This window comes from Engystomops pustulosus, chromosome 3 (assembly GCF_040894005.1).
Source record: "Engystomops pustulosus chromosome 3, aEngPut4.maternal, whole genome shotgun sequence".
NCBI lineage: Eukaryota > Metazoa > Chordata > Amphibia > Anura > Leptodactylidae > Engystomops > Engystomops pustulosus.
Genome location: NC_092413.1, coordinates 203,653,242 through 203,797,420, shown reverse-complemented (window position 1 = coordinate 203,797,420; position 144,179 = coordinate 203,653,242). Strand labels below are relative to the sequence as shown.

At 43.6% G+C, this 144,179-nt stretch overlaps 2 protein-coding genes across 3 annotated transcripts; one reads left to right on the top strand and one right to left on the bottom strand.

Moving 5' to 3' along the window:
- Positions 1-49,491: 49,491 nt before the first annotated feature.
- On the bottom strand, positions 49,492-117,883 carry KCNS3 (potassium voltage-gated channel modifier subfamily S member 3). 2 transcript variants are annotated; one of them, XM_072143624.1, is made up of 3 exons: positions 117,791-117,856; positions 70,337-70,422; positions 49,492-53,847 (listed from the first exon to the last, which is right to left on the bottom strand). In XM_072143624.1, exon 3 carries the CDS (start codon positions 53,802-53,804, stop codon positions 52,350-52,352), a length of 1,455 nt encoding a protein of 484 aa, XP_071999725.1. In that variant the 5' UTR covers positions 53,805-53,847; positions 70,337-70,422; positions 117,791-117,856; the 3' UTR covers positions 49,492-52,349. The 2 variants fall into 2 exon arrangements, with proteins under 2 accessions (XP_071999725.1, XP_071999724.1); XM_072143623.1 differs by lacking the exon at positions 70,337-70,422 and having other exon boundaries at positions 117,791-117,883.
- Positions 117,884-128,334: 10,451 nt separating this feature from the next.
- LOC140122899 (uncharacterized) lies at positions 128,335-139,409 on the top strand. Its single transcript, XM_072144142.1, has 22 exons — positions 128,335-128,511; positions 130,367-130,428; positions 130,498-130,590; positions 130,941-131,068; positions 131,138-131,281; positions 131,475-131,558; positions 132,215-132,385; positions 132,480-132,576; positions 132,853-133,076; positions 133,237-133,390; positions 133,469-133,677; positions 134,491-134,596; positions 135,079-135,269; positions 135,457-135,565; positions 135,651-135,820; positions 136,232-136,305; positions 136,388-136,515; positions 136,590-136,779; positions 137,138-137,276; positions 137,654-137,756; positions 139,168-139,260; positions 139,372-139,409. Exons 1-22 carry the CDS (start codon positions 128,477-128,479, stop codon positions 139,407-139,409), a joined length of 2,742 nt encoding a protein of 913 aa, XP_072000243.1. The 5' UTR covers positions 128,335-128,476.
- The last annotated feature ends 4,770 nt before the right edge of the window (positions 139,410-144,179 follow it).

Here is a 144,179-nt window from a genome sequence, read left to right as displayed (position 1 = left end):
CTGCTGGGGCTACTGGGGGCGGGGAGTAGCCTTTGTCCCCGGAGCTCTGTGAGGCTACTCCACGCCCCCAGAAGCCCCTGCAATTGATTTGTAAAAAGAAAAAAAACATTTAGGTAAAAGCAGTTTGGGGATGGGGCAGGATGGAGGAATCCACATCGGGAACTACTTCAGAAAGTGGATTTGCTTTAATTGTGTGAATAAACTATCGCAGATCTAAGAATTGAGCTACTCCTTGGACCTAATGATCTCTTGAAGGATATATCGGGGGAGATATGGATGGATGGACCAGTTGGATCCTCATAGGGGTCTGGGAGTAGCTTTCTCCCCTTTAGGTTACAGAAGGGGGGGGGGGGTAAAAAGTGAGAGTGGTGGGGTGATACCGGCCCGGTATCCACTTGTAGACTTCCTATACCTCTTCACGTCTCTGTCACCCCACGCGGAGAGTAAATACAGTGTCTCCTTGAGATTCCATTTGGATGCAGATGAGTCCTGTACATACATCACATCTCCATGTATTGTGCACAAGATGCATAAACAATCTATACCCTCATCATAAATCATTTCCACCTCCCTGCGGTGTGAGATAAGGAACATCCTTCACCGGAGAAAACAATTTCTTGTTGGGCTACAGAAATCTAAGAGTTATATATGTGCTCTACAAGATCTACAAAATCTCCCATCCCTCATCTTCCTCCAGGACCAGGGGAAATATTGTGAACACAGTGATGTCACAGTACAGGGATGATACACACAGTAATGTCACAGTACAGGGATAATACACACAGTGATGTCACAGTACATGGATAATACACACAGTGATGTCACAGTACAGGGATGATACACACAGTGATGTCACAGTATAGAGATAATACACACAGTGATGTCACAGTACAGAAATAATACACACAGTGATGTCACAGTACATGGATAATACACACAGTGATGTCACAGTACAGGGATGATACACACAGTGATGTCACAGTATAGAGATAATACACACAGTGATGTCACAGTACAGAAATAATACACACAGTGATGTCACAGTACAGGAATAATACACACAGTGATGTCACAGTACAGGGATGATACACACAGTGATGACACAGTACAGAGATAATACACACAGTGATGTCACAGTACAGAGAATACACACAGTGATGTCACAGTACAGGGATAATTCACACAGCGATGTCACAGTACAGGGATAATACACACAGTGATGTCACAGTACAGGGATAATACACACACAGTGATGTCACAGTACAGAGATAATACACACAGTGATGTCACAGTATAGATATAATACACGCAGTGATGTCACAGTACAGAGATAATACACACAGTGATGTCACAGTACAGGGATGATACACACAGTAATGTCACAGTACAGGGATAATACACACAGTGATGTCACAGTACATGGATAATACACACAGTGATGTCACAGTACAGGGATGATACACACAGTGATGTCACAGTATAGAGATAATACACACAGTGATGTCACAGTACAGAAATAATACACACAGTGATGTCACAGTACATGGATAATACACACAGTGATGTCACAGTACAGGGATGATACACACAGTGATGTCACAGTATAGAGATAATACACACAGTGATGTCACAGTACAGAAATAATACACACAGTGATGTCACAGTACAGGAATAATACACACAGTGATGTCACAGTACAGGGATGATACACACAGTGATGACACAGTACAGAGATAATACACACAGTGATGTCACAGTACAGAGAATACACACAGTGATGTCACAGTACAGGGATAATTCACACAGCGATGTCACAGTACAGGGATAATACACACAGTGATGTCACAGTACAGGGATAATACACACACAGTGATGTCACAGTACAGAGATAATACACACAGTGATGTCACAGTATAGATATAATACACGCAGTGATGTCACAGTACAGAGATAATACACACAGTGATGTCACAGTACAGGGATAATACACACAGTAATGTCACAGTACAGGGATAATATACACAGTGATGTCACAGTACAGGATAATACACACAGTGATGTCACAGTACAAAGATAATACACACAGTGATATCACAGTACAGGGATAATACACACAGTGATGTCACAGTACAGAGATAATACACACAGTGATATCACAGTACAGGGATAATACACACAGTGATGTCACAGTACAGGGATAATACACACAGTGATGTCACAGTACAGGGATAATACACACAGTGATGTCACAGTACAGAGATAATACACACAGTGATGTCACAGTACAGGGATAATACACACAGTGATGTCACAGTACAGGGATAATACACACAGTGATATCACAGTACAGGGATAATACACACAGTGATGTCACAGTACAGGGATAATACACACAGTGATGTCACAGTACAGGAATAATACACACAGTGATGTCACAGTACAGGGATGATACACACAGTGATGTCACAGTACAGGGATAATACACACTGTGATGACACAGTACAGAGATAATACACACAGTGATGTCACAGTACAGGGATAATACACATAGTGATGTCACAGTACAGGGATAATACACACAGTGATGTCACAGTACAGAGATAATACACACAGTGATGTCACAGTACAGGGATAATACACATAGTGATGTCACAGTACAGGGATAATACACACAGTGATGTCACAGTACAGGGGTAAAACACACAGTGATGTCACAGTACAGGAATAATACACACAGTGATATCACAGTACAGGGATAATACACACAGTGATGTCACAGTACAGGGATAATACACACAGTAATGTCACAGTACAGGAATAATACACACAGTGATGTCACAGTACAGGGATGATACACACAGTGATGTCACAGTACAGGGATAATACACACTGTGATGACACAGTACAGAGATAATACACACAGTGATGTCACAGTACAGAGATAATACACACAGTGATGTCACAGAACAGGGATAATTCACACAGCGATGTCACAGTACAGGTATAATACACACAGTGATGTCACAGTACAGAGATAATACACACAGTGATGTCACAGTATAGGGATAATTCACACAGCGATGTCACAGTACAGGGATAATACACACAGTGATGTCACAGTATAGATATAATACACGCAGTGATGTCACAGTACAGAGATAATACACACAGTGATGTCACAGTACAGGATAATACACACAGTGATGTCACAGTACAGAGATAATACACACAGTGATGTCACAGTACAGGGATAATACACACAGTGATGTCACAGTACAGGGATAATACACACACAGTGATGTCACAGTACAGAGATAATACACACAGTGATGTCACAGTATAGATATAATACACGCAGTGATGTCACAGTACAGAGATAATACACACAGTGATGTCACAGTACAGGGATAATACACACAGTAATGTCACAGTACAGGGATAATATACACAGTGATGTCACAGTACAGGATAATACACACAGTGATGTCACAGTACAAAGATAATACACACAGTGATATCACAGTACAGGGATAATACACACAGTGATGTCACAGTACAGAGATAATACACACAGTGATATCACAGTACAGGGATAATACACACAGTGATATCACAGTACAGGGATAATACACACAGTGATGTCACAGTACAGGGATAATACACACAGTGATGTCACAGTACATGGATAATACACACAGTGATGTCACAGTACAGGGATGATACACACAGTGATGTCACAGTATAGAGATAATACACACAGTGATGTCACAGTACAGAAATAATACACACAGTGATGTCACAGTACATGGATAATACACACAGTGATGTCACAGTACAGGGATGATACACACAGTGATGTCACAGTATAGAGATAATACACACAGTGATGTCACAGTACAGAAATAATACACACAGTGATGTCACAGTACAGGAATAATACACACAGTGATGTCACAGTACAGGGATGATACACACAGTGATGACACAGTACAGAGATAATACACACAGTGATGTCACAGTACAGAGAATACACACAGTGATGTCACAGTACAGGGATAATTCACACAGCGATGTCACAGTACAGGGATAATACACACAGTGATGTCACAGTACAGGGATAATACACACACAGTGATGTCACAGTACAGAGATAATACACACAGTGATGTCACAGTATAGATATAATACACGCAGTGATGTCACAGTACAGAGATAATACACACAGTGATGTCACAGTACAGGGATGATACACACAGTAATGTCACAGTACAGGGATAATACACACAGTGATGTCACAGTACATGGATAATACACACAGTGATGTCACAGTACAGGGATGATACACACAGTGATGTCACAGTATAGAGATAATACACACAGTGATGTCACAGTACAGAAATAATACACACAGTGATGTCACAGTACATGGATAATACACACAGTGATGTCACAGTACAGGGATGATACACACAGTGATGTCACAGTATAGAGATAATACACACAGTGATGTCACAGTACAGAAATAATACACACAGTGATGTCACAGTACAGGAATAATACACACAGTGATGACACAGTACAGAGATAATACACACAGTGATGTCACAGTACAGAGAATACACACAGTGATGTCACAGTACAGGGATAATTCACACAGCGATGTCACAGTACAGGGATAATACACACAGTGATGTCACAGTACAGGGATAATACACACACAGTGATGTCACAGTACAGAGATAATACACACACAGTGATGTCACAGTACAGAGATAATACACACAGTGATGTCACAGTACAGATATAATACACGCAGTGATGTCACAGTACAGAGATAATACACACAGTGATGTCACAGTACAGGGATAATACACACAGTAATGTCACAGTACAGGGATAATATACACAGTGATGTCACAGTACAGGATAATACACACAGTGATGTCACAGTACAAAGATAATACACACAGTGATATCACAGTACAGGGATAATACACACAGTGATGTCACAGTACAGAGATAATACACACAGTGATATCACAGTACAGGGATAATACACACAGTGATGTCACAGTACAGGGATAATACACACAGTGATGTCACAGTACAGGGATAATACACACAGTGATGTCACAGTACAGAGATAATACACACAGTGATGTCACAGTACAGGGATAATACACACAGTGATGTCACAGTACAGGGATAATACACACAGTGATATCACAGTACAGGGATAATACACACAGTGATGTCACAGTACAGGGATAATACACACAGTGATGTCACAGTACAGGAATAATACACACAGTGATGTCACAGTACAGGGATGATACACACAGTGATGTCACAGTACAGGGATAATACACACTGTGATGACACAGTATAGAGATAATACACACAGTGATGTCACAGTACAGGGATAATACACATAGTGATGTCACAGTACAGGGATAATACACACAGTGATGTCACAGTACAGAGATAATACACACAGTGATGTCACAGTACAGGGATAATACACATAGTGATGTCACAGTACAGGGATAATACACACAGTGATGTCACAGTACAGGGGTAAAACACACAGTGATGTCACAGTACAGGAATAATACACACAGTGATATCACAGTACAGGGATAATACACACAGTGATGTCACAGTACAGGGATAATACACACAGTAATGTCACAGTACAGGAATAATACACACAGTGATGTCACAGTACAGGGATGATACACACAGTGATGTCACAGTACAGGGATAATACACACTGTGATGACACAGTACAGAGATAATACACACAGTGATGTCACAGTACAGAGATAATACACACAGTGATGTCACAGAACAGGGATAATTCACACAGCGATGTCACAGTACAGGTATAATACACACAGTGATGTCACAGTACAGAGATAATACACACAGTGATGTCACAGTATAGGGATAATTCACACAGCGATGTCACAGTACAGGGATAATACACACAGTGATGTCACAGTATAGATATAATACACGCAGTGATGTCACAGTACAGAGATAATACACACAGTGATGTCACAGTACAGGATAATACACACAGTGATGTCACAGTACAGAGATAATACACACAGTGATGTCACAGTACAGGAATAATACACACAGTGATGTCACAGTACAGGGATAATACACACACAGTGATGTCACAGTACAGAGATAATACACACAGTGATGTCACAGTATAGATATAATACACGCAGTGATGTCACAGTACAGAGATAATACACACAGTGATGTCACAGTACAGGGATAATACACACAGTAATGTCACAGTACAGGGATAATATACACAGTGATGTCACAGTACAGGATAATACACACAGTGATGTCACAGTACAAAGATAATACACACAGTGATATCACAGTACAGGGATAATACACACAGTGATGTCACAGTACAGAGATAATACACACAGTGATATCACAGTACAGGGATAATACACACAGTGATGTCACAGTACAGGGATAATACACACAGTGATGTCACAGTACAGGGATAATACACACAGTGATGTCACAGAACAGAGATAATACACACAGTGATGTCACAGTACAGGGATAATACACACAGTGATGTCACAGTACAGGGATAATACACACAGTGATATCACAGTACAGGGATAATACACACAGTGATGTCACAGTACAGGGATAATACACACAGTGATGTCACAGTACAGGAATAATACACACAGTGATGTCACAGTACAGGGATGATACACACAGTGATGTCACAGTACAGGGATAATACACACTGTGATGACACAGTACAGAGATAATACACACAGGGATGTCACAGTACAGGGATAATACACATAGTGATGTCACAGTACAGGGATAATACACACAGTGATGTCACAGTACAGAGATAATACACACAGTGATGTCACAGTACAGGGATAATACACATAGTGATGTCACAGTACAGGGATAATACACACAGTGATGTCACAGTACAGGGGTAAAACACACAGTGATGTCACAGTACAGGAATAATACACACAGTGATATCACAGTACAGGGATAATACACACAGTGATGTCACAGTACAGGGATAATACACACAGTAATGTCACAGTACAGGAATAATACACACAGTAATGTGACAGTACAGGGATGATACACACAGTGATGTCACAGTACAGGGATAATACACACTGTGATGACACAGTACAGAGATAATACACACAGTGATGTCACAGTACAGAGATAATACACACAGTGATGTCACAGAACAGGGATAATTCACACAGCGATGTCACAGTACAGGTATAATACACACAGTGATGTCACAGTACAGAGATAATACACACAGTGATGTCACAGTATAGGGATAATTCACACAGCGATGTCACAGTACAGGGATAATACACACAGTGATGTCACAGTATAGATATAATACACGCAGTGATGTCACAGTACAGAGATAATACACACAGTGATGTCACAGTACAGGATAATACACACAGTGATGTCACAGTACAGAGATAATACACACAGTGATGTCATAGTACAGGGATAATACACACAGTGATGTCACAGTACAGGGATAATACACACAGTGATGTCACAATACAGAGATAATACACACAGTGATGTCACAGTACAGGGATAATACACACAGTGATGTCACAGTACAGGGATAATACACGCAGTGATGTCACAGTACAGGGGTAAAACACACAGTGATGTCACAGTACAGGGATAAAACACACAGTGATGTCACAGTACAGGGGTAAAACACACAGTGATGTCACAGTACAGGGATAAAACACACAGTGATGTCACAGTACAGGGGTAAAACACACAGTGATATCACAGTACAGGGATAATACACACAGTGATGTCACAGTACAGGGATAATACACACAGTGATGTCACAGTACAGAGATAATACACACAGTGATGTCACAGTACAGGGGTAAAACACACAGTGATGTCACAGTACAGGGATAATACACACAGTGATGTCACAGTACAGGCATAATATACACAGTGATGTCACAGCACAGGGATAATACACACAGTGATGTCACAGTACAGGGATAATACACACAGTGATGTCACAGTACAGGGATAATACACACAGTGTTTTCACAGTACAGGGATAATACACACAGTGATGTCACAGTACAGGGATAATACACACAGTGATGTTACAGTACAGGGATAATACACACAGTGATGTCACAGTACAGGGATAATACACACAGTGATGTCACAGTACAGAGATAATACACACAGTGATGTCACAGTACAGGGGTAATACACACAGTGATGTCACAGTACAGGATAATACACACAGTGACGTCACAGTACAGGGATAACACACACAGTGATGTCACAGTACAGGGATAATACACACAGTGATGTCACAGTACAGGCATAATATACACAGTGATGTCACAGTACAGAGATAATACACACAGTGATGTCACAGTACAGGGATAATACACACAGTGATGTCACAGTACAGAGATAATACACACAGTGATGTCACAGTAGAGAAATAATACACACAGTGATGTCACAGTACAGGGGTAATACACACATTGATGTCACAGTACAGGATAATACACACAGTGACATCACAGTACAGGGATAATACACACAGTGATGTCACAGTGCAGGGATAATACACACAGTGATGTCACAGTACAGGGATAATACACACAGTGATGTCACAGTACAGAGATAATACACACAGTGATGTCACAGTACAGGGATTATACACACAGTGATGTCACAGTACAGGGATAATACACACAGTGATGTCACAGTACAGGGATAATACACACAGCGATGCCACAGTAGAGAGATAATACACACAGTGATGTCACAGTACAGGGGTAATACACACAGTGATGTCACAGTACAGGATAATACACACAGTGACGTCACAGTACAGGGATAATACACACAGTGATGTCACAGTACAGGGATAATACACACAGTGGTGTCACAGTACAGGGATAATGCACACAGTGATGTCACAGTACAGGGATAATACACACAGTGATGTCACAGTACAGGGATAATACACACAGTGATGTCACAGTACAGAGATAATACACACAGTGATGTCACAGTACAGGGATAATACACACAGTGATGTCACAGTACAGGGGTAAAACACACAATGATGTCACAGTACAGGGATAATACACACAGTGATATCACAGTACAGGGATAATACACACAGTGATGTCACAGTACAGGGATAATACACACAGTGATGTCACAGTACAGGAATAATACACACAGTGATGTCACAGTACAGGGATGATACACACAGTGATGTCACAGTACAGGGATAATACACACTGTGATGACACAGTACAGAGATAATACACACAGTGATGTCACAGTACAGGGATAATACACACAGTGATGTCACAGTACAGGCATAATATACACAGTGATGTCACAGTACAGAGATAATACACACAGTGATGTCACAGTACAGGGATAATACACACAGTGATGTCACAGTACAGAGATAATACACACAGTGATGTCACAGTAGAGAGATAATACACACAGTGATGTCACAGTACAGGGGTAATACACACATTGATGTCACAGTACAGGATAATACACACAGTGACGTCACAGTACAGGGATAATACACACAGTGATGTCACAGTACAGGGATAATACACACAGTGATGTCACAGTACAGGGATAATACACACAGTGATGTCACAGTACAGGGATAATACACACAGTGATGTCACAGTACAGGGATAATACACACAGTGATGTCACAGTACAGAGATAATACACACAGTGATGTCACAGTACAGGGATAATACACACAGTGATGTCACAGTACAGAGATAATACACACAGTGATGTCACAGTAGAGAAATAATACACACAGTGATGTCACAGTACAGGGGTAATACACACATTGATGTCACAGTACAGGATAATACACACAGTGACATCACAGTACAGGGATAATACACACAGTGATGTCACAGTACAGGGATAATACACACAGTGATGTCACAGTACAGGGATAATACACACAGTGATGTCACAGTACAGGGATAATACACACAGTGATGTCACAGTACAGAGATAATACACACAGTGATGTCACAGTACAGGGATTATACACACAGTGATGTCACAGTACAGGGATAATACACACAGTGATGTCACAGTACAGGGATAATACACACAGCGATGCCACAGTAGAGAGATAATACACACAGTGATGTCACAGTACAGGGGTAATACACACAGTGATGTCACAGTACAGGATAATACACACAGTGACGTCACAGTACAGGGATAATACACACAGTGATGTCACAGTACAGGGATAATACACACAGTGGTGTCACAGTACAGGGATAATGCACACAGTGATGTCACAGTACAGGGATAATACACACAGTGATGTCACAGTACAGGGATAATACACACAGTGATGTCACAGTACAGAGATAATACACACAGTGATGTCACAGTACAGGGATAATACACACAGTGATGTCACAGTACAGGGGTAAAACACACAATGATGTCACAGTACAGGGATAATACACACAGTGATATCACAGTACAGGGATAATACACACAGTGATGTCACAGTACAGGGATAATACACACAGTGATGTCACAGTACAGGAATAATACACACAGTGATGTCACAGTACAGGGATGATACACACAGTGATGTCACAGTACAGGGATAATACACACAGTGATGACACAGTACAGAGATAATACACACAGTGATGTCACAGTACAGGGATAATACACACAGTGATGTCACAGTACAGAGATAATACACACAGTGATGTCACAGTACAGGGATAATACACACAGTAATGTCACAGTACAGGCATAATATACACAGTGATGTCACAGTACAGAGATAATACACACAGTGATGTCACAGTACAGGGATAATACACACAGTGATGTCACAGTACAGAGATAATACACACAGTGATGTCACAGTAGAGAGATAATACACACAGTGATGTCACAGTACAGGGGTAATACACACATTGATGTCACAGTACAGGATAATACACACAGTGACGTCACAGTACAGGGATAATACACACAGTGATGTCACAGTACAGGGATAATACACACAGTGATGTCACAGTACAGGGATAATACACACAGTGATGTGACAGTACAGGGATAATACACACAGTGATGGGACAGTACAGGGATAATACACACAGTGATGTCACAGTACAGTCATAATACACACAGTGATGTCACAGTACAGGGATAATACACACAGTGATGTCACAGTACAGGGATAATACACACAGTGATGTCACAGTACAGGGATAATACACACAGTGATGTCACAGTACAGGGATAATACACACAGTGATATCACAGTACAGGGATAATACACACAGTGATGTCACAGTACAGGGATCATACACACAGTGATGTCACAGTGCAGGGATAATACACACAGTGATGTCACAGTACAGGGATAATACAAGCCTTATACTGGATTCAATTGTCTCTTCTCTTTATTACCAGGATTAAGCCCCGGAATAGAAGCAGCAGTCTTCCTCTCTGACATCACATGCAGAAGTATTAGAAAGCTGGGTGCTGGTTATTGCATTGACATAAAACTAGAAAGTCCCATTAATAATTGATGTCATGTATAATCCTGCAGCTCCTTGCGTCACCTCTGCAGATAGTCCACAATGTAGAATCCTATGATAGAAACATTTCCACATTTGGGCACATGTAAAGATATTTAGCAGGAAAGGATTTTTACAAAAAATTCCACTCCTGACAAGTTTTACTTGCTGAAAATAGTTTCTCTAATCCTGGAAAGTGAGACAAGTAACAGTTTGCGGGTCTCCATGAATAACATTCACTAGTAATGGAACAAAAAAAAAAAAATTAGATCTTGGGGTTTTGAACTTGATCAGAAAATAATTATTTGATACTGGTCACAGATTGTTCATAGAGGTTTTCTCTTGCGCTGCCCGTCACTTCTAGGATGTTCTCCCTTGATTCATCTGGTATTTTTTTTATCTCTGCAAACTTATATAAGGAACCTGTCAGGGTTTCTTTTCTACCCTATACCGCCCAACATGCATAAGCATGGCATCATCCTTCCTATCACTAAGCTTTGAGTAACTGAAAGGACAATTTAATTGTCATTGTCAGGCTTTTGGGGTAGTGGACCCACTGGAGCACCGCGGACGATGACGTAAGCCGACACATGGGCCCGGAATCTAAGTGGCACCCGGTTTTCACCAGAGCCCGCCGTAGAGCGGGTTGGACTTGCTGCGGCGTGGTACCACCAGGTTGTTCCACAGGCGTGACTTCTCCGTGGTGGCAGCCAAGGCAAGGTACAAAGATGTTGAGCAAAATCGTAGTCGGGGACAGGCAGGAGGTCATGACACGGCACTCCGGGGAATTCTGGTCGCTCTTCCCTTTTCCGCTGCAACCAGACTGACCAATACGACCTAAAGAAAGACTCGGACAACGACTCTTGGATTAATCTGGCCACAGCAGCCAATTTATTAAAAACATACACCAAATTATTCATAACATCAATCCTCTACCTAACAATAATAATGTACCCACAGTAAGGGGAAGGTCCTTGGAGCTCCAAATACAAAAAATGCCCTTCTGCTCTTCTTCTCGCTATTACCCTTAACCGCTACCTCTGATTCAAGGGCACCAGATCCAGCAGATGGCTTTTCCCAATTTTTCACTCCCCGGGACACCACCCAGCAGGAGTCCATACCGCCATACCCCTAGGCATGGAACGTCATTCAGGAGAAAACTAGCCGCCATGTTCTCCTCTGCTCCCCCTTGTAGCTTCACCAACTCCAAGGACTTTCCCCCTCCCCCTGCCCTAAGCTGTCGCGACAAACTATCCCTAAGTAAACCCTCTGTACACTAGGGCGGGTGGGACGGGACTCTTCAGTTGATGGGACAAAATGGCTGCTCCTCCTTTCCGTGCAGCCTATCTAAACTCGTCCCCCTGACAACTCGCGCCTCTGACAACCCCTCCCCATGGTTACTGCTCCCTCCCCTTGTCCGTGTCATGCCAGCCTCCCCCAACTTCGTGGGTCCGTCCTTCTCTGGACAGGCTGCACGGGATCAGAGTCGGGAAGTGGCAATAGGTCAAGGCAGGAAGTGGAGGAGCGTAGTCAGGAACAGAACCAGGGTCACAACGGGAAATCCCAATTACAGAAAAGGGCATGGAACACAGCTTTCTCTGGGGCACAAGGCACGAAGATCCGGCAGGGGACACAGGAAGGGGCTGGAATTTAAGCAGAAAGGGCGGTTGGCCAGCTCCAATTATCGGCACACTGGCCCTTTAAATCTTAGGAAGCTGGCGCGTGCACCCTAGGATCTGGGGACGTGCGCCGTATCGCTGGAGTCAGCACTGGATCGAGGCTGGATCGGGCTGCCGAGCAGCGGATAGGGGCACGGGTGCACCTGTGACCCGGGATATGTATATTTACAGGTGTAACGGCTAGGTGGATGGGTTATTACGAACAAATTGGTTCCAGTTGGTTTTCTGGCTAGCTAATGAATAGTGGTCATCTCTATTACACTAACCCTAACACTAGAAGCCCTTTTTCCTGATATCCTATGCTGCCATCTAGTGTCACCAGGTGGTAATTCACCTGCCATATGCTATGCTTGTGTATTAGAGAGTTAAGGCCTGTAATGTTTATGTTAAATGTTACAACCTGTTATTCTTTTTGCAGCTAACCATTACACGACTCTAGTGTTACAAGCTAGCCACTCAGGTCCCAGGCAAATTGCGCTGTCCCCTAACCAAGGTCAGGCCCTGGTGAGTGGAGGTCGCACAGGCAGCAGGAATAATATTTCCACTAAATCCTGTTTGGTGGGACATGAACTATACCGTCTTAGTCTTCTTAATCCTAGCTTAATCCTCTATGAGTTAGCATATTAAGCAAATGACTAGATGAAGCTGCCCCCACCCCTGTGAAATTTGCATATGCAGACATAGGTCTGTAAAAGTTATAACTTGACTTTTCAGCAACAGAAATATTGGTGAAGGTCCTCAGAAAGGTCATTATTTGCCATTGCACATATTAGGGTGAAGAGTTCCCTTTAATCTCTGTAGCATTCTACCCTCCAATAAAAACCCAAAAGTTGCAAAAAGAGCAATAAAAAGACTGACTGTCCAATCAACTGTCATTGTGCAAATATTCAGCAACTTTCCCCTCTCCTTGAACGTTTGCACAATGGCTATTGGATGGACGGTCTGGGGAGAGTCACTGGTTTTTAAATTAGATTTTTGGGTAAGAGCAAAAATATTGATATTTCAGCAAAAAGGTTTACTCACTTTAATGTAAATGAGTCAGACGTCTTTATTTTTTTAAAATATTATATTTATAACATTATTATATTTAACATTCAGTATAACCCTGTGTGATGAAATATAGGAATATACATGCAAAAGGCGGGTCACATGCCAGGTTTTGTCTTGTACATCAGGGCATCACACCCTTATCTTGAATAACTAATGAACTTTCTGGAAGTAACACTTCCAACTGGTTCTGTAGGGGATAGCCATCAACTAATACCTCCTTATTCTTAGTGACTCCAGGCTTTTCTTAGAGTTCCCGCCACTTTTTAGAAAAAAGGATCGTAAAACCCATGTGCTTGTATGACCAATATGTCGTTTAGGGACATTTATGGAGTTATGATCCATCCTACCCAAGGCCAAATGTATATTTGGAATCCAGATAGCAAGGGAAACACATACCTATGTCTCAATTTGTTCTTCTGCATCCTTGGACTCAGAGATAGAAATATCTCCAAATGGGAGCATAGTAAGTGGGTGATGTCTTTTCTCAGTGGAATCCAGTGAGACCAGAACCCTGGCCCTATAACTAGCTAGAGCTCCTCCAGGATCCTGGATGTTCCTAGAGCCCTCATATGGGTGTGGCTGCACCTAATATACTTAGGGCACTCCTTGTGTTCAGTGTCTTTTGCCTGGGGGAACTTTTACCATCATCAAGAGCAGGAAAAATCAACAAGTGCAGATGAACCTCTTTCCCCAATTAGTCCAGCACAAGGTAACAGAATTGTTTGTAGTTGTAGTCCTACATGTATTTGTACTTAGTTAAACTGTACATATGTATCTATTGTGTAACTGTAAAGTATAAAAACTTTAACCTAACTCTGCACTAAGCAAAAATAAACAATTCTCTAATTTACTATAATTAGTTATCTGCAGCTGTTTAGCAGCTAGCAGAGGTTTTACCTCCCCACCAGGCTAGTCTCCATTTGCCATGCTTTCTGGTTGCCATGGGAAACCATATAGTTGAGCTAGAGACAACAGGAGGTTTGTTGAGAGGGGTTGTAGGACCTGTAGTGATGTGACTAATCACATGCTTCAAGTTGGCCAATTACAATCAAGCTGTCCAACATAATTTAAAAGTATCTAGTATGCTGCAAAGGACCTTCAGTGATGTCACAAGCATGGGACTCATCACATGCTTCAGATCGGCCAATTACAAACATGCCATCCTGTTCTGGCTTCATTGCCCTGAGCTGATGTCCCAGCGTGGCAACGTGGACCCACATCAGGAAAAGCTGAATCTAATGTAAAATTTATCAGATATATCTCAGGCTAGGAAGAAGCCAGAAGCATGATACAGGTATTCTTGGAATTGTTATCAAAGGCTCTCTCCAGCTGTGCCAAAACAAATTTTTGTCAGTGTACTTTACAGTTACGCTTTAAGGCAATTAAATCTAAAAATTTTACTTGTGATGCTTATTTATCTTGAGTTACGAATCTCCACATCTGTGTTTGAGTCATATACATACATAAACCTGGCATTGAATTCCAGACCCCATATAATCCCATTTCAAACTGGGCTTATATCAAATGAGAAGTTGGTGGCAGCCTTGTAGGCTGATAAGGTTCTGTTTCACTCAGGCTAGTGAAACAGAACTGTTCAGGGCGAGTGTTGTGCCATACCGGAGGTTGTATGGACAGATCTACCTCAAGTCTTGAGCCTCCCGGAACCCGTACACTCAGGGATTGTCAATGAAAGCAATAATTAATTCACCTTGCGTACCCTTCCGGGGTCCAGAAATGTAACGCCCTATGTAACCATTCCTTTGTGTGTGTAGATAGTAGCAACATGACTGTGAATAATCCATTCATATTCCGGGATTGTAGCAGGACTTGGTACATTGATGATGTGTCCTCAGACTACTGTGTGCTATAATATCCCTTCAGAGTGAACTTTTTATGTTTTCAATAGACTTCACCCAAATTTTAAACGCCCCTTACATTGTAAAAATGCTTGAAATCCTTATAGGTACATCAGAAGATTTGTGAGGGTGCTGAGAGGTGACACAGAAGGAGGAGGGAGCATTTCCTCCTCTGAAGGAGATAGGTTTCTTGTTAAGGAAGAAGGGAAAAAGATGATTTTTAGTGACATTATATTAGAAAATTGGTTATCAAAAAGATTTCATTTTCATTACACAATTTTAACTTTTCGGCTTTTCAGCTTCTTACATGCACAAAGCTGAATACCTGCAATGTTACTGCTGCCACCAGGTGGCAGCAAAGTAGACACTCCATATAGTATAAAGCATGTGCATCACATTTACTCCATTCACTTTATGTATTCCCTTTGTGCACCAACTAAGGATGATGGAAGACCACATATTTTGCTGTCTCTGAGGATATTAAGTATTTTCTCAAGCTTTTGGATCCAGTTCCTCGTAGTGTTGTCTGCAGAGATTATGTGCTGAATACAAGATTATTTTCTGCCTTGTCCACCAGCTCCTGGTTTCTCTACGGAGGACCCCATTCTGATTTACAGCGCATTCCCGAAAGCTGATTGATCGTGTACACAGAATTAATAGGTAATCACATTATATTACTCTGGACTGATTTGTAGCGCTGACATTTCTGTGCCCCGTAGACGAGGCTGTAGCAGCGGCTCTGCAGGTCCTCATCTCATTAGTCCATCTAATGTAATTTTATATTAGTGTCAGCTTGATAGTTGTAATATTAACATTAAGGCTTCCTGGATTCTCAGGATAACATGATAGAGACATTTCAGAAAACATTCCAAGATATCCAGGATGTCTTATCATTACCATTATTATTATTATTATTATATTTTTACAGGTAATGTAGGTGAAGATAGATCCCACTAATAGTGCTAGAGAGTGCGACCACAGAAACTGCTGGGAAGAGAGCGCTCTGAAAAATAGTGCCCTACAGAAACTGCTCTGGAGAAGGTCCTCCCCTGCTAGCCAGGTGAAGAACTGTGTGGTGACACGTCTATGCCATGTATTGTTGGTATTCCAGGGGACCACTCCAAATGGTACCAATGGTGGAGACTGAGGACATGGTGGAGGATGAGGAGGCATTGCCATCCCCTGGTTGGACTGCTGGTGTCCCTGCCTCTCAACCACATTTACCCCGTTAAGCCGGTAAAGGACATATATTACCCTTGGGTATAATTACAGCTCCAGATGTCGTGAACTGTGCCAGATACCAACAAGCTCAAGTACAGACCCACCTCTTGCTGCACATGATTATGAAGGGCTGGCACAACTTAGGAAGAGAAGTAATGATGGCTTGGCACTCTGCACCTTGGTTTGGCACCAGCCATCAGTTCTTAGAAAGGCGCAGTGTCCACCACATGGAAAGCAAAAGATTATAGGACCAGAAACTGGGCCAGTTGAAAGTCCTGCTTGTCTCATGGATGGAAGTATAGTGTCGTTTTCTTGCAAACAACTCTGTGATCAATTGCTGGAGAGTGGAGTAATGGGCAGGAGGATGTGGAAAAAGATTATGACAAGTGGATGAAGGGACGAAAGAACAGTTTACACTTGCTGAGTTTGGAGATCTGAACTGAAGAAGGTGTGCGGGCTACTGGAAGGTGCTGCCTATGGCTGCACAACAACATTTTTGCCACTGATTTCCCAAGCCAGTGGATGGTGTCTCATCATGTGTTGACACATTGCAGTGGTGCCAGTGTAAGCACCTTGTCCGTGCCTAACCTTCTAGCCATACACCCTGCATATCGTCACCAGCCTCAGTATGGTGGCACTGTCCCTGAATGCCTGATCCCACGTGAGCTTCTGCCGTAATGGAGGATGCAGAAAACTTCCACCCCAAATCCAAATCCAATTCTGACTTTGTGAATCCGCAGCAGAGAGTCTGTGGCAGTAGCTATTACTAGCCTAGTAAAAGTAACCTCATAACCAGGGCCACCACTATGTACTGTATGTAGCCCCCATACAAGACTCCTAGGAGATAGGTTGCCCAGCACACATTGCCCCCCCAGTAGATAGGTAGCCCAGCACACACTGCCCCCCAGTAGATAGGTAGCCCAGCACACACTGCCCCCAGTAGATAGGTAGCCCAGCACACTGTCCCCCAGTAGATAGGTAGCCCAGCACACACTGTCCCCCAGTAGATAGGTAGCCCAGCATGCACTGCCCTCTAGTAGATAGGTAGCCCAGCACGCACTGCCCCCCAGTAGATAGGTAGCCCAGCACACACTGCCCCCCAGTAGATAGGTAGCCCAGCACGCACTGCCCCCCAGTAGATAGGTAGCCCAGCACACACTGCCCCCCAGTAGATAGGTAGCCCAGCACGCACTGCCCCCCAGTAGATAGGTAGCCCAGCACACACTGCAGGATTGGTCACCGGCAGCTGTGGCCTGTTCCTGTGGCTTCTATCTACCCCTTTCCCTTGTTGCTGCTCTTGCTGCCTTTATCATCATTTTTGCCACTGCCTATGCCTTTGGAGGAACCAGAAGTCCACCACCCACTTATCAGACTGACCCCTCAAGATATTTAGAAGTCAAATTAACCCAATAAAATACAGCAGTGGATTTCACTGTAAGTAACTGCTTAGGGGACAGTGTATGTCACAGCAACTAAAAGGAAAGGTCACTCCAATAGAATATTATTTTATGACCAATTGTCATGAAATGTATAATTTACGCTAGTTCAGTATAATTTACACTAACTAAACGGGAAGCTGACCCCAAAATATACTTTTAAATGAGCAATTACATACAAGCCGATAATGCAATGTATTTAACTAAAGATGAAGGTGACCCCAAAAAATATTGTGAAACATGCAAAAAAATTTGTTTTGGGAACACCTCTCCCTGTACTCTTTCAGTAAGAAAATGGCAAAGATTTTGTAGTATCAGGCATTCATTGTGGCTTGGACAGCCTTGGATAGCTGCTGTTTGGCTTCCGACATGTCCTATCTTGTCATGTACTGTCATTTCTGCCTCTAGATAGTCACCATTTTAGGAAAAGAAACTCAAAGAGGACCTGTCACCCCATTTATCGGCACTAGGAGCTGCTTACTAAAGTAAGCAGCTCCTATTGCTTGATCAAACGCCCCAGTGTTAGAGCGGAGGTTTCCGGTAACGCTATCTAACACTGCGGTGGGGTATAGTGTAATTGTCGGACAGCTCGCAAAGCTGTGCGACGTATTCATGAGGGGGCGGGGTTGGGGCGTGGCTAGGGGCGGTGACTGCCGCGTAGCACGCCGCAGTCACTGCCGGCCTATGGAACGAGCGGGGCAGTCCGGGGAAGAGGCAGCGCCTCGGACCGCCCCCTAATGAATACATCGGGCAGCTTTACGAGCTGTCCGATGATTACATTGTACTCCGCCGCAGTGTTTGATAGAATTACCGGAGGTTTCCGGTAACGCTATCACTGTAACACTGCAGCGTTTGTTCAAGCACTAGGAGCTGCCGAAAATTGAGGTGACAGGTAGTGATGAGCGAGTATACTCGTCCGAGCTTGATGCTCGGTCGAATATTAGCATACTCGGACCGGCTCGTTGCTCGGACGAGTATTTGCCCTGCTCGATAACGAGCATTTAATTAAAAAAAAAGAAGTGAAGAACAATAAAAAAAATACAATTAAAACATTTAATTTAATCGTTTAATTGAAGAAAACAGTGAAATAACACACTGCAGAATAGATTGCAGATGTTCGGGAACATCTGCGATCTGTTCCGGAGACACGCGTGCAGAACGGTGTTCTCCACAATAGTATTTGAAGAACAATATGTGTGAAGAACAACTTGCAGATGTTTCCAAACATCTGCAAGTTGTTCTCTACACATATTGTTCTTCAAATACTATTGCGGAGAACACCGTTCTGCACGGGTGTCTCCGGAGCAGATCGCAGATGTCCCGGAGACACGCGTGCAGAATGGTGTTCTCCGCAATAGTATTTGAAGAACAATATGTGTGAAGAACAACTTGCAGATGTTTCCAAACATCTGCAAGTTGTTCTCTACACATATTGTTCTTCAAATACTATTGTGGAGAACACCGTTCTGCACGCGTGTCTCCGGAACAGATCGCAGATGTTCCCGAACATCTGCAATCTGTTCTGCACTGTGTTATTTCACTGTGCTCGGTCAGTTTGTCATTTTACTGAAAAATGCTCGGGTCTCCCATTGATTTCAATGGGGCTCGTTACTCGAAACGAGCACTCGAGCATCGGGAAATGTTCGGTTCGAGTAACGAGCACCCGAGCATTTTAGTGCTCGCTCATCTCTAGTGACAGGTCCTCTTTAACTTACCAGTCAATCTGCATTAGTTAAAGTTTTCCTGAAGTTCTGATGATCCTCACCCCCCACAAAGATTGCACTGATCTCCTCCTAATTTATATTATAATCATGTACAATAGTTAAGAAAAATGAGGACAATTTGTAGTATTTTTATGTATTTATTGTCCCTTTTAAAATTTTATTAACAGAACAGCAATGAATTGAAGTCATTTCTGGCCTCCCTGCCCCATGAAAGATGAGACAGTATATAACAGCACGTAATATACAGAAGCGCAGGAAGTAATTACACCACATAACCATGTACAATGCCCCATCCGGGAGTGCTGCTATATCAGGGAGGCCGGGAGGGGTGAATGCCATTAATTCTGTGTGTGGTTTATTCTCCTTTTATCTGTATACAGCAGCGTCCTCTCTGCATATATACTGCACGCTCCATTAATCGCTGGAAAATGGGGAAAATAATGCAGCATTTATATTCACAGACAACCACAGTGATGTCACAGGAGGAAATGGCTGGGAAAGGATTAATATAGATGCCTTTGATGGTGAGAATTAATTTTACTATACTAAAAAAAAGATTTATTGACCTTGTGTTAAATATTGGAGCATTGTATGAACATGGGGACTATCTCTCCAGTTTGATGTGTGACACATTCATTGAGATGGGGAATGCTTGTATAAGTGGGTCAGGAACAGCTCTGAAGACGCTCAGTGTGGAAGATCTTTTATAATCAGCATCATAGTTTGAGCAAAACTGACTGTGCTTAACACAACCTCTGTCCATGCCTACCTACTGGCTCTGTGCTAAATCACAGGTGACCACTGGGCGACGATCCCCACATTGGGTTTATGCAAATAAAATAAAGAAAGCAAAAAAAGGTGCAGTCTGTACTATGTGCAGTGTCCTGTGTAGTGTGCAGGGAGCGCCAGATTCCTGATTTGTGGCTCACGTTCTCCATAAATCTGGCGCCCCCTGCACAGCTCCGACTGAGCACAACACTTTTTTTGGTGCACCTTTAACATGGGGCATGCAACCCACTTATGTCGGACTCTGCATGATTAATGTGGCGCACGTTCCAACTGTGCACATTTACGCCCCTTTAAGTGCAGAAAATTGTGTTGCGTCTGGTACAGTGAAGCCGTGACACAATTGAGTCGCGTGCAACACAATTGTGGTGGAGATACTTCTTAAATATATAAAAGAATGTGCAAAGTCTGACAAAAACGGGCATAAGGCCCTTAGTAAATGTGCCCTACTGAGTGAAAACCAAGATAGTGGCGAGGTAAAAAATCGTAAGGCACAGAATAGTCAAAGATACAAGCAATAGAGTTCAGATACACCGCAAAAGCACAATAGAGTATACAGAATATCAGATCAAAAGACTTGTGTATATGTATATCACACTGTATATGAGTGTATAAGGAATACTGCCCCAGAAGTTAATTGGTGAAACACCCAGCACAGTGATACAAGCGTACGAACACCCAATTCCAGTAGAGAGGGGATGCTAGAACAGTCAATCAAGTAGCCTTCTGCAAAGAATATACCTGAGTGTAGAACTACAGGCAGGAAAACTCAGGCTGATGACTTAGATCCTGCAACAATTTTTATAGTATTTTTCCCCTCTGTAGACTCTGAGGGTCATTTACTAAGGGCCCGATTCGCGTTTTCCCGACGTGTTACCCGAATATTTCCGATTTGCGCCGATTTTTCTTGAATTGCCCCGAGTTTTTGGCGCACGCGATCAGATTGTGGCGCATCGGCGCCGGCGTGCACGCAGCAGAAATCGGGGGGGCGTGACCGAACGAAAACCCGACGGATTCGGAGAAACCGCCGCGTTTAAAAAAAATTGTGTTGCAGGACACGCGCTTACCTGCACCAGGAATAGGATCGTGAACTCCGGCGGACATCGGGGGACTTCAGTGCAAAAGCGACACCTGGTGGACGTCGGAGGAACTGCCTTAGTGAATCGCCGGAAGACCCGAATCCACCGCAGAGAACGCACCGCTGGATCGCGAATGGACCGGGTAAGTAAATCTGCTCCTTTATTTCTAATTCTCAGTTGTCTCAGAGTTGTTGGGTGGAGACTAGTTGTTGTCCTGTCTCCCATATTCTGCACACAGGAACTAGAGGAGAATCTTCTTCATAATAATCCTCCCCATCTCACTCAGAATCATTATCGGGATGATATTATGACATTAAAAGAATAACCGACCATGCACTGATATAAATAATGCAGTTATTATGCAGGTGAGATAGAAAACTTACTATTGCAGTTCCAAAGGACAAGCCTCAGCATGATCATATAGGGAATTATAGAAAACTACTGACCAGAACTGATGTAAATGAAGCACTTGCTCTTTATAGCACTTACTATTAGCTCCAGCAGCCTCTGTCAATTTGGCATGCTCTGTGCAGCGCTGAGTAATCTGTAGGCGCTATATAAATAAAGAATTATTATTCTCTCCTAAGCATGAGTTATATCATATAGTAATCATTAAAGTAGTACTGAACTGTAGTGATGTCAGTGAAGCACTTGGGATGAGATAGAAAACCTACTACATAGCTCCAGCATCCTTTATCCCTGCTTACATTTCTCCTATCTCACAACATCAACAGGACATCAGACATTACGCAAAAGAACTCACCCGTACCCATGGGAAACACACACTTGGGGTAAGATAGAAAACTTACTATATAGCTCTAGCAAGTATCTGCACTTGTGTCTTTTTCTCTCTCACTTAAAAGCATTGGCAGCATTATAGACTAGTACTGACCTGTACCTATGTGAATAAAGCACTTTAGGTAGTAAAGAAACTTCCTATTTAGCTCCAGTAGCCCATGTTGTGTCTGGATCTCTCCTCATGTGGGAGCGGATTCCTCACCAATATAATACAGTAAGGAGAATATGTTTACAAATTACTTGAGACCTGTGCATCATTCTGTCACTTCAGTTACCTACTTCTTGTTGCTTTAAGGGCTCGTGTCACTTAAGACATTGATCATTGATAAATAAGGTCAGAAAGCCGAGACCTTTACAGGTCAATAGAAAAGAATTGTGTTTTTTTAATGGCTACATTGTCAGATATTAGCTTTATGGTCAGAAATCCCATAGCTGGACATTGATAACATATCATACCCTTAGCATTACATGTCTTAAAGGGGTTGGCCATGTTATGATATTTTTTAAATATATATATATACATATATTCAGATAAATTTCTGCACCGTTTTTTATGAACTCAAAAGCCAAAGCCCTAGTTCAGAAACCAGAAACCTGCTGCTCCCATCCATAAGATGGCAGGAGCAGGGGCATAACTAGGAGATGCAGAGCCCCATAGCAGCCTTCTGCATGGAGCCCCCCTTCCCCCCTAAAAAATATACATATTAGTATTCTCACACATGTGAGTTACAAGCATATATACATACAGGATATACACACATACATACAGTACCATACACACCTATGCATCATCAGACATGGACATACAGCATATACACATCACATATACACACACAGTATATGCACTCCTAATACCCCAGATGCTGAGGCCCCCTGACACTGTGGACCCCATGTTATTTAGTTACGCCCCTAGGCAGGAAATGGAGGATCATGTGACCGTACACTCCCATAATAATAATAATTCTTTATTTATACAGCGCACACAGATTACGCAGCGCTGCACAGAGTTTTCCAATATCAGTCCCTGTCCCCAATGGGGCTCACAATCTAATCAACCTACCAGTATGTTTTGGAGTGTGGGAGGAAACCGGAGGACCCGGAGGAAACCCACGCAAACACGGAGAGAACATACAAACTCTTTGTAGATGTTGACCTGGGTGGGACTTGAACCCAGGACTCCAGCGCTGCAAGGCAAAAGTGCTACCTACTCTGCCCTCTCCCATGAGCACTCACTCCTCTACAGCGTCCTGTGAGCTATCTGTGCAGCAGTCTCCTTTCCCTGTTACACAGCCTGTCACTGCCATATCACAGGGGCTGTTAGGAGAAGCTGTGCCTGGGCAGAGGACACTGCACTGCTGCAGCTTCTAGTTTGATGTGTCCTTCAGAGGTTCTCCTACCCACAAGGTTTAGGCTGTTCTTTGCTTATCCTAGGAGAAGCAGTGAAGTGTCCTCCTTCCAGGCTGAGCTTCTCCTAACAGCCCCAGGACATGGCAGTGACAGGCTATTATTATTAATAATAATTCCTTTATTCATATAGTGCACACAGATTACGCAGCGCTTCACAAAGTTTGCCATATCAGTCCCTGTCCCCATGGGACTCACAATCTAATTAAATGGCCAGTATGTTTTGGAATGTGGGAGGAAACCAGAGGACCTGGAAGAAACCCACACAAACACCGAGAGAACATACAAACTCTTTGCAGATGTTGACTTGGATGGCACCCAGGTCCCCAGCGCTGCAAGGCTGTAGTGCTAACTCTTGAAAACTTTATAGATTCAATACAGATACCTTTGAATGGAATCTGTCAGCAGTTTTGACATTGTAGTACCATAGATAGTGGTAGGTAGTGGAGATCTGTGTAATCATAACTTTGTCGATGATGATAGTAGCTGAAGGACTATGATCATTGTATTTTTATTTCAGGATTACGAGCCTTCTCAAGGTAAACTGTGGGATGGGGGATTCCTCACACTGCTGTGCTCTGAGCTCCCTATATGTACTTGTGCAATGGAACCTGGATTGAAAACGAAGCCAGTAACTTAGAAGAAGAAGCTACAGTCCTGGAATATAAATCATTTTTTTCACAGTTCTGCTGCTACTATCAACGTACTAAGAAGTATGATTACACCGATCCTCAGGGGCTATACTTACACAGTCCGATTTTTTTGAGTGAAATTCCTTAAGACATCAATTTAATAAGCTTTAATATTCTAAAGAGATTATACCCATAGATAATACTCCTTAAAGAGCTGCACTAAGCCAAGTTCACAAATGACCCTGAAACAACGAGATTCATCAAAACTAAACAGGAAATAGAAGTAGGAATCCATTTCCTATTAGCAGGTCATGCTCCGCTTACTAGGGGTATGCTATCCCATTCATCACTGCCTCACTCAGCCGCAGTATTACTATAGGGGAGCTCAGATCATGATGTGCCCAATGTACAGGAGATATTACACGCTGGATCTGTCCCACACATGGGAGAAAATATAGGATTGTTCTACTGGTAATAACAAATCAATAGAGATGAAAGAATGTGGTATCGAAAGTGACAGTAAATCAGGGGTCTAAAAGGATGGGGTCTGTCTTCTATCTGTGCTTTATGTGACAACCCCCTAAACAATATCAATATCAGCAGATAGATACATATAAGACGCATATGGGATAGATAGATAGATAGATAGATAGATAGATAGATAGATAGATAGATAGATAGATAGATAGATAGCAAAAAATATAAAGCAGCACAACCTTCAAAAAAACGGGAAAAAGAGGGTGCTATCCAAATACTCTTACCCCAAGAGTGTAAGTATACAAATGTAGAAAAGTGGCAGCACTCCCAAATATTGTGGAAAAAGAAGGGTGAAGTTTATTCCATCTCTAGCAACGTTTCAGCTGTAGATCAGCCTTTGTCAAGCAATGCATCAAGTGTTCAACTGGTGTTTAAATAGTTACAACATAGTGACGTTTCACATCCATCAATTAAGTGTAAATACATGTTTAAAAGTCATCGACTTATCTATATCCAAAAAACAGTACAAGTGATACATAAATCATTAAAGTGTACATAATAACATCTTACATCTATGTACATCAACAGTGCATAAAAAGTACATTATAGTGTAAATTGATGCTCAAAATCACCTGTGTGATCCTATTACCGCGTAGCGCAGGACGCATTCAGCGTCTCCAACAAGGTACTGCGCATGACCGGAAGGAGGAAAGGAGACACTGTACCGCTACTGCGCATGTCACGCATGCGTGTAATAGAATCGGCAATAAGCTGCTCCATATTGAAAGAGGTAAGTGTGGGACACATTTTGGCGCATGCGCGCCTAACACATTGGGGGTCATTTACTAAGGGTCCGATTCGCGTTTTCCCGACGTGTTACCCGAATATTTCCGATTTGCGCCGATTGTACCTGAATTGCCCCGGGATTTTGGCGCACGCGATCGGATTGATGTGCATCGGCGCTGGCATGCACGCGACGGAAATCGGGGGGCGTGGCCGAACGAAAACCCGACGGATTCAGAAAAACTGCCGCACTTAAGAAAAAAAATGTGTCGCGAAAATTACACTTACCTTCACCAGGTATAGGCCGGTGAATTTCAGGGCATTCCAGCGCGCCTCCGGGGAACTTCAGCGCAGCAGCGCCACCTGGTGGACGGCGGAGGAACTACCTTAGTGAATCCCGGCCGGACCCAAATCCACCGCAGAGAACGCGCCGCTGGATCGCGAACGGACCGGGTAAGTAAATCTGCCCCATTGTATTGATCCGATGGCAAAAAAATAAATAATGAAGAAGGAATAAATTAATAGGGCAAATCCCTACTAAAATGCCCAGGTAACGTAGAGGTAGAGCACATCACAAAAGTTGGACAATGTTAAATATAACGGGAATAGATTCCACAGGTAAATTTGGCCCACAAATTACGAGGATCATGGTGTATCTTTGTCACCCACGTCGGGCGACCAAGGTACCCATGGGGGGGCAGATTCCAGTGCGGGCAGAGTGCACATATATTATGCCACACTGTCACACACCAGGGGATACCCCAACCTCTAGTGGGCCTAGAAACTGTCCTAGTGACGTGTGTCTCTCTACTTATGCAACCTATATGATGGTCGATATGGCAAATGGGGAGTCCACAAAAAAGAGATAGTGAAACGTAGACATATCCACTGTCTCCAGTCCTCATATATACATAAAAATTTTTTTTATAAACAAAGAAATATATAAACAAAAAGAAAAAAGAGGGAGAATACACACAAAAAAGATGATGATGATTTCGGCAATCTTCTTATTCTGTACGTGCTGTCATATAATAAGTGGAATTAGGTGATCTGAAAAAAAGGGAGAACAAAAATTAATATCATGGTATCCAAAGAACACCAATAACCATACGTGAAGAAGACATCAGGTAAGTCATAGGACCAAAGGGGCAAGCAAGAAATCAGATGATCCCACTGGTCTTGAAGTCAACGTTCAAGCCATTTGGTTTCAGTGTGTTTAATTTATAAATCCACTCCAGTTCTCTCTTTTTCAATAATTTTGTTCTGTCTCCTCCTCTTCTCAAGGGTGGAATTCTGTCAATCAACCTAAATCTAAGTTGACCCTCCCTATGATTGCACTCCTTAAAATGTTTAGGGACCGGGAGGTCCTTTCTTCCAATTCTGATAGTATATCGATGTTGGCTCATACGGGTCTTAAAATCTAAGGTAGTTTCTCCTATATACCAGAGGTTGCAAGGACATTGAAGCAAATAGATCACAAAATCAGAATCACAAGTTAAATAATGTTTGATCAAAAATCTCTTGTTGGTAGTGGGGTGGGTGAAACTGTCACCCTTCAACATCATCGTACAGTTGACACATTTTAAGCAGGGGAATCTGCCCTTCCTCTGGGGGGCTAAAAAAGTTTGTCTAAGTGTCCTGCTAGGTCCAATATCGGCTTTAACTAATCTATCTCTCAGATTAGGGGTACGGCGATAGGAAAAGAGAGGGGGTTTAGTAAATTCCTCAATATTCAGGAATGCATCCGATAAGAGATGCCAATTCCTTAATATGATTTTGCTAATGGTGTTGCTTGTTTCTGTATATGTGGAAACAAAAGGAATCCGTTTGTCAGTTCTGGCTTTCATGCGAGATTGTAGCAACATGTTCCTATCAAGCGTGTGGACTTTGTCTCTCTGTTCTGCAATTAAAGAGGGGGGATACCCTCTGTTTTTGAATTTTTTAGTGAGACGCTCAAAATTGTCATCTAGGCGGGGACTTTTAAACATGTATTTACACTTAATTGATGGATGTGAAACGTCACTATGTTGTAACTATTTAAACACCAGTTGAACACTTGATGCATTGCTTGACAAAGGCTGATCTACAGCTGAAACGTTGCTAGAGATGGAATAAACTTCACCCTTCTTTTTCCACGATATTTTGGAGTGCTGCTGTTTTTCTACATTTGTAGATAGATAGATATGAGATAGATAGATAGATAGATAGATAGATAGATATGAGATGGATAGATAGATAGATAGATATGAGATAGATAGATAGATAGATAGATAGATAGATTGATAGATATGAGATAGATAGATAGATAGATATGAGATAGATAGATAGATAGATAGATATGAGATAGATAGATAGATACATAGATAGATAGATAGATAGATAGATACATACATAGATAGATATGAGTTAGATAGATATGAGATAGATAGATAGATAGATAGATAGGAGATAGATATATATGAGATAGATAGATAGATAGATAGATAGATAGATAGGAGATAGATAGATAGATAGATAGATAGATAGATAGAGTAATTGAAAGCAGCAGAAGAGACACATCCTTAAGCTGATTCTAGTACCAGATGTAGTAAGTGATTCCAGACTTGTAGGGGTTATAATATTGGTCTTAATTAGAGATGAGCGAGCACTAAAATGCTCGGGTGCTCGTTACTCGAACCGAACATTTCCCGATGCTCGAGTGCTCGTTTCGAGTAACGAGCCCCATTGAAATCAATGGGAGACCCAAGCATTTTTCAGCAAAATTACAAACTGACCGAGCACTGTGAAATAACACAGTGCAGAACAGATTGCAGATGTTCGGGAATATCTGCGATCTGTTCCGGAGACACGCGTGCAGAATGGTGTTCTCCACAATAGTATTTGAAGAACAATATGTGTAGAGAACAACTTGCAGATGTTTGGAAACATCTGCAAGTTGTTCTTCACACATATTGTTCTTCACATACTATTGCGGAGAACACCGTTCTGCACGCGTGTCTCCGGGACATCTGCGATCTGCTCCGGAGACACCCGTGCAGAACGGTGTTCTCCGCAATAGTATTTGAAGAACAATATGTGTAGAGAACAACTTGCAGATGTTGCCAAACATCTGCAATGTGTTCTTCACACATATTGTTCTTCAAATACTATTGCGGAGAACACCGTTCTGCACGCGTGTCTCCGGAACAGATCGCAGATGTTCCCGAACATCTGCAATCTATTCTGCACTGTGTTATTTCACTGTTTTCTTCAATTAATCGATTAAATTAAATGTTTTAATTGTATTTTTTTATTGTTCTTCACTTCTATTTTTTTTAATTAAATGCTCGTTATCGAGCAGGGCAAATACTCGTCCGAGCAACGAGCCGGTCCGAGTATGCTAATACTCGACCGAGCATCAAGCTCGGACGAGTATACTCGCTCATCACTAGTCTTAATCCGCCCCTGGATATAATATGGGCCCTATATGATGGTATTGTTCAAAATTAAGGAGGTATTTTTGAAGCATGACTGTTAATCACAGACTATGATCCAGATTTATTTCTATAACATCCATATGCTTTATTCTTCAATGTATATGGACAGGGTTTTGTCTGGACTAGAATGAGAAGATGGATCACATAGCTGACCTGTTCCAGAGATCCGAATTCTTTGAACATACATTTGTCTTCAAAAAAAGGCTGAAAGCTTTGTCCCATGTATTTTCCCAATTTTGCCTGACAGATGTTACCCCACACATTTTATAGCACTGCTACATACACAGGGAGACATCTCATATTAGTAGATGAAAGCGATCGAACCTTAAGGGCAGGTTTTGTCTCCAAAGACTAGTATAGATACTGTAACCAATTTATTACCACTTTGTAGGCCGTAAAAAGAACTTTATAACTTGGCCTTGGGAGAGAATCATAAAACCGAGAAACTTATAAAAATGACTAAAACTGTTGTGTCACCTCGCAGCAGCTGGCCGGAACGCATGGACCCTGGGAAAGCGCTGGCAGACGAATACGAGAAAAGAAATTTCACTTCTTTCCACAAGGGAAGTTTAGTTAATTGAAGCTCAATCATGTTTGTATAATAGACTTGTATTTAATTACTTGTAATTATACGACTGATGTAGCAGGGAAGAGTTTGTATGTGGTTGTACCAGGTTCCATTGTTACTCTCAGGTAGGGGACAACACTGGGCATAACTGGGTGAGTGCTGGGGCCCAGAGCTGCAGGGGGGACCCACATAAGGCTGTACATAAGAAATCCAAGGGGAGTGAGGGGGAGATATATAAAATAACCATGAGGGTCTGTTTGGGATGATAAACTAGGGAATATTTTAGGTAAAAGGGGACTATTTTAGTTTCTGAATTTTTAATGCTTCCATGTAAGTACACTGCAAAGGGGCCCACTGAGGTTCTGTCGCCCTGGGGCCTACTGAAACCTGGAGCCAACCCTGCCTGGGACCTCCACCAATCACTAGAATAGGGGTCCCATTAAGGATACAAGTGCCCACTTCCAGAACTCCCAGTGAGAAGAGGACCACCGTTCCGGACCATTGTGATCAGTGGAGCCCCAGCAGCCCCAGCAGTCGGACCTAAGATTATTTTATCCTAACCTGTGGATTGTTACAACGCCTGTTATTGTGTGCTTCTTCATTTAAGGCAAAAGACTTATTTGTCAAAACCGAGTGAAAGGTACATAATAATATTGTCCATAACGACCAATCAGAGTTCAGCTTTTATTTTCAAAGAGAGGCTTGGAAAGTAAAAGCTGAGCTCTGATACGTTGCTATGGGGAACACAAATATTACTAGCAGTAGATGGTTATGACTAGGCCCATCTGTTTGTTTCGCTTTAACAGATTGTTAAACCCATTAAGGACTGAGATTATTTCCACTTTTATGGCCCAAGCACTTTTCCTTTTGACGTTTAGTAGAGTAGTTGAGGACTTTTTCCCTCACTGGCTTAATTACTAGTACATTATATTAGGTTTCTGGTAAGTCTAATACATGGACCAGGATGGCAGCAAAGCGGACCTGTTTAAGGCCTCCGGCTGCCATAGTAACTGAAGCCCTCCGCACCTGTGTCATGGAGGTTCTCAATCAGGATATCCAAACAACCACTTAGATTCTGTGGTTAGTTCTGACCGCAGCATTTTAGACAGAAATCCCTGCTGCAGTCCCACCCATTGAGCCATCCATGCCAGCGCAAACAGTTTGTCATGTAACTGGCTTATTGACTTATAGGTTTTTATAAGGAACAATCACACTATTTAAAGGGGATTTCCATCTGGACATTCACGTATAAATTGATCAATCTGCAATATATGTATATATTTCTTCAATAAGAAGTTATTACATTTTTTTTTACCTGTGTAAAGATAGGGGGACTCATTTACTAAACGCTTTGCACTGCACTTTAGTCAGACTGTTCACATTCTTCATGGCTAAAACGGCTTGCACAGGTATTTAAGAAGTGTGTGCGCTTTGATTGTGGCGCACGCGACCCTTCTGTGACTCAGCTGCGCTGGCTTCCATGCAACACAAATTAGGGGGCGTGACATCGGTTGGTCCGACTCATTCGGACCGAACGCCATATTTAAATTTCAAATTGTGTCGCACACCCGCGACACCACCGCGGTGGTCGTATCCAAGGACAGCTGTTCCCCATTTCTAAAGTATCATATGACTATTTTTATGGCAAATTATCATCATCATTACATCCAATTGAACAAATATATGTATATGGCAGATTAAATTAAAGATCAAATGCCCAGATGAGAAGACCCCTTTAAGTTTTTCAGCTAATAGATAGCAATATAGACAGTGGCCCTAATTCAGATGTGTGATAGAAGTTGAATACCTCTACAATTAGATACTGGATAGAACCTTCCATGACTGTATATACAAGTCTGTATTAAGTCAGGGAAATATATAGGTACAGTCAGGAACCCAAAGAAGATGGAAAACAGAGGCTCATAATATATGCATATTTCCAAGGCTGTTTGTTCTTATTTTTTTGCACATATTTTCTATTTTAACGTTGCTTTATGGGTTAAATCTGGAAAATTACATTGCAGAAATATAGATGCTTATTTCTGGCTGCGGCTGGATAAGCTCGGAAGAGATTCAATAATTAATTTTATCTAAATTAACTAATTTATCCTAAACGAAGAATGGACGGCCATGCTTAATTAATTTTATTTACTTAATTTGGCTAATGCAATTATAGGACAATGTCTTGTTACGTATCCTGATCTATGTAGACGCGTGTACACTGTACAGAGCTCCGGGCTGCGGATGTAATGGTTTATTACAATGCAATGCAAACTCCTCTGAATACAAGATCCGTAAGTTAGTAGTCACCGCCATCACCACTGTATACAGTGTAGACCTCACAAAATTCTTGCATGACCTTGGTAGTGTTGTTCCCTGTGTCATGTAATTTTAAAGAAAACTGGAATAATTGAAGGGATTTTCCAAGATTTTTTGATGGTCTATACTCAATATCCAATAGATGTCCTTGATGGGTTTAAGGAAATCTTCAATCTAAACCATGGACACTTTGGCTACATTTACCCAACCATCGTGGGAGCGTATATACTGCCGCAAGCTTGTGGTCGTATATAAATCCTTGTAAACTGCACTAAGCACAAGTGTGGCACTGTACCGCACCATACATGAGAAAAATATCTTTTTCCATCCGTAAGGCTGTGGGCCAGGGCCTGGGCGAGGCATTTTGGTGCCCTAAGCAGTCAAGCAAAATTGCAACAATGGGGCAAATTTACTTACCCGGTCCATTCGCGATGCCGTGGCGCATTCTCTGCGGTGGATTCGGGTCCGGCCGGGATTCACTAAGGTAGTTTCTCCGATGTCCACCAGGTGGCGCTGCTGCGCTGAAGTTCCCCGAGGCCCGCCGGAATGCCCTGAAGTTCACCGGCCTAAACCTGGTGAAGGTAAGCGCGAGTCCCGCGACACTTTTTTTTTAAATGCGGCGGTTTTTCCGAATCCGTCGGGTTTTGGTTCAGCCAGGCCCCCCGATTTCCGTTGCGTGCATGCCAGCGCCAATGCGCCACAATCTGATCGCGTGCGCCAAAATCCCAGGGCAATTCAGGGAAAATCGGCGCAAATCGGAAATATTCGGGTAACACGTCGGGAAAACGCGAATCGGGACCTTAGTAAATGACCCTCAATGTGGCTGAATTAGGGCCAATCCTGATGGGATAAATAAAATGCCCCACCCATTAAAGGACAACTGTTATGGAAACATATGGTACATATTGCGTAAAATAGAAAAAATATGTCCCTCCGGTGAAAATACCTGAAATACTTATATCAAAAAGAATGTAGCAAAAACATAAATATATTCCAGCAATGAATATACCAAACGCATAGATACCAATGATTGGGCCGCACATATAAATATTCACCAGCAATGAATAAACAGCGCATAATAATATCCTGCACTTATAAATATAGACCAAAAATTAATTTACTACATACATCAATATATACCAGCATTACATGTACTACATACATCAATATATAACAGCATGACATATACTACACATATCAATATATAGCAGCATTACTTGTACTGCACATCTGGGCTGTACTTACTGTTTGGCTGCAGATGTCTCCTTCTATGTTGGTGTTGGTCCGAGCCATCCCGCTCTTCTTCCTGTAGTCTCCTCATTGCTGCCAAGCCTTCTCCATCAGGTCGAGAACGTCATGACAACTTCTTCCAGTCGTGACTTGTCTTTGCAGAATTTGCCACCTTGGTGACTGCGGCCTCTGGAGAAAATCTCCACACTCCGCCACTAAAAAAAAATCAAAGTCAATATAATGTCCCCTAGATAAGTTCCCCCTGCATATACAGATAATACACTGCAACCCATTAATATACTATAATATATATACTACGATATAATTTCCCCTTCATTAATCCGGTAGCCCCAGCACACTTCCCCAGTATATAGATAGCCCATGCCCTCAGTATATAGCCAGCCAATATATATCCAGCAAGCCCCATAGTATATAGCCAGCCAGTCACCGCCCCCAGTATATAGCCAGCCTACCCCCATCCTATATAGCCAGCCAGCCCCGTGTAGTATATAGCCATCCTCCCCCCTGTAGTATATAGCCAGCCCCATGTAGTATATAGCCATCCTGCCCCCTGTAGTATATAGCCAGCCCCATGTAGTATATAGCCATCCTGCCCCTTGTAGTATATAGCCAGCCCCATGTAGTATATAGCCATCCTGCCCCATGTAGTATATAGCCATCTTGTCCCCATATAGCAGTGGTGGCGAACCTATGGCACTGGTGCCAGAGATGGCACTCGGAGGCATCTCTGTGGGCACACAGGCTGTCTCCTAGGCACAGAGTTTGCCAGACATGGCACCTTCCTGCAGTCTCAGGTAGTCCAAGTAGTGCCCTGCTATTGTAAAGTGACCCATCCTGTGCTGTTTGGTCCTGTCGAAAGAGTGAAAAGGTGTCGTATTGGAGCTCAAAGATTCTGGTAGCAATAAGTTTGTTCCTACCTAAATTGCTGTGTTGGCAATTTGGGAAAAGCTAGTGGTTTTTGAGTCTCACTTTGGGCACTCGATCTCTAAAAAGGTTCACCATCACTGCCATATAGCATATAGCCATCCTGCCCCCATGTAGTATATAGCTATCCTGCCCCCCTATAGTATATAGCCGCCTGTCCCCCTATAGTATATAGCCATGCCCCAAAAAATAGTAAAATAATACTCACCTACCTGCGCTCCCTGGAATCGTATGTCCTGTCCCATGTCGCAGCTTCTTCTCATTCTAGGACTCAGGCGCACGGCTGCCGACATCATTGCACAGGTGCCGGAGCAGTGCACCTGGCTCCTAGAGGGCAAAAGATGTGCACAACAACCAGCGATATGTGTAGCTTAAAGATACACATATCGCTGGTCACTACGGGTGCCGGGACAGTACCTCAGGATTGGAGGCGAGGGTAGAGCCCTAAGCGATCGCCTACCTTTGACTACCCCTTGTCCCGGCTCTGCTGTCCATCTCCTATGGAGAGGAGAGGGGTCGTTCCTCAACCTTTACCACGGGGCTGCTAAAGGTCATGCTACGGTTGTCTGAAAGCGGCTTTAGTCATAGATCCAGGCACCGTGACTACAGTATTCTTATATTTGTTATTCATGGCCTCTTTCCTTCTAAAATCAACTTTTAGAATTATGCTAATTCGCCTAAAGGGCTCTGGGGGTTGTTATTAGAGCCCATCTGTGCGTAGATTTACAAGTTGTTATACTGATGGATGGGGGAAATACTGAAGGAGCTCCTGTACAGTGTAGCAGCCTGTGCAGCTGCAGCAGTGAGGGGCTCTGATAACATCCTGAGTCCTTTCGGCTCATCAGCATAATTATAAAAGTTGATTTTAGAAGGCAGTAGGCCATGGATAACAAATATAAGAGATTACCACCGTCACTGTGCCTGAATCTATGACTAATGTCCCTGGTTTATAATGCTTCATATTGATGGTAGATTTCCTGTAATTCACAGTGTAATGGCCAAGCTGTGCTATTACAGCTTCCCATGTACTTCTATGGGAGATGCAGTAATACAGCCAAAACATGGATGGTACTATCTGTTACCAGCTCCATACACTGTATTGTATCAGGCCGTATCATTTGTTTGGCTCAGGCTCTGGCTATCAACCTCTCACCCATGAGATATTATGAATAAAGATTAGCCATTCAAAAAAAAAAAAAAGAAAGATAAAAAAATTCTGTTCCTAAAGGCCAAAATTTGTTTCTGTGCTGTAAAATGATTTTCCAATATAATGATATTGATGATCTATCCATATGGCAAGTAATCAATATCAATGCGGTAGGGAGCAGTCAGCAATCTCTTTATTACAGTAATCTCTTTTAAACTTTGAACTTCTTGAAACCATGTAACCTACTTCCTTATGCTGTTCACGAATTTGAAATTTTGGTGGAAGCGGTCCCCTGTCTAATGTTTGCCTCAGCCAATCACCATCCTCAGCAGTGCAAATAGAGACCTCCCCACTAAGCCACTGCCGGATTCATCTATTGTTGGCTTATCTCCTGTAACAATGGATCGGCCATGATAGAGCAGAATTAGGAGTCTGAAAACATGAGATTGTTGTATGGACCTATTACGGATGACCATTATATGAATCCAATTGATGGAATAGAGGCAATCCCCAGGTTACGTACAAGATTAGATTCCTTGGGTTTGTTCTTAAGATGAATCTGTATGTAAGTCAGAACTGTATATTTTATAATTAAACATGTTTTTGCCCCTGTGGCAATTGGATTTTAAAAATTTTGTGTTGTCATGGGACCAAGGATTATCAATAAAGCTTCATTACAGACACCTTACAGCTGATTATTGCAGCCTGGGACTATAGTAACATCCAGGGACTTCACCATAGGAGGCCAGGTAAGGACTCTTTCACATTGGTGTTGTTTTCCACATCTGTGATTCAATTATTTCCACGGATCCCTCACAAAGCCATTGATTCCTATGAGTGTTTTGACATTGGCTTTTATTTTCACTGATCCGTTGATCCGTGGAAAAAAATTATGAAACATGTCCTATTTTTTTCACTCCTGCGGAATGCGGAAGGCAATATAAGCTTATGGGTCCGCAAAAAAAAAAAATTGGATGCAACAACCAGGTGTGATGTTTGCAAAGCAATGTTAAACCTTCAGGTTTTTTTGCAGTCACAGAAACAAAACAAATGCATCATGGGAAAAATAAGCGGAATTAAAATGGAGACACAACGGGGACAAAACCGATAGATGCACAACTGATGCTTAGCACCAACGCCAATGTGAAAGGGCCCTAAGTCAGGGAAGGTCTGTAATTAGATAGTTGGAATTATTTTTCTAGCCTCGACACAGAACAGAACATTCAGTATCATTAGTACAAACACACAATGGGGCCTATTTACTAAGGGTCCCGCGACCGCATTTCCGTCAGGTTTTCTGACTCTTCAGGGATCGCACCCCTGGGACAGGCATTTAGAAGGGGATTGTGTCGCACGCGATCGAAATTTTGGCGCATCGGCTTTCATGCGACACAGATCAGGGGGCGTGACGTCGGACAATCCGACTGATTCAGACAGAGCGCAGGATTTAACATTCAAATTGTGTCGCAAGCCCAAGCACTTACATACACCGGGAAGAAGAAGGTGAACTCCGGCGGACCTGAGCGGGGAAGCGACACATGCAGGATATCGGTCTTAGTGAGTTGTGGCACAGTGCATTCTGGTCGGACCGGTCAGGACGGGTAAGAAAATGTGCCCCAATATGCTAATTAGGCTTTTTATAGTGAGGTGGAGCATTGCTCCACTTGAGGACCGCCCATGTGACAATACTAAGCCTTGTTAGCATATTGGGTGTTGAAACTTATAACACTGATGGCTTGGCAATGGTGGAGTCTAGTGAAAAAATTCCAAATGTGTCGGAAGCAGTGGAGAGGACTTGTATTAAAAGATGCAAAGACTTGTAGCTGGTGGAGGCGAGGAAAGGCCCTTTAAGTCCAATGTCCAATGTTGTGACACTAAAGATTCAGGTTGAGTTCCGAGGCCAAATATATCACCCCGTCTTTTGATTTATCAGCAGTACCTTAAGTAATAGAAAGTCTAATATCAGAAATAAACGCAGTAGAAAATTATCCTAATAGGCCGGATAAATGAGGGCTCAGCGCTAATTAGCACATATACACCAGAAGGCAATTATCTCAATTACCATACATTAGAGAAAAGTCATTTCTTGGAACCTAGAGAGTATAATTTAAAGAGCCTATTGAGAAACCCTAGAAAGCCCTTCTACCTAAATGTCTGAGGGCACTTACTATATGATTACACTCCAGTGATGTGTTACTGAATGTATATAGCTCTACGTCTTAGGTGGCTCCATTCAACCCATTATCTCGCATTAGCATCTCGTTAATACATTAGATTGCCATAATTGGCCATTCCTTCCACCAGTTTCCCCCAAGAGATGTTCTTCAGAGCCGGAAAAAAACAAGTGTTAAATGCTTATTGTTAAGATTGATTAGCAAAACGTGATGTAGACCTAGAGACGGTCCTCATCGCAGAACCGGTAGCGGGGCCCCCGTTATGATGTGTTGTTTATAGCAATGGATTCTTTGTATAGGAATAAGCGCCATGTGTGCCCTCTAAAGCTCCTTGGCACAGGTACAACTGTACTCCCTCAAGTTATGCAACCCTTATAAACCAAAGAAAATTTTTCTTAAATCTTTTTTGCATTTGCGGCTGCAGATTGGCATTGAGCGATTCTGCTTACTTTACCGTCAAACATTATCCTTCCACTTTTCCCTGTTATCCCCAGCTGAACTCCAGGTAATGTAGTGTATAAACAGCCATACCGTTACTGCGGCCTACATGCTGTGCTGTGCACTTCAGTATTTGTCCAGGACATGAAGGTCTCTCAGTACAATTAGACAATAAAGCAAAGTTTTGTGCCATCAGCAAAATCTGACACTATCCATTATATTTCATCTGCAAGGTCATCATTAAAAGATTAAAGAGAAATGGGCTCAGTCTATAACCTTGTAGTACCCCAATGATAAAAGGATTGTATTTCATTTACAGCCTTTCATTGTTGGTATCATTTGATCAATTTATCCCTATATAAACATATATTTACCCTCAAATTTTGGATTTATACAATTGCATCAATGTGAGATGCAACGTTCAAGTACCCAACACCATCATCTGAAATCCTGGACACAATTGGGCCCATTTACTTACAGGATCACCGGATTTCACAGAAAGTGCATTGTCAAATAATGCTGGGTGCCATGATTTACTAAGATTGTGCACCTGAAATCATGAATGTGTCGCTTCCCTGCACAGAGTGCATTTTAAACAAAGGACGTGCAACACAATTTAAAAGTTAATCAGTCGGATTGTTTGACGGCACGCCCCCTAATTTGTGACACATGGAAGCAGCGCAGTTGTGCCACAAAAAGGGTTGTGCGCACCACAATCCCAGCGCAGACACCTGTGCAAGCCGTTTTAACCCCGAAAAAGGTGCACAGTCTGATTGGAGTGTGCACGCAACCCTTAGTAAATGAGCCCCAAGCACACACCCCTGCTAAGGCACCATGGGAAGGTGCCTGAGCAATAAGGTACCACCAAAGGAGTTCACTTGAAAGAAAAAACAGTGAACTTCTTTTATTCAAGCCATGCAGGGTACAAAAGACATGCCGGACAAAAATGAATTATGGACCGTTTCGCGCTACTTGCTCTTCCTCGGATTCAATGTGCCTAATGCAAGTGGGAGTGGAATATCATCCACACCTCCCAACTTCATGGCGTAAGCAAACACAGGTGTGTAAATGTATAACCAGATCCCAGAATGTGCAAGGAGCACTAGAAACTGGTTAACAATATATTTAAAACTTTCAGAAAGTAACAAAACTAACAGTACATGTAGCTGTAATACAATATTTGTGCTTGTGCAAATATAAAAACAATGATCACACCCTATTTAGAAGAATGCAAGAATAGAGAGATCAACATTATGGGGCACATTTACTTACCAGTCCGGATGAGTTCACGAAGTACGGAGTGTCCGATGATAATGCATGATAAGGCGCGATTCACTAAGATCGTGCGCCCGATATCCTGCATGTGTCGCTTCCCCGCTCAGGTCCGTCAGAGTTCACCTTCTTCTTCCTGGTGCATGTAAGTGCATTGTCTTGCGACTCAATTTGAATCTTTCTTTCTCTCTGAATCTCTCTGAATCAGTCGGATCGTTCGACGACCCACCCTCCGATTTCTGTCACATGAAAGCAGCGCAGCTGCGCCAAAATCCGATCACATGCAACACAATCCCCAGTTAAATACCTACAAATCCCGAAAACCTCGAAAATCCGACGAAAGTGCGATCCGCGGACCCTTAGTAAATAAGCCCCTATGACTACAAAACATCACTAAATTAAATTCTTGCATTAGGGTTAAGCCTGCTGGACCCAATGCATCTGTCTTCAGTATCCATTTAGATTCGCATTCCCAGCAAAGGTGTTCACCTTTTATTAGTTCTGTCCATTTTGTTTGTGGCTTATCTCTCTAGACCCAACTCCAAACCAGTTCCACTTGTCCTAATCTCTGCCTTCATTTTGATAGTTGATTCTCTCTAAGTCGCTGTAGAGAGATTTCTTCCAATTAAATGACTGTGTTCGTGGTAATGTAAGCCAATTTTCTGGTATATGAGCATTAGGTGACAGGTTCTCCTAGACACTCACAGGGTTACATTCTGTATGAAAATTACCATTTTTGTGTAAAGAATAGGAGCATCTGTGTAAGTTGGGCAATGTTTTCTATTGCATATGTTCAATCAGAAAACCAATTGTACTCTATAAACAAAAAACCCAGCTGCTAAATTCGTGATGGTGCCCCTAAGAGAAATAAAACTTTATCTGCAATCACCAACAGACAGCGGACATATACAAAAGATCTAATGAGTATCCAGAGACACCAAGCAAGTCAGTGATAACTTGTTGCGCTGTACAGACGGTAATGTGTACCGGTCCTGCCTGATCCTTTCGAGAATGTTTACTATAATGAGGGCACTCCGATATTCTGCAAACTATACCTATAGCCTGGGGAAGATTTTAATTGATAAATTACTGTATGATGTCAACTGTAGACAAAAAAATGGTGGTCAATGCAGATATCTGCATGAAAGAGAAGCTATAGGAGTGGACTTCCTTAAAATAGGAGCGGATTTCTCTATAATACGTCTCATGCAATTATAAAGGGGCCATGGAGACCATGGGTGTCCCAAACAGTGCCAGGATACAAGTTCTCCGAATCGGCTTTTAAAATAACAGCTGCTTCATGGATCCAGGGTGGAGCAGGATGGAGATCATGTCTGGTGCTACTAGCTTCCTGCTTCTCTTAGTCTAGTTTCATCCCCTTCGATCTGGTTGGAGGAAAAGCAAGATGAACCATGGAGGAGCTAGATGAAGACCCTGCAAAACACCACAATCTTCTTGCACCTCTTGGTCTAGTTTCTTCCCTTTTGAACGTGCTGGATGAGCAGCAGGATGAAGACCCTTCCCGGCACCACTATCCTCCTTCATCTCCACTTGGTCAAGCTTCTTCCCCTTCAGTCTGGCTGAAGGAGGAGCAGGAATAACCACGGAGGAGCGTGATGAAGGCCCTTCCCAATGCCACTGTCTTCCTCCTCTTCTTGGTCAAGTTACTTACGCTGAAGTCTCGCTGAAGGAGAAGTAGACTGTACCAGGGAGGAGCTTGATGAAGGTCTTCCTCCTCTTCTTGGTCAAGTTACTTCCTCTTAAGTCTCGCTGAAGGAGAAGTAGACTGTACCAGGGAGGAGCTTGATGAAGACCCTGCCCAATGCCCGATGTTCCTCTAACTCTTGGTCCATTATTCCTGTCCAGTCTAAAGAAACCAGACTGAGAGGAAGAGTCACTCCAAGGGAAGGAGCATTAGGGGGACACCAAGAAAAATCTTTGTTGGGGCCCCCAAAATGAAGACTCTGCCATGAGAACCTTTCATGGCTGTTTGGACTTTATTCTATCCAGGTTAAAAATTCCAAAAACAAACCTTTATACTTACATACCAGCTGAGTCCATTTAATTTCATAGAACCTATTCCTGGTACCATCATAAATGATGATACATTGGTTTGCAGTGCTGGTGCAGATGTCCTGCGCATGCGCACTGAAAGAGTGTTGTCCTAGTCCAGCCAGGTCTGACATTGTCAACAGAGATTGGACATCACACGCCGCATTGAGAGGCAGAATTGTAACAGTAATTTGACAATTTTTACAGGAATCTCCAGGATGAGTAATTGTGTAATGTCAATTAAGACCTCTATCTGGAATTCTGTACACTGGATTAATAACTTTTCATGGAAAAATGCAACAAAAATCAGAATTATTGATACTTTTGTTACTAGTGAAGGCTAGTAAAATCAGTTTTAATCACTTCTCTGTCCTTCTATAGACATGGGGTGACCGATGATTGTCACCATACAGAAATATGTGTTTTTTAGTCCTTCGATTTTTAATGTGACTTTGTCGCTACTTATTTTCCATTAGTTTGCACTATAACTGGGCAAAAAAAGTTACAAAGTATCACATAGTATTTCAGGATTAGAAAAAAAAAAGGTCTTGGCATGCGAGCGCAGCATCCGACCGAGCCAAGTCTCTCCAGAACAAAACCAAACAAAGAAGTAATCAGGAAGATAAAGGAGAGTACAGACACCACAGCTGAATAGGCGTAAAAATGCATCATAGGCCTAAAATAACATGCAACATAAACTGCAAAAGCCTTTATAGAGCTATTACTTCATAGTTGTAACACCAGATTTAAAGGGTATCACCAAAGGGTACACAGCCATAGAATATATTCACTTTTCTGTGGTTTCAGAAAGAAATGTGTTTTTAGCTTTTTTTAATCTTGTGCACTGAGAATGGGGGTCTGACTCAATGGGGCTTATTTACTAAGGGTCCGCAGATTGCATTTCCGTTGTACTATTCATGTTTTTTTCGGGATTTGCGCCGCTTTGCCAGGTATTTAGAAGGGGATTGTGTTGCAATCGGATTTTGGCGCAGCGGTGCCGGCCTTCATGGGACAGAAATCAGGGGCATGCCGTTGGATGATCCAACTGATTTAGACTGAGCGCAGAAATTACATGCACTGGGAAGAAGATGGTGAACTACGGCGGACCTGAGCGGGGAAGCGACACATGCAGGATCGTAGTGAATCAGGGCACAGTGCATTGTCGTCGGACAATGCACTTTCGGAAACTCCTCCGGATGGGTAAGTAAATGTGCCCCAATGTGTTTGTACCTGCACCTCACTTCCAGATGTCAATCAGTGGGGCTTATTTATTATTTGGTATTTGCGCAGCTTTGACAGGTATTTAACAGAGGTTTGCGCTGGGATTGTGTCGCACGCGATTGGATTTCGGCACAGCTGCAATGGCTTTCATCCGACAGAAATTGGGGGGCGTGCCGTCGGAGGATCCGACGGATTCGGACTGAGCATGGGATTTAACTTTTAAATTGTGTTGCAAGACAATGCACTTACATGCACCAGGAAGAGGAAGGTGAACTCTGTCGGACCTGAGCGGGGAAGCGAGACAAGCAGGATATCAGGTTCACGATCTTAGCGAATCGTGGTGGAGTGCATTATCGTCAGACAATTTAGGTGAAAAGGGGCAGTGCTGGGTAGAGATGTACAGCATAGAAGGAAGAAAATAGTTGTATCATCAGTTTTGTACCCGCCCCCAGGACACCAAAACCTAATTTGCATAGATAAAATATTTTCTCATAAGCCATATATCAGTGGAAAACTATACATTTTTATCTGGAAACACAGTTAATAGATGCCCTCTAAAAATAATGTCCCCTTGCTGCTCCTACATGGTAATAGTAAGGAAAAAGAGACTAATACTTCATTAACTTAAAGGAAATCTACCAGTTATAAAACGTAAAAAACAGATAAACATACTTCCCTGCGCTTCTCTTCATCGAGATCCCAGCTTTCTTCTCTAATCTTGACAAGCCAGGATCACCTAAAAAAGAAACTGGAGCACGGGAGGCAGCTAATTATACATGCCCCTCGTGTGACGTCCCCTCGCTCTCCCATGCTTTCAGCTTGGGAGAGGGAGCTGCGGGGGTGTGCATAATTAGCAGCCCGAAGCAACGGACATCTTGTCCCTGCGCTCCGTGCTGCTTATTATAACCTTCTTTTTTAGGTGATCCTGGCGTGTCAAGATAAGAGAAGAACACAGCCAGGATTGCGGTGAAGAGGAGCGCAGGAAGTATGTTTATCTGTTTTTTACATTTCATAACTGGTAGATTTCCTTTAATGCCACAGAGGCATAGATAAAAGCCCTCAACAAAGTAAAATGGCACCACACATACAATGCACCCTTTTAGTATCCCTTACACTATAGTACAGTATAGTATAGTATAGTATATTACAGTATAGTATAGTATAGTATAAAAGAGGTGTGGAGGGGACAGTGCAGGTGGGTGGAGGGTGTAAGGAAATAAAGTAATTTTTCAGATTAAAGGAGTTTCAACCAGACAAAAGCTGAAAATGTTAGGAATTTGCTCTGGAGATATGTGTAATCATACCTTTGTATTTATATTCCAGGATTGTATCTGGACCAGAGGTTCTGTGGTACACTGGTGCGTGACATCCCTTCACTAGCCACAGCTTGACCCCTCCACCCTGCTCCTAGTCACTGCTGTAGTAGCCTGTTTAAATACTGCAGCATTTCATTAAGGTTAGTGGAGAGATCCACACCAAAGCACCAAGTTCAGCTACAATCCAGGAATATAAATGCATTTAATCAATACACACACTGAGTTATGATCACACTGACCTCCAGGGACAATACCCAAGCTGCCTGTAGCTTTGTATGGTCAAAACTGCAGGCAGATTCCTTCTAGAGAGGTCAGATTGACCCCCATTATCAGAGGGACCCTAATTCCTCTGAAATGTAATGAAAAAGTAACCATCTGAAACTAGAACTCAGCCATTGGTGAGGTTTCCGCTCACAGACGTGTACCCTTTAAGAGTGACAATGGTCTTCTATAAGGCATCAGCTCACAAGACGTCCAATCACCCCGTAATAGAGTGCGATAGACTTATCTGTTATGTATATGGTGCCTAAAATATTGTGCATCGCTCTGTCACCCCCTCCTCCCCTGTGTCCCAATGTGAGCCCCTCCCGCCCTATCAGTGGTGTGAAATATGAGATTTTAAGTCTACAAATGGTGATAAATCTCGATCTAATCGCTGATTGTCTCAATTCTTAGACGGGAGACTGGATTTATAGCAAGTCAAAATAATTAGATGCGGTAATTAATGACTAAAGATGAACTTTGACCCTGCTTAGTAAGTTACACGGTAAAAGAGTGTTCATCAGGTCAGTGTCACCATAAATCGGCATCAAGGGAAAATTCTGCAGCAATTCCAGGAGGTTTGCCATACATGAAAAAGATGTTAGGAAATGGTGGAGAATTATCAACCCCATTGTACTGCTAACTACTGCCATGTCCGGGGCCACAGAGGAATTCATTACTAACTATTGGTATTCCCATAAAATAATTGTGGAGGATCTTCATGGTAGGTATTTATTCAGGTGTCATCATTATTAGTGGTAGCAGGACTATCAAAATGTAGATTCCAGGGTTGTAGCTGGACTTGGTATGTTTCTTCACACTGATAACAGCTCCTCCTCTATGCTCTTAGTAACTTCTGAAGTATTCAAAGTGAAATCTTAGTCAGGGTAGAGGGGAAGGTATGGGGAGCATCTCAATTTTCTTTAAATATTGAAGGACCCGAAGGTGGTTCAAACAGGGCGCTTACTCTTACTTTCTAAAGAAAACCCTCCTCGAGAAGAAGACATTTTATGGTAGTCATTGATATTAGTGTCTAGTTTTCAGGTCTTAATGGGACCTGCTAACTGGATGAACAATTTCACCCAATGACAGGTCCCCATGGCCTGTACTATTTCCTACTCTGCTTTTATAACTAACATTAATGGTTCCTCTTACTTTTAAAAACTGATAAAAGTTTACCTAACCTTCCAACAGCAAGCTGCAATGAGTCATGGGGTAGTGGACCCCAGGTGTCATCATCATCATCATCATCAGGGGCAGCACAGTGGCTCAGTGGTTAGCATTACAGCCTTGCAGCGCTGGGGACCTGGAACCAAGTCCCAGGGTCAACATCTGCAAAGAGTTTGTATGTTCTCTCTGTATTTGCGTGGGTTTCCTCTGGGTCCTCCAGTTTCCTCCCACACTCCAAAACATATGGGTAGGTTGATTAGACTGTGAGCCCCATTGGGGACAGGGACCGATTTGGCAAAGCTCTGTGCAGCGCTGAGTAATATGTGTGCGCTATATAAATAAAGGAATTGTTATTATTGTTATTAAATTATCTTCCTCTCTTTTCCGTTCCCCTCCCTCATACAGACATGAGCTGAGAGAGATTTGATTGGAGCATGGATCAGCTTACAGCTACAGGGGGAGGAAGATCTAGCAGAGCAGGGAGCAGATAATGATGATGATTGCAGCTTTGCACAGTCTCTCCCATGACCTTTGCCGGCAGGTTTATTTTTACATACTTTTAAAAGTGAGTGGACCTGCTAATGTTAATTATACAATCACATTGGGAAACAACGTCCCATGATCAGAGAATGTGATGTCCTATGGCCAAAGCAGGGCCCGAGACGCACTGGAACTACCGTGTGTGCACGGGACTGAAAAAGAGAAGTAGCGGAACATCGGAAGTTGGCGCAGGGTAAGTGCACTATTTGGGTTTTTTGCTACTCCTGCCATGGCCACCATAGGGTTTTCAAAATGTAAGTACTGTTGAATGCTTCCAGCCATGAAAGACCTGCTCATCCACTTTTGTCACGATGGCCGACATGAGCCAAGAGTGGGTGTCCTGTTCATTCACAGTAACTATAGAATCATAGAATTGACTATAAGGAATTCTGAAGTAATTCTTAGAATTTGTCAAACGTTTGGGTTAGGGGAGAAGGATTTGTTTTGTTATATAAGATAATGGTGTTTGTTTTTTTTACGAAAATGGAGCACAAAGGCGAAGTTGCACATTCTGGGAAATTTGGTGAAGTGCTTAGGGAAAAGAATTTTTTATGATTTATTACTTCAGGCTAATACACAAAGTGTAAAACGTAAAATTGTATATAGAGGTGGGAAGTGGATTTAGGTACACATATAGATGGGGAAGAGATTTGGGTTTACCATATATACTCGAGTATAAGCCTAGTTTTTCAGCACAAAAAATGTGCTGAAAAACCCTAACTCGTCTTATACTCGAGTCAAGAAAAAACAAAACAAAAAGTGAACTCACCTTCTGACGCTCCCCGGCATCCATCACGGCACTAACATCAGGTCCTGGTCCATCACAGTCTTCGTGACGTCAGCCGCATCGGCACACACTATGATGTCAGCTTGCGGCTGACGTCATGGTGCCTGCGACGGACCGGGAGGGGCTGGCAGGCTATATACTTGAGGGGGCAGGCTATATACTTGAGGGGGGCAGGCAGGGCATATACTCGTGGGGCAGGCTATATATTTGAGGGGGCAGGCAGCCAGGCTATATATATTTGAGGGGGCAGGCAGGCAGGCTATATACTCGAGGGGGCAGGCCGGCAGGCTATATACTCGAGGGGGCAGGCAGGCAGGCTATATACTCGAGGGGGCAGGCAGGCTATATATTTGAGGGGGCAGGCAGGCAGCCTATATACTACAGGGGGCTGGCAGGCAGCCTATATACTACAGGGGGCTGGCAGGCTATATACTCCAGGGGGCTGGCAGGCTATATACTCCAGGGGGCTGGCAGGCTATATACTTGATGGGGCTGGGCTGTGACCAATGCATTTCCCTCCCTCAGCTTATACTTGAGTCAATAGGTTTTTTCCAGTTTTTTGTGTCATAATTAGGGGTATCGGCTTATACTCGGGTCGGCTTATACTCGAGTATATATGGTATATTTTAGGGAATTTTACACAGGTATCTAATAATGGGTCATATAGAATTTCACCGTTCTTTATTACTAATTGACTTCATAGAACACCAAAGTGGTTGCCCAAGGTGGGATATAGGGAAGATGATAAATGTTTAAAGTTTGGGGAAGAAGGTGCAGATTGGGTACACTTATTTTGGAGATGTCCAAAGCTTCGCAGATATTGGGTCGGGGTTTTTGAAAACTTTAGTCAGATTTTTGGCATTGAATTACAGCCGGATGTATGGGTGGGAATATTGGGCTATAGTAGGAAACTTAGGGCACCAAAGAAGGAAGAAAAGATCTTGGCTCAAATGCTGTTCCGGGCTAGAAAAATAATACTGAATGTTTGGATAATGGAAACAGTTAGTATGTGGGGAAAAGGTGTAAAAGGGATGGTGGATCTAGAAATGGGATGGGCTAAAGCGAAGGGAAAAATGGAGACAAATTGGATATATAGGGGCAGATTTACTTACCCGGTCCGTTCGCGCGTTCTCTGCACTGGATTCGGGTCCGGCCGGGATTCATCAAGGTAGTTCCTCCGGCGCAAATCGGAAATATTCGGGTAACACGTCGGGAAAACGCGAATCGGGCCCTTAGTAAATTACCCCCATAAAGTCACAGGGGTGGCGAGCATAGTACTGAAGTCAAGCTCTCCCCATCGGAGAGCACCCCCCTTCACTCTAATTGATGTCTCTGCATCCATGGACATCACTATAAGACTCTCCTGAAATCATGATGGCGCATGATGTCAATTATGGAGAAGAGGGCATTCTGAGGATGGGAGAGCTTGACTTCAGTGTTAAACTCTCTGCCTTGTAACTTTATACAACCAATATGCATCTCAAGTCCATTTCCTGGATCATGCCACCATAATAGGTTGTGAAAGAAACATCATCTGAGAGGTTCTTAGCTTCTTGACAACATAGTGGTAGTGGTTTATTGGGTCAGTTTCTGCTGACAGGTTCCCTTTAAGGTTTCTTGAAGGCATTCCCCTGGGATCCCTGGCTTTCAGTATCTGAGTTGGGACGGTCTTCCAGTCGTCCAATGTGACGGTTTGGCCAGAAGTGCAGAGGGTTGGGACCCTCTTAAAACATTAACTTTATGGTTATTATTATTAATATTAACATTTAGATAATTTTTTAAAACCTTTCCAAAATGTATCAAAAGGGTTTTTTCGTCCATTATCTTCCCTCATCTCTTCACTGATACATATGTTTTAGCTGCCAGAACATTTCCAAAACCCTAAGGTCTCGTTATAAAAATATTATCTATACACATCCACCAAATACAAAGGAAATTGCTGAAATTGGAAGTTTATTAGAATCCTTACTTTTATAAGATGTTACATGCTTTCCCGCATTCACAATTGTTCAATAATGCAAACTTCACATGCCAAGCAGATATCTGCAGATCACCTGCCAGTAGTTTTCTGATTACAATCTTTTAAGGAGGAACAATGAGTGACATTCATGGGAGATATCAGACTGCAAAATATGGCAAAGGTTCCTAAAATGTAGTGATAAGACGAAAACCCCCAAACTGTGCTTTACGGGACAGGTACATGTCATACAGACAATGGAAAGTCAATCTTGAAAGGGGGTGTCTGGCTGCTGGGACCCTCAGTGATCATAAGAAGGGGGTTCTGCTTGTGCTCTTTCCCAACCTGCACTCCATATACTTTTATTGGGGTCAGGTTTGGCATTTGTGCCCCATTCATATGGGACACGCAAGGGTCCCTATTCTTATTACTGCTGTAGATAATTGTCTATAGAGGCATCAATATAGAGCTAAAAGAACATCTACAAGTTCGATATAAAAAAACACATTGCAGGGCTGGTCCAGTTACAAAAAAATAGCCCCTATATACAGGGGGTAAGTTTCACTAATGGGACCCCCACAGATCACAAGAACTGAGATTCATTGTACCCCCATTTCCGCACATGCATGCTGCCGCTCTATAATCTGTCTATAGAAGTGACGGATATAGTTGAGCATGGACCTCTGCTATCTCCATTAGCCCCAGTAAGATGAATAGAGCGGCAGGGCGCATGCGCAACTAGCTGTTCTGTTCCTCTGGGATACAACGTGGGGAAAACTGACCACCGTTCTCATGATCTGTGGAGGTCCCATAACTGAAACCCCCTACTGATCAGCAAGTTAATCCCTGTGGATAATCAATAGGGGACGATCAGCTGACACCAGGGTCAGATCCGGAAGCAGACAGCTTAACCTCTGATCCTAGTTTATACAGCTTATATACAGGGTGCCAGGTGCTGTTTTGCCAGTGATCTACTACTAATGACCTTTTCTATGGAGAAACCATTAATAATGAAAACTTGTGAAACCCCTTTAAGACACATTTCAAGCAAAATTAAAGAGCCAATTAACAATTGAAGTAATATTTGTATACAAATATTATTTGTGGATACAACCAATGGAACCCCCACCGATGAGGGACCAAAAGTTCCCCGGAGTTTCCCATAAAGAAATGATAACATGTCCTAGACCTGCACACTATTGCCTTTTATGGGACCCCCAGGACTGCCATCCTTAAGCTATCCTCTATGTCCAATAGATATGGAGTACAGGGCGAGAATTTTGCTTCCACACTCCATTCCATATGGAGCACTTCAGGGTTACCTTCTTCTGATTTCCAGAGGTTCCATCGGCCAGACACCCACCAATCTCACCAAACAATCTAAACGGTGTGATATTAAGAACTTGTAAGGGTTCGTCTCATTATAATTATACAGCTCAGGACATTGAGGATGAGAGGAATATGGAGAACATTTACAGTAAGGCCTCATGCACATAGCACATCCCTGGACAAAACATTCCCACAGCTCAAGGCACTTCATGCCACATGGTGCACCGAAAAGCCATAAGGTGCAGATAATCCCTCTCTTACACCAAAGCTTCTATTCAATAGCTCCTTACTATGGTCCATGTCTTTTTATTTAGTTTTTTCTCAAATTCTGTATAAATAAGGTACAGAGACCCTGTAGAAGTCTCCGAGTACCATGTTGCAGCACCATACGACTTGGAGCATGTACTGAGCCATAATATGTACATGAGGCCTGGCGTGTTATTGGCTGGAGTATATTTCCAGGTAATTACAATCCACCACTTAATGCACTGTAATTCTCTCAAAGGGAACCTACCACCCACTCTCGAATTCACCTCTGGTGCTCTTGCCGTTTGCAATGTTGTTAACCTCAGTTGGAAAAGTAGAGCTCAGCTTTACTAGCCATAGATCCATGGTGAAGCTTGGGTGCACTACTCCAGTTTCAGTGAGTATACAGGAGCTGGGTAAGTATTATGGACAGAGGCAAGATGCATCAGGTGGGACACTAAGCCACCAGAGCTATTGGTCGAAAGAGTGTGTGATGGGTTCCCTTTCAAATTTATAGAGTTTATAAAGTTAATAGCTATCAAAATCAAACATAAATCTTGTAATTGCACATAGGTGAATGTTTGATGAGTTGTAATTAGCATTATTAGAACCAATCTGGAGGTCATCCTTAAATCAATTTTCCAGCCGCCCATACTACAAATTACCTATTTAAGGGTTAAACCATTAGTAGTAATTTATGAGGGTGGAAAAACCTGGAAGCCCTGTCGATCAGCTGTCCTACACTGTGGTTGTATCCAGAAGAACACAGCTCCTCCTTAGTGTATCAATAAACCAACCTCTAATGAGACCATATGGACAATACACCACAGAGAAGCTGTGTTCTTCTACTTACATCAGTGTATGGAATCACCCCCTCAATTTACTTATTCTATAGAAAGGTCATCAGTAGTATAGGAAGGTGAAAAACCTTTAAAAACATAAGTAGTTGAACCACTCTACCGAACATCCAATAAACAATAAAATAAATATCTATTTCATGTGCATTCGATAAAATATTTTTGATTTTTTTTTCATAAAAATTGATGTAGAAAAATAAAACACTAAAGAAGCAAATTATAAAACTCTTTAGAAATAAAATAAAGCATGTGCCACCGTACTAAATATAATTTAGTAGCATTATATGTTCTTAAATATGGCTACGAGTCATACCCTGAGAATTAAGTGCTATGAGGAATCAAATGACTCTTGGGAAATTAAAAAGCTTCTAGATTTTGGAGACAGAGGTAGCAAGAAGTAACATGAGTGCGAAATCATGGCAAGCACAGAAAATAAGACTCCTAATTGTAAGAATCATCCATTTCTTGTATACTGGAAGCATCTGTTGAGTCATTGCTTGCGATAATGCCAACAGAAGAAAGACTCGAAATGAAGGAGTTCATCCTTCTTGCATAAATATCTCTAATGTTGAAATAAGGGAGGTCATTAAATGTATCTTTTGGCTCTTCTTCATTACACCCGTCCACGTCAATGGCTTTCTGCTTTTGATAATATTTAGAAAATTTGTTAAAAATAATCGTTATTGGAAGAGCGACCACCAGTATTCCACAGATAATGCAAACACTGCCCACCATCTTTCCATACAAAGTAACCGGGTGAGTGTCGCCGTAGCCCACAGTGGTCATACTTATGGTAGCCCACCACCAACAGGTAGGAATGTTCTCAAGAGGAGATAGCTCATCGTCTTTTTCCAGATAATAAACAAGCACTGAAAATATTGATATCCCAACAGCCAAAAATAAAAGTAAAAGCCCAACTTCGTGGTAGCTATGTCTTAAAGTAGCTCCCAACGATCTCAACCCAACAGAATGTCTTGCAAGCTTAAGAATCCGAAATATCCTCATAAGTCGTAAAATTTGAACAACTTTTCCCATGTTCTCTATGTCTTCATTCTCCTCATCCTTGGTGTCTACCACCAAGGTGGCATAAAATGGTATAATGGAGACAAAATCTATAATGTTCATGGGGTTCTTCCAGAATTTTTTCTGAGAAGGAGCTGCCGCAAGTCGGACAACAAGTTCAGAGGTAAACCACACAATGCATATTATCTCCACCACTTCGAGGACTGGATCTTCCAGTTCTCGATCGTTGTTATCGAACTTGTGGAACTCAGGCATGCTGTGAATGCACATAGCTACGATGGAGGTTAAGACAACGCTTAATGAGGAAATGGCAAAAATCTTGGCAGATAGAGAGAATGCAGGGTTTTCTAGCCGGACCCATATTTTTTTACGGACCTCTCCAAATTTTTGAGAATCAAACAACTCCAGTTCTTTTTCGAAAATAGACGACTGGTCCGAAGATGAGCCCATACTGATGACATCACTTTTATCGTCCCAGTTTCTTTCAGCAATTATTTCCTTTTTCTCCTGATATTTGTTACTACAACAGTTATCGATGAAGAGCTCATTAATACCCCAATATTCAATCTCTTGGCAAAAGGAGAAAACACACAACTCCTCCATGACGTGAAGCTTTCCTGTGTAGTAAAAGTTTAATATATATCTAAATAGAGAAGGGTTCCGGTCAAAGTAATATTCCTTGTCCGCTACATTGTAGTCATCACAGAGTTCAAGTATGGCTTCCTCGGAATGGCAGTTGAGTAGTTTTCCAAGTCTGGTGTGTGGGAATCTTTGGAGGGTTCTTTGAGCCACACATTGCTTGAAGCCTCCAACATTTAGCTTCACAACTTCATCATCACTCCTAGTTCGATGGAAGAATTCTCCATAAACCATCTTGACTACTTGTGACCGGGGAGTGAAAAGATTCACATTTCACCTAGGAGTAAAAAAAAAACTGCTTATAATTTTTTTTTTTATTACCAAAACATGACATTTTTTAATCTTGTTTAGGGTAAATTACAAGCAGAGTAGAAGAAATCAGCTGGTATGGGGCACGTGGAGGCACCTGGAGAGACAAAGACGAGACTAATCTTGCTGGACACCTTGTAAGGATCTTCATAAGGATACAAGTTCTACAAAGATTAACTGAAAGGGTCATGAACATTCCAACAAAAGTTGCATAAATCAGTAGCATAGGTCCTTTCTCCATGTATCTGGTAGGGTGGACTTGTACCGTGTAAGCCATCGAGAGCAGAAGAAGAGTGAAGAAATCAGGTGATACTTTTTTGAGGCTGAGTATATTTGATGATGCGCTTCAGTGAATTATAGTTCTCCTCATCGGACAAGTGTTCTTGAAAGCTCACCATCAAGTTTCACCTGATTTTTCACTCTTCTACCCCTTATCTGGCTGTGCCATCTTATCTATGGCTCTTGAATATGTCTAGGGCTCCCAAGACAAACCGCATCTCTCCCAAGTCTCAAGAAAAACTAAAAGTTGAGAGTCCTCAGTTGTTGATACCTTTCATTAGTAACTTCTCAAAAAATTGCACCAACGTTCAGCAGGGTGCTCAAAGTACTTTACAAAAAGACCATGCAGTCACTGACAGACACAAATATGATAGTAGAGTGTTAGGATTAACTAGTTGGAAATAATATGTGTAGATGGTTAACACCTAATGGCGTTAGCGCCATTACCCAATGAATTATATAGACCTTCCATGAGCATTTTTAGATTGTTATATAATGTTTTAACGAAATCTCAGTAAAAGTCAAATTTTAATGTCGGGATATGGGTAACAAGAGACTGTCCCCACACTCTTTTTGTAAAATACCTTTTATTAGCTAACTATCTTATATCTGATGCCAATGGCAACCAATCACAGCTCAGCTATTATTTTACCAGTGCTCACTTTACTGTGCGCCAGTTTTCTGTCGGACCTTGCACGTTCTTTCTAGTGCAAACTGCTTACAGGTATTTAAGAAGGGACTGCGCCCCATATGGGTCGTACACTATTCTTCATGCAACACAAATTTCTGCCGTGCCGTACACCTGTGTGACATCACATGATCAGAGACGTAAAAAGTGACATCACATGACCAGGCATATAACGAGCTGTGCACCTGTAAATAATGAAGATCCTGATGAAGGACAGGAAGCAGAGATCTAAAAAAAACGGAAGAATTGATACAAGAAGTATATTGGAAAATTGTAGAACTTTCCATTGCAAAACTAATTTTTTAATTATTTCCTTTAAGTTTTGATCCTATACAATAAGACCACCCTGAAGTGAACGCTGTCACTTTAAATATAAATGAATACAAATTTATTTTTCTAGATTTGGGATCTATAGGCATGAAATAACCTCTACCTTCTTTTGTAATTACAATAAAAATCCTCCATGCTTCACCGATTTCCAATTTTTCCTTGATTGACATTTACTTATAGTTCTCCCCGGCCTCTTTTATAGAGCGCTGCGTCTCTTCGATGCTTTCATTATTTTTTAAAGGGTATTTGCACAAAGAGCAGACCTTTCCTTAAACTGTTTCTGTGCCTTCTAACCTTTAATACAATGGCGCGGCGCAGTAACTTCACGCCGGTTAACCTTGCTCTCACCTCCCTATTGATAACACTTATAAGCAGAAGGAATTATGACTTCCTTCTCTCCCCAGTCACAGCCTAATGTTACTATATTACTTATTTAGAACCCACAAATCGGATTCGTTTTTGTTATATTTTACATTGTTGTCCTTCTTTACTTTCTGCAAAGCTGTTTCTGGGGTAGAAACTGTATTTTTGATAGAATTGTTTTTTGTAACACGGACAACTCACAAGCGGCCGCTGCTCTTCCTCAGGCTGTTGTACCGTTGGGTCGGTCACTGTTGCTTCTGTTTTCCTTCCTGATGTCCTATCCAGATCGGCCTTCCTCAGCGTGACCCTCTTATCTTTTTTATTTAGGGTCCACGGATTGCACCTTCATCGGTTTTTCCGACATTTTCGGGATTTGCGCCACTGTGACAGGTATTTAACTGGGGATTGTGTCGCACGCGATCAGATTGTGTCTGACACACGATTGGATTTTGGCACAGCTGCGCCGGCTTTCATGCAAAATCGGGGGGCGATCCGACTGATTCGGACTGCGCCCAGGATATAACTTTCAAATTGTGTCACAAGACCAAGCACTTACATGCACCTGAGCGGGGAAACGACATATGTAGGATATCGGGCGCACAATCTTAGTGAATCGTGACACAGTGCTTTATCATCGGACAACGCACATTCGTGAAGTCCGCAGGACCGGGTAAGTAAATGTGACCCTGTGGGGGTCATTTACTAAGGGCCCGATTCGCGTTTTCCCGACGTGTTACCCGAAAATTTTCGATTTGCGCCGATTTTCCCCGGGATTCTGGCGCACGCGATCGGATTGTGGCGCATCGGCACCGGCATGCACGCAACGGAAATCTGGGGGCGTGGTCGAACGAAAACCCGACGGATTCGGAAAAACCGCCGCATTTTTAAAAAAAAATCTGTCGCGGAGCTTGCACTTACCTTCACTCAGCCCGGCTTGGTGTATTCCAGTGTGTTCCAGGGAACTTCAGCGCAGCAGCGCCACCTGGTGGACGTCGGAGGAACTGCCTTAATAAATCCCGGCCGGACCCGAATCCAGCACAGAGAACGTGCCGCTGGATCGCGAATGGACCGGGTAAGTAAATCTGCCCCTATATCTTTCATTGGGCACAAATCAGCTTCTGTGTAATTTAAAGGACCATTGTGACTATAGCTAAAGTGTCTCCGACCAATCCCTGTTGCTTCTCCGGGATCTGACTTCTGCGTCCCTGACTCGACCTGTAATTCTTATTGTTGGACTCTGAACTCGGTTGGGTTTTGTTGGACTTGCTGCTGGCCCTGATTTTTGGCCTGCTTGTTGTCCATCTACCATCGGCCTGTCTGTAACAATTCTATTGCTTTGCATTAGACGTAGCATGCTAGTTTTCTCTTGTACTGGGGTTGAAGGGTGAAAACCTACAGGATCACTTTTTATTGGGATTAGCCGGTCTACCGGTCTAGAGGTTCAGTCAATCCACAACCCACTTTCCGTTCAATTACAGAACAATCGGACTCTACTTTCAGCTTTGCTGTGTAGTCTGGCACAGGGTTAGCAGAGCCATCTCAGTAACTTTAGAATGCAATAGGATCTGTGACAAAACACAGCGATATTTTACTGCTGGACTCCTGGAATGGTCACTATACACTATACATGGTGATGCCGGTCTGTATACAGCTGCCCTCACTGGTCTCTGCTGGGTCTTATGTTCACCATTACTTGACTGAGACCTGGGACTGCATTAAAAGGGGCAGCATCTATGGCTAAACAGAGGGAAACATTATACTAACGCAACCCACCATCACAATTTATGACTCCATCCGTTCTCCAATACCTCTGCTTCTGATTGGTTGTCAGTGATGACATCATGTTCATTGCACATATAGCCAAATCCCTGGACTCAACAGTCATGTGTCAAGCCAGGGATTGACCCAGATTTACTAAAGCCTGTAAGAACTGTCCGAGACACAAATGTGTTGCACACCACACATTTGTGTAGTGGCTGCACTTTACCTGTCGCACAGTTGGAACATGCGCCAAATTTATCATGCAGAGTTCGACAGAAGTGTGTTGCACGCCCTATGTTAAAGGTGCACCTAAAAAAAGTTGGTGCACTCTGTCAGAGCAGTGCAGTGCCAGATTCCTGCACCTGGCGCCCCCTGCACTCTACACAGGACACTACACATAGTACACACTGCACTGTTTTTGATAAACGTGGGCCTATGTGTGCAATGAAAGAGACATCATCAGAGATGGGCCAATGGGAGTGGAAGGATCATGTAATGGACTATGGCCACTAAAGCCGGGCGCACCCCCCAGAGGGGTAAGCTATAAAAAGTCCTGCTCCTCCCATCAGGTCCTGCACAAGGTATAATTCAATGAATCAGCTGTGACTGCACTGTGCCTTTAATTCTCCCTTAAAGGAAACCTACCAGGAGGAATCTACTATCAGAAGTAGATCTGGTGATAGATTCCTCCTGCCAGCCTCTGCCCTAATCTGTAATTTAATAATCCTGGAACCTAATCTAATTTGTCAAAAACTTTATTTTAGTAATATGTAAATCAACTGCAGAGGCTACTGGGGCGTGTACTAGCCTGGCCAGGCTCTGGCAGCTAAGGTTAGTACACGCCCCAGTAGCCTCTGCTGTTAATTTACATATTGATAAAATAAAGTTTTTAACAAGTTAGTTTAGGTTCCAGGATATTAAATTACAGATTTGGGCAGAGGCCGACAGGAGGAATCTATCACCAGATCTACTTCTGAAAGCAGATTCCTCCTGGTAGGTTTCCTTTAATTCTGACCCTTCAAGAGTTTTCTGCAAAACTGGAAAATCCCTTCAAATTAAAATCAAATTAATGATACATTTACCACTTCTTCTGTTCTTTTACTTCCGTTCCCCTTTTCTTCCTTCCTGCGGCCACTCACATGTCTCATCCTATAGTATGCGTCCCGGCTGTCGCATGGCAATCTGCAAATGCATATTGTAATCCATATCCCCCACTAATTTCCTGCGCTCATTATCATATCCTCATTATCCCTGTGTATTTATTGTCATTATGGTGGATGACTCTTTAGTCCGGTATGACAGCAGGGCGCAGGGAATTACAGGGACACGTCCACATAGAAAACTGGGAATGACCTATAAATGCTTTTAATAACATTGTGTAAATCCGTGCCTTGTGAATCTCATGTCATTTGGTAATTATAAATTGATCACTGCATAGGCAATCTGAATGTGTAATGTAATTACTGGATCAGACGTTGCAGGAAAGGGAATTTCAGCTTCCCCAGGGGCCGGGATTTATGAAGAGAACTTCCAGCATTTTCATCCAGATACATGATATTATACTGGTCAGAAATATTTCAGAAAGGAGCATAAAAATAGCAAAGGGCATTCAGATATATGGTTTCCACAGAGCTGCATATAGTATATTGATTATACCTTTGATTTTTGCCCATAACTACTAGTCCTCCTCAGTTATGGTATGACATGTCCTTTCTAGAATTCCATCTTTTATGTAGAATCTCAACCATTCACCTATTAAAAATCTCTTAAAAAGTCATTTGACAGCAGAGAAGAGTCATCATTTGGCTGAGATAAGTCATGTTTATAGGCTGCAAAAGGAGAGTCAATACAGATGTCCCTGTTTTCGGTAAAGGGTTAACGCCCACGATCAGAGGAACATCTGATTGTTGTTGTTACAGGCAGGTGTCAGCTGTAATACACTGCAGACACCCACAGCTTCTGGCATCGGCTCCATTCATCTGGAAGTAACAGGACGGGTCGACTAGTCAATACTGCCCCTGCAGTACTTAAGGGTTTAAAGGGGTTTTCCCACTAACAAAAATTAGGCCCTATCCACAGAGACCCCCACAGATCACGTAACCGAAGGGTCCGATGGGGTCCCACGTACCTCCGTCGGACCCCTCGTCCCTCCGTCTACTCCATTAGTCTGACGGAGTGACGACCCCTCATTTTCATTTTAAGACCCCCACTGATCAGCATGTTAGGCCCTATCCCGTAAACCCCTTTAGTGGAAATCTACAATCAAAATCCGGGTATCTCTTACTGATAGATCCAGGCACTGTGACTTTGGTAATCTTCATATAGATATATTACATGGTCTCCTTCCTTCTAATCTTCATGTATAATTATGTAAATTAGCCTGGTGTTAATATGGTGTTACCAGAGCCCCTCCGCGCTGCAAATTCACAGACTGCTACACTGTATTCCCCTGCTCTCTCAGCACTTCCCTCCTCCCACTGTGTACTGCTGCCTTGAGTATACAGCGGGCAGAGGGAGGCAGAAAGTGTCACAAAGTAGTAAGAAAGGGAAGACGAGCTGCTGAACAGTGTAACAGTCTGTGAAGACAGAGAGTGAACGGCCTTCTGGCTTATTACAATAATTTTAAAAGTTGGTTCTGCTACTAACAATACACACTGGTATAATTACACATCTCTCCAGGGACAATAACTATTACCATCTGCTGCTTTGTAGCGTCCAAACCTACAGCTCTGGCACGGTGGCTGAGTGAGTAGCACTTCTGCCTTGCAGCGCTGGGGTCCTGTGTTTGAATCCCACCCAGGTCAACATCTGCAAAGACTTTGTATGTTCTCTCTGTGTTTGCATGGGTTTCCTCCAGGTACTCCGGTTTCCTCCCACACTCCGAAAAACATACTGTTAGATTGTGAGCCCCATGGGGACAGGGACCAATTTGTTATGCTTTGTGCAGCGCTGCGGAATCTGTGTGCGCTATATAAATAAAGAATTATTATGATAGTGTGTATCCCACTCTGATTATATTAGTAATGTATGTGCTCTGCTCTTTGGGCCCTGTGGATATCAGATCACAGAAACCCCTGGGGTAATAATAATGTGGGTGATTGTCTTACACAGATGTATATAGGCAGCGCTGAGTTCTTCCAGACGTACCAGTCCTATTCTCCTCCGCATGTATCCAGCGATATACGTAGATAGAACGCTCCCAATTACAGGACGGATAAGAGCGGGATGAAGATTGATTCGCTTTTCACGGTGAAAACAAGTAGAAAAGTACAAGAAGCGATAAGAGCCATTTGCCTTATTAATGCTTCTTTCCTGAGCAATGCACTAAAAGCCGGGGCGGAGGAGATCCTCAGTGCTTTCATGTGCCTAATGCATTGCTTCTCATGGCTTCCATCTTCAGACGTATCACATTCTCTGCCGTAGATCTACCCTGTTACTTCCCTGACTACTACCACTAATAATTCCTTTATTTATATAGCGCACACAGATTACGTAGCGCTGCACAGAGCTTGTCACATCAGTCCCTGTCCCCAATGGGGCTCACAATCTAATCAACCTACCAGTATGTTTTGGAGTGTGGGAGGAAACCGGAGGACCCGGAGGAAACCCACACAAACACAGAGAGAACACACAAACTCTTTGCAGATGTTGACCCTGGGATATGAACCTAGGTCCTCAGCGCTGCAAGGCTGTAGTGCTAACCACTAAGTCACCATGCTGCCCTAGGAATAGAATATGTACTGTAGGTCTAGAGTGAACCTGTCATCTATTCTGGATCTGTCTTCCAGAGTTCACAACCCACTGAGCTTTCATTTATAAGGTAGAACTGGAGGCATAGTACCCCCACTGAAAAACTTATTTGCATATTCCTTACTCAAAATCCCCAGCCTTGCATTGCCTTTAAGACTCCAAGGTGGTCTGCAAAGGTAATCTCTATAAGGAGATCAAATTCCTTCCTGACCTACATCAATGACCTCTCACTTAGCCAAGCCAGTTCCCTACACTGTACTGATGAGATTTAATAACAATCGAAACAGCACTGACCACAATTGGATGTATCATTTTGGTTTGGCTGTTGTCCAATGTCATGTTACAAGGCTTGAGAGTCAGAAACAGATATATAAGGAGCTTAAAGGGAACCTGTCACCACATTTTCACATATAAAGCTAGTGACAGGTTTCTATAGAGCACTACTAACTAACTGACACCCTTCTTTTAGATGTATAAATTGTTTAGCTTACATCTACTTAAGTCACCTTTTATCTTATATTACCTGGCATCAGAGGGGGTGTGCCCTGCTCATCCGGCCCCTCCCATCTAATCCCTCCAATGGACATGACATAGTTCATGTCATGTGACCAGAGTGACATCATCTCAGGTTCCATTAGCCTATTAACAATAGCAAACTGTACCCCATGCATGTATCTGATCACATGAAGTCACAGCAGTCTCCATGGACTTCTACTCCTCTCCATCCTCCATGGAGGCTGCTGTGATTTCATGTAATCACATACATGGTGTACAGTTTGCTATAATTAGAAGGCTAAAGGTCCTGCAATGATGTCAATGGTCACATGTCATAAATGTAACAGAAGGCACCGTGTAAAAAAATGTACACAATTTTTCCCATCTGTACATATCCCTAAGTACAAGGAGGCAGAGCAGGGATTTGAAGAGACACAGAGCTGTCAGTCACAATAATGGGGCGTAATTCACTGCCAGTTGAGAGAGAGAAGAGTCACAGATACCAGACATGAGTCAGAAGATCTAATTTGCATATCAGAAAAAACTTCTGTAATTAAGGTACAGTGCCCCACTGGCAGGTAATTTTAGGTGATATGGGGAGGACTTGTAACCCTTTATCAGCAGGCATTGTTACTCAGGATGGTCAAAATCTGGTGACAGGTCCTCTTTACTGAATAATTTTCTCATGCAGAAAATTTAATTTGCATATTCCTTACCCAGAGTTCCCAGTGGAGCATGCATAGCCTTTAAGACTCTATGGATCTGAAATGGTCGTTTTTGAAGGTGATCCCCATATGAAGAATGAATTCCTTCCTGACTTATGTCACTAGCCTCTCAGCTAGCCAAAGCAGTTCCCTACACTGTAGGGAATCATATCAATATGATATGTCATATATATTTATATCAATCATATCAAAAGATGTCTTGAAAGTCTGATGTGATTTTGAATGTGCTGCATTATTTAAAGTAGAAGTGGCATAAAATTAATTTGCATAAGATGGCAGCAGATGGAGGACCATGTGACTGTACACTCCCATGAGCACTCACTCCTCTTCAGCGGCCTGTGAGCTATCTGTGCAGTGATCTCCTTTCCCTGTTACATAATGAGCATTGCACCTGTGTGACATGACATGACCATTGATATAACGAGCTGTGCACCTGTGTGACATCACATGACCAGGGATATAAGGAGCTGTGCACCTGTGTGACATCACATGACTAGGGATAAAGTGAGATCTGCACCTGTTTGACATCACATGACCAGGGATATAAGGAGCTCTGCACCTGTGTAACATCACATGACCAGGGATATAAGGAGTTGTGCACCTGTTTGACATCACATGACCAGGGATATAAGGAGCTCTGCATCTGTGTAACATCACATGACCAGGGATATAAGGAGTTGTGCACCTGTTTGACATCACATGACCAGGGATATAAGGAGCTCTGCACCTGTGTAACATCACATGACCAGGGATATAAGGAGTTGTGCACCTGTTTGACATCACATGACCAGGGATATAAGGAGTTGTGCACCTGTTTGACATCACATGACCAGGGATATAAGGAGCTGTGCACCTGTTTGACATAACATAATATCACAAAAAATCAATCATGCTTAGAGAATGGAGCAGCTCCCATATACACAACCAGGACCAGGATGAGGAAGTGTAAGAGGTACAGTTATACCCGGCCCTGGAACCTTAGTTGCCGATTTAATGCCCATTACAGCATATTTTTATAATATGAGGGGACCAATACTATAAATGATACTTAAAGTTGGGGACCTGGTAAAGATTTAGCAGTAGGTCCCGGCCCCTGATGAAGGCACAGATACGACGCATGAACCAACCTCCCAATTGTTATGTGATAGTTCCTGGTATTATATAATAGAAGAACTATTAATAATATGCCAGTGCGGAATGTGATGATGTGAAATGACGACCAGTGTAAATAATTAATCCGCTGGTAATGATGTTTGTCTTGTGATAACGGATTCTATTTCAGGTTCGGAATAACATTACAATATTACTGTCATAAATAATGGAGGGATCACAATCACATAGGGTTAGGAATGATGGGTTCTACATCCTCAGTGATAGGGGATGGATCAGTGTCTACTGCCAATGTTAGGGAGTTTGGGTGGAGGACCTTTTTTTTGGACATGTCTATGTATGTCTATAAGGTAGGGGAGATTTATCTGAAGTGTCTATGAGCAAAACTGTTCTATTTGCTTGTGGCAACCAATCAGAGCTCAGCATTCTATAAACTTGGGAAAATGAAAGCTGAGCTCTGATTGGTTGCTCAAAGACACTTATGATAAATCTCCCACGGCACCAAAAAGTGCTGTGTTACGACTAAGAGTCTACATGTGTCCAAGTGGTTTATTGTGATGTCAACAGTGGCCTTTTAACATGTCACGTGATTCTAGTGAGTTGACTATGTAATTCTCAACCTACCGGGGCTTATTTACTAAGGGTCCCGCTGCCGCATTTCTGTTGGGTTTTCTGACGTTTTAGGGGATATCACAGCTGGGACAGGTATTTAGAAGGGGATTTTGTTGCATGCAATAGGATTTTGGTGCATCGGCGTCCGCTTTCATGCAACAGAAATCGAGGGGCAGGCCATCGGACAATCCGATTGATTCGTACAGGGCGCGGGATTTAACTTTAAAATTGTGTCACTTACACTTACATGCACCAGGAAGAAGATGGTGAACTCTGGCGGACCCGAGTGGGGAGCGACACATGCAGGAAATCGGGCGCACGATATTTGTGAATCGCGGCAGAGTTCATTCTTGTCGGACAGTCCGGATTGGGGAACGCGCAAAACCAGGTAAGTAAATGTGCCCCATAGTCTTCACACCCCTCCATGACCACTTGCTGTGTAGTTTGGGGCACAGCTTATGAATCGTAAAACTTCTCCGACACTCTTTTTAGTGCAATTATTGGCGCAAAGTAAGACCCACCAATGGTCTACCAATTTCTATTTCATCTTCATGAATGTGGAGTCATTGCAGACACTTTCGGCAGTGCGCAAATTTATAGATCCTTGTCACACATTAAAAAAATCACAGTCTAATAAAGCTCAGTTTGCGCGCCAAAAAAATCCAAATAACAAATGCCGACCATAACGTCTAGAAACAGCATTACTCCTCATGCATACACTGGACAACGGATTCCTGCAAATTTAGCTAAATTGGAGACACATTCACTTGTAATACCAGTAGGCAGGGTTGACTCCAGCAGCTTTCGGTAGGCCCCTGGGTGACAGAGCCTCAGTGGGCTATATACAGCCCCTTGTGGTTATTTTATACATAGCCCCCGCATGGTTATTTTATATAAAGCCCCCTTACCCCCTATTAGGTACAGCCCCCTTACCCTCATGGATTACATATGTACAGGATTATGTGGGCCCCCAGCAGCCCTGGGCCCCAGCACTTGCCCAGGTATTCCCTGTGCCGGTAGGTGCCCAGTTTTGAACTCTCCCGACTCCCCCCCCCCCCCCCGACATTTACATTTAAGTGAATACTTCTACAATACAGAAACTATACTATAAGTGTATACTATACAGCTTTCACAAATTATAGTATAGAAAGAAAACTCTAAGAAATCAAACATTTTTAACAGGATTTCTTTTTTTTTGGGGGGGGGGGGGAAGAAGGGGGCCATGACCTTGTGGCCTTTACTCCCCAATATAATCTATCCATCTGGAAGTAAAATAAAATGAGTTTTAATTTGAGCACATTCCAGATGTCACAGCTACGGGAATCCGTGCCTGCTAATCTGGGATAATAATAAAACAACATAAATACAATACTATTTATAAGTCTGTATCTGCAGACAAAACATTTTCCATATTCTCATATGTGAGAAAATAATTCCTGTATTACAATGGATGTGGTTTTCAATGTCACTTGTTAATGTGTTCTGCATTGGGTATATATCCCAATCTATAGATCTGCTCCTCACATAATCAGGTGTAAATCCAGGTAACTGGAGACTGTATAGAAAGATTTGTTAATTTGGAGGGAGGGATTCAACTGATGGGTCAACCTCTTAAAAGTATGTATAGCACATTTATTTTCCATGCCACACTTTTCATCCACCAATCAGCTCCGATATAGTATCTACTTCCTGTTCTTGTCTCAACACACAGGAAATGCCTATGAACAGACCCACCCATTTCCGCAAATGACTGGTTGAGAATGAATGGGACCAGGAAGTAGAGACCAGCAGGAATCAGGCCGCCATGGAACAGGCACAGCAGGGTGAGTATGATTTTTTTCATCCAACAATGTCACAATTTTTTTCTTCCTACAGACCAGCAGTGGTCCCCAACCATTTTTGCCTCGGGGACTGGCTGTAAACATAAATTTTCTCCAGGAACCGGTAGGTTGGGGAGATGTGGTCATAGTTTTATAGCCAAAAATGTACTTTTGCATGCCTCACCATAACTCCCTCTGTGCCTAGCTTATATGGTCCCATTTCCTGAAGAAGCGCCCCCCTCCACTTATATTTTCCCCTTTCCTGCAGCATGCCCCCCTCCCATGTCCCCTTTTCTTTAGCTGCCTCCACCTTCTCCTTCCAATGTCCCCTTCCCAAGCCAAACTCTGTGGAAAGAATAAATCCAATACTCACCTTCCTCGTTCCCCTGCAGCAATCTTCTCTTCGTTCACTTCCTTATTAGTGCATGGTTCTATTGTCAGGAGACACTATGTGGTGAAGACTTAACATGCAAATTAAGTAAAGGAAAAGAAGACTGCTGCAGTGTAACGGGGAAGGTTAGTATTTTATTTTTTATGTTTTTCTTTTTACAGAGATCAGTCTTGGGTCACAGATTGGTGGTTGGTGAACACTGCTGTACAGTATGTCAGGATACTTTTCCAGGGCTACGGGACAAATACGGTCTGAAATTAAAGGGGTTGTCCACTTTCAGCAAAAAAGTGATATTGTTTGTGTAATGTATAGTTATTCACTTTTCCATTATACTTTTTTATTTATATAGCGCCTACAGATTATGCAGCACTGCACAGAGCTTGGTAAATTGGTCCTTATCCCCATGGGGCTCACAATCTAATCAACCTACCTGTATGTTTTGGAGCAAGAGAGGAAAAAGGAGGACCCAGAGGAAACCCAAGCAAACAGGGAGAGAACATACAAATCCTTTTGTTTTCTAGATCTCAGCTTGTTGTAATTCTATTGGAAGCCTCATGGTTTACTCCCTGTGGATACACATCGGTCCTTGGTCATGCGATGTCAGACAGGTGCGCAGCTCATTATATCCCTGGTCATGTGATGTCAGACAGGTGTGCAGCTCGTTATATCCCTGGTCATCTGATGTCACACAGGTGCAAGGCTCATTATTTCCCTGGTTATGTGATGTCACACAGGTGCACGGCTCGTTATATTCCTGGTCATGTGATGTCACACAGGTGCACGGCTCATTATATCCCTGGTCATGTGATGTCACACAGGTGCAAGGCTCATTATTTCCCTGGTCATGTGATGTCACACAGGTGTACGGCTCATTATATCCCTGGTCATGTGATGTCACACAGGTGTACGGCTCATTATATCCCTGGTCATGTGATGTCACACAGGTGCAAGGCTCATTATTTCCCTGGTCATGTGATGTCACACAGGTGCAAGACTCATTATTTCCCTGGTCATGTGATGGCACACAGGTGCACGGTTCGTTATATTCCTGGTCATGTGATGTCACACAGGTGCACGGCTCGTTATATTCCTGGTCATGTGATGTCACACAGGTGCACGGCTTGTTATTTTCCTGGTCATGTGATGTCACACAGGTGCAAGGCTCATTATTTCCCTGGTTATGTGATGTCACACAGGTGCACGGCTCGTTATATTCCTGGTCATGTGATGTCACACAGGTGTACAGCTCGTTATATCCCTGGTCATGTGATGTCACACAGGTGCAAGGCTCATTATTTCCCTGGTCATGTGATGTCACACAGGTGCAAGACTCATTATTTCCCTGGTCATGTAATGGCACACAGGTGCACGGCTCGTTATATTCCTGGTCATGTGATGTCACACAGGTGCACGGCTTGTTATATTCCTGTTCATGTGATGTCACACAGGTGCACGGCTCGTTATATCCCTGGTCATGTGATGTCACACAGGTGCAAGGCTCATTATTTCCCTGGTCATGTGATGTCACACAGGTGCAAGGCTCATTATTTCCCTGGTCATGTAATGGCACACAGGTGCACGGCTCGTTATATTCCTGGTCATGTGATGTCACACAGGTGCACGGCTCAATATTTCCCTGGTTATGTGATGTCACACAGGTGCACGGCTCGTTATATTCCTGGTCATGTGATGTCACACAGGAGCACGGCTCGTTATATTCCTGGTCATGTGATGTCACACAAGTGCACGGCTCGTTATATTCCTGGTCAGGTGATGTCACACAGGTGCACGGCTCGTTATATTCCTGGTCATGTGATGTCACACAAGTGCACGGCTCGTTATATTCCTGGTCATGTGATGTCACACAGGTGCACGGCTCGTTATATCCCTGGTCATGTGATGTCACACAGGTGCTTGGCTCGTTATATCCCTGGTCATGTGATGTCACACAGGTGCACGGCTCGTTATATCCCTGGTCATCTGATGTCACACAGGTGCAAGGCTCATTATTTCCCTGTTCACGAGACCTCATGTTGTGTGTTACCTTTACATTGTACGTTATACATCATTTACATTGCCATAACCCCCACGTAACAAACTCCGTGCCATATGGCGTCCTGTCTACTGACAATAGGCGCGTGTCACAGGATGAATCAGACATAAGGAGAGCAAACCTCCGCGACTGGGTAATAATAATAATAATAAAAACAATATGAAAATCTCAATGTTCAGTATTTTAGCAAAAATCGAATATCTGTTGAAAAAAGGACCAAGTTATTCATATAAACATTTCTTAAAAAGTTAAAAGAGTTTTTTTTAGGAATAAAGACAACCCCAAAATGTATCTGGGTTTTGGTTAAAAACCTTATTTACTTTGAGGGAGGGGCCCAATGTGGCAGATGATGTCAGGTCTGTATGCTGATGTCCCATTTCTTGTGCATATAACCACTGAGCCACTCTCTGGTGTTCACATGTCGGTCATGGATACGAGACCACTAAATATGACATCAAAACTTCAAGTACAATGGTTCCAGCAACACCAGAAACCAAGAGCCACAACTTCAGCCCTGGGGTAAGTACATTCAGTTTTTTGTACATTGAAGGCAATCTCTAGTGGTCACCAGTGGTCCACTACATTACCTCCACTGTTCCTCCACGGCTTAGGTTTGACCAGCCCACTGTAATTTCCAAATATAGAGTCAGTGGCCCTCCCTCCTTTCTGACAACAAATCCAAGACAAGTAAGTGTCAAACATGTTTTGGTCCTGTAACCTGCCTACGTCTTGCTGTCATAAAACCATGTAGTTCTAGCCTCAGTGTATCGAATCAATTCGGCAAACCTCAACTCTATTCATCTGTCTCTAGTACAGACGAGAGAATTTCTTGATTCGTAGATTTAGTACGAATCTGCAGATTTTCTGGTACAGTATTTTTGATTCACTTCAGTCTAAACTAGGTTAGGCCGCATTCACACGACCGTATGAGGGAGCTTGTGGCTGTACATACGTCCCCCATAGAAGGTAATGTCCTATCACTCCCTGTGTTTCGGGGCCTACCTAGTGCATTGCAATGGAGAGGGGAGGAGTTTCTCTCCATCGTGGTTGACGTATGCCCGCCCGGTCGTAGACGTGGAGACATAGGTCAGTGTAAATTCACCCTTACTCTATTTGTCCTAGAAATTATATATAACCCCCTCTAGTCCTCCAAAACACTGAATTTTAGAACCAAAAGGTCCTGTCTTGTTTCGTTTATTTTAGACTTTTTTTTCAGTAAGGTTTGTTTAAAAAAGAATTGTAGAAAATTAAGGAAAAAGATAGGACCTTTTTACATAAAATGTTTAGTTTTAGTGGACTACAGAGGGTTATATACCAGGTTCAAGGACAATTGGAGCAACGGTTCCGACCTATTTGATACAGATTTGAACCAAATTTTTGGAGAAATTTGGCAACGCTTCAGTAAATTGAATGATTTACTCATTTCTACTCTCTGGGACTGACACTTTCTGGTCCATGATGGTCTCTAGTTAAATTTTTCAATTACTTTCCTTAGAAGAAATACTTCCCTGCATGTCTTATTATTGCAGGATCAAAATAGGGACCAGCAGATCAGCAGGGTCCTTTTTTGGTGTCTGCCTCGATTATTGACCAAGTTAGCGATTGAGTGATTGTTATTTAATGTTATTTTTTCAGTTCCTGGAAAAATTCCTCTAATCTCATTACATAAAAAAATAATAAATAAAAGTAGAAAGCTACTTCCTTCCCCCCAAAAAATTAGGGATAAGTCTTGTTCCTACTTGTAGTTCTCACCTGTCAAGTGTAGTGTTAAACCGGGTCCTTTATGTAGATTGAAATTCTACATTGAATATTCAATGTTCAAACATATAATGGCATAGCTGCAAATATTCCCACTAATCATGATGTGGACATTGACGTGGACAGCGATTTACACCCATACGATATATCGGTAAGTGGTGTAACATAAGAAATTTGGTAATGTCACTTTAAGATGAAAAAAAAATTACTGTGGCCTAAAGGGAATTTTATTTTCGATCACATTTTCAAAAATTTACATATATATTTTTGTATATTTTCTTTTTTTTTTTAAATTGTTTGTTAATAAAGTTTATTTTCTTACCGTTTTCCGATCACACACGCGCTAGCTGATATTTGCCGGCAGACGAGTCCCTATAACGGCCCAGATTGTTTGCAGTCATTAGAATTCTGCCCAGATAAAACACAAGGGCAATGAAGGAAGGTTCAATACTTGGCTAAAATCACAGTGTCATTACAAAACACAACTAATCTCCGCTGACAGCTCCAATCTTTACCAATTTACGATAATTGCTACACCTAGGCACTTCTCAGTATTGAGGCGTAAAGGATCACTAGCTTCTCGCACAGAGATGGAAATGACCTTTTCGGGTGTTTTTTTTTTTTTTTTTAAATGTTATGTCAAAAAAAATTAAAAGATAATAACAATATAGGAACAGCTCATCTGCATAGTACAAAATGTACCGGGAAATAAAGGGTCGGGTGCAAATCAGCTGGGACGACAATACATGAGTATGCCGCAGGCGTCCAGACATAAGCAAACACAGAGCGAGGAGCTAAGCGCACAATAGGAGGGACTTACTAATGTGCACTAAAAAGCCGTCTGAACTTTCACATGCCACATATTACAAAAGTTTTAGCTAGTTTTTAGACTTTTGTATGAAACATGGGTGTGGCTTCTCAGGGAAGGGGGTGTGGACTAAATTGGGGAACACAATGAGCCACAAATGGGCCAACATGACAACATTTTTGGCACATTGTTCTGGCATGAACTAGATGAAACAATAAGACTATACAAGTATGATAAACCAGGGACATTACTCATAGATCCAGGCACTGTGACTGAGATAATTTTCTTATATTTGTTATTCATGGCCTCCTTTATGCTAAAATCAACCTTTAAAACTTTGCATTACCAGCGGCCCTGTGTGCTGTAGATTCATGGTCTGTTACACTGTGCAGGAGCACTTCCCCCCTCCCAGTATCTGTTGATAGTACTCCCCTCACCGCAGCAGGAGAAGTACTAAGAGAGCAGGAGCAACAGCCTATGAAACTAATAATTATTCCTTTATTTTTATAGTGAATACAAATTCCGCAGCGCTGCACAGAGTTTGCCAAATCAGTCCCTGTCCCAAATGGGGCTCACAATCTAATTAACCTACCAGTATGTTTTGGAGTGTGGGAGGAAGCCAGGGGGCCCGGAGGAAACCCACACAAACACGGAGAGAAAATACAAACTCTTTGCAGATGTTGACCTGGATTGGAGCAAATCCCAGGACCCCAGCGTGGCAAGGCTGTAGTGCTAACCACGGAGCTACCGTGCTGTAACTACAGAAAAGAGGGTAACACCCCCCTTGGCCCTTCTAGCCTGTAGAAAGTTGATTTTAGAAGGAATGAGGCCATGGATAACAAATATAAGAAGATTACCACAGTCACAGCACCTGGAGTTCCCAGAGGATCAGTATGTGCCAGGTTGCTGTTCCATGAAGGAGAAAAAGAATCAATTAAATGTGTGATCATAATATAGGTGATGTTCAGTAATAGCTGCTCTGTTCTCTATCAATGGACCAGGCCTATATTTTAGTAGCCAGTGGTGGGCGGTTTGGATGGTAGCCTGGGGACCAAGTCTTCTAAGTTGCCCATGGCCAACCAAACCACAAACCAAATTTTATACTAAGAAGGACCTTCACCCATGAAATCCTCATACTGTTCCTGCTCATGTACACAAGAGCCATTTCAGGACCTTTGAAGGTCCTCCAAAGATCTTGAAACCTCCGTTCCTCAAGAAGCTTGGTTCTAGTCCCATATGTAGGAAGTGAATTCCAGACTTTCCGGGGCTATAATATTCATACAGTCCAAGGCCTATGGCAGTCTTACTCCATCCCTGGTGGTAGGGTGTGATCTGCAGGACGAGTTTACTTGTCACGATATGAATCGACGGGTCTTCTTGTCATCATACGACAACACATAACACATGTATTATAATATAAGCAGTGAAAAGGAATAATCTACAGCAAGGAAAGTTCTACCTCACATCTACAGCTTCTGGTTACACCATCCAACAACTGTGTTTAGTGATTGTTTTTGAAGATTAGCGAGGGTAGACATGCACCAGCTGCCTGTAAGTGAAAAGGATGGACCTCTAGGGGAATATCCCGGAGCATGAACTCAATGCTGGAGGAGGATGAAGTCTACAGAGGGCCTCATGGGGCTGTAGACAACTGGCATTAAGTCAAGACTACTCAACATAGACACATCACCAGGGACCGATTGTCAGAGTGGTGCCACGTGAAAGACAAATCTTTCAACTCTCATACCATACACGGAGACTTGGCAGTGCCCTCCTCTATAGATTTACCTGCTCTTGTAATCTGGGTCTACAATAATAGCTTGAAGAAATAGAATAAAGTGGAGCTTATTCACTACACCATTATCCTTGTGGATAGTCCCTGGTCAGAGGACCTATAAGATTGTTAATAACCCTAGGCAATGCCAGCGCTAGGACCTGTTTACTGCATATGGACTTTAAAGGTTATACAGGAAGGGACACCATTGGATTTGCATCTTCTGACCTGGTTCTGACAAGGGATCACATGTCCAACATTCATAAATCTTCATTTACACATGAATTTGGACCAACTAAACGCATGATACAAGGTGAAAAGGCCGCATAGATATATCATAACGCTTCTCTGTGTCAGTGGGTCGCTGGGATTGACAAGTCTTCTATGAGCGCCAACCAAAAGTACAGGCAGGGGCACAACAACATGGCTAGCAGCCCTAGCAGCTGCTATGGGGCCCACTGTATCAGGGGGCCCCGGCATCTGACATTAGACACTAAATGGAGGATGTACACCATTATACACCATGTATGTGAGAATCCTCTCCTGAGTTGTATTAGTCTCTAGGTGTCCAAATGTTGAGTTTTATTTACTCCAACAACGTTATTCAAACGCAGCAGATACGCAAAACATAAAATAAACACCTGCCCACTACCTTTTTAATGGGATGAACATTTACTATTAGGCTACCTTCATTACTTGAAAAGATTTTGCCAGACAGGTATAAAAATACAGTTGCCTCTGTTTTGTTTATCTAAAAATTTAAAGGGAACTTGTCACCAGGAATGTCATTTTTAGCTGTTGACAGGTTCCAATAGTCTGTGCTATGCTGATTTAAAAAATGCCTTTGTCTGGATTCTGTATCATTTCAGTAGTTTATAAAAGTTTATTTCACATTACCTGGCTCCCTGCCAGCAGCATGTGGCAAGTCCCTGGGAAGGGCAGCAGCCTGTGAGTGCCTGTGTCTCTTCATGCTTCCTTTCTTTACTCCACATCATCTCTCTGCATGATTGTGGAGGAGAGGAGACTGAAACAGGCTCCCACTGGCTGCTGCAACTGTTCCACCTTCCCCCGAGACTCACCACACATTGGTGTCAAGGAGCCAGATAAGGTGGAATAAACTTTTATAAAGTACTGAAATGATTCAGAATGCTGACAAAGGCATAGCATAGGCTATTGGAACCTGTAACACGGTAAAAATCACATTCCTGGTGACAGGTTCCCTTTAAAGGAATTGATGCACTGGTATATCCACTGTATAAACCCACAGAATCTGTATCAGTTCAATAAAAACAAATGTTTTCTCCTTATAAAGCGCAAACTTTAAGTATGCAAGAATAGCGCCACAAAAATATTTGTTGCTATAATTTGATCTATTTGTGGACTTCTTTAAAAAGCGAAGGCCATCAGTTTAAAAAAAAAAAGGAAAAAAAGTGTACAGCAAATCTCCAGCTTTCAGCACCAATACATTTTTAGACGTATCATTCAGTGCCAAATAATTTCTCAAAATATCCTCTTAATGGATGAACTTTGTTTTTTTCTGATACAGGGAACCAAATTCTCTGCTTTGTCATAGAGGTAAAGGCTAAAATAACGAATGTCAGCAACCACCACTAGGGGTTATAAATAGTATCCAGTAAAGCTCCCCCTGGTGGCGGCTGGAGGAGCTATATTTTCCAAAATAAAGGCCAAAGACGATAGCAATATAGTAAGACATAAATTAATACATAAAGTGTGTTACTGATATTCACCAGGATTGTTTCTGGGATGTGTTTTACTCTCTGTAGGGGCTGGGAAAGAAATTTTACCCTCACAAAACTACTTTTAATGGGTGTTTTCACTTTATAGTTTTTGGCCAATTTATAGAATAGATCACCAGATCTGTGTGGGTCCTACAAATAATGGATTATAATATGTGTGGTTTGGGAGCAGGCTGGGTCCCAAGCCTCCTACAGGGGATGCTTGCCACCTAAATCTCTCACCAAATTTGAATTGTTCCCGTGTTACGATAATAAATAAGGGTCTCCAACCTTGCAATACAAGTGTGCCAGCTCTTACACAATGTCAGACTGGGTTTCTTAAAGGAAACTTACCACTTTAAAATGGTATTTATAACCCTGAAATACCTTGCACCAGCTCAGGGTGCGCTGGTGCCGGAGCATATCTTCATAATTTTCAGAAACCGCTGTATTGCTTGAAAAACTCATTTTTCATTAGATTTCAACCCCCTTTGGTGCACCATCATATGTTCTCGGCGCACCATGCACGCGACCGTGCGTGCGCCTGAATAGGAAGTGCCGGAAAGCTGGTGGCGTCACCGAGCTCTCGGGCACACTTGCGCCTGCGCAACTTTGCGTGCGAATCCGGCCATGATAAAAATTTTAAGTTGCTCCGGCGCGAATATTCCCGAGAGCTTGGTGACGTCACCGGGTCTCCGGCACTTCCTATTCAGGTGCACGGACGGTCGCGCGCATGGTGTGCCGAGAACGTATTATGGTGCGCCGAAGGGGGTTTGAAATCTAATTAATCTAATGAGTTTTTGAAGCAATACAGCGGTTTCTGAAAATTATGAAGATATGCTCCGGCACCGCGCACCCTGAGCTGGTGCAAGGTATTTCAGGGTTATAAATACCATTTTAAAGTGGTAAGTTTCCTTTAAGCCCTCGAGATCCACCTTCAAATGAGGGTGCCCATTGCAGGATCTTTATTGTTTTACAGCCAGAAGATCCTTTGAAACTCTGGTGGGCCAGTCAAACCTAGGGCCATTAACATGAGCCATTCCAGGACCTTTGAAGATCCTGCAATGGTCCATGAACAACAAAACTCAAAGCTGACAGAAAAGCCCCCTCCTTTTCCAAGAAGCTTGGTTCTGGTACCATGTAAAGTAAAAAAAAAATCTCAAACCATTAAAATATTGTAAGGGCCCACAATTTTCTTACAGCCTAAGGCCCACAGAAGTCTTATTCCACCATTGTGTCTTACACCCGGGACCACCACCAATGGGCTAACCTGTAAATGTGCGCACACTACAAGATAGTGGTCAGGACACAGGAACCTCTCGATCTATCTCGATAACATAATATATTGATGCACCAATAAATGATAAATCCCCTCCAATGATACATGTTAGTGGATAAATTCTGATAATAATTGTCCCTTAAAGGTTTTTGAGGAATTTATACTCCTGCTCCCAGTAGGCTGTATGAAATTTGTGTCCAGTAGCTAAAAAAATACAACACTTTCTACTTTTCTACTTTTCCCATGTATAATGCCAAGGAACTGAATGCTCCCGGCTATGATCCCAAGACATCCGTATCTAATGTATCCAAACAAACAAGAAACATCTGGCAAATGAATGTTACTGGTCTGTGAGATTCAATGTTTTCACAAGGTCTATATTACAGAGTGATTTACACCCCGCAGGCCTCTATATGGGTAGTAAATTCTGGGGCATGATGTATTACTGTCCAAGTGATTGTCAAACACATTATCAATTTCATGTAGATCAGCAGAATATAGTGAGAAGATGTCTTATATATATATATTATACTGTAAGTTATGTCTAACGGCCGACACCAGCACTGGACATACCCGGGTAAGTGCTGGGGCCCAGAGCTGCTGGGGGGGGCCCACATAAGACTGTACATAAGAAATCCATGGGGGTGAGCGGGGCTGTATCTAATACAGACAGTCCCCGGGTTACGTACAGGATAGGTTAAGTTGAATTTGTATGTAAGTCGAAACTGTATATTTTATAATTGTAGATCCAGACAAAAAAATTTTTTGCACAGTGACAATTGGAGTTTCAAAATTTGCTGTAATTGGACCAAGGATTATCAATAAAGCTTCATTACAGACACCTTACAGCTGATCATTACAGCCTGGGACTATAGTAACATCCAGAGAGGTCACCAGAGGTCACAGTGGGCAGAGGGGTCCGCCTGTAACTAGGGGGAGTCTGTAAGTCGGGTGTCCTTAAGTAGGGGACCGCTTGTAAATCCATAGAGGGGGCTTTATATAAAATACCCATTAAGGGGGCTGTTTAGGATGATAAACTAGGGAATATTTTAAGGAACAGGAGACTATTTTAGTTTCTGAATTTTTATTGCCACCATGTAAAATTACAGCAAAGGGGCCCACTGAGGCTCTGTCACCCTGGGGCCTACTGTAACCAAGAGGCGACCCTGTCTAAGTAGTAGATTGTGTAGCATAAGAACACAGGGTGAGATTTATCAGAAGTGTCTGAGGTAAAACTGTTCTAGTTGCCCATAGAAACCAATCACAGCTCAGCTCTCATTTTATAATCAGCTGTGCGACAATGAAAGGTGAGCTCTGATAGGTTTCCATGGACAACTAGAACAGTTTTGCTCTTGGACATTTCTGATAAATCTCCCCCAATTTTAAAGATAGATCAGAAAACTGGCGCCATCACACCACAGTTAGTAAAGTTTAAAAAGACTAAGATTATATCAATAAGGTTAGTCCAATTTAACAAAATATGACAAAATTGGAGGGGTTCCTTATTTCGGAGTATGATATAATCAAGTGTAATACTCCGTTTGTCCTGCAGTGGCCGCTCTAGGAAACTTGAGCGGCCACAGTCAGATATAAGGGCCGATCACTGGGATTAAGGCCCCTTCCACACTAGCGAGTGTGATGCGATGAACTCGCATCACACTCGCAACGCAAGCTGCCGGGAACGCACGGCCCGAACCCTGCACCGCGGGAGTGAACTCAGCATGTCAGTTCACTCCCGCGGTGCAGGGTTCGGGCCGTGCGTTCCCGGCAGCTTGCGTTGCGAGTGTGATGCGAGTTCATCGCATCACACTCGCTAGTGTGGAAGGGGCCTAAGAGAAGCCAGACCTACAGAAATGACTTGATCTTCAGAATAAGGAGTTGTCAACATAAACTGATAACCTTGACATCATGTAGCCTAATCTGTCAGGTTGATGCGTTTGTAATGCGCTACGGAATATGATGGCGCCATATAAATAAAGATTATTATTATATTGGTAAGTGATCTCCTTACAGACCACAATTCTCCTCTCTGACTATATTTTACAACTGGTAATCAGACCTGGCCCCCAGTACAACCAGTAATGTGTCCTCGATGTGATTTGTTCCCTGTAATAATGACAGGTTCCCGGCCCCGGGTTCCCGTCATACAGAACATTCAAATTACCGCAGTACAAACCTAAAAGAGGCAAAGATTTGAGACCTCGGGCAATAAATAAGTCCTGCAGACCATTACACCTTCTCATTGCTGCTGTAAGATATAATAGAGGCGCAGAGTCCAGTTACACAACATGATGCCACACAGTGCAAAAGCTAAGACAATGCAAATGATGTTATATTAGTAGGGGATAAAGGAAAGCTACTCTTCTGACTCACAGGGGCCTATTTACTAAGGGTCGCGGATCGCACATTGGCCGGACTGTTTGCCGTTTTCGGGTTTTGCACGGCTGTCACAGATATTTAACAGGGGATTGTGACGCATGCGATCGGATTTTGCCGCAGCTGCGCTGCTTCCATGTGACAGAAATTGGGGGGCGGGCCATCACATGATTCGACTGATTCGGAATGACTGCAGAATTTAAGATTCAAATTGTGTCGCAAGCTCAAGCACTTACATGCACCGGGAAGAAGAAGGTGAACTCCGGCGGACCTGAGCGGGGAAGCGACACATAAAGGATATGGGACGCAGGACAATGCACTTTCTGTGAACTCCTCAGGACCAGGTAAGTAATGTGCCCCATTACAGGCGGTCCCCTACTTAAGAACACCCAATTTACATACGACCCCTAGTTACAAACGGACCTCTGGATGTTGGTAATTTACTGTACTTTAGTCCTGGGCTACAATAAACAGCTGTAACAGTTATCAGAGGCGTCTGGAATGAAGCTTTATTATTTATTCTGGTTCTTATGACAATCCAAAATTTTTTAAATCCAATTGTCACAGAGAGCAAAAAAAATTGTCTGGGGTTACAATTATAAAGTATACAGTTTCGACTTACATACAAACTCAACTTAAGAACAAACCTCCAGAACCTATCTTGTACGTAACCCGGGGACTGCCTGTATGTTATTCTGGCATAATTTAAAGTTGATGTTAGAAGGCAGGCGGTCATGGATAGCAAATATAAAGAGATACCACAGTCCCGGTGCCTGGATCTATGAGTAATGTCCCTGGTTTATCATGATGGATTTTGATGGTAGATTTTCTTAAAAGGGGTTGTCCTGCGCATAGACACTTTGGCGCCCTCTGCTCTTTAAATTAATGAACTCATATGTGTCCACCCGCTACATGGGCTGCGATCGACACACATGCTCAGTCTTCCTTAACTTTCTGCTCCATTAAAAATGAGAAAGAGTTACAGATTTAGATAAAACTTTAGGTTTTAATGTTTATGCAGAAGGTGCATTAGGGGCAGGCTCTACTTTTATGGCTGGACATTGCCTCACCCACAGGAAGAAAACTGGTGCCGCAGAGGCGGGGCTTTACCCACTGTTACAAACACCTTATTTGCATATAATGAATAAACGTCATTTTCCCTAAAATGACAGATTCCTCTGCAATTGGCAAAGTATATCTGGAAAGTTCTCGTATAAAGTGCCCTATAGAGTGCTGGTTGTACTTGTAGGGTGGATTGTGAGACTCCCTCATAATATAGACACCCCATAATACCACCCCAAGAACACATCTAATGGGAGATGTATCATCTACATATAATTTGTGGATAATTAATTACTACATAATACAATTATGGTTTAACATAATACAGGCGGTCCTCTACTTAAGAACACCAGACTTACAGACAACCCCTAGTTACAGACGGACCCCTGGATGTTGGTAATTTACTGTACTTTAGCCTTAGGCTACAATAATCAGCTACAACAGTTATTAAAGGTGTCTGCAATTTAGATTTATTGTTATTCCTGATTCTTATAACAATCCAACATTTTTTAGATCCAATTGTCACAGAGACCCAAAAAATTTGGCTGGGGTTACAATTATAAAATATACAGTTCTGACTTACATACAAATTCAACTTAAGAACAAACCTACAGACCCTATCTTGTATGCAACCCGGGGACTGCCTGTACGTACACATAAGGACACACATGTCACCCATGACTTCCATGACTCCTCTATGTTTTTCGGCAGGACACCACATACAAGCTGTTACTTGTTTCTGACTAATCACATTGCCGTCATTAGTCACAGATGTGCAGCTTATTCACTTATCACTTCACAATGACGACCCCAGGACTTACCACGGCTGACCTTTACGTGTGCGGCTTGTCAGCGAGCAGCAGATGAGATCCGGGATGTGTCCGGTGCACAGCCATAAACCTGATCCTTCCTTGTGGGAAGCGCTGATTAATTTTAATGTTGTTACAAATATAGAAACATTATAAGACACCGGATGGAACATTGCAGGAGCCACAAATAAACCTGATATCAATGTAAGGAATGGGGGGGGGGGCAGGCCCATTTGGATCAGATGCAGTTCTCTAGGTCTGGTGGACTAAGAGACCACCTGCCAATTATTCAGGACATGTACAGGACACTTTCATATATACTGGAATCCTGTTTGCTTCCATTGATACACAGGAGATATCATTAATGAGATCGGACAGTATTTGTGACTCATATCAGAAGTCAGAGACCCTGAACAAAAGTGATCTGCTTGGTTAGGCTATTGTTGCAGCTTTGAAATTCTTAATTGTCTTATAGTCTGGGCCTGTTATGGGTCTTTGGGTACTGAACCTGCTGCTCTGGGTCACTAACTGCCATAAAGAGAACTAGACCCCCCCAAAAAATGAATAAGTTCTCTTAGTAATGAATCAGGCTGCCTGCTGCCACCACTAGAGGGGGCTCATTACATTAAAATGAATACAGCTCCCATTAGACTCAATAAAAACTGTAAATATCCCTTTAATTGAGCTCCTCCTTGTCACCGCTATCTGAAAATTCTGCAGTAAACCAGGGGAAGCAAAATAAGATCATTGTGGGACCCCATTCACTCCATTGGCCCCCCATAGTAGCTGCATGTTTCGCTACATGGTATTTATGTGGTGGCATTCCATAATTAGGCCAGGTTTTGCCTGAGATTACAGTTTAGACCCCTGGCCACATCAGCTGTATGTAGCCATACACATGTTCAACCCGCTCCATCCATTCATGAGAGCTAGACCGAGAGACCTGCGATAGTTACACTGATAAAGTCACTTTATAAAGAAACTGGCTGCCTGTTGTCACCACTAGGGGGAGCTCAGTCCATAAATATTATTAAACTTAATATAAACGGGAAAAATCACTTTGAATTGACCTCCTCCCTGTTGCTGCTACCTGAAAATACAGTAACTAACCACTGCAAGCAAAAGAAAATCAGCATGGGGCCCCATTCATCTCATGGGACCCAAAGTAATAGCATGGTCTGCCTACATGGTAGTTATGTGGTAAATAGATATGCCAGGTTTCACCTGGTATTGAAGCTCGGACCCCTGAATTCTTCCTGTGCCACTTCAGCCCTGGTATAAATTCTCCTTATACAGGCAGTCCCCGGGTTACATACAAGATAGGGACTGGAGGTTTGTTCTTAAGTTGAATTTGTATGTAAGTCGAAACTGTATATTTTATAATGGAAGTTCTAGACAATTTTTTTTCTTTTGCCCCAGTGACAATTGGAGTTTCAAAATTTTTGGTGTAATTGGACCAAGAATTATCAATAAAGCTTCATTACAGACATCTTACAGCTGATCATTGCAGTCTGGGACTATAATAAAGCATCCAGAGAGCTTCACCAGAGGTCACATGGGGCAGAGGGGTCCGTCTGTAACTATGGGTTGTCTGTAAGTCGGGTGTCCTTAAGTAGGGGACCGCCTGTATTGAAACTAACTGCTAGCTGCCACCATTAGGGGGCGCTGAGTACACAGTAAGAAATACAGGGCCACATTTATCACTTTTGTGCGCCTAAGTGTAGTAGTTGCGCCTAAATTCTGGCGCACTGTTTTGCCAGAATTATCACGAGCTACAACCATCTGTGATAAGTATATTTTCTGCCTTTTACTTTACTTTAACACAGTTTAGGCGCAATGTTAGATTCAGGCACTTACATGTGATCCTGCTACAAGCTCCTCTCTGCTTCTCCCACAGGCAAGAATGAAGATAACACTCACAGCAGCACCCAGGTGTGTGACACCCAGCACCCAGTGACCTCCTCACCAGTGGCTTCTCCTGGAGGGATCCCCCAGTGCTGGTCTCCTGCTGCACCCCTGTAATTCTGCACAATATCCCCCTCAGACACTGTGCAGAATTACATGGGGGACACTTGTTTGTAGTATCTGCAAACTTCTGCAAACTTCTGCAAACTTGTGCAAACTTCTCTTGCTCTTGCTGTGAGCTCAGGTTTTGCAGAATGTTTTGTAAATAGAAGGTGATGAACTGTAAATAGTCTGCAGCTCCTGTCTGTAATGTATCTATTATATGTTCCAGTGTCTGCAGTGTATCTAATGTATCTATTATCTGTTCTAGTGTCTGGCTGAGCTCTGCTGCTAGAAATGAGCTCTTTTGCAAAGGGGCTCAGTGCTTTCTTCTCAGATAACGCCACCTTCGGGCTGGAGTGTTTTTGCGCCCGTTTTTGCGCCTAAATGAAAACGTTGCAAGTGATGAATATCATTAGGCGCAGCAAAACATCTGGATTGGTAAGATAGATGAGGGAAAGCTGCTTATTTTTGCTGTGCGGCTAGTTTGGCGTTTAATCGCAAAAATGGCGCAAAAACGGTGCGCCTGAATGAAAAGGCGCAAAAACAACAGAAAAAACGAGTGATACATGTGGCCCACAGCTTCCATTAAACTTAATAAAAACTATAAAAATCTCTTTGCATTGCAGTATGGGGCCCAATTCATCCACAGGGCCCCATAGCAGCTACACAGGAGTTACATTGTAACGTGCCGTATACAGGCCGTTATTGCAGCATGGACCCCTATACTTTGCTGGGACCACTTAAGCAGCATGTAGCCTTACACATCCTAGACCTGCTCCAACCATTCATGAGACCTAGACCCAGAGACCTGGTATAAATCCTCTGACCTGGCTGCCTGGTGACACCACTAGAGGGCGCTGAGTACATAGAAATGAATACAGCTTCCATTAAACTGAATAGAAAATGTAAAAATCACTTCTCATTGCATTGCAGTGTGGGGCCCCATTCATCCCATGGGCCCTTTAGCTGCTTACATGGTAGTTGCCAGGTGATGTGCCATATATAATCCAGGCTATTGCCGGATATTACAGCTTGGACCCTGAATTATTTTGGGGAAACACTTGAGCAGTACGCAGACAGTGCTGGATATTTTGGCAGCTTCTACAACACTCCGGTGATAAAATCTGAACGGGCAAGTGTCCAAAACTTAAAAATAAGAAACATAAAGATAGATCCGAAAAGTCCTTGTGCTCGGAGGACAAAAAAAGAAGTCGTATAAATTTGATGACTCTATGATCCCAGACTCTGTTCTCATGACCTGGGAAGACAGATACGACGTGTTACTAGCACTGAGGGATTGTACCCCTGCCAGAGATGTTAGGGTCATGTTTGTAATTTTGCATTTTATTGGCTCAGGATATATTTACACGTCGTCTTCAGGGCAGCAGATGGTCCAAAGCTACAGCCGAAAAGCTCCGGTCCAAACTATCCATCACAAAGTTTCCTGCACTACAGAATAATTTTATTGGTCTGTACTTTAAAAGAAAAAAAAATGTTTGTGTTTTCCCAGCCTCTCTGGCGTTGCTGTCCTCTGTTTCCCTGGTTGTGGAGTAATCAATCCAATTTCACCTCATTTCCAGGAGATTCATCATCTTCCCCAGAATAAAACCAAAGCAACACAAACACGGATAGTCCCAGGTTCTTGTCCCCGCTAATTGTGAAGAACTAGCAGCAGCAACATGTTATAGAGCAGGAGGAGCTGAGCAGATTGTACATAGTGGGGCAAATTTACTTACCCGGTCCATTCGCGTTCCAGCGGCGGCTTCTCCGCTCTGGATTCGGGTCCGGCCGGGATTTAATAAGGTAGTTCTTCCGCCGTCCACCAGGTGGCGCTGCTGCGCTGAAAGTAAACTCATCGCGCCGGAATGCACCGAGCTGGACCAGGTGAAGGTAAGCGGTCCTTATGCGACACATTTTCGGTTTTTAAATGCGGCGGTTTTTCCGAATACGTCGGGTTTTCGTTCGGCCACGCCCCCCGATTTCCGTCGCGCGCATGCCAGCGCCGATGCGCCACAATCCGATCGCGTGCGCCAAAATCCCGGGGCAATTTAAGTACAAGCGGCGCAAAACGGAAATATTCGGGTAACACGTCGGGAAAACGCGAATCGGGCCCTTAATAAATGACCCCCAGTGTCCTATCTGCAGGCAGCATGTTATAGAGCAGGAGGGGCTGAGCAGATTGTACACAGTGTCCTATCAGCAAACAGCATGTTATAGAGCAGAAGCTAGGCAGATTTTACACAGTGTCCTTTCTGCAGGCAGTATATTATAGAGTGGGGGGATGAACAGATAGTACATAGTGTCCTATCTGCAGTACTACTAACTATCCTGTATATATGGGCACAGCACAGTATTACTACTCCTATCCTGTATATATGGGCACAGCACAGTATTACTACTCCTATCCTGTATATATGGGCACAGCACAGTACTACTACTCCTATCCTGTATATATGTGCACAGCACAGTACTACTCCTCCCATCCTGTATATATGGGCACAGCACAGTATTACTACTCCTATCCTGTATATATGGGCACAGCACAGTACTACTACTCCTATCCTGTATATATGGGCACAGCACAGTACTACTACTACTATCCTGTATATATGAGCACAGCACAGTACTACTACTCCTGTCCTGTATATATGGGTACAGCACAGTACTACTACTCCTATCCGGTGTATATATGGGTACAGCACAGTACTACTACTCCTATCCAGTATATATGGGCACAGCACTGTACTACTACTCCTATCCTGTATATATGGGTACAGCACAGTAATACTACTCCTATCCAGTATATATGGGCACAGCACAGTACTACTACTCCTATCCAGTATATATAGGCACAGCACAGTACTACTACTCCTATCCTATGTATATAAGGGCACAGCACAGTACTACTACTCCTATCCTGTATATATGGGAACAGCACAGTACTACTACTCCTATCCTATATATATTGGCAGAGCACAGTACTACTACTCCTATCCTGTATATATGGGCACAGTACTACTACTCCTATCCTGTATATATGGTCACAGCACAGTACTACTACTCCTATCCTGTATATATGGGCACAGCACAGTACTACTACTCCTACCCTGTATATATGGGCACAGCACAGTACTACTACTCCTACCCTGTATATATGGGCACAGCACAGTACTACTACTCCTACCCTGTATATATGGGCACAGCACAGTACTACTACTCCTATCCTGTATATATGGGCACAGCACAGTACTACTACTCCTACCCTGTGTATATAAGGGCACAGCACAGTACTACTACTCCTATCCTGTATATATGGGCACAGCACAGTACTACTACTCCTATCCTGTATATATTGGCACAGCACAGTACTACTCCTCCTATCATGTATACATGAGCACAGCACAGTACTACTACTCCTATCCTGTATATATGGGCACAGCACAGTACTACTACTCCTACCCTGTATATATGGGCACAGCACAGTACTACTACTCCTACCCTGTATATATGGGCACAGCACAGTACTACTACTCCTATTCTGTATATATGGGCACAGCACAGTACTACTACTCCTATCCTGTATATATGAGCACAGCACAGTACTACTACTCCTATCCTGTATATATGGGCACAGCACAGTACTACTACTCCTATTCTGTATATATGGGCACAGCACAGTACTACTACTCCTATCCTGTATATATGGGCACAGCATAGTACTACTACTCCTATCCTGTATATATGGTCACAGCACAGTACTACTACTCCTATCCTGTATATATGAGCACAGCACAGTACTACTACTCCTATCCTGTATATATGGGCACAGCACAGTACTACTACTCCTATTCTGTATATATGGTCACAGCACAGTACTACTACTCCTATCCTGTATATATGGGCACAGCACAGTACTACTACTCCTACCCTGTATATATGGGCACAGCACAGTACTACTACTCCTATTCTGTATATATGGGCACAGCACAGTACTACTACTCCTATCCTGTATATATGAGCACAGCACAGTACTACTACTCCTATCCTGTATATATGGGCACAGCACAGTACTACTACTCCTATTCTGTATATATGGGCACAGTACTACTACTCCTATCCTGTATATATGGTCACAGCACAGTACTACTACTCCTATCCTGTATATATGGGCACAGCACAGTACTACTACTCCTACCCTGTATATATGGGCACAGCACAGTACTACTACTCCTATTCTGTATATATGGGCACAGCACAGTACTACTACTCCTATCCTGTATATATGGGCACAGCATAGTACTACTACTCCTATCCTGTATACATGGGCACAGCACAGTACTACTACTCCTATCCTGTATATATGGGCACAGCACAGTACTACTACTCCTATTCTGTATATATGGGCACAGCACAGTACTACTACTCCTATCCTGTATATATGGGCACAGCATAGTACTACTACTCCTATCCTGTATATATGGGCACAGCACAGTACTACTACTCCTATCCTGTATATATGGGCACAGCACAGTACTACTACTCATATCCTGTATATATGGGCACAGCACAGTACTATTATCCTATCCAGCATGTATAGGTTTCCCTCTGGATGAATAAAGGGAGGGGGCAGCTTGACCTGTGTAACCTGTGGACTGGCCACCAATTTTTTTCAAAGATTCCAAATCTGCCTAATGTCAGTATAGAATATAACAGCCGGAGGTCTTCTTTAAGAAAATGGTCAATAAGCCTAAGATAAAAGAGATGTATAAATGAAGCGATCTTCTCTAAGACATTATCATGGAGACTAAAAGGATATAAAAGGAGCAAATAACAACAAGAAGCCACAAACAAGTCACGTCAGTTCACATTGAGATGTGGGGAAGCTGCGGACTTGTTTCCTCTGAGGACTGGTGTAATTCCAGCAATCTTCTGCACAAAATGCCATTCCACTAATGGATTGTGTAGAAAAGGAAATAGGGGGCGATTTCCAGAGAGCAGGAGATACGGCAGCGCTGCTCCCGCATAATGTGATACTATAATATCCGCTATATCCGATTAGAAATGGGACGTTCTGGGATATCTGGGTTCATATAAATAAGGATCTATTAGACATCTCGCTGTGTTAATGTGCCCTTCTCCCGTTATTTGGCAAGGTTCGCTGTAGTCGCCGCCTTCACGTAAATATCTCTCCCTTTCATCAGCCGGCAGTCATATGGTTACAGAAATGACTCCAGCTATTTCCATTCTGAATGTGAAATCCGTATAAAACACGGATAGGTTAGACCAGGACATAAGTCTATAGCAGGGGCGTAACTACAGCGGTAGCAGACGTAGCAGCTGCTATGGGGCCCACAGTGTCAGGGGGCCCCGTCATCCGACCTGACACATTAAAGAATGGAGGATGTGCACCATTATATCTACATTGTACTGCACATGTCCAGCATAATATGTATATAACATATACTGTGATGTATATATGCAGTATCTGTGATGTGTATATGGTGTCTGTATACACTGTATGTGAGTATGTTGCATATGGCACTGTATGTATGTGTATATGCACATGAGTGTATTTATATGTGATTGTAACTCGCATGCGTGAGTGTACTAATATGTACTAATAAGTGGGAAGGGGGGCCCCATGCAGTAGCCTGCTAGGGGGCCCCATGCAGTAGCCTGCTAGTCTCTCCGAGTTACGTCAGTGGTCTATAGCAGTGATTTTCAACCTTTTTTGAGCCGCGGCACACTTTTTATACTTAGAAAATCCTGGGGCACACCACCAACCAAAATAGCACAAAATGACACTAAAACAGTCATAAAAGGCCTCCCTTTACTAATAAAAAGGCCCTGGCTTCCTCCCTTTACTAATAAAAAGCCCCTGGCTGCCTCCCTTTACTAATAAAAAGCCCCTGGCGGCCTCCCTTTACTAATAAAAAGCCCCTGGCGGCCTCCCTTTACTAATAAAAAGGCCCTAGCAGCCTCCCTTTACTAATAAAAAGGCCCTAGCAGCCTCCCTTTACTAATAAAAAGGCCCTAGCAGCCTCCCTTTACTAATAAAAAGCCCCTGGCTGCCTCCCTTTACTAATAAAAAGCCCCTAGCCACCTCCCTTTACTAATAAAAAGCCCCTAGCTGCCTCCCTTTACTAATAAAAAGCCCCTAGATGCCTCCCTTTACTAATAAAAAGGCCCTAGCAGCCTCCCTTTACTAATAAAAAGCCCCTGGCTGCCTCCCTTTACTAATAAAAAGCCCCTAGCCACCTCCCTTTACTAATAAAAAGCCCCTAGCTGCCTCCCTTTACTAATAAAAAGCCCCTAGATGCCTCCCTTTACTAATAAAAAGGCCCTAGCTGCTTCCCTTTACTAATAAAAAGGCCCTAGCTGCCTCCCTTTACTAATAAAAAGCCCCTGGCGGCCTCCCTTTACTAATAAAAAGCCCCTGGCTGCCTCCCTTTACTAATAAAAAGCCCCTAGCTGCCTCCCTTTACTAATAAAAAGCCCCTAGCCACCTCCCTTTACTAATAAAAAGCCCCTAGATGCCTCCCTTTACTAATAAAAAGGCCCTAGCTGCCTCCCTTTACTAATAAAAAGCCCCTAGCTGCCTCCCTTTACTAATAAAAAGGCCCTAGCTGCTTCCCTTTACTAATAAAAAGGCCCTAGCTGCCTCCCTTTACTAATAAAAAGCCCCTAGCTGCCTCCCTTTACTAATAAAAAGGCCCTAGCTGCCTCCCTTTACTAATAAAAAGGCCCTAGCTGCCTCCCTTTACTAATCAAGAGCCCCTAGCAGCCTCCCTTTACTAATAAAAAGGCCCTAGCTGCCTCCCTTTACTAATAAAAAGGCCCTAGCTGCCTCCCTTTACTAATAAAAAGCCCCTAGCTGCCTCCCTTTACTAATAAAAAGGCCCTAGCAGCCTCCCTTTACTAATAAAAAGCCCCTGGCTGCCTCCCTTTACTAATAAAAAGCCCCTAGCCACCTCCCTTTACTAATAAAAAGCCCCTGGCGGCCTCCCTTTACTAATAAAAAGCCCCTAGATGCCTCCCTTTACTAATAAAAAGCCCCTGGCTGCCTCCCTTTACTAATAAAAAGGCCCTAGCTGCCTCCCTTTACTAATAAAAAGGCCCTAGCTGCCTCCCTTTACTAATAAAAAGCCCCTGGCGGCCTCCCTTTACTAATAAAAAGCCCCTGGCGGCCTCCCTTTACTAATAAAAAGCCCCTAGATGCCTCCCTTTACTAATAAAAAGCCCCTGGCGGCCTCCCTTTACTAATCAAGAGCCCCTAGCAGCCTCCCTTTACTAATAAAAAGGCCCTAGCTGCCTCCCTTTACTAATAAAATGCCCCTAGCGGTCTCCCATTACAAATTAATAGGCCCTAGAGGCCCCCCTTTACTATTTAAAAGGCCCTAGAGCCCCCCCTTTACTAATTAAAAGGCCCTAGAGGCCCCCCTTTACTAATTAAAAGGCCCTAGAGGCCCCCCTTTACTAATTAAAAGGCCCTAGAGGCCCCCCTTTACTAATTAAAAGGCCCTAGAGGCCCCCCTTTACTAATTAAAAGGCCCTAGAGGCCCCCCTTAACAAATAAAAAGCCCCAGCCTACCTTTACTAATAAAAAAAAAAACCCTAGCTACCTTCCTTATACAAATAATAACCCTATATACTTACCCTTGATGTCTTCTTCCGCGTACCTTCACTCCTAATGGCGATCCGCTCACCTTCTGTAGCTCCTGCACCGCGCGCCTCTGGTCACGTGACTTACGCGACCTGACGTCAGGTCGCGTCAGTCACGTGACATGGGCCGCGCGGTACAGGAGCTACAGAAGACGGGCGGATCGCCGACGTGGGACTTGGAGGTAAGTATGGGGCAGAAAACCGGGGCAGCCTAGTTCGGGCAACTTTCCCCTGCGGCACACTCAACCTTGTGTCGCGGCACACTAGTGTGCCGCGGCACACAGGTTGAAAATCACTGGTCTATAGTATTAGGAGATTCTCTTAACTATTGGATTCAGTGCTTTCAGCTTTGTGTTCAAGGCAACACGTCACATAGCTAGGCATCACATGGAACATTCCTGGTCGTTGTTACTGCAACTTTCGGTTTTGATAACTTCTTTCTACTTCCACATAAGGACTTCTGCAACAATAAGGTGGTGAAGGTCTCAATGGATTTACCCATCAGGGCAGATTTACTTACCCGGTCCTGTCACGATCCCGCGGTGCGTTGTCCGACGAGGACTCGGGTCTGCCGCGATTCACTAAGCTCGTGCGCCTGTGTTCCTGCATCCGTCACTTCCGCGCTCAGGTCCGCCGAAGTTCTCCTTCTTCTTCCTGGTGCATGTGAGTGCTTGATCTTGCGACACAATTCCTTTTTTAAATTCTGCGGTTTGTCCAAATCCATCGGGTTGTCCGACGGCACGCCCCCCCAGATTTCTGTTGCATGCAAGCCGGCGCCGATGCGCCAAAATCCGATGGCGTGAAACATAATCCCGGGGCAATTCGGCGCAAAATGGAAATCGTCGGGAAACTCAATGAAAACGCGTCCTAAGGACCCTTAGTAAATGAGCCCCATCATGTTTCTTGTGTGGCATCTTGGTAATTTTGGTAAAAGACTGATTTTCCATGTTGATATAATTTTTTAACTAATAATCAGGATTGCCTTCTAATTACTGATAGATTTTAGCTGGTGTCATGACTTTCTATGGCTTTTTGCATCTCCCTTTCTTCATGTGTTAAATACTTTCATATTTTACGATTACACAGAATGTAATTTAGGTATATCTAAGGCTTGATTGCTTTGCCGGTGCGGATTGGATGAGTTCTTACCGATATTTTGTCAGAAGTTCCTGTCGATATAAACTTTAGAGATTTACCCATTTCATTTATTTACTGCATATATATACATATCTATATCTATCTATCTATATCTATATGTAGAATCTCATCACTTCTTAGTGTTGGTTGTTGTTTTCTGAAGGGCAGCATGTGACTGCTGCAGCCAATCAGGGGTCACAATGACAACTCAAGGCTACCACAAAAGAGACATCTATCACTTATTATTTTCACTACAACTTATTGTCACAGTGAAGGCAATATTGGGTTTTCAATGCAAACCTATTCGCTTACAAGAGCACCCCAGCCATCTATGGTTGTGTAACAGGTGTCACAGCCAATACAACAATGGAGCATTGTTACCTTAGGACATGTCATCGCTGACAGTGAATAATGGCTGTATGTCCCCAGCTGCAGGGAAGCTTTAATACAACTTTATTAAAACAAGGTGCACTGTGCAATTGTGATCTGCTTAACATATGGCCTTCTACGTGATGTGCCCTGCATGAAAAGTAGGGCTCTTTTTTTTAGATCTCTGGCCTGAATGGATAAAAATATTTATGTGTATGCAAATGATTGTTTCAGTGCATTTCAGGCCATAAAGAAAACCTTTCTCCAGTTTTATCATCTAGAACTTCTCACTCAGTTTACATCTCAAACTGAGCAAGGAGACCTTGTGACCACGTCCATAGTGCACCCAAATCTTATGGCCAAACCCATAGTGCACCCGGACCTTATGGCCAAACCCATAGTGCACCCAGATCTTATGGCCAAACCCATAGTGCACCCAGACCTTATGGCCACACCCATAGGGCACCCAGACCTTATGACAATGCCCATACTGCACCCAGATCTTATGACAATGCCCATAGTGCACCCAGATCTTATGACAATGCCCATAGTGCACCCAGATCTTATGACAATGCCCATAGTGCACCCAGACCTTATGGCCATGCCCATACTGCATCCAGATCTTATGACCATGCCCATAGTGCACCCAGACCTTATGACCATGCCCATAGTGCACCCAGATCTTATGGCCACACCCATAATACACCCAGACCTTATGACCATGCCCATAGTGCACCCAGATGTTATGGCCAAACCGATAGTGCACCCAGACCTTATGACCATCTCCATAGTGCACCCAGACCTTATGACCATGCCCATAGTGCACCCAGACCTTATGACCACACCCATAGTACACCCAGATCTTATGGCCACACCCATAATACACCCAGACCTTATGACCATGCCCATAGTGCACCCAGATGTTATGACCAAACCGATAGTGCACCCAGACCTTATGACCATGCCCATAGTGCACCCAGACCTTATGACCATGCCCATAGTGCACCCAGACCTTATGACCATGCCCATAGTGCACCCAGACCTTATGACCATGCATATATTGCATCCAGACCATAAGACTATGCCCAAACTGCACCCAGACCTTATGACCATGCCCATAGTGCACCCAGACCTTATGACCACACCCATAGTACACCCAGATCTTATGGCCACACCCATAATACACCCAGACCTTATGACCATGCCCATAGTGCACCCAGATGTTATGACCAAACCGATAGTGCACCCAGACCTTATGACCATGCCCATAGTGCACCCAGACCTTATGACCATGCCCATAGTGCACCCAGACCTTATGACCATGCCCATAGTGCACCCAGACCTTATGACCATGCATATATTGCATCCAGACCATAAGACTATGCCCAAACTGCACCCAGACCTTATGACCATGCCCATAGTGCACCCAGACCTTATGACCATGCCATAGTGCACCCAGACCTTATGACCATGCCCATAGTGCACCCAGACCTTATGACCATGCCATAGTGCACCCAGACCTTATGACCATGCCCATAGTGCACCCAGACCTTATGACCATGCCCATAGTGCACCCAGATCTTATGACCATGCCATAGTGCACCCAGACCTTATGACCATGCCCATAGTGCACCCAGACCTTATGACCATGCCCATAGTGCACCCAGACCTTATGACCATGCCATAGTGCACCCAGACCTTATGACCATGCCCATAGTGCACCCAGACCTTATGACCATGCCCATAGTGCACCCAGACCTTATGACCATGCCATAGTGCACCCAGACCTTATGACCATGCCATAGTGCACCCAGACCTTATGACCATGCCATAGTGCACCCAGACCTTATGACCATGCCCATAGTGCACCCAGACCTTATGACCATGCCCATAGTGCACCCAGACCTTATGACCATGCCCATAGTGCACCCAGACCTTATGACCATGCCCATAGTGCACCCAGACCTTATGACCATGCCCATAGTGCACCCAGACCTTATGACCATGCCCATAGTGCACCCAGACCTTATGACCATGCCCATAGTGCACCCAGACCTTATGACCATGCCCATAGTGCACCCAGACCTTATGACCATGCCCATAGTGCACCCAGACCTTATGACCATGCCCATAGTGCACCCAGACCTTATGACCATGCCCATAGTGCACCCAGACCTTATGACCATGCCCATAGTGCACCCAGACCTTATGACCATGCCCATAGTGCACCCAGACTTTATTGCCACACCCATATAATAATAATTCCTTTATTTATAAATCGCACACAGATTATGCAGCGCTGCACAGAGCTTGTCACATCAGTCTCTGTCGCCATGGGGCCCACAATCTAATCATCCTACCAGTAAGTTTTGGAGTGTGGGAAACTGGAGGACCCCGGGGAAACCCACACAAACACGGAGAGAACATACAAATTCTCTGCAGATGTTGACTTTAATGGGACTTGAATCCAGGACCCCAGCGCTGCAAGGCTGTAGTGCTAACCACTGAGCCACCGTGCTGCCCATAATATGCACACCCATAGTGCACCCAGACCTTATGGCCACAGCCACAGTACACCAAAGCACACATTTGCATATACATAACAATGAAGAACTCTCTGGGGCACATTTACTTACCCGGCCCATTCGCGATCCAGCGGCGCGTTCTCTGCACAGGATTCGGGTCCGGCTGGGATTTAAGATGGTAGTTCCTCCGCCGTCCACCAGGTGGCGCTGCAGCGCCGAAAATAATCTTAACGCCCCGGAATGCACCATCCCATAGAAGGTGAAGGTGAGCGCTCCCTAAGCGACACATTTTCGGTTTTTAAATGCGGCGGTTTTTCCGAATACGTCGGGTTTTCGTTCGGCCACGCCCCCCGATTTCTGTCGCGCGCATGCCGGCCCCGATGCGCCACAATCCGATCGCGTGCGCCAAAAACCCGGGGCAATTCATGTACAAGCGGCGCAAATCGGAAATATTCGGGTAACACGTCGGGAAAACGCGAATCGGGCCCTTAGTAAATGACCCCCTCTGTGTTTCCCGTGCCTATAAAACGGGACACTTCCCCCACAAGACTGTACATGTAACAGTATGCTTTGTGATGAATTAGAGGAATGGGGTGAATTCCTGCCATGATGGATACAGGCTTTACACTACCCAGAGATGGAGGATAGTAATTACCTAGATCCTTCCCTGGGAGAAGCTAATTATAGCAGTATCTGCATTTTACTGTAACAAAAAAAGCCAAGTAAACCGTTGTGTCCTGACACGGCCATTGGTCACAATGAGGCTCTAGTATTGATCCGTTCATGTAGAGGTAAAGCCATTAGTTGTATATGGAAGACAGGGAAGAAGTGGTAATGTGCAGAAACAGAAACCATCATCTAAACAGCAGCCTATACTATGGCGGAGAACTATGGGAGCAGCCTATACTATGGGAGCAGAACCGTTCAACCAATCAGAGCTCAGTTTCCATTTTCCCACAGCAGTTTATAAAATGAAAGCTGAACTCTGATTGGTTTCTATGGGCAACTAAAACAGTTTTACCTCAGACACTGCTGATAAATGTCCCCTATAGGGGAAATTTATATATAATACAGAGGAACCTCTATGAACAGACCGCCCAATTTTGCACATAAAATTGGTCTTTAAAAGGGGTGCTCTGCTGATAGAGGGGCAGCTTCCATAGAGTATAAAGGGGGAAAAAATCAGACAATGAAAAAAATTCTCAAAGGGGTGGTCTTCTGGGGAGGTTACTGAATTGTACATTATACACTGTATAATAACTACTACCCACCACATGGACAGCCTATGGGTGTGCATCAGTGGCATAACTAGAAGCTGATGGGCCCCAGTGCAAAGTGTGTGCCAGGCCCCGACTATAATGTATGGTATATAGTAATAGTCTTCTCATATTGGAAAGTGACACCATAAGGGCCCCTAAACCTCTTGGGCCCTGGTGCAACCACAAACTCTGCACCCCCTCAAGTTACGCCCCTGGCGTGCATAGTTGGCAGGGAAGTGCCTGTACTGAAATAGGTACATGGTGATGGCATATATTTGCCTTCTGGATTAAGCTATTTAGTCCTTATTTAAGGGAAGGCATGTCTCACACATTGTTATCCTAATTTTTTTAATCATTATTATTTATTATTAAATTTTTCCACATAAACATTATAAAAGAAAACAAAGCAAAAGAGTACAAACAAATGTTCCAATATAACTTTTGTCGATGTTTTGTGTAATCCTCACTTTGGCTATTCGTATAACCTATACCAATAAATAACCGTATAACCAAGAAAAAATATACAATATCCATGGGATCAGCAAGTCACAAATTCTGTTCAAATTCAAGCGTTTTTATACTCGCTTTAGAAAAAATGTATTTTCTTTTTCCTACTTTTAGGACAGAAAATCTAGCCAACTCCATCCTCCTTCAGCTACCACCCAAAAGAGACAATTTTTTCTCTCCTCATCAAAAACTCTCTCCCCCCTTTACACAAAATCATTATATGACTGGCACTGTGTATGGGGGCACTCTCTGACTGGCGCTGTGAATGCGGGACACTCTCTTACTGGCACTGTGTATGGGGACACTCTCTGACTGGCGCTGTGAATGCGGGACACTCTCTTACTGGCACTGTGTATGGGGGACACTCTCTTACTGGCACTGTGTATGGGGGACACTCTCTGGCTGGCACTGTGTATGGGGGACACTCTCTTACTGGCACTGTGTATGGGGGACACTCTCTGACTGACACTGTGTATGGGGACACTCTCTGACTGGCACTGTGTATGGGGGACACTCTCTGACTGGCACTGTGTATGGGGGACACTCTCTGACTGGCACTGTGTATGGGGGACACTCTCTTACTGGCACTGTATATGGGGGACACTCTCTTACTGGCACTGTGTATGGGGGACACTCTCTTACTGGCACTGTGTATGGGGGACACTCTCTGGCTGGCACTGTGTATGGGGACACTCTCTGACTGGCACTGTGTATGGGGGACACTCTCTTACTGGCACTGTATATGGGGGACACTCTCTTACTGGCACTGTGTATGGGGGACAAACTCTGGCACTGTGTATGGGGGACACTCTCTTACTGGCACTGTGTATGGGGGACACTCTCTTACTGGCACTGTGTATGGGGGACACTCTCTGACTGGCAATGTTTATGGGGACCTCTCTAACTTGCACCGTTTAGGGGACACTTTCTGACTAAACTGTTTATGGGGACAATCTCTGGCTTGTACTGTTTATGGGGACACTCTCTGACTGGCACTGTGTATGGGGGACACTCTCTTACTGGCACTGTGTATGGGGGACACTCTCTGGCTGGTACTGTGTATGGGGGACACTCTCTGACTGGCACTGTGTATGGGGGACACTCTCTGACTGGCAATGTTTATGGGGACCTCTCTAACTTGCACCGTTTAGGGGACACTTTCTGACTAAACTGTTTATGGGGACAATCTCTTGCACTGTGTATTTAGGACACTCTCTGACTGGCACTGTTTATGGAGACACTCTCTGACTGGCACTGTGTATGGGGAACACTCTCTGGCAATGTTTATGGGGACACTCTCTGACTGGCACTGTTTATGGAGACACTCTCTGACTGGCACTGTTTATGGGGGACACTCTCTGACTGGCACTGTTTATGGAGACACTCTCTGACTGGCACTGTTTATGGAGACACTCTCTGACTGGCACTGTTTATGGGGACCTCTCTAACTCGCACAGTTTACGGGGACACTTTCTGACTAAACTGTTTATGGAGACACTCTCTGACTAGCACTGTGTATGGGGGACACTCTCTGACTGGCACTGTGTATTGGGGACACTCTCTGACTGGCACTGTTTATTAGGACACTATATGACTGGCACTGTTTATGGGGATACTCTGACTGGCACTGTTTATTAGGACACTCTCTGACTGGAACTGTTTATGGGGACACTATATGACTGGCACTGTTTATGGGGACACTCTGACAGGCACTGTTTACGGGGACACTTTCTTATGCTGTATATGGGGACACTCTCTGACTGGCACTGTGTATGGGGACACTCTCTGACTGGCACTGTTTATGGGGACACTCTCTGACTGGCACTGTGTATGGGGGACACTCTCTGATTGGCAATGTTTATGGGGACACTCTCTGACTGGCACTGTTTATAAGGACACTGTCTGACTGGTACTGTTTATGGGGACACTGTCTGACTGGCACAATACAACGGGTGTAGAGCGGAGGAGCCCCGGATGGTGGCTCGACTCCAATATACTCTGTGTAAGGACCTGGCAGCAGTGACGTCACTTAGGCTACAGAAAGCTGCACAGTACAGAACAGAGGAAGGTCTTTATGTATAGGTAGGGGCACTCTCTTCAGCTAAAGTTGCCGGTGCAGGAATAATTTGAAACACATATAATTTTTTAAGTATTACTATTACATACTACTACTAATATACAACTACAGAGCAGACGGAAGCATGGAGCAGTTTCATGAAGAAAGTTAAAAGTGGACTATATGTGGACTATAAATGCATTTTTCACAGTCCTGCTGCTACTAACAACAAACACAAAGGTCTGATTACACAGATCTCCAGGGACAATACCTAACACTCTCTGTAGTTTGTATGACCAACGCCGCTGACATGTTTGACAGGTGTGTGATATATGGTATCATCTATATGAGGAGGGTTACATAACAGCTTCGGGAAGCATTTAGAGAGCGGCCTGTAACTCATGAGAGCCAGAGACTCGTCTGGATATTTTGAGCTTTATTGCTTTGTACGTGGAGTTCTGATCAATACACAAGTTGCACCCTCAGCACGCCGTACATCAGCCCCGGAAAACAAATATTTGCAGACAGCAGAGGACAAAGGCGATTCCAGGAGAGACACAAACACGGCTGATGTATAGCGCGGGCGATCAACCTCCACTCACATCTGCCATGCTACTAAATGAGCAAGCTACATAATGAAGACTCACAGTGCAAAGAAATGCCTGTATGTTATACAGGTAGTCCCCTACTTAAGGACACCCGACTTACAGACGACCCATAGTTACAGACTGACCCCTCTGCCCCCTATGACCACTGGTGAAGCTCTCTGAATGCTTTACTATAGTCCCAGGCTGCTCAGCCCGCAGGCTGTATAAACGGGGGGGCTGCAGGACTGGCCGTGCTCTGGCTCCTTTAAGGGGCACGGTCCCTCCTGCTCTCCCCCTCCCCTTTTCTCCGCTGTTAAATTTTCATTGGTGGCCAGTGAGTTCCGCTGGCCACTGGGGGGCAGCGGGCCAGGATATTTATTCTTGAGCGCGGAGCTAGCCAGCCTCTTTGACTGCTCCGCGCTCAAGAGATCCCACCCACCCTCCCTATGTTAATATTGTATATTATTGGTTTTTGTTAATATTTTATTCTTTGATCTTTGTTATTGCGTTATTCATGTTTGTTGTTGGTAGTCACAGCTTGGCCTGTGGTGGAATCTTGACCCTCTCGGCGGTTAGTTAAATCACCTGACGGAACAACTAGGACATGCCCCCGCGGAGGCGGGGCCAGGCATGCAAGGTGAAGTTAGGGTAAGGGTCAGGGTTCTTCCCACAGGTCACTTAATTTGTTATGTAAATAATAAAGCTGTGGCCGACCCCTTGTTTTTTATCCCAAGAATTGTAGTTGTGTTGGTTTTTTTGGGAAAATGGGAGTGGGGTACATTTTTGTTGGGTAAACGTTAATACGGTCAGTCTGCAATAATCAGCTGTAAGGTGTCTGTAATGAAGCTTTATTGAAAATCCTTGGTCCCATTACAGCAAAATATTTTGAAACTCCAATTGTCACCGGGGCAAAAAAAAATTTGTCTGGATCTACAATTATAAAATATACAATTTCAACTTCCATACAAATTCAACTTAAGAACAAATCTGCCTGTGTTCAGTACAAAAAGTTTTCATCCATTTTAATTCTACATTTCTTATGGTTTAATTTCATGAGAAAAGGGGGTCTCCAAAAAACCAAAAAAAATTCAGCAGTCTTACAGTCTCATATCTACTTCCGTTTTCCCTGGCTTTTTATGTGTATGACTACAGGATCAGTGTGTTTGTAGTCTGTTACCATGGAGACACAGAAGGGAATTTCAATCACATCCTGCATTCGAAAAAAAAGTGGCAAAATAAGGATCGTTGAGTTTTGGTTTTCTATTTTTAGATCACTCACTGGCATCAAGAAGATGTAAACTCGAACTATGGAAAAAAGTGCCCCAATCTCACTCTCGAAGGAAATCTAGCATCAAAATCCAACCATGATAGATCCAAGCACCGTGACTGTGGTAATCTTCTTATATATGTTATCCATGGCCTCCGTCCTTCTAAAATCAACTTTTGAAATCATGCTAATTGATAAGAAGAGCTCTGGGGGACGTTACCAGTGCATCTCTTTGCTGAAGCTTTACAAACTGTTACACTGTTTCCCGCTTTCTCTCTGAATTTTCCCTTTCCTTCCTCTGCCTGATGTTATCTCACACAATGGGAGGGGGAATATGCACAGTGTGACAGCACGGAGGGGTTCTGGTAACTAACCCAGAGTCCTTCTGGCAGGGGCGTAACGTTAGGGGGTGCACAGGTTGCGATCGCACCTGGGACCAAGAGGCTTAGGGGCCCTTATGGTGTCACTTTCCCATATGAGAAGACTATTACTATAAACTATACATTATAGTCGGGGGCCTGGCACAGATTTTGCACTGGGGCCCATCAGCTTTTAGTTACCCCACTGCCTTCTGGGTCACTGACATAACTGTAAAAGTTGATTTTAGAAGGAAGGAGCCAATGGATAACAAATATAAGAATATTACCACAGTCACGGTGCCTGGACCTATGAGTAAGTGTCTCTGGTTTATCAGGATGGATTCTGATGGAAGATTAGATCTGCAATTATTTAGATGATGGTAGATTTCCTTAAAATCCACACATGCCTTTTAACCAATTTAACATAAATCAATAGTAAAAACAAGTCCTACAAGTCCAATTCCTAAATTGCATTTAACTCTGAAATCTCGGCTGAATTCTGTCTTGCTAGAAAGATGGACGCCAACCACCAACTAATTGGAGGTTCAGACTACGACTACAAGATACTTTTGAAAATCTGCCCCAAATTGTTTCATTACATGCCTCATGTGATTACCACCGTGCCTCTTATCAATTAGGTGTTTGTTTTTTCAAATTCCGTCCACCCAGTCAAAAGATATGGCCCCGGAAGTTTCTATGTGAATTAGATCATGATAGCCAAGAGGGAGGAGAAAAAAGTTACCGCCCCCTTGACTACTATTAACTTCCGGAGGCCATATCTTTTGAATGGGTGGACGGATTTTGAAAAATCTAACACCGAATTGATCAGGGGCTTGGCGGCAATCACATGAGCCATGCCTTTTAGTATTCTTTATTTGGTGACAGGTCCCCCTTTAAATTCATTATATAAAGACGATCACCTACTAGTACAAAAACAAAGTGCACATATATTTTGCATTGTACAGAAAATTGCTGCAGATTTTTGGTCCAGCCTCTGCAGAAGTAAATGTGCGGAAATTAATTCTTGGTTTTCTTATATCCCAGACGTGCCGTAAATATATAAGCAAATATTTAGCTTATTGACTCAAACATCTTGCAAAATCCAGGCTGCATCAGACTGGATCCACAGCCTCATTTGCAAGAGAAACCTGCTTATTGGAACGTTGCAAAATTAACCTTTCCTGCTGCATCGCTAACTGGCGGCATTCGGGAGTGGGGAAAGATGGAAGTTAACTGCTTCATTGCTGGGTGGGTTAAAAAAAACTCTGGCCAGAAAGGTTTTTAGAATAGTTTTCAGCATTGTCCTTCTTTTTAATAAATAATTTTTTGTGATTTTTGTAAATTAATGACAGTCTGCAGGTAGGTACCGTATTCCTACAGGTGGGTGTCATTAGTGATATTTTCATATTTTCATATTGCACCTGTGTACACTACTAACATGTCTATTTTGGTAATCACTAGTATCATACTTGCCATCTCTACAAGGCTGTTAGTCACCCAAAAAAGGGGGAGAAAAAGTGCCAAGTTCAGATGAGTAGACGGGTCACACCCTCACAAATGGGTGGGGTTATGGGAAGGGGGTGTGGTCGTCCCATAGAAATTTCACGCATTGCTCCATGTACTGATCTCCCACTAAATAAAATTACACGTCCGGCATTTATATCTCTTTAAGTTAATCCTCTTCTTTTTTTCAAAAACATCGGGGGTTATTTACTAAGGGTCCACAGATCGCATTTCCTTCGGACTTCCCAACATATTTGGGATTTGCGCCTCTGTGACAGGGATTGTGATGCACGCGATCGGATTTTGGCGCCCGAGGGCCCGGGTAAGTAAATGTGCCCCAGTATGTTTTACATTTCTCTGCTATTACTCCTGGAAATTTTAATTTTATTGAAACATAGGTTTTTACTTTGACCTCTGTCAATAGGATGTGTCCCTAAACAGGGTACATCACTTGAAATTGGAAAAAGTTACACATAGTTGTCCACTTATTCAAGTCCAGTAGGAATAACAGAGGAATAGCACAGTACAAACTGTTCAAGAAAGTGTATAAGAAATGTTTTTCATAGCGTACATTTTTGGGAATGATACACCACATACTCAAACAGATAGAGCTCAATTAAGCTGACATGTCCATCGATCATCAACCCGATCCAGGATTGGGTCAGGTTTGCAGTGACAACTTGGATAGTCACTGGAAGACATCACTATTAAGGCTGTGACTGATTATCTCTCCCGAAATTATAAGATGATACTGTATGTGATTATCATTATAAATCCTTCAACATCCCAGGGGCAGGAGGGTTCCCTTTAAAAGAAAGGCTTCTCCAGGGAATGTAATTGGGAAGAGTTTGATGTATATCAAAAATCATTTCAATTTTTTGGCAGGACACGATGCCTAGATAGAATATCAGTGTCAGAGGCAGGGCTAGGACCTGGCACCACAAGTGATCTAGGTCTTCTGGCCATTGCCCCAGAATTTGTAGATTTCCAAATATGCCAACAACTGCAGCCAACAACGACCAATAGGATCACCAGCCGGAATTTATTGCAGTCTTTTGTGCACAATACCAACTCTAATGGAATGTCTAGGAACCTCCCGAAAAGAAGGGGGCGACTATTCAAAGTTCTAGAAAATGGATACATCTCATCAGCCCAGCAAAATGCTCCCACATCCACTGGCCTCATAATCATTTTCTGGTTGTAAATGTCACTTTATGCGCCAGTGATGACCTGAAAAGGTCTGCTCCATATAGGAAAAGAGGCTATTTCTAATGGCTGCCATGCAGTGTTCACTACACAGAGAATTGTCTGTGACTGAACATGTGTGGCCACAAAACTCAGCTCATTAGGTGGACGCGCACATCTCTGTACACCCTGAACAGCAGGTGGCGCCATACTATGTAAGTATATAGTTATAGTATAACACTACCCAGGAAGAATTTTTAATAGTATTAAAAAAAATGTTAGTTTTTTTTTTAAATGTCTATACAAGTAATATAATATTCAATGGGGAAATTACCAATTAAAGGCAAATTCCTTTATTCCTTATGTAGAAGAACAACCTTGAGAATCAGACTTGTTCAGATTCTCACAAGCCTTGAAGCAAAAGTTTAAGAACTTCTTTTTACTGTCCATGTCAAAAGTTAATTACAATTCATTAGACAATGTCGTATTTCATTAGTATCTGTATTGTTAGTAGATAATCACCGATCTGTGGGCAGAGGCCATGACATACACGTAGATCCGTCTGACCTATAATCGAACAGTGTTGATCCAGATGAAGGCAAAAAATCCCATAAGATTGATGGTGGTTACCAATCAATGGAAAAAAATCCCTTCCCGACTTCTCGTGTCTTCATTCTCTCCCACCTTTGACTTTACAGCTGCTGAAAAACTACCGGGCATGATGGGAGGTGTAGTTGCAAAACAACTGGAGAGTCACAGGTTGGGCAATGTGGTAACCTACCAAAGTTAAACTTCCAACAAGTAAAACCAGCCCCGTGCAGGACACTTTATAAACTTTCTACACAAACTTTTTTTTTTCAGTTTTCCAGGAATCTGCTAATTTAGAGAAAAATTCATGAATCTATTTAGGCAAATGAGCTTTGTGGAGCATAAGGGGCGGGGCCATACCAGCTGGTGCACCTGTTTTATTCTTCTGACGCCACTTAGCTCTGTCCCTGGAAACAATAATTACCACATAAAAAGAAGCTATTGAAAGAACACTGGTGAAGCAGTGAGCTCAGCTCCGCCCCTGATGCACTGAGACGCTCATTTGCATATAGAGGGGAACTTAATTTTTTTTTAAATTAAAATGAACGATCTCTGGGAAACAGGGAAGTAACGGTAAGTCTGGAAAGTTTATGGTTATAGCTCTGAGGTGATTTGGGAAGTGGTACATTCCCTTAAAGGGAGTGTCATTAAAGGGAACCCACAACAACTTACTCAAGCCTGGGTGAAGCCTCCTAAAAACCTGCTTTTTAATGATGTTATTGTAGAGTGATCCTGTACCTCCTTCCCGTTGCTGTGCACGTATCCACTATATTGGGAAGTGTGAACTGTGACATAGCCGTACACAACATAACAAGCTCCCAGGAACCATCACTGAATAACAATCAGGACATAATCTACTCTGCTACTTCCCGCTGTTCCTTAGGGGAATTATAGTGCAGCACAGAGGGCGGTAGGGTCTGCTCATAGTCCTCAGGAGGAAGAGGACGAATGCATGAGTTATTGGAAGAAATCCCAAATCTGTGAAGATTGTCTATGTGCGGTATTATTACATGGCACTTAGCCGCGGTATTATTACATGGCACATAGCCGCGGTATTATTACATGGCACATAGCTGCGGTATTATTACATGGCACATAGCTGCGGTATTATTACATGGCACATAGCCGCGGTATTATTACATGGCACATAGCTGCGGTATTATTACATGGCACATAGCCGCGGTATTATTACATGGCACTTAGCCGCGGTATTATTACATGGCACTTAGCCGCGGTATTATTACATGGCACATAGCTGTGGTATTATTACATGGCACTTAGCCGCGGTATTATTACATGGCACTTAGCCGCGGTATTATTACATGGCACATAGCTGCGGTATTATTACATGGCACATAGCCACAGTATTATTAGATGGCACACAGCTGTGGTATTATTACATGGCACATAGCTGCGGTATTGGTACATGGCACATAGCCGCGGTATTATTACATGGCACATAGCCGCGGTATTATTACATGGCACATAGCCGCGGTATTATTACATGGCACATAGCTGCGGTATTATTACATGGCACATAGCTGCGGTATTATTACATGGCACATAGCTGCGGTATTATTACATGGCACATAGCCGCGCTATTATTACATGGCACATAGCCGCAGTATCCTCATATAGTCAGGAGGAAGCGCATGTACAGGACATGAACATCAATTATTTCTCTTGAATTGATTGATTTACTGAGAATTCAGGATTGTTTTTATCCAAAAATGTTTGTAGTAGGTGTAGACAGATCCCATAGAGCAGTGATGGCGAACCTTTTATCATTTTAGCTTCTTTCCAGTGTCCCTCTGTACAGAGAACTGTGGGGCCAGCTGAAGGTCCTCCAAAAATTAGACCCTGTCTAATTCTCCCTCTTCCTACAGTCCCAATTAGCGAAGTAAGTATCAAAATATGACTGAAAGCAGCATCTTTTAAGTTGCTTGGAACTGCAGGAAGATTCTTTGAGTCCTGTCTGGTTCTGGGGCGATGGCCAGTTGCCCACAGAAAGGGCTCTGAGTGCCACCTCTGGCACCCGTGCCATAGGTTCGCCACCACTGCCATAGAGGGTGATATATAAAGAAGGACCTGGGTAGTGGGAGCCTCCCTTTTTTGTCTTGGTATCAGAACTTCTTCTTATAATCCACCCAGAGGGCAAACTCACTGGGTCCCGAGCAGGAATCAATAAAAAAGTTAAAGCAAGTTTTCACCTATCCACATAATAGGGGATAACTCAGTTTAAGGACCCCCATAATAACAGGACTGCTTCAATCTGGAAAATGATGTTCCCATTCTCCTTAATGGGTGGAACGACAGGATTGGCGTTGGTCCTGACACACCATTGTAATGTATGGGAGAGGTGGATATTGCTGAGCACAGCGCTCCTCTATCTTGGAGTGCTCCTATAGAATGCTCCCATGCTCATCCTGCCGATCCAATCATTAGTGAGAATGGGACCATCATTCTCTATATTGCTGGGGATCCTGATTGAGGGTCCTAGCAGTCAGATCCTCACAGATCACCATTAGAGATGAGCGAACATGCTCGTCCGAGCTTGATGCTCGGTCGAGCATTAGGGTACTCAAAACTGCTCGTTACTCGGACGAATACTTCGCCCGCTCGAGAAAATGGCAGCTCCCGCCGTTTTGCTTTTTGGCGGCCAGAAACAGAGCCAATCACAAGCCAGGAGACTCTGCACTCCACCCAGCATGACGTGGTACCCTTACACGTAGATAGCAGTGGTTGGCTGGCCAGATCAGGTGACCCTGGGATAGACTAGCCCCTGCCCGCGCTGCTCGGATCATTCTGTCTCTGGATGCCGCTAGGGAGAGAGCTGCTGCTGGTCAGGGAAAGCGTTAGGGTGTTCTATTAGCTTACTGTTAGGCAGGAGTGATTCTCAAAGAACCCAACAGCCCTTCTTAGGGCTACAATAACGTTCTACTTTTTTTATTTTAATTTGCATCTTTTACCATTTTGTGAGGAATTAGCAGGGGGACTTGCTACCGTTGTGTTTAGCTCTTAGTGGCACACATATCCATAGCAAAGGCCGAAGTGGCAAAATTCAGTAGGGGTTGGATTTCTATTAGGCAATAACTCAGTGTCATCTCATCTGGCATAGTACTGTGCTTCCTTTGATACTTGGCTAGAAAATAGCCATAGGAGAATACAAACAGCTTCTTGAAGCCTACAGTAGCGTTCTATATATTTGATTTCTGGTTGATCTGCTGGTGGCTGTAGTTTCTGCAGTGCATGTACTTGCCAATTCTGAGCAATTTGTAGTGAGACTTGCGACCGCTGTGTTCTGCGCTTAGTGGCGCACATATCCATAGCAAAGGCCGAAGTGGCAAAATTCAGTAGGGGTTGGATTTCTATTAGGCAATAACTCAGTGTCATCTCATCTGGCATAGTACTGTGCTTCCTTTGATACTTGGCTAGAAAATAGCCATAGGAGAATACAAACAGCTTCTTGAAGCCTACAGTAGCGTTCTATATATTTGATTTCTGGTTGATCTGCTGGTGGCTGTAGTTTCTGCAGTGCATGTACTTGCCAATTCTGAGCAATTTGTAGTGAGACTTGCGACCGCTGTGTTCTGCGCTTAGTGGCGCACATATCCATAGCAAAGGCCGAAGTGGCAAAATTCAGTAGGGGTTGGATTTCTATTAGCCAATAACTCAGTGTCATCTCATCTGGCATAGTAGTGTGCTTTGATACTTGGCTAGAAAATAGCCATAGCAATAGGATAGCATTGTTTGGTTTTAAAAACTCAAAAAAAAACAAAAAACACAAAAAAAAAAAAAAACACAAAAAAAAACAAAAAAAAGTAAAAAAAAAAAAATAAAGTTATAACTCTCATTTTAAAAATGTTTAACCCGAGGGCTAGGGGTAGAGGACGAGGGCGGGGACGTGGGCGTCCAACTACTGCAGGGGTCAGAGGCCGTGGTCCTGGGCGGGGTGAGACACCACCTGCTGATGAGGGAGCAGGGGAACGCCGCAGAGCTACACTCCCTAGGTTCATGTCTGAAGTTACTGGGACTCGTGGTAGAGCACTGTTGAGGCCAGAACAGTGCGAACAGGTGATGTCGTGGATTGCTGACAATGCTTCGAGCAATTTGTCCACCACCAGTCAGTCTTCCACGCAGTCCACCCATGTCACCGAAATCGCCACTCCTCCAGCTCCTGCACCTCAGCCTCCTCCCCCCCAGTCTGCCCCCTCCCAGGAAAATTTGGCATTTGAACCGGCATACTCTGAGGAACTGTTTTCTGGACCCTTCCCACAGTCACAAACCACTTGTCCGGTTGCTGCTGAGCAATTTTCCGATGCCCAGGTTTTCCACCAGTCACAGTCTGTGGGTGATGATGACCTTCTTGACGTAGTGGAAGTGTGTAAAGAGGTGTCCGACGATGAGGAGACACGGTTGTCAGACAGTGGGGAAGTTGTTGTCAGGGCAGGAAGTCCGAGGGGGGAGCAGACTGAGGGATCGGAGGATGATGAGGTGACAGACCCAAGCTGGGTTGAGAGGCCGGGTGAACACAGTGCTTCTGAGACGGAGGAGAGTCCTCGACCTGAACAGGTTGGAAGAGGCAGTGGTGGGGCCAGACGGAGAGGCAGGGCCAGAGCTGGTGCATCAGCGCCACTGTCAACTAGTGAAGCTCCCGTGGTGAGGGCTCTTGCGGCGAGGGCTAGATCTTCAGAAGTGTGGAGGTTCTTTAAGGAAACACCGGATGACCGACGGACTGTGGTGTGCAACATTTGCCAAACCAGGCTCAGCAGGGGTTCCACCACTACTAGCTTAACTACCACCAGTATGCGCAGGCATATGAATGCTAAGCACCCCACTCAGTGGCAACAAGCCCGTTCACCTCCGGCCGTGCACACCACTGCTCCTTCCCCTGTGTCAGCTGCTAGTCAGCCCCCTGCCCAGGACCCTGGCACAAAAACCCCATCGTCGCCTCCACGATCCTCCACAGCATCCACCAGCGTTCAGCTCTCCATACCCCAGACGCTGGAGCGGAAACGCAAATATAGTGCAACCCACCCGCACGCCCAAGCCCTTAATGTGCACATCTCCAGATTGCTTAGCCTGGAGATGCTGCCCTATAGGCTAGTAGAGACCGAGGCCTTTCGCAACCTCATGGCGGCGGCCGCCCCTCGGTATTCGGTCCCCAGCCGCCACTACTTTTCCCGATGTGCCGTCCCAGCCCTGCACCAGCACGTGTCAGACAACATCATCCGTGCCCTGACCAACGCCGTTTCTGACAAGGTCCACCTGACCACGGACACGTGGACGAGTGCTGCCGGGCAGGGCCACTATATATCGCTGACGGCACATTGGGTTAACTTGGTGGAGGCTGGGACCGAGTCTGACCCTGGGGCTGCTCATATACTGCCGACGCCGAGGATTGCGGGGCCTACCTCGGTCCAGGTGTTTCAGGCCTACTATGCCTCCTCCTCCTCCCACCCCTCCTCCACCTCCTCCTCCGAACTACCATCCGTGGGCACGGCGCCATCAGTCGGTAGCTCTAGGCACAGCAGCAGTGCCGTCGCTAAGCGACAGCAGGCGGTGCTCAAACTGCTGAGCCTAGGCGACAAAAGGCACACCGCCCAAGAGCTATTACAGGGCATCACGGCGCAGACTGATCTGTGGCTGGCACCGCTGAACCTCAAGCCGGGAATGGTTGTGTGTGACAACGGCCGTAACCTGGTGGCGGCTCTGCAACTCGGCAGACTGACACATGTGCCATGCCTGGCCCATGTGTTAAATCTGATAGTGCAGCGTTTCCTCAAGACATACCCCAATCTGTCTGATTTGCTCACGAAGGTGCGCCGCATCTGTGCGCATTTCAGGAAGTCCAGCCCAGATGCTGCCACTCTCAGGGCAGCGCAGCGCCGCCTCCAACTGCCCGCTCACCGACTGTTGTGCGACGTGCCCACGAGGTGGAATTCAACACTGACCATGTTATCCAGAGTTTACCAGCAGCGCAGAGCGATTGTAGACTGCCAGATGTCAACTTCCACCAGAACTGGTAGTCAGGTCAGTCAGCTTCCTCAAGTCTACAATGAGGAGTGGACGTGGATGTCTGATATCTGTCAGGTGCTGAGTAACTTTGAGGAGTCAACACAGATGGTCAGTGGCGATGCCGCCATCATCAGCCTCACCATCCCGCTGCTTGGCCTGTTGAAAAACTCTCTGGTCAGCATGAAGTCGGAAGCTTTGCGCTCGTCACAAGAGACGGGGGAAGAATATTCCCTTGTTGATAGCCAAAGCACCCTGAGGTCTGTTTCTCAGCGCATATCGGAGGAGGTGGAGGTGGAGGAGGATGAGGAGGAAGAGGAGGAGAATGTTGGCGAGACACAAGAGGGGACCATTGTTGAGTCCTTCACTGTTCAGCGTGTATGGGCAGAAGAAGAGGAGTTGGAGGAGTTGGAGGAGGAGGAAATGGACAGTCAGGCCAGTGAGGGGAGTGAATTCTTACGCGTTGGTACTCTGGCGCATATGGCAGATTTCATGCTAGGCTGCCTATCCCGTGACCCTCGCGTTCAAAGAATTTATTCCAGCACCGATTACTGGGTGTTCACTCTCCTGGACCCACGGTACAAGCAAAATCTTCCCACTCTCATCCCTGGAGAGGAAAGGAGTGTGAGAATGCATGAATACCAGCAGGCCCTGGTGCACAAGCTGAAACAGTATTTCCCTTCTGACAGCGCTAGCGGCAGAGTGCGTAGTTCTGCGGGACAAGTAGCGAGGGAGAGTAGGCGAGCAGGCAGCTTTACAAGGCTTTTGCCAGCTTTATGTCACCCCAGCAAGACACTGTCACCTGTCCCCAGTCTCGGCAGAGTAGGGCTGATCTTTACAGAAAGATGGTGAGGGAGTACGTAGCTGACCATACCATCGTCCTAAATGATCACACAGCTCCCTACAACTACTGGGTTTCAAAGCTGGACATGTGGCACGAACTGGCGCTCTACGCCTTGGAGGTTCTTGCCTGCCCTGCCGCTAGCGTCTTGTCCGAGCGGGTTTTCAGTGCAGCTGGTGGCATCATCACCGATAAGCGTACACGCCTGTCGACTGACAGCGCTGACAGGCTGACGCTTATTAAAATGAATAAAGGCTGGATTTCTCAGAATTTCCAATCTCCACCAGGTGAAGGAAGCTCAACCTGAATAATTGATCCACTCCTCCTCCTCCTCCTCATTTTCCTCCTTCTCCTCCTCTTTGTACAGTAAAGCAGAGGAAACTGGCTATTTTTTGACAGGGCCCACTGGCTCTTGCTATAGTACTTCATGCATTTAATTTTTCTGGAGGGCCACCTACCCGGTCCTCTGTTTGAAACAATTTTTGTGAGGGCCACATACAGGCACTCAATCTATTCCATTTTACTGCAGGGCCACCTACCTGCTCCTCTGGTTTGAAACATTTTTGGGACTGCCACATACAGGCACTCAATCTATTCCATTTTACTGCAGGGCCACCTACCTGCTCCTCTGGTTTGAACAATTTTTGGGACTGCCACATACAGGCACTCAATCTATTCCATTTTACTGCAGGGCCACCTACCTGCTCCTCTGGTTTGAACAATTTTTGGGACTGCCACATACAGGCACTCAATCTATTCCATTTTACTGCAGGGCCACCTACCTGCTCCTCTGGTTTGAACAATTTTTGGGACTGCCACATACAGGCACTCAATCTATTCCATTTTACTGCAGGGCCACCTACCTGCTCCTCTGGTTTGAACAATTTTTGGGACTGCCACATACAGGCACTCAATCTATTCCATTTTACTGGAGGGCCACCTACCTGCTCCTCTGGTTTGAACAATTTTTGGGACTGCCACATACAGGCACTCAATCTATTCCATTTTACTGGAGGGCCACCTACCTGCTCCTCTGGTTTGAAACATTTTTGGGACTGCCACATACAGGCACTCAATCTATTCCATTTTACTGCAGGGCCACCTACCTGCTCCTCTGGTTTGAACAATTTTTGGGACTGCCACATACAGGCACTCAATCTATTCCATTTTACTGCAGGGCCACCTACCTGCTCCTCTGGTTTGAAACATTTTTGGGACTGCCACATACAGGCACTCAATCTATTCCATTTTACTGCAGGGCCACCTACCTGCTCCTCTGGTTTGAACAATTTTTGGGACTGCCACATACAGGCACTCAATCTATTCCATTTTACTGCAGGGCCACCTACCTGCTCCTCTGGTTTGAACAATTTTTGGGACTGCCACATACAGGCACTCAATCTATTCCATTTTACTGGAGGGCCACCTACCTGCTCCTCTGGTTTGAAACATTTTTGGGACTGCCACATACAGGCACTCAATCTATCCCATTTTACTGGAGGGCCACCTACCTGCTCCTCTGGTTTGAAACATTTTTGGGACTGCCACATACAGGCACTCAATCTATTCCATTTTACTGCAGGGCCACCTACCTGCTCCTCTGGTTTGAACAATTTTTGGGACTGCCACATACAGGCACTCAATCTATTCCATTTTACTGCAGGGCCACCTACCTGCTCCTCTGGTTTGAACAATTTTTGGGACTGCCACATACAGGCACTCAATCTATTCCATTTTACTGGAGGGCCACCTACCTGCTCCTCTGGTTTGAAACATTTTTGGGACTGCCACATACAGGCACTCAATCTATCCCATTTTACTGGAGGGCCACCTACCTGCTCCTCTGGTTTGAAAAATGTTTGGGACTGCCACATACAGGCACTATCCAAATTAAATTGTCTCCATAGCAGCCTCCACACGTTGTCTCCATTGCTACCTCCAAAAGTCGTCCATATAGCTGCCTCCATACATCGTCCCTTTATCAAACGAGGTGTGTCAGGCAGAAATTTGGGTTGTTTTCATGGATTCCACATCAAAGTTGTTAACTTTGTCGCCACCCTGCTGTGTTATCCACAAAATATACTGGCAAACTTTTACCATTTAGGGATATTATTTCAGCGCTTCTTGCGCATCTGTTTACATTCCCCTCACCCGGCATATCCTAAACTTATAAGAACGCTACTACACTTGATCTTATACAAAAGGTTCTTAGAAGTGCTGTTTGGGGAGTAGCCTAGAGACAGGGGCTTGGATTGGCGAAAGCTCGCCTGGCAGCGGAACGCCAGCTCCATGCGCATCATGCGCTTCTTGCGCATCTGTTTACATTCCCCTCACCCGCCATATCCCAAACTTATGAGAACGCTACTACACTTAACTTGGTGCAGGCTGGGACCGAGTCTGACCCTGGGGCTGGTCATATACTGCCGACGCAGAGAATTGCGGGGCCTACCTCGGTCCAGGTCTCAAAGGCCTACTATACCTCCTCCCACCCCTCCTCCACCTCCTCCTCCTCCGAATTACCATCCGTGGGCATGGCGCCATCAGTCGGTAGCTCTAGGCACAGCAGCAGTGCCGTCGCTAAGCGACAGCAGGCGGTGCTGAAACTGCTGAGCCTAGGCGATAAAAGGCACACCGCCCAAGAGCTATTACAGGGCATTCCACATCAAAGTTGTTAACTTTGTCGCCACCCTGCTGTGTAATCCCCAAAATATACTTGCAAACTTTTACCATTTAGGGATATTATTTCAGCGCTTCTTGCGCATCTGTTTACATTCCCCTCACCCGCCATATCCTAAACTTATAAGAACGCTACTACACTTGATCTTATACAAAAGGTTCTTAGAAGTGCTGTTTGGGGAGTAGCCTATAGACAGGGGCTTGGATTGGCGAAAGCTCGCCTGGCAGCGGAGCGCCAGCTCCATGCCAAGATCCAACTAACATAGTTTTAACTGCAGCACCTTTAATCTACTACTAGTTCACTGCCTCCATACATCGTCCCCTTATCAAACGAGCTGTGTCAGGCAGAATTTTGGGTTGTTTTCATGGCTTCCATGTTAACTTTGTCGCCACCCTGCTGTGTAATCCACAAAATATACTGGCAAACTTTTATCATGTACCGATATTATTTGAGCGCTTCTTGCTCACCTCCTTTGGTTCCTCTCTGCCACCCATTGGTTTGAAGCCTGAGTCCATTTAGGGTATGTCGCCATGCCACTCTCTAGCCTGCCGCTGCTGCCGCTGCCTCTGCATGCCGTCCCCTATAGTGTCAGGGTCAATTATTGGATGTTTTAGATGCTATCTAGCTTCATTCTGTCACTCTGTCATGGCCATGCTGTTGCCCATAATTTTGGCATAATGGTGCGATTAAGCAGTCTCAGAGGCATCCATGCATGCTGCCCCTGCTGTTTCCTGTCCATTTCCGTGGTGTTTCCATCCTTTTCTGAGGTTCCCAGGTGTTTGGCCAAGCTTCCCTGTGCAGAGCCTTGGTCCCCTTGAAAAATGCTCGAGTCTCCCATTGACTTCAATGGGGTTCGTTATTCGAGACGAGCACTCGAGCATCGGGAAAAGTTCGTCTCGAATAACGAGTACCCGAGCATTTTAGTGTTCGCTCATCTCTAATCACCATGTTATCCCCTAACACATGGAGCTTAAGTTTGCATGTCAGTTACATTATGTGGATTTTCCTTGGTTTGGGCCAGTCATGCACATGGATTGTGCCTCGCGTTGCAAGTCGACAAAAGTAGTGCAGTGCCTTTGCACTGTGGGGCACATACATCATATGCTGCCGGATCTATCAGGAGGCTGTGGCCTAAGGCGGGTGGCTGTGGTACACCAGTGGTGCACTTCTTTGCCAGGTTTTTGCTAAAAAATTATTCAAATGAATCTGCGGAACTCCAGGCTCAATAGATGTAGCCCCATAGGCTCACATTTGCATAATTTTTCAAACCTTTTTTTGGTAAAAACAAGGACAGAAGAAGCTTAAAGGGGTTATCCGGCTGTTAAAAATTACTGAGGGCCGGGCTGGGGTGGACTAGTTAAACATAATAAACTTGTACTTAACTCCTCCAGCGCCGCCGATGTCTCGCTCCGCGGTCCGTATGATCCGTGCCCCTGTTTGTTTACAGGGGCACAGAAGCCGTGCACAGGGAGCTTCCGGTGTCGGTGTCGGATGGGGGCTCCCTGTGCGCCCCTGTATACAAACCAGCACACAGAGGAGATGGACCGCAGCGCGGGACATCAGCTGCACCGGAGGAGGTAAGTACATGTTTGTTATATTTAACTAACTCATCCCAGCCTGGCCCTCAGTAATTTTTAACACCCGGATAACCCCTACAAAGAGTGGTTCCTTCCACAGAGGGTGCACACACCAGTATGTCTGTGTTCTTGGTTTACAATCCTTCATCCTGGTGGTATTTTTCCTTTAAGTGTGCACTTAATCATAACTGTGCTCTCAATTAGTCCACAATCCTGAGTCTTCAGTAAGATCGGTAGCTGGAAAGTCTATTGCAAAATCGTCAACAGGTCATTGAGGTAATAATGTGGAGACTCTTGGCAGGTCGGCAGTGGTTGGAGAAGCCCTAGATGTCCCTAAAGTTGATCTGGTCTTCTGATTTACATGTCTCCTCATAGTTTGTCCAGAGTTTTCTGTTCATGTGATAGTTGGCTTGGGATTAACCTTTTGCGCCATAGTTGTGGCTTAATATGGTTTGGAGGGCAAAGGCATTCTGGGACTCACAAGGGAATAACATGAACATTCAACTTAACTTATCACAGATGGTTGTAGCTTGTGATAATTTGGACGCAACAATGCGCCTCATTTAGGTGCAAAACCAAAACTAGAGCATCTCAACTGTGATACATCTGGTCCACAGAACAAGTACAAGATAAATCCCCCAAAGATAGAAAGATAATAGGTGATAGATACATATGAGATGGATAGATATGACATGGACATTGGTGTAGCTTGAAGCTGATGGGCCCCCTAAGCCTCTTGGGGCCTGCTGTGACTGCCCCCTCTTCACCCCCTTCAAGTTACACCCCTGGAGATGGATAGATATGAAATAGACGATAGATATATAGATAGATAGATAGATAGATAGATAGATAGATGATAGATAGATAGATAGATAGGAGATAGATAGATAGATATAGATGATAGACAGATATAGATAGATAGATAGATAGATAGATAGATAGATAGATAGATAGATAGATAGATAGATATGGGATAGATATGGGATAGATAGATAGATAGATAGATAGATAGATAGATAGATAGATAGATATGAGATAGATAGACAGACAGACAGTGGAATAAGCAGGAACCTGATCTCACCTCCTACAAAGCACACACAAAAGCTTCATATAAGAATTAGAGGAAATCTGTAGCGATAAATATCAGTATAATCCGCAAGTCATGACATCAGAATGTGCTGTACACAATGTACAGATATTTATATTTTTTAGAATATTATTCATATTTATGTTTATATTTATGTTTATTATAGGTATTAAGAAATATATTTTCAATAAATTATTAGCATTAATATTTAATCAATATAATTATTTATGGTGACAGGATTCAACTATACAGACAAAAATCTTATTTGTAAGAACTTGGAAAATTCACCCTCGGCGCCGGCCTGTCACAGTAACCCCATACCGCACCGTTATACCACTGCAGCCTATAATGTGCACTGAACCGTTCATCATCTGCAGCAGAATTTTCATATCTGACTGCATTAAGCTAAAATAAGGGTGAAATAGATTAATATTTGCATATGATTACCCACAATTCCTAGTCTGGTTGTTATAAAGTGTCTATATCAGACAAATATGAGGCAGATGTAGCAGAGCTGAGTTTGTCCCTGGGCACAACTCCAGGTGTTAAGACTACAGACGGTCCCCTACTTAAGAACACCTGACTTACAGATCACCCCTAGTTACAAACAGACCTCTGGATATTAGTAATGTACTATACTTTATCCTTAGGCTACAATAATCAGCTGTAACAGTTATCACAGGTGTCTGTAATGAAGCTTTATTGATAATTCTGGTTTGTATGACAATCCAACATTTTTAAAATTCAATTGACCAAATAAATTTAGCTGGGGTTACAATGATAAAATATACAGTTCCGACTTACATACAAATTCAACTTAAGAACAAACCTACAGAACCTTTCTTATGTAGCCCAGGGACTGACTGTATTTGCAATATGATCATTTGCAAAGGGCAGCAGGTCATCCCATTGTATTATCCTAATGCAGAGTCAGATCCCAAATCCAGCTCTGCCGGGTAGACACAGGTAATAGATGTGCGGTCAGGACAAAAGTGGCAAAATAGACAAATGGAAATTGACAAAAGTGAGTGGAATCCCCATAATGCAATTCCATGAGCGGAGCCGTCTGAGTGTCAGACTCTGTAAAGTTGAGCTCATGATTTGGCATATCCCATTCTTCTTCCGTGATGTGCCATCTGTCAGTTTGCATGGGACTGCGGGTAAAAGCCTCTGCATCATCATCGAAACTCAGGGAATGATCACAGCAAACAAACCCGACAAAGTTTGATCACAAATTCAGCCTTATGTATTAACCTAACTCACTCAGCTCTGCTACATCCGTGTCAAAAACTCATCATTCAATGAAATGGATTCATAACAATTGTCAAATCAGACACATAACCCCTGGCATGTACCAATATTGATACCAACCATCAATGGAGTAGATCCCCCACATATAAGACTGCCGAACCCTGATGAAGGACATGACCCTGTGACTATAATCCTAAGAGACCCCCCCAAACCTTTTCAAATTTTAAGACAATCCCTTTAAGTAAGATGAGGACAATGTATCCCTCTAATAACATCCTGATACACAGAATCTCCATACACTGAGATGTGGTGGGAGAACTGGTGCTGACTGGTGACAAACTCGTCCATGATCAGATAAGAAACATCTCTAGAACATCACAAAAATTAGAACATTGAAAACCAATGGTGGACGCCAGGACAACACATGGACCAGAGCAACAGATCCACAGATTCCTGGAGCCCAGAGAGTGCAAAAGATGAGAAGGGAGGAAGAACTTCAAGAATTTCACTGGAACTTTGAAATATATTATGGATGGATGGATAGATAGATAGATAGATAGATAGATAGATAGATAGATAGATAGATAGACAGACAGACAGAGAGATAGATAGGATATAGATAGATAGGAGATAGATAGATAGATAGATAGATAGATAGATAGATAGATAGATATGAGATAGATAGATAGATAGATAGATAGATAGATAGATAGGAGATAGATAGATAATAGATGAGAGATAAATAGATATTAGATAAGATATAGATACGAGATAGATGAGCAGATACATTATAGATATTAGATGATAGATATGTGATAAGTAGATAAACGATAGATAATATGAGATTACAGATAGATAAAAGATATATAGATAGATAGATAGATAGATACTGTAGATATCGTAGAAAGCTATGAGACAGATATAAAGACAGGAAGAAAGAATATTGGTAGATAGACGGATAACATAATTCACATCACGTGTCACTTATGATGTTCTCCATTTCCTAGGAAGTTCTTGGATTCTGAGTATCTCCTGCCATGTAGCTGCTGTTACACATTTAGCATGTTTGGTAACAATGTAGCAGAGCTGAATTAGTAACTATTATCCCTATGAGCTATGATAATGTAGTCATTTTCCCTGCCGTCCTATGTAAAACCATCAAATACACCTTGCTATCTCACCATGAGCTCCACCAAGTGACAAACTCAGCTCTGCTACATCTGTCATGTGTCTATCATCCATTCTCCCAGCGATATAATCCAGACACACCCGTACTCCGCTGGTACATTCGGTTCTGCATGCACAGAGCTAAGTAGTAGGTAAGTCAATCCGCCTGGGGGTTGGCTACAGATGATACAGGTGATGCTACAATACACACAGGAGTTTGCTGTGCACTTTGCTTAGGCAGTGAAAAGTTCCCAATAGCGGCAAAGTGGGGCACCCAGTCCTAGGGTGCCATGTAAGGTGACGTACCTGGAGGGAGAGCTCTGTGCATGGGTCCTGTGTCCCGGGCTGTGCTGCTGCAGCTGGTCCCTCCCGAGCACACACAGCCTGCATGGGGAGGGGATGCTGGCAGCAGAGGCAGAACCATCATTGGACCTCCTGATCTCCCCTCCCCTCCTGGCTGGGGAATACACAGCACAGTACAGCAGTCTCAGGACCATATGCCAGCTGGGGACTCCCTCTCCAGATGGGGTACAGCGCACACTCTGCATCATACCGTACCATGTAGCAGAGCTGAATCTGTCATTGATATAGTGGTAAAACCCAGACATATTATCATTCACAACAAACTTCACTCTGCTGCTCCCACAAACTCAATGCGGGGCATTCAAATTTTGCAAAACAAAAAACTATTAAAATTATTAAAATATTTTAAAAAATTTATTATTTCTTGATTTTTTTTAATGAAATCGAGCAAAAGGTATTAAGGATTTTGCACCTGTTTAATCAATGACAGAGGAAAGAGAGAGGTGGAAAGAGGCGCACGTCACGTGATAAATGCCCCCCAATACTGCGGCGGATTTACCCACAAAGCTACTTACCGCACGGATATATCAATTGGGGGAGGTTTATCCGTGGGGGGATTGTTGAACTTTTTGCCATTTTTTTTGCGGCATTTTGCGCTTATATGATTTTCCTTAGGCTACATTCACAACGTTGTTGCCTGCCGTACCGTAGCACGGCGTCACGGTACACATCGGCGCTGGGGAGGGGAGGAGGGGTAAGCAGCCCCTTTCCATAGAGGAAAATGACGCACAGCGCCGTATGCCGAGAAAATATAGGACATGTCCTATCTTTTCACTGGGTACGGAGCGGTCCGTTGGCCCACTTGTGCTGCACAATAGTGCTCAGTGTACATAGATCGTTTATACGTCAGTCTTATATACGTGACCCATATGGTAGTGAGAATGCAGCCTTAGTTTGTGTGTGATCTCACTTTGTAGTTGCAATGTTTGTAAGGGGATGTACATCAGCAATGGAGTGGGGTGATTTTACACTACAAATAGCGACAATAGTGAGTTGTAGTTTATGGGGCACATTGATCACATTGATCACTGGGGCACATTGCCGGATCTATCAGGCGCAGGCTATAGGCAGTGCGCAGGCACAGGTCAACAACGCACTGCCCACTCCATGGCCACCTGACGTACAGGGGTAGAAGTCGCAATTCTCACTGTTTGCACTGGGAATTGCGCAAAAATCGCAACTTGTACACCTGTTTTCAGGCGAACAAGCCGTGATTAATGTGCCTTAAAGACTTTTATTGTCTCCTGTGATCCGCATTCGTAAAAAAAAATATGACAGGTTTCAACATTTGTTTCACGGACAATAGATCAGTGGAAAACAACTGAAATGTGACCCATAGTAAACAATGGTTCAGAAAGGTATCCGTAAAAATCACTGAACCACGGCAGAGATACACATCGCCAGTGTGAAAGAGCCGGATAAAAAGGATAAATGGAATTTTGGAATGAAATAGGGGAAAAGTAGTGTGACACAAATTTGGATTCAAAGTCTCGAAATGGTCGCAATTCCTTCAGCACAGCCGGATACTACGACTGTTTCCCCCCTTGCGCCACCTCCTGGCAGAACCTGGCGTAAAACTGTACAGCGCCGTAGTAATAGTCATTTATTACGCAAAGAGGCGGAGTCAATATCAAGTGTTGGCGCACAATGCATCAGCGTTTGATGGACCCCATCCCTGGGTGTGAATGTTTTGGGATCCAGCAATATGATCCAAGTTATTTAAAGTACATCTTTGAGCTGTGGCTCTTTTTTGGCTCCTGCAAAAGGTACCATTCCCTTTGCCAACAGAGCGTGTCCTCGAATGAAATCTCTCAACAGTTCTGGTTATACAAAGCAGCAGGCAGTGTATTGTCCCTGGAAATCTGTGTATTCATACCTTTATGTGTATTGTAAGTAGCAGCAGGACTGTGAAAAATGCATTTATATTCCAGGATTGTAGCTTCTCGAAAAGTAAATTTCTGATGACAGGTTCCCTTTAAATTCTTATACGGCAGCACATTTTACACTTCGGGGGACAATTGAAAGTCTGATTCATAGCCCTAGAAGGATTTTTTAGAGGACTGTATACAAACTTATCATCTTTTTATACAAACTGAATAAAATTAATGTTCAAAAAATTGTATCATCTTTTCCATGAGAAAAGAATAAAATTATATTTAGTGAGCGCCCCCTAGAGTAATATATATACTGTATATCTATGGCCTGGTGAAAAGTAGCGGGCAATTTGAGACTGTGTATCACTGGAATTTCTAAAATTTATCAGTATAAGATTTGGGGAATATTTAGGTGATAGGTATGAAGAGGTTCTTTTTGCTTTACGCAGTGACTGTATTGTAAAGCATCCATTACATTTCATATGTTGATTCATTAGAGATTTGATACAGACCCTGCATATAACCAAAGCATGATATCATATTCATTGTACAGACAATATAACTTTTAAAATATTTGATAAATACATGTTAAAATATGATCTATTATATGATTCAGTAAAGGTGGCGCCACCTGGTGTTCAGAGTGTATAACAGTGTGCACGTCCACCTAATGGCGGACACACATGCTTAGTCTCTCTACATACAGCCAAGTTTCTCTGTAGAGTAGCCAATAGAAATAGCTTTCTATCCTGTTTGTCAGGACAGGAGCAGAGCTGTACATGACCCCATAGCCCCCTTCTTCAGGGGGCGCAAAAAGGAGCTTTATTGATAGCTGCCAGAGGGGAAAGGAGACATATATTCTCCAGACCCCTGACAAAACAGATTAGAAGAGACACCAATACAAATTGAGATAATATATTAATTCTATTTTAAAATATCTTTGTATTGAGAAATCAGGGACAACAGGTGCAAAAGTGCACCCTACACTCCAGCTCTCCAACAACCCTGCCTGCTTACCTCTGCACATTCTAGGTAATGCAGGACAACCACAACGACGGTCCCTCCCTAGACCAAAGTACAGAAATGAAACAAGACAAACAGATAAACAGAAAAAGAGTGGTAAACAATCCAGCTCATGACTGAGATAGAATATAAGGTACAGAATCACATACACAAAAGGATAGTCAAGAACGAGAGCCAAATATAAACCTGGGAAGCGATTACCAGGAACTCACCGTGTCATCATGACTAGAGAAGCTGAGAGCCATGGACGGAGACGCCTCTTATAGGCTCCGCCTCTTCTGCTTTTAATGAGCGTTTCTGGTTAGGGCAGTTTCCATTCCCATTAGATGAACGGCCAAATTCAATATTATTTGATATTGATCACCTATTCTACAAAGAGGTCAACAACCCCAAGAAACCCTTGTCTAATAGAACATAAATTTTGAATTGTATCACTCCGCACCCCGCCATGATATTCAGGATATGCCTGAGTAATACAATCTTATCATTCTGTACCACATCAGTCACAACTTCTAATATGAGACAAGAAGATGAGACATTTCAAGCCCTTGTAGAATGTGGAGTGACTGTGTCCAAGAATAAGGCGAGACTCGGGGAAGGTGATGACGAGACCTCTGCCCGCTCTTCACCGGACCTTCTGTCCACAAGGATAAGGTTACACTGTGCCTTTATTAATAGCCATAAGCTTCCCAGTGTCACAATGTCAAAGATGGTGCAGATCCTAGGACCATGGGACTGGAATATGTACCTGATTTATTCTTCAAGTTTAACTGAAGTTCAACTGTAGGGACCCCGATACCCCCTATTGTACCACTGCTCCATTCCTTCTACTATATACCCTCTCCGCACAACACCCTCTTTCCCACAACTGGTGAAGGTCCTAGCAGTTGGATCCGCACTGATCTACAACTAATCCCCTATCCTCAGTTGTGTTCAGTGGAAAACCTTACAGTATAATTTACAAAATAATTTAATAAAAAATAAATTAAAAAAAACGCAAAATAAAAAATTTCCCATTTAGCTGTTACGGTCTCGGCGCCCCCTGCAGTTCTTTTATCCCATCTCTTCTCCACCACGTTAGCGAAGTGATTCTTACTGTAGTTCTTACTATAATGCGAAACGCATTTGTTTTTTAACGCATGCGTGTTTGGACGGACTGCTTAAAAATGGACCAAAATCAGGTTCAAAATGACCCCCACCAAATGTGCCCCCCCCCCATAATTCTCTCCCCAGCCCCTTTTTCCCCAGCCAGTTTTTTAAAAATGTATTTGTGATAAGTAGATTTAAACTGATCCGACCTCTTACTAAATAAGAGGTCGGATTCTCAAACTTGTGTCAGGGGAGTCGGCCTTATTCGTAAGGGGGGCGGCCGACACACCCCCAGCACGCCCCTATCAGCGGGGACCTGTAGGGGAAACCGGCAGCATCGTATGTATTGCGTAATCGCTGCCAGCTCTCCGCTGTGTGTAATCCCGGCATGGCCGCGCTGTGTATACAGGTCCCCGCTGTGTGTATCCCGCGGTGGTATCCTCCGTAGTGTGTATCCCGTGGCCGCAGTCACTGTCAGTGCGCCGCGGCTGTGTATACAGGTCCCCGCTGTGTGTATCCCGCAGTGGTATCCCCCGTAGTGTGTATCCCGTGGCCGCAGTCACTGTCAGTGCGCCGCGGCTGTGTATATAGGGCCCCGCTGTGTGTATCCCGCAGTGGTATCCCCCGTAGTGTGTATCTTGTGGCCACAGCCACTGTCAGTGCGCCGCGTCCGCGCTGTGTATACAGGTCCCCGCTGATAGGGGCGTGCTGGGGGTGTGTCGGCCGGCCCCCTTATGAATAAGGCCGACTCCCCTGACACAAGATACGAGAATCCGACCTCTTATTTAGTAAGAGGTCGGATCAGTTTAAATCTACTTATCACACATAAATTTTTTTAAAAACTGGCTGGGGAGAAAAGGGCTAGGGAGAGGATTATGGGGGAGGCACATTTGGTGGGGTAATTTTCTGGGTGACAGGTCCTCTTTAAGGGCCATTTCCCATGTGCGTTATGTCTTCCGTTTTTGCAGTTTAATGTTATCACGGTGCACGCTGCAGGGTCATGGCAAGCAGGAAGGGTTGGACTGTGGGGGGTGGATGATGTAGTATCAGGCTATAGGGGGTTTTGAAAAAAGGGGGAGGAGTTTGAGAGGTCTATATCACTCTGCAAGGAGAGAACGCCATCTTTGTCAGAAAAGAATTGTCCCGCCCTCCCTCCCTCCGCTATTTGTTCTTTCTATCAGTTTTCATGCATGTGATTGGTCACACATGTTTGTGCCACTTAGTTAATAGGTTGCGGCGAGTGATTTAGAGGTGTGGCCTGTACGTTTCTGTAATGTTAAAAAATGATTAAAAAGCTATGAAAAATGTATAGTTATGTCCTAGGGTTGGTTAATTCTTGCCACCTAGGGATTCGGGATACCATGTTCTCCAAGATGTTATTTGATTGTTCTATTTGATTTGATGCTAATACAATTTTTCATATTTTTCAGATAGTTTTTTTGGAAGATTTTAAATGAAACTGTGACCATCACTATTCCAATAAAATCCTTGTATTATTTAGTTAGGTGATGGTTAAGCAGTTTTTTCTTTCCATTTACGGCCCAAAGAGTCTGACTCAGCCATTGGATGGTCATGAAATTTAAACGGGTGTCTAAGCCGATACTATAATGGCAAAGTATCTGTTTTTTTAACCAATAACTTTCACGTCTCCATTTTAAAAAAAAAAACATACATTGGGGCACATTGCTCATAACCTGGCGCTAATTGCATTGAACATGATGCGGGGAATTGCACAAATATCATAGCTTGTACAAGCTGCGATACATGTGCCCCCTTGTTTTCTTTAGTGTCAATTACTTTCTGTTTTTTATAACCATATTTTTTTGGTTTTCTTTGCTTTACACACTAGAGGTCGCATTGAACCAACAATGTTAAAAATATGGCCGAAGTAAGGCCCCTTCTACACTCGCGAGTGTGATGCGGTGAACTCGCATCACACTCGCAACACATGCTGCCTGGATCACCTAGCCCAAACGCAGCAAACTGGAACGGAACTCAGCATGTCAGTTCCGTTCCGGTTTGCAGCGTTTGGACCGTGCGATCCGGGCAGCATGCGCTGCGAGTGTAGAAGGGGCCTAAGTCTTCTGTTAGCGCCAGTTACTATCTGCGTTTTGGCTTCCATTTGCGTTTCCGTTTTAGAAAAAAACTGATTGTAATTTAAACAGATGTCTGGACGGATACATTCATATCATACTTTGGATACTTTGCTTTCTGTTACTGTCTGTTATGTCAGTTAGTTTCCGTTTTTCAGTATTTTATAGCCATCTGTTTTTCTATCCCAACTATCCCCTGAAATATTAGAGGGTCTAACAGAACGTGTACAAATGTACAGGCAGTCCCCGGGTTACGTACAAGATAGTGTCCATAGGTTTGTTTTAAAGTTGAATTTGTATGTAAGTCGAAACTGTATATTTTATAATTGTAGTTCTAGATAATTTTTTTTTTTTGTCCCAGCGACGATTGGAGTTTCACATTTTTTTGGCTGTAATGGGACCAAGGATTATCAATAAAGCTTCATTACAGGCATATTACAGCTGATCATTGCAGCCTGGGACTATAGTAACATCCAGAGAGGTCACCAGAGGTCACAGTGGGCAGAAGGGTCAATCTTTAACTAGGGGTCCTCTGTAAATCGGTTGTCCTTAAGTAGGGGACCGTCTGTATACTAATGGACATCATTGTCCACTAGTATCCGTTTTTATATCTTCCGTTACACTTTCCATTATCTGAACAGATAGCAGGTTTAAAAAAACAAATGAGATATCTGTAAAATAATGAAAAATGGAAACTAACTGACACTAAGTGTTTTTCCTAAACTGATACTTTGCTAGTAATGTTTCATTCCAAAGGAGAATTTTTTTAACATACCTCTACCTGATACCTCTTCACCCCAGAATTTCCCTTATGTGAATGCCCCTATAGACAACATACACTGGGGACAAACATGTCTAAGCTGGGGGGGGGGGGGGGATCTGTGAATCATAACCCACTGCAATCACATTAACCCCTTAACGCTCTGCGCCGTAGCTCTACGGCGCAGAGGTATAAGGAGTGTATGAAGAGGGCTCACGGGCTGAGTCCTCTTCATACAGAGGTGGGGGTTGTTGCATATTGCAACAAACCCCCACCGCCAATTAACCCTTTCGACGACGCCGGCAAAGTCGCCGGCAGCGTTTAAAAGACGGCGGCGCGCGGGCGATCGGTTGCCATGGTAGCCTCAGGTCTTCGTTTGACCCGAAACTATCTGGCATCTGCAGATTCGTTACATTGAGCCAGTGGCTCATTGTAATGAATGTGCTGCAAAAATGCCATATATTGCAATACAGAAGTATTGCAGTATATGGTAGCAGCGATCTGACCATCTAGGGTTAATGTACCCTAGATGGTCTAAGATATAGTGGGAAAAAAAAGAAAAAAAAAAGTTTAAAAAATAAAAAAAATTAATAAAATATTAAAAATTCAAATCACCCCCCTTTCCCTAGAACGGATATAAAACATAATAAACAGTAAAAATCACAAACATATTAGGTATCGCCGCGTCCCAAAATGCCCGATCTATCAAAATATAAAAACGGTTACGGCCGGCGGTGACCTCCGAGGCGGGAAATGGCGCCCAAATGTCCGAAATGCGATTTTTACACCTTTTTACATCACATAAAAAATGAAATAAAAAATTATCTAAATGTCGCACAGACCTCAAAATAGTAGCAATGAAAACGTCGGCTCATTTCGCAAAAATTGACACCTCACACATCTCCGTGCGCCAAAGTATGAAAAAGTTATTAGCGTCAGAAGATGGCAAAAAAAATGTTTTTCTTTTTTGTACACATTCGTTTAATTTTTGAAAATGTGTTAAAACACAATAAAACCTGTATAAACTTTGTATCACCGCGATCGCACCGAACCAAAGAATAAAGCTGAGGTGTTATTTTGAGTGCATAGTCAAAGTCGAAAAAAACTGAGCCCACAAGAATGTGACGCACATGCGTTTTTTTTTCAATTTTTCCACATTTGGAATTTTTTTTCAGCTTCGCAGTACATGGCATGTTAAAATAAATAACATTACGGGAAAGTAAAATTTGTTACGCACAAAATAAGCCCTCACACAGGTCTGTACGCGTAAAAATGAAAAAGTTATGGATTTTTGAAGTTGGAGAGCGAGAACTGAGCGGAAAAACCCTGCGTCCTTAAGGGGTTAAAATGTTAGAATTGAGATGCACGGCATTACATGTTCCTGCCTCTAGATGGCGCACCCCAACATAAAAATCTCCATCCATTGCAGAGATGGTTCTATTGAGGCCGCGTTCACACGCAGCATTGCGTTTTTTGTTCCTTTTTTGAGTTTTTGACTCAGCAAATGACCAGTTTGCAAATGCGTTTTAAGGGAAACTGCTTCCCAGCAAGTCACAAGTGTTAAAACGCATCACAAAACACAATACGATGCACTTAGACGCTTATGTGCTTTTCAAAAACCCAAAACGAAAGCAAAAATGCAACAAAGAGCTAGAAGGGCCAAAAAGACATGCATTTAAATGGAAGAGGAGCGGTAGCGTCTTTCCTAATGCGTCAAAAACACAACAAGAAACGCAAAGTGTAAACACGGCCTCATATTTTACAGTTTTGAGACAACTTTTTTCTATGTACTTATTTATTCTTTCGCAGCCCTGGCCTGTTGCTGAATAGGTGGCATAGTCTTAAATGTAATCATTAATAAAAAAAAAATAATGGAAAAAAAAATCACAAAAAGATAATAAATATCACAATAAATTCATCCAAAGGATGTTTGCTGCCACACAGTGGTCACGCCAGGGATGTGCAGATAATATACAAATTCACTTTTTTTTACTGTAATGAGTGCAAAACTATTTGAGATCAGGAGACAGATTGAGATTATTTGATGCAAATCTGTATCAGATACTGGTTTAAAAATGTTTAATTTTTTTGGGAAATGTGGATAATACCACATAAGACCCTCCCTCGCAGCCTTTGTGCTGCAAAACGCAACACAAATGCTGCATGTGAACAAGGCCTTAAAATCAGGATGAGAAACTATCCTATGGACGGTTTCCCACCTGGTGTTGTTTTAAGCGCATTCAAAATGCAAGTGGGAGGGAAACGCAATGAAACGTCTTGGCCAAGCCCCCTCCCACTTGCGTTTTGGATGCATTTAAAAACGGCAGGTGGGAAATCGCCCTATGGCCGCAGTCACCCTTTCCGCTAGTATTGCATTCATAATGCAACGCTGGCGTGCCTCGGCCCAATCGCATATCCGTTTCCAGGGAAACACGTGAATGGTCAGGCCGCGGTCACACATTCCCCTAGCCGTCAGCTCATAACGCTAGCGCACAGGGGGTGGGAAGCATATTGGATGCGTTTCCCGGGAAATGCTTGTGCGTTCGGGCCGAGGACCACCCCGTGTGCGCTAGCGTCGCGTTATGAATGGACAGCTAGCGGAACGGGTGACCGTGGCCTTATCAGTATCGTTTAAGGCGCGTTCACACGTTGCGTTTTGTCCTGCGTTTTCATTGCGTTTGAAACGCATTACAACAGCTGAGGAGAGGAGATTGGCCTAATTACATTACTATTTACATTTGTTAACGCTATGTTAACGCATGCGTTAACGTAAACGTTATCAGTAATGTAATTAGGCAAATCACCTCATCTCAGCTGTTGTAATGCATTTTTAAACGCTATGAAAACACAACCAAAGCGCAAAGTGTGAATGCGCCCTCAAATTCAAGACCCCAGGGCCTGGTTACTCATCGCATGAGTTTCTCTGGAAACACATATGTGATTGTGCCTAGGCCTGTGCGTTCGGGCCGAGGACCTCCCCCTGTGCGCTAGCGTCGTGTTATGACGGATGCTTAGCGGTACGTGTGACCGCGGCCTGAGAGCGTGGCCTATGGGTGGTGATACACATGGCGTTTTGAACCCCGTTTTTCCGCTTTTGTCCGTTTTTCCCAATTATCATGATTATCATAATTGGGGAAAAACTGACAAAAAACGGGAAAAACTGATGCGTTTTCAAAGTGCAAGCATTTTTAAAACGCATGCGTTTTTTTAACAGACTGCTTAAAAACGGCCCAAAAACAGGTTCAAAATGCCACGACCATTTACACGATACGTCGCGTTGTGCGTTGCGTTTTTGACGCATTCCACTGACTTCAGCCTTGATCACATGCTGAGGTTACATTGCGTTTCCACTGCATCTGTTAAAACGCAATGTAACCTCAGCATGTGATTTAGGCTGAAGCCCTTGGAATGCATCAAAAACACATAAAAAAAAGCGACGTAACGTATCGTGTGAATGTGCCCTCTGTGATAAGTTCTCACACATTATCATCCATTTTTGGCTTTGAAAACTGCGTGTAAAAAACTGAACGTGTGAACGCAGGGCGATACATAACATAAGGCCGCACTGCTTCATTCATTAGGATAATCTGGCCCAGCATTTACTAATTAGGTCAATTAGGCGAGTGCTTTCATATAGGAGATTTGTAGCCACCTCCCCTGTGGTATCTGCTCTGATACTAGTCACACGGGGCAGAGCAGGATACAATATGATGTGTGGCCTGGATATAGTTATTGCTCTGTAATTTGGGGGAGACGTCTTGTGAGAGGAGGTTTTCTGGTCCTACATGACATGGCCCTGACCCGGGAAATGAAGCTCCTGTTCAGGTAAGTGGCTATACATGTGCCATATGGCATCTCTGTGCCACCATGTGTCATTCTTCATCTCGTCCCTTTTTCATTTTCTTTCTCTTCAGTCTTATCAATTTTTGAGTCTGATGGAAAAGTGGGATAAATTATTGCATCAGAAGGGGCATCATTTTGGTTCCATGTTTCCATCTTGCATATTAGGGAGCAGAATGCCTGAATGCACCTTGTGTGATCTATTTAGGATTTTTTAGGGGCAGACTATTGATGGCCTGTATGTGGAATAGGCCATGAAATATTATTGGTAACAGTAACCCACATTGATGCAGGGATGTTTTAGTCTCTTGTATTGCCAGTGCAATGACATGGTCTTAAGTAATCCTTAGGCTGTATTTACATCACCATATGTACGGTCTACATGCAGCCCTACATATGTCCCCATAGACGTCAATGGCTGCACGGTGTGATACACACCTTTACCCCCACCCACACACACGTTTTCTTTCCCCGAAGTACGGCCTGTATGCTGTGCATTTCAATAGAGGGGTCCCCTCTCCATCACATCGGATGTATGCCTGCCCAGCGGACATATGCTCATGCAAATCCAGCCTTAAGTGGGTTCTCCAGTCATATCAAGTAATTGTGATAGGACCCCCACGGATCTTGAGTACGGTGGTCCACTGTACCCCAGTTGCGCTTGAGTTTTTATAGAACAGGCAGTCCCACATGTGCCAGTTGCTCCGTTCATCTCTATGGTGCTGACGGAAATAGCCATGCTCTAGACTTGACAATCTGTGTCTGAGCATTAGAGATGAACAGACTACCTGTGAGCCGCCTGCTCCGGTCATCTGGAGCACAACAGAGGTGCAATAGACCCCCGTTCTCTAGATCTGTAGGAATCTCATCAATGAGACCCCCACCAATTGGTAAGTTTTTTCCTTTCCACACTTTCTATGATTGGAGAACACCTTTTACATTACAGTACATTTCAATTGTTACAAAACTGAATTGGAACGTGTGACGGAGCCCTTAGTGTCCATCTGTACCACTTTCATTTGGCTTTTGTGAGAAAGTATTCACACTTGGCGTCTACATTGCATTTTGAAACCCAATAAAACAGAGGGGGGAATTTTTCTGATGAAGTTGTTAACATCCGCATTACAAGACAATGTTGACATAATGAGTTTATATCATGTTAACACTGCTTTGCAAAATGCTTAACACTCAAGTTAACAGTTTCATTTACAAGATACAATGTTAACCGTAATATAATTGGACAAATTCCCTCTCCTCCTGTTGCATTGCATTTCAAAACAGTGTGTGAACTCGGCCTTATTAGGGTGCTGCCACACAGTTCGTTCTTGGACCATTTCAAAACGGACTAAAAATGCATGCGTCTTTGTATGTTTACCATGTGTTTGGCTGGTTTGAACCTGTTCATCTTGATTTCTAGAAGTGTAATTGGCTGTGAAACGGATTAAAACCAGCCAAACACACCGTAAATGTACAACAACGGTCCAATAACGCCCCATGTGGTAGCACCCATACGCATCCAATTATAAACGAGCGCTTCTGGTGCAAGCGAAAACTTTAATAACCAAGTGGGTCATGCTCTTTCCAATTGGGTACTCGCTAATCATAATTTGGTGTAACCACTGTGCATGGTAATTTTATCATCACACTTGGTGCCCATGTGACACAAGTTTAGAACCTCCTACCTGATTCTGTAGTGATTCCTGCTCCAGGGCCATCACATGCCTTCACCATTGCACCAATCACTCCATGGTGATCTCTTTAGCGAACCTTAAGTGTAGACAATACCAACCCATTCTGGAACTAATTTGAAGTGGATATAACCATTTCTAACTTATTTTAGGTTGACGTTCCTCACCCTTTTTTTGGTCACTGAAGTCTACACACAACAAAGACCAAGCACAGGTAACAACCACGATTATTAGTTTCAGGATCGGGACACTTTTTCACCACTAACTAAATCTGTTGCTTTAGACTTCATCCTCTCCAGCTGCCGGAGGTCCTTTGTACAGCTCGATTTGCCTGCACAATATGTACTTAAGAAGTTTGTGAGATTTTCAGCTATTGGTAAGTTGAGGGTCAAGTGAATAAATTGGTAAACTTGTTGTATAAGGATGGGTCATACAGAAGCTTATGGGCAGTGCTGATGGACCACAGGATGTCCAAGGGTTAGAACCTAGAACATGTCACCTATGATGCATCATCCCTAAAAAGACTTGTTCCTCCTGAACACCAATGACTTCTGGGCTTGATGATTCTACAAACTGTAGCCATGTGGAACATATTTATGGGGAGGGGCTTTCATTTAGATCAAGATTACCTCCCAGAGAACGAAGTATGAACTAGGTACTTGTCAAAGTATTACAAAATACCTCCCAAAATCAATAGTTAATCTATTGTCTACAACTCTTCTGCAGACCCGACTGGAGCTGCCTATGTGATCACCGATGACTTGGCTATAAAGTGCGGCTATACCATAACTTATGACGCCTGGGGGAACATCTCCTTCAGGGCTTCTCTATACAGTTGTTATGCTAACATTGGGGTAAGGTGTCCTATCTCTAGACAGATCTTAGGAATTGGTAGCGCCTATTAATGTTTACTTTTCCTGCAGACTGTCCACCAATTTGATGTAGGTGTTAAGATTGAAGTTGCATCCAGACGTGATATGACCGATGCTGTGAACTACATGAAGGTGGTCAGCTGCCCGTATGTGATGAACCCACGTGAAATTATTTGTGAAGCCAATTACATGGAGGTAAAAAGTGAGATGAGTCTTGGTCACTTGGACCCATGATTGGGATTTCTTCCATGGTCTTCTGTGAACCTGTTGTGCTTTACCTGGATGGAAAGATGGGACAACCATTGCTTGTCCCATCTTGGCTCTAGTAGCTGTGGTATAGTGTTGGCTATCTTGTGACCAGGACTAACTTTAAAACTTGTTCTTGCAGGTGTCCGTCAGAAGAAAAATTCCAATAATTTCAGAAGGAGTATTCAGAAACGAACCAGAGGATTGGTCCACTGCGTTCACCCAGGCAAGTCAAGGGTAGAACTTTGTGGATTGACATTGAAGGACCAGTGAACAACTTCTCATGTTACCATAACTTTCTCCATTGTGCTTTAGTTATGTCTACTTGTAGTTTGATCTATGCTTTAAATTGAAAGCTACACTTTACTCGGTTTCCTGGTTGGCTGCCAAATATCAAACACAAGCCAATCTGGCAACAATGAGCTGCAGGGGGTGTTCCTTCCTTCCAATAAAGTGGTGGTGGATGGAAAAGGTTCCTCACTTGATGTAGTTGTATATCAAAGGTTTGCCCTAATGGAGCCCATGTCTTTGTAACCCCCACCATTACTCTTGGATGTAATTTCATATGTAGCCCATATTAAAACTGGTACTTGTTGTACTATAGCATTTTAAGTCACTTTACCAAAAAATGGCATCTGCGAATTCCCAAACTTCAAGATAAAAGAACAATAGCTTGACGCAATCTTTCAGATTATAAAGGATGGCAATGTCCTCCACTTCTTCCCCAGTGTAAAGAGAAATTAGTTGAAGCATTGTTGGTGCATATTGTTTCAACAGTCATGGGAGTTGTTACTAGATTGTGTCCTACAACTTTTTAGAATTAATCTCGGCATTGGTCTTCATTTACTCTTAAAGTTCTTCCTTCGATCCTCTGTCCTTCAGGCGGTGAGTGGCTTGATGTCTGTGTGGCAAGTGGTGTTTCATATTTCTACAACCCAGAAGACAACTATGCTGATCGATGCAGCACAGAACATTGGCTATGGGATTAACACCACTGAATCCAGGACCTTATTGAGGACCTCCTACAATGCTTCTCATGCTGTGCCCCAAAGGGTAACTAGGAAACTTTCATGGTGCCCCTTCTAATGTCTTTAACCCTACACCCCATTCTTTTACAATTGAACATATAAACTTCTCACCTTCTTAGATCAGTGGTGTGACCTTCTCAACTGTAAGAGCGACTCTATTTTACAAGCAACGCTGGTTCATCTACTTGGTAGACAATGCTGTTGCATGTCCAGTTGGTAAGTTTCTGGTAGTGTACGTAACTTTTTCATGGTCAAGGTAAGCTCCAATCTCCCAGCTGTGTAGCATTGGATGAACCCTTAAACTGAAAGACTTATGTAGAGGGCTGTTATCAAACCAAGTTGGCATAAATTGTCTAAGCCAACGCATGACTTTCTGTTCTACCACTAGCTCTACTGTTTCAAGCCAAATCTATATCCTCCACGTTTAGTCCTTTCACTTCCACCTCAACACCAATGTTGAGCAAAATCCAGGAGTCTTCCCTCTTTTTCTAGATGATGTAAAGTTCACGAGTGGGTGGATCGTATGGACAATCCCAAAGAGTGTTTCTCCACTTCTGACCGGTGCAAAAGGAATCCAGAACCGTCGTATCCAGTTTGGCGTTGACCTTCAGAATCTAACAAACGTAGATATCCTATCTAGAGGTGTGGAGATCCTGGACAGCAATACTGTCACTACAGCAAGAATACCAGTGGGAGCTCTAGGTGGATATTATAAGGCAAGTCAATATGCAGCTGGTGGAAAGCTTAAAAATAACCCATTGGATTGGGTGTTGAGATGCCGTGCCTTGGTGTAAATACTTTACAATGTACATGCAAGTCTGATATTTGGTGTAGGCCTCGGAATACTTTCAGTCTGTACCCTTGTCTACCTTCCAGAGCCGTGTTGTAAACTTCCAATATGGGCGGACTTACAGTATTCAGCCATTTATTGAAAATGTGTGGACGGATGATGGCTGGGGTGTCACAAAATACACAATCATTAAGGATATAACAACTCCCTTTGAGGAAAGGCCACCTGTTATAACCAATGGTAAGTCATTGCAGAAAGTCCAAGGTTCCATTAGGAAGTTTTTTAACTTTTTTTTTTTTATTTTACCTTCCCCTGTAGAAACCGTCCCTTCAACTCTAATATTTAACGTCACGGTCGGCACTTTTCTCCCAGATGTCCAGTTGATTTATTTCACAGTTGGTAACACCACATCGATGGTGCCTCAAGGTGTTGACTCTGGATTTATTTTGGGGAATAAAACTCTTCCAAATGGAGATGTGATCTTTATTCTTAAAGTTCCTTTCATCAATCAAAATGTGTATAAGAAGGTAAGATATGACCATACTTGGTGGGAACGTGAGTTTATTCAGCAGATTTTTTTTCACTTGCACCCCCCCCCCCAAAAAAAATTACTAAACTGGACTAGGAGCCTTCAAACCCTATCTCCTAGATTCAGAAAGCCACTTTTTAGTTTTCTTCACAATTGGCCTGTTTTCCCAATATCCTTTGCTGCCACAATATGATTACGTACTTTCAATTGGTCTAGTGAAGGAATGATACAGCGCCGAACCTGTTTGACCTTGGCTAAAATTATGATCCAAAAAAAGTACTCTTTATTGAAACATGTTATTTCTACCATGTTATGGCTTAAGCTGGCAGCACACTATAGATATTGACCAAATCCGCCTGCTTCAACATTGCACTATCTGAGTCAAATTAAAGGTTGTTGCTATTCCTGGAGACTGATGGATGTTTCAGGTAAGGAAACTCCAAAAATTGACGGGGCAGTGACTACTGAGTTATGTACTGGGGTCAGTGTATGGTTGCTGCCACCCTGCACAATGGTAGAAACGGGCCCAACAAGACATTCCAATTTGTTGGGCGCCCAGTTCACAACAAAAATAGGGCTTCTGTTCCTCAGACTACAATTTATCTTGAGTTGCCCTACTTTACTCAGGCTCTTTTTTTTTTTTTTTTTTTTTTTGTTCTGCTATTAACAAAACCTGAAAGAATTCGGCTGTGAGGGTGTATAAAATGTGACTGTACAAAAGGCTTGACCACAAATTTAAGCAGTGAACTTCAATGTATCAAAGGATTATATGAAATTGTAAAAAAAAAAAATCCTTATTTTGATGTCTTAGCATCTCCCGGATGGCATTCTGTTCACCTTGAATGTAACATTTGGATTCAAAATCATCCCCTACGATGAGACCTTTACCACGACTGAAACTGTGGAGTGTTTTATCCGTGAGTATGTTCTCTAGGACTTCTTTACTGGAGTAGTATCAAATCCTTGTTGGAAGTTATGAACAATGCATTTAAATTTAATTTTTGCGGCAAAAGGGAGGCTGCTGTTCAGCATGTCATATAGGTGGGGGTAGGGCGAGGCAGGTCTACATCCTAGTAGAAACTGGCAACAGCACAGTCTGGAATTGCAGTGCTCTTCCATTCAAGGGGCATGAATGAGCTGTAATATCAGATGCTATTAAGTGTAATCTTTAATGGTGTATACTATTTGTTGGGTCACTAAAGGCCAAGGCCTACTTGACTAGACACTTTTTGTCTCAGTACCCTATTCAGAGCAATGCATAATGTGTCTCAAATTATGGCCCAACTCTCGAGCCAAGACTTGTCCATCGTAGTGAGAAAACCCTTAGAAGCTTGTACTACTTTGTGCTCTGGAAGATGTGGACCACAGCTCATAGTTCAATGTTTGCCTTTCTCTCCAGGCCAGCCAAATGTTGGTCCGTGTTGGCAAAAAGGTGGCATGTTGACTACAACGCTAGGAAACCTTGATCCAAGCTGGTCCATAAACATCAAGGGTACACCTGCAACATCAAGTAGTGGAATGTTATCGGTTATCAACCAGACGCATGCTGAGATCCAGGTACCTGCTGCATCAAATCTTGCAATGGATGAGGTAAGTGGCACTTAAAATGGTGTACAGAAAGTGAGACCTTCATTGTTGCCCTCTGTAGATTTTAACCATAGTTTATGAATATCACTTGCCGTCCCACAATGAATCCGACCAACCCTTGTAGACAACATGGATGCGCAGACGTAATTTATTTGCTGTTACAAATCCTTGTATATGACTTATTCTCCAGGTAACGATTAAAGGCCTCACAACAACCATTCCTCTAAGCATAACTGATCAGAACGGCAATAACCTGTACACTTTCCTGATTTCTTGTGAAAGTTCACCACAGACCGCTGGTAGGTGACCGGGATTGGCATGGTTCATGTGGTTGAATGTTAATCTTCTATAAATGGAGTACAACTTCTTCTTCTTTTCTTGTAGTCTGTCTTCCAGATGGAACAATACAAGTCTCGGTGAAGGAAATAAGTAATATCCCAGAAATGAAATTGTCTGAACTCACACTGAGGGACAAGCGTTGTGGCCCGGTGACTACAAATGGTGGCACAGCCCAGTTTTCATTCACGGTCAACAGTTGTGCAACAACTCGGCGGGTAAGACTAGCCAAGAACCTTGTGTTGGGGAAAATTCTCATGCTGCTACATGTAGATGAGTTTTTCTTTAGGGTTATCCTCTGTGGTAATGGGTAAATTACTAACAAAATTCTGTAGGCAGATGAGTTCTCACCTGTTCCCAAAGTCCAAGGTGTAAAGAAATGTCGGTCTTCAAGATCCCACATGTAGTCTACAGGCAGTATGTTCTACAGTAGTAGGAGTGTAGGATATTGTACATTTATCCTACATTCCCAGCTCCGTCTGCACTATAACATGTTGCCTGTATGGGGCCAGGTCTCTGGGCTACACTGACCCTAGACAAAGTCTCTTCCATGTTGCTTAGTTTTGTTAGATGATGGTTCGATTTCCTGGCTGTAAATCTAAACTTTAACATGACAACTTGTTCTTCAGTTTGAGGGCAACATTATGATCTACGACAATGAAATATCCTACCTCAGTAGTGTATCGGGGAAGGTCTTGTACAGGCAAGTAATGAAAGGTAGCATCTTCTGAAAAATACTGGAAATGAACCATATTGATTAGTTTTCTCCCCTCCCCCTTATAAAGAATGCCTGTGTCCTGTAAGTACTCAACAAACGGCACCTTGGTTATTGACTACACCCCACGGAATAACCCTGAGCCCAGCGCACAGAATGGAAGTGCTTCTCTTGACCTGGTTTTGAGGCTTAGTAAAGGTAAGTGCCACCAGATCTTAACGCTACACAAGCCATTGGTGAGGTCTCCTGAACAAGTGTCAATCTTTCCTCAGATGATGCTTACAATGTCTTCTATGAAGATGCCGAATATCCAGTGGTCAAGTATTTGAGGGAGCCCTTGTATTTTGAGGTTGAGCTCTTGCACCGTAGTGATCCTCAGCTAGAACTCTTCTTGGACAGTTGCTGGGCTACTACAACACCTGACATGAGAAGCCTTCCTATGTGGCCAATTGTAGACAACAGGTGAGCTGCCATTACCGGTATGTGGAGGTTCCAACCAGATCGTTGTAACCTTTCTGTTGAGTGCCTACGATAATTCTTGGGTTTCAAATTGTGAACTCCAAAAGGGCTGTCCACAAATTGTAACTGATGGGCTTTCCCTGGCATAGGGTGTTGGTGAGGTTCAACTAGGAAATCTGTGCCATGGTTGTGTATAAAGAATAAGATATGCAGTGAGCTCCAGAATGGCCACCCTGAACCCATAGCCCTACTGAACCAATCTTTCAGTCTAACGTTATCACAGATTGTTTGGTAACAAGTGAGGAAAGGCCCAAGTCAGATGTTGGAAAGTGACCTATGCCACTGTTTTACTCCATATCAGTTGTGAACACAATGAGCCCTACCAGACAATCTTCCACCAAGTGCGGGCAGATTCCAGAGTCCAGATTCCCTCACATCTCAAAAGATTTGAAGTGAAAACTCTTACCTTTATGGGTGAGGGTGCAATCTATGGAGGAGAGGTAAGTGCCACAATCTCAATTTCTAAAAACTTGGGTTTTACAGGTATGAAATCCGACTATTGTTTCAAATCGGTCACACATTAACCCACAGGTGGTTGCCCATTTTTTTTGTCTGCATTTTGACAGTAAATTTCTCCAGTTGAGGTAATGCCTGTGACCCCCTCTACATGGCAATGCTTCATCAAACATGCATGTTATTCACAAGTTTATAAACTTAAACCCTAAACTGCCAGAAGCTACCCATCTATAATCAATCTCCAGTAAAATCCCCAGTGTCTCTATTCACAGCTAAAAATTTGACCCCTTGCACTGGGGTAAAGTCTGTCTACACCCCAATAAGAGCATTGGTTTATAATTGTCTTGCTATTTGTGGTCAGATCTACTTTCACTGCGAAGTGATAATCTGTGATTCGTCCAACCCGACCTCCGATCCAGCCTGCGCGCAAGTAGGATCTTGTATACCGGCCCGCCAGAGGCTAGGTGAGTTATATTGGTTGTCTGAGTGTCCTTAATGGGGCACAAATTTTTCTTCTGCTTGAATTTGGGTGTAAAATACAGTAACTTATCAGAGCTTTGAAAGAGGTGTAAATAGTGTTGTATTGGGTCCCTGATTCTGGAAATTACAATCAGATCTACTTTTGGAGCTCTGGCATTGAGCAGTTTGTACTTAAAGGAAACCTACCACTTGTAGTGGCAGGTTTCTGATGGAAATACCGGGCACCAGCTCAGGGTGAGCTGGTGCCGGAGCTTATTTTCGTTAGTGTTTTAAACCGCGGTATCGCGGTTTAAAACACTTTAAACTTTATAGCCGGCGCAGGCAGGTACGCGCTCGGCGCTTACCATGCGCGCGGCTCTCATTCACTTCCTATGTAGCCGCGCGCACGGTAAGCGCCGAGCGCGTACCTGCCTGCGCCGGCTATAAAGTTTAAAGTGTTTTAAACCGCGATACCGCGGTTTAAAACTAACGAAAATAAGCTCCGGCACCAGCTCACCCTGAGCTGGTGCTCGGTATTGCCATCGGAAACCTGCCACTTCAAGTGGTAGGTTTCCTTTAAGGCGAGTTATTCTTGTACATTCAGGCTGGATGCTCCAACAGTAATTGGACATCATCGGGGTCAACTGGGGTGCCCGGGGCCCACTAGAGAAATTGATTATGGGTGATGCTACTTAGAATTTGTCTATTTTGCAAGAGTCTGAGATGTAGGAATTGATGGGTACCTCTATTGTCCTCATCTGTCCTTCTCCTTCCACTCCCTCTGTCCTCTACTTAAAGCTGATAGCAAGGGCTGACATGCTCTTCCCATCTGCAGCCAGAGCCAGTACAGGATGCAAAGCCGTGCATCCCGGGTCAAAGTGCACTGGGAAAGTCTCATAGCCGCGTTGCACTTTGACTGTCAATGGCATGGGCATCTTGCAGATGCCAATGCCATTGATCACTTCTACTTCCGATGCTGGTCCCATTGTGTACAATTACTAGAGGTTCCTCCGTTGGGCCAGTCTGAGTTTGGAAGATCAATACCGTGGATGATGGGATACACACGATATTCAATGTACTTCTTGATTGAATCTCTCAACATCTCATAAACTGCTAGAAAAAAATTAAAGGTATTTCTGGAATCTGCTGCTCAAAAGAAATAAAACTAACCTCCAGGCAGCACAAAAATGTGTTGATCTCCGGTGGATTCTATGGGGAACAGAAGACCTTGTATTCACTCGGTTTTTTTTAGTTTCTCTTACAACCTCTAATTTTTGAAGATTTTAAGTAAAGCCCAGAGGCAAGTGTGAACTGGGTCTTATTTGGTGGGGATGTCCAGAGCACAGAACCTGTCTTTTACTGTGTTACTGTTTATGGTTTTGTTTATGCATGATTTTTAAAATTTTTCTATGTCAGGACGCAGTGTGGATGCAGATGATGAGCACAAGTTGGTTTCTTCCAAAGCCGTTTTTCTACTGGAAGTTAAGAGCAGAGTAGACACCAAGCAGTGTGAGTATATGGCCTACTTTATACTATGGAAGGTACCTGGATCATTGTGATCTACTTACAAGACATTGTTAATTTTTCAATAATGCTAATTTGTTTCCCATTTTCTTCCAGTTCAAAAACATCCTCAAAGATCTGATGTTCATTTTTAAGAAGGCACTTTTGTTTTTGTTAATAAATTTGAGGATACAATGTTTGGTGTCATCCTGGTCCATTTTGTTCTTTATTAAAGATCTAGGGGGAGGTCAATGGTGTCAAGAGTCGTTGCCCTTGAGTCTGGGGTCACTTCTGAGTGGCTTCTAGTAGATCTGTACCGTATACAGACATGGGTTTGTCTGGTGTTATTACCAAAGTGTAGTTCCACCAGATCTCATACAATGGGGTGGGGTAAGATGCAGTACCCTACGGTGATGCCATACAATGTCTAGGACCATGATGGCAAACTTGTGGTATGGGTATCAGAGGTGGTACTCAGAGCCCTCTGAACTTTCTATTGGGGCAAGTGCCTGGGTGCCCAAACAGAATCTACCTGCAGTCCTGCACTATTTGAGATGCCCTGCTCTCCATTTTAAAGTGACATTTCCTTTGCTGCAGACAGAGGTGTGGATGGGGCTGGATTATCTTTGAGGTCCTCCAGCTGGCCCCACAAATCCTCCTGTGCAGAAGGACCCTGGAGGGAAGCTGCAATGAGTCTGATTTTGACCTTCCTTTCAGCCCTGTTGGTGTACTTGGGATACTGATATGATTGAAAGCAGTGGAAACACTGGGAGCAAGACTCTATTGCCTAAAATGTTTTGGCACATTAAGTGTCCAAACTACAACCAGAACTCGCTTATTTAGCAGATTTGCCATCACCGGTCTAGCAGCTCTTTCATGCAAAGACTCTACAATGTGGAGCCCAAAGAGGATTATCTTCTAATTCTCAATCTGGCTTCATTGAGTTGACTGCACAATTCAGCTGAACTCCACATTTCTAGCGAGGGTCCTTCAACTTGCATTGACAATGACTCCTAACTAGCTTTCCCTGCTGCTTTGCTGATGGCTATTGATGCTGGTAATTTCATGGTATGTTATGCAGTACTTTACAACCTTCACTTTATGTTCTGTCACCTGCTATTGCACAAGTGTCCTCAAACCTGTCACAATCGGGAGCTATGGACCTCGGGTTTAAAGGCCATCAACTATTGGAGTTGGTGTAGTCTGTATGGGGGCAATGACTGGTTTTAACATTTGTCCAGAAGTACTAGTGGCCTGTTCTCCTCTTAGTTTGTGAATTTTACAGCAGCCAAAAACTAACATGCACCCGATCTAAAGATGTTATATTTCTGAAATGTGTTCATATTCAATGTTGAAATTTACGTGAAATTAAACGGTCCCCTCCTTCCACTAATTTTAAGAGTAATAGGATGGGCTTATATAGCCTGAATTTTTAGCCAAAAGGGCTTTCAGCAGCCCATCTCCACACAGCCATTCAGAAATGGGCTAAAACTGACCACTTTGTCACAGTTTTGTCATGCCAATGGGGATGAAATTTTACACCTTTACATTCTGCATTGGGATCTGCATCCAAAGAATGGCCTGCTTTGTATCAATTGCAGGATCCCCCCCCCCCCCATATACACTTTCCTTTCTTCACAATGTATTTAGATAAATCCCATATTCTACAGATACGAAATTTTGTAGCACTTGGAGAGCAGAGGATCTGGACTGCACATCCAGATATACTACAATGATCTCCCCAGATGTTAACTATTAGAGATGAGCGAACATGCTCGTCCGAGCTTGATGCTCGGTCGAGCATTAGGGTACTCGAAACTGCTCGTTACTCGGACGAATACTTCGCCCGCTCGAGAAAATGGCAGCTCCCGCCGTTTTGCTTTTTGGCGGCCAGAAACAGAGCCAATCACAAGCCAGGAGACTCTGCACTCCACCCAGCATGACGTGGTACCCTTACATGTCGATAGCAGTGGTTGGCTGGCCAGATCAGGTGACCCTGGGATAGACTAGCCGCTGGCCGCGCTGCTCGGATCATTCTGTCTCTGGATGCCGCTAGGGAGAGAGCTGCTGCTGGTCAGGGAAAGCGTTAGGGTGTTCTATTAGCTTACTGTTAGGCAGGAGTGATTCTCAAAGAACCCAACAGCCCTTCTTAGGGCTACAATAACGTTCTACTTTTTTTATTTTAATTTGCATCTTTTACCATTTTGTGAGGAATTAGCAGGGGGACTTGCTACCGTTGTGTTTAGCTCTTAGTGGCACACATATCCATAGCAAAGGCCGAAGTGGCAAAATTCAGTAGGGGTTGGATTTCTATTAGGCAATAACTCAGTGTCATCTCATCTGGCATAGTAGTGTGCTTCCTTTGATACTTGGCTAGAAAATAGCCATAGGAGAATACAAACAGCTTCTTGAAGCCTACAGTAGCGTTCTATATATTTGATTTCTGGTTGATCTGCTGGTGGCTGTAGTTTCTGCAGTGCATGTACTTGCCAATTCTGAGCAATTTGTAGTGATACTTGCGACCGCTGTGTTCTGCGCTTAGTGGCGCACATATCCATAGCAAAGGCCGAAGTGGCAAAATTCAGTAGGGGTTGGATTTCTATTAGGCAATAACTCAGTGTCATCTCATCTGGCATAGTAGTGTGCTTCCTTTGATACTTGGCTAGAAAATAGCCATAGCAATAGGATAGGATTGTTTGGTTTTAAAAACTCAAAAAAAACAAAAAACACAAAAAAAAAAAAAAACACAAAAAAACACCAAAAAAAACAAAAAGAAGTAAAAAAAAAAATAAAGTTATAACTCTCATTTTAAAAATGTTTAACCCGAGGGCTAGGGGTAGAGGGCGGGGACGGGGACGTGGGCGTCCAACTACTGCAGGGGTCAGAGGCCGTGGTCCTGGGCGGGGTGAGACACCACCTGCTGATGAGGGAGCAGGGGAACGCCGCAGAGCTACACTCCCTAGGTTCATGTCTGAAGTTACTGGGACTCGTGGTAGAGCACTGTTGAGGCCAGAACAGGTGATGTCGTGGATTGCTGACAATGCTTCGAGCAATTTGTCCACCACCAGTCAGTCTTCCACGCAGTCCACCCATGTCACCGAAATCCCCACTCCTCCAGCTCCTGCACCTCAGCCTCCTCCCCCCCAGTCTGCCCCCTCCCAGGAAAATTTGGCATTTGAACCGGCATACTCTGAGGAACTGTTTTCTGGACCCTTCCCACAGTCACAAACCACTTGTCCGGTTGCTGCTGAGCAATTTTCCGATGCCCAGGTTTTCCACCAGTCACAGTCTGTGGGTGATGATGACCTTCTTGACGTAGTGGAAGTGTGTAAAGAGGTGTCCGACGAGGAGGAGACACGGTTGTCAGACAGTGGGGAAGTTGTTGTCAGGGCAGGAAGTCCGAGGGGGGAGCAGACTGAGGGATCGGAGGATGATGAGGTGACAGACCCAAGCTGGGTTGAGAGGCCGGGTGAACACAGTGCTTCTGAGACGGAGGAGAGTCCTCGACCTGAACAGGTTGGAAGAGGCAGTGGTGGGGCCAGACGGAGAGGCAGGGCCAGAGCTGGTGCATCAGCGCCACTGTCAACTAGTGAAGCTCCCGTGGTGAGGGCTCTTGCGGCGAGGGCTAGATCTTCAGAAGTGTGGAGGTTCTTTAAGGAAACACCGGATGACCGACGGACTGTGGTGTGCAACATTTGCCAAACCAGGCTCAGCAGGGGTTCCACCACTACTAGCTTAACTACCACCAGTATGCGCAGGCATATGAATGCTAAGCACCCCACTCAGTGGCAACAAGCCCGTTCACCTCCGGCCGTGCACACCACTGCTCCTTCCCCTGTGTCAGCTGCTAGTCAGCCCCCTGCCCAGGACCCTGGCACAAAAACCCCATCGTCGCCTCCACGATCCTCCACAGCATCCACCAGCGTTCAGCTCTCCATACCCCAGACGCTGGAGCGGAAACGCAAATATAGTGCAACCCACCCGCACGCCCAAGCCCTTAATGTGCACATCTCCAGATTGCTTAGCCTGGAGATGCTGCCCTATAGGCTGGTAGAGACCGAGGCCTTTCGCAACCTCATGGCGGCGGCCGCCCCTCGGTATTCGGTCCCCAGCCGCCACTACTTTTCCCGATGTGCCGTCCCAGCCCTGCACCAGCACGTGTCAGACAACATCATCCGTGCCCTGACCAACGCCGTTTCTGACAAGGTCCACCTGACCACGGACACGTGGACGAGTGCTGCCGGGCAGGGCCACTATATATCGCTGACGGCACATTGGGTTAACTTGGTGGAGGCTGGGACCGAGTCTGACCCTGGGGCTGCTCATATACTGCCGACGCCGAGGATTGCGGGGCCTACCTCGGTCCAGGTGTTTCAGGCCTACTATGCCTCCTCCTCCTCCCACCCCTCCTCCACCTCCTCCTCCGAACTACCATCCGTGGGCACGGCGCCATCAGTCGGTAGCTCTAGGCACAGCAGCAGTGCCGTCGCTAAGCGACAGCAGGCGGTGCTCAAACTGCTGAGCCTAGGCGACAAAAGGCACACCGCCCAAGAGCTATTACAGGGCATCACGGCGCAGACTGATCTGTGGCTGGCACCGCTGAACCTCAAGCCGGGAATGGTTGTGTGTGACAACGGCCGTAACCTGGTGGCGGCTCTGCAACTCGGCAGACTGACACATGTGCCATGCCTGGCCCATGTGTTAAATCTGATAGTGCAGCGTTTCCTCAAGACATACCCCAATCTGTCTGATTTGCTCACGAAGGTGCGCCGCATCTGTGCGCATTTCAGGAAGTCCAGCCCAGATGCTGCCACTCTCAGGGCAGCGCAGCGCCGCCTCCAACTGCCCGCTCACCGACTGTTGTGCGACGTGCCCACGAGGTGGAATTCAACACTGACCATGTTATCCAGAGTTTACCAGCAGCG

Excerpts from the sequence above, each read along its gene's own strand:
- KCNS3 (XM_072143623.1), bottom strand. The coding sequence starts at position 53,804 with ATGGTTTATGGAGAATTCTTCCATCGAACTAGGAGTGATGATGAAGTT.
- LOC140122899 (XM_072144142.1), top strand. The coding sequence starts at position 128,477 with ATGGCCCTGACCCGGGAAATGAAGCTCCTGTTCAG. Across the intron at positions 132,386-132,479 it reads CTCATGCTGTGCCCCAAAGG|ATCAGTGGTGTGACCTTCTC; the intron begins GTAACTAGGAAA and ends TCACCTTCTTAG. Across the intron at positions 137,277-137,653 it reads GTGCAATCTATGGAGGAGAG|ATCTACTTTCACTGCGAAGT; the intron begins GTAAGTGCCACA and ends ATTTGTGGTCAG.